Source organism: Anomaloglossus baeobatrachus, chromosome 1 (assembly GCF_048569485.1).
Source record: "Anomaloglossus baeobatrachus isolate aAnoBae1 chromosome 1, aAnoBae1.hap1, whole genome shotgun sequence".
Taxonomy (NCBI): Eukaryota; Metazoa; Chordata; class Amphibia; order Anura; family Aromobatidae; genus Anomaloglossus; species Anomaloglossus baeobatrachus.
Window position 1 is genome coordinate 60,435,170 of NC_134353.1, and position 144,179 is coordinate 60,579,348.

Here is a 144,179-nt window from a genome sequence, read left to right on the forward strand (position 1 = left end):
GGAATTTTTTTGCCACCGTTTACCAATCAGATTAATTGATTTTATATTTTGATAGATCGGGCGTTTCTGAACGCGGCGATCCCAAATATGTGTATATTTATTATTTTTTTAACCCTTAAATTGTCATCGGGCTGAATGCGGCGGTGAGTTGAACTTTTAGGTTTTTTTATTTTTTTTTAATTTTTTAAAATTTTTTTTTACTTTTTTTTTTTTTATTTTACTAGTCCCCCTAGGGGGCGATAAGGATCAGCAGTCTGATCGCTCTTCCATTACTACAGATCACAGCTACACAGCTGAGATCTGGAGAAATGCTGCTCTCCTCCTACACTGCCCTCTGCCTGCAGTGAGAGAAAGTGACTCATGATAGCTACAGGAGTCATCACACGACCCTGTGCTACCATGGCAAACACGGGAAGTCACATGATCACTGGGTAAGTTATGCTTATGGCGGCGCGCTGATTCATCTCGCTGTCAGATTTTGGCAGCGAGATGGAAGGAGTTAATAGGCGCGGGTGGAACGTGATTCCACTCACACCTGACAGACACACATTTTAGCTGTTGAAATCAGCTGATATGTGCGCAGATCGCCCCGGACTGCCTGGGAAACACAGGTTGGGGGTAAGTTTACCCCCCAAAAAAGGCAGACACCCCCCCAGGAAAATTATCATACTTATCGGACAGGTTCTTGCCTTCTCCACGGCGGTTCTCCCCTGCTTCCAGCTGGCACTTACACACACATCAGACTCACACACATCTGGTGATACCTCACTGCTTCCGGCAGATAGTAGGACCTGGGATGCCGGGAACAGGAGGACCTGCAGTGGAGCACATTGAGGACCTGCGGTAGAATACATCGATGCGTTCCACAGCGTCCCAGGTCACTGGAGTAGTATCACCAGATTGTATGTGTGTGTATATATGTGCGTTCCACTGCAGGTCCTCGCGTTCCACAGAGTCTTGTACTAGTGAGTATGATTGCAGGGTCTCACTTCTCTCTTTTGGGGGTGTCTGCATTCTTTTATGAAGAGTCCTGCAGTATCTTTAACTTTTTTAGCTGCATGGACACTTGCTAATTGAACTGCAACTAGGGCTTATTTTCAGGGTAGCGCTTATATTTAACCCTTACTCTCTGAAGGCCAAAAATTCCTGCTAGAGCTTATTTTTGGGGAAATGCGGTTCATGTGTAGAAGATCAAAAGCACCGTCATGAATGCAGCACAAGGACCACCGTCAGAACATGAGTACAGCACCAGAACCACCTTTAGTACATGAATGCATTACCAGGATCACTGTCAGTGCATGAGCATGAGTGCGGCACCAGAATCACCATCAGTACATGAGTGTGGCACCAGAATCACCATCAGTACATGAATGAACCACTGCTAGTACATGAGTGCGACACCCAAACCACCATCAGTACATGAGTGTGGCACCAGAATCATCATCCGTACATGAGAGCGGGACCAGAACCATCATCAGAACATGAGTGAGGCACCATAGCCATCATCAGTGCATGAGCGCGGCACCGGAACTACAGTTTGTACATGAGTTTGGCACCAGAATCATCATCAGTACATGAGTGCAGCACCAGAACCATTGTCAGTACATGTATACAGCACCAAGCATAGTGCAGTGATCAATTGCAATGTTAGGTCAGCCCCATATGCAATTGTATTGCAGAAACCTACAATTTGCACTATATCCTTAATAATGGTAAGGAGATGCTTGGAGTTGCTGTTACAAGCCATCATCAGACTGCCGACCACACAGGAGCCTCAGTATTGGCGAGACATAGTATCACAAATACTGTGTTCCACTGGTTACTTCATTGCGTTCCAGTGTTCATTTCCTGAAGATGACTTTTTTGGATATGAGAATAGACGGCGGTCAGAGGTTACTATTGGCCGATGTGGAAGCCTTTGGGACATAAAAAGAGTTGTGTCCTGGTATGTAATGCATGCTGAGGAGGCCATTACTTTTTCTGGGACTGTACTGTGTCACTACCCCACATTGTCCTAAGAATCCATTGATGAACCCTGGATCACCTTCTCTAGGGCGAAACTCGTCAGGACGGACATGAGGGGAATCAATGGATAAGTCCCCCCTTTTTTGTATCTGTCCTCATCTATTAGAGATATATTTTTCATTGACAATCCCTTTGCCATATGGGTCCAATTAGAGAAGTATATAGTGATTGATGTCCATGAGCCTTGGTGTGTATCTGACATTTGGAGATTGAATTGCATGGCACTGGACACTAGGGTGACGGTGGGGGTACCTCTGTGAGGGTGTATAGAGGGTCTGCTGATTTGGAGCAGGGGCACCAACTACAGTAGGTTGTAATCGTGGTATATATGTCCTCATCCTGGGTCCATCCTGGCATATTTGTCCTCATCCTAGGCCCATCCTGGTGTAATACTACTGTATGTTCTGAGGATTTCGATAGCGTAGGGCAATGACAACAGAGACGAGTTCTTGGTACAAGATGTTATATAATATGTACACGGTAGATACACAACGGGAATAAACACAGTAAAACAAACACACAAAACACTTTTACGCAACGGAGCGAAGGGGATTCCCGGGGCCACGCACCGGACTCCCCCAGGGAGACCACCAGAGCGAACCCCTGGACAGGGACTGTCCGGCAATCAACCCCGGAAGGCCTAAATGCGCAGCAGCCGGTACACAAGGGGCAAGTGGTATAGTCCAGGAGTGTCCGTACGGGATGATTGTCCAGAGTGGTTACGAACCGGGCAGAGTGCTGATCAAGACGGCAGACGGAGTCCGGGCACAGCTTGACGAAAACCGGGTATGGTCCAGAGTCGGTCGGTAGATTTCCAGGAGAATCCAAGGCAATCAGGCAGTAGAAACAGCAAAGCAGGAGCACACAGCAAGCAGTATACTCAGGCACTGGACTGGGCTGAGAGGCGGCCTTTTAAGCAGCTGGACAGGAAGTAGGGCAACAGAACCTTAAACTCCATGTTAACTGAGGGCAAGCTCATTCAAAAGAGAACTGGAAAACCTGGAAACCTGACATGACTCCCCTCCCCAGAGACGGCCTCAGGACGGATCAGGGCCCGGCTTGTCCGGGAACCATCGATGAAACTGAGCGATCTTCCGGGGTGCCCGAATGTTACCCACCGGTTCCCAGGAATCGTCCTCGGGGGCGTACCCCTGCCAACGTACCAGATATTGAAGCCGACGACGATGGAGCCGGGAGTCAATAATGTCCTCAACCACGAACTGCTCCTCGCCGTCGACCATCACAGGCGGAGGAGGAGGCACAACACGACCACGAAACGTATTAGGGGAGACAGGTTTGAGGAGAGACACATGAAAGACCGGGTGTACCTTTAGATGGTGCGGCAACCGTAGCCGACAGGCCACAGAGCTCACGATCCCGGTGATCTTAAACGGACCGATGAATTTTTGTCCCAGCTTCTGCGAAGGAACACCCAATCTCAGGTTTTTGGTGGATAACCATACAGAGTCCCCTACCTTATACATGGGTGCCGGTTTCCGGTGAGTGTCTGCCGACCTCTTGTAACGCTCCTGGGCCGTAGCCACAGTGTCCTTTAGAACCTCCAGATTCTGTCGAAGCTCTGTCAATCTGTCCTCCACCGCCGGCACCGAAACCGCAACCGGTGACCTAGGCAAAACATTCGGATGATAACCCAAGTTAGCAAAAAAGGGCGTTACCTTAGTGGAGCTGCTCTGAGTGTTGTTATAGGAGAACTCCGCCAACGGAAGCATCTTCAACCAATCGTCTTGGAGATGGCTGACATAACATCGAAGGTATTGTTCCAGGGTTTGATTCGTCCGTTCGGTTTGCCCATTTGTCTGAGGATGGTATGCAGAAGACAAACAGACATCAATCTGGAGTGCCGTACAAAAGCCCTTCCAGAACCTAGACGTGAACTGCACGCCCCGGTCAGAGATGATCTCGTCTGGTACCCCATGCAATCGGAATACGTTCTGGATAACCAAATCCACTGTCTCTGCGGCTGAGGGAAGACCGGTACACGGAATGAAGTGAGCAGCTTTAGTCAATCGATCCACCACCACTAAGATGGTATTGTGCCCGCCTGAGACTGGCAACTCCACAATAAAATCCATGGAGATAGACCCCCAAGGGCGAGATGGCACGGGTAACGGTTGGAGGAGTCCCGTAGGAGCCACACGAGGGACCTTGCACCGGGCACAAACCACGCATGAGTGGACATAGTCCTTCACATCCTTTAGACAGGTAGGCCACCAGAAAAAACGGCTCAGAAATTCCTGCGTCTTCTGTACCCCCCTATGACCAGCCAACACGGAGTCATGGACCAACTTGAGAACCCGAAGTCTTACGGCCTCCGGGACATAAATGCGTCGCTCTCTCAACCACACACCATTCCGAAGAACAAGAGTTACATCATTCGGGGGGGCAGCAAGAAATACGTCACCATCATAGGCCAGCTTGATGTCCTTCCACAAGTCCTGGTCCTGGATTACTCCAACGAAATTGGCATCCGATAACACGGTCTGAGACGGGGTTCCAGGCACGGAGTCCACGGCGTGGATTCGGGACAAGGCATCGGCTTTCCCATTACGTGAACCTGGACGGTATGTAACGACAAAATTGAATTGGTTAAGAAATAGGCTCCAACGGGCTTGCCGTGGAGACAGGCACCTGGCAGACTTAAGAAATTCCAGATTACGATGATCTGTGAGTACTATCACTTGCTGCGCGGCTCCCTGTAAGTGGTGTCTCCATTCCTTGAAAGCGGAAATAATCGCCAATAATTCCTTGTCCGCAATGTCATAGTTCCTTTCTGCAGGGGACAACCGTCGGGAAAAGAAAGCACACGGATGTAAGAGACTCTTGTCCCCAGTCCTTTGAGAAAGGATGGCCCCTAATGCGTAGTCGGAAGCGTCGACTTCCACGATAAAGGGAAGTGCGGGATTCGGATGTACCAATATAGGCGCTGAGGTAAAACAAACCTTGAGACGATGGAAGGCTTCCTGGGCCTGGGCGGACCACATAAACTTCTGTCCTTTCTTGGTTAACAGAGTGATGGGACGAACGATCTCTGAAAAATTACGGATAAAACGTCGGTAAAAGTTGGCAAAACCGACAAAGCGTTGTACCTCTTTGACGTTAACCGGTTCCGGCCAGTCCAGAATTGCTTGTATCTTGCCAGACTCCATGTTCAGTCCCTGAGGAGAGATGACATACCCTAAGAATTGTATCTGTGAGCAATGGAATTCGCATTTCTCCAGTTTAATGTACAGGTGATTTTCCCTCAGCCGGGTAAGTACGGTCTTGACGTGCTCCTGGTGTTCCTGTAGGGAATCAGAAAAGATTAGGATATCGTCCAGATAAATCACCATGAATTGGTCCATGATATCCCTAAAAATATCGTTAACTAGATGTTGGAAAGCCGCGGGAGCGTTACAAAGTCCAAAAGGCATCACTAGGTACTCAAAATGTCCATACCGACATCGGAACGCGGTCTTCCACTCGTCTCCGGGACGTATGCGAAGTAGATTATATGCCCCACGGAGATCCAATTTGGTGAATATTTTTGCCTGTTGGACCCTCTCCAATAGCTCAGGAATCAACGGTAACGGATACCGGTTCCGGATGGTTATTTTATTCAGTTCCCGGTAGTCAATACAGGGTCTCAGAGTCCCCTCTTTCTTTTTCACGAAAAAGATGGGTGCCCCTGCTGGTGAGGTAGACGGGCGAATAAATCCCTTGGCTAGGCTCTCCTCAATGTATTCTTTTAGTGCTTCTAGCTCAGGTGCCGCCAACGGGTAGACATGGCCAAACGGAATCTCCGCCCCTGGGAGTAAGTCTATGGGGCAATCATACGGTCTATGCGGGGGAAGCCGATCGGCTTTTCTTTTGTCGCATATGTCAGCAAAGTCATCATAAACCGGGGGTAGAACAGGTACCTGTACAGTGCCCTCCGCATTCGGTGTTACTGGAACCGGAACAGTTGGACTAATGGTCGGACCACTCTGCGGTGGGAAGGATATTTCCTTAGTTTCCCAATCGATGACCGGATTCGTAGACCGTAGCCACGGAATACCTAAAATAATCGGAAAATGAGGAGAGGAAATCATCATGAAAACAAGGGTCTCCTGCTGACCTGGCTTCATCACGCATTCTAGTGGTACTGTTTCCCGATCCACTGGTCCAGAGATTAACGGAGATCCGTCTACCGTCTCCATGGTAACCGGTGAGGATCTTTGCTGAGTCCGGATACCGTGTTTCCTGGCAAAAGAGGAGTCCATGAAATTTCCCCCTGCCCCAGAATCTATCATTGCAGAGGTAGGTATTAGATGCCCCTCCCACCGGATCTGAATGGGGAGCGAGCAATGGGTATATTTCCCTTCTGAGTCCTTCGGTGAGGTTGACATTACAGTCAAGGGAAATACCGCATCCAAGTGCCCACTTGCCTCAGAGATATCGGACTCTGCGTCCGTGTTGTCACACTCTGCCATGGCTGCCAATACCTTATTTGGGCGATTCGGACGTTTCGGGCAGTCGATCAAGAAATGATCCGATTGACCGCAATAGAAACACAAACGCTCACGGAGCCGGTGTTCGCGACGTTCGTTGGTCTCTCGCTTTTGCAGAGAGTCCACTTGCATAGGAACGTCCTCGGCCTCCCGTGGTGTCCTGAGAGCGGGTTCTCTAGAAGGAAACGCAAAGTTGTTTACACGGTTTACAGCTGCCCATTTTTCCTGTCTACGCTCCGTCAAGCGGGTATCAATACGCACACAGTGCTGGAGAAACAGTTCAAAATCCCCTGGAGATTCGGAACGAGCTAACTCGTCCTTGATGGTACCGGACAAACCTTTTCTGAAAACAGACAATAATGCATTGTTTCCCCAATCGGTGTCTACCACTAACCTCTGGAACTCAGTGGCGTATTCAACGACAGAACGCTTTCCCTGACGTAAGGAAAGGAGAGCCGATTCAGCGGTAGCACGGCGATTCGGATCATCAAACATTTGCGCCATTGCGTTCAGAAAGTCATCCAGGTGATTTAAACGGATGTCCCGATTCTCTATCATAGGATTAGCCCAAGCCAGTGCTCGTGAGGTTAATAACATGATTATACATAACACTTTGGACCGGTCAGAACGGTAATAATCAGCATGTACATCAAAAAACAGTATACATTGGTTCACAAATCCACGAAACTGACTACGATCACCATTTAAACGGAATGGGGGTAACCTAGGCATACCGGCAGCTGATACGGACGTAGTGGGGACGGCTTCCTGAGCCTCCACTCTGACTTGCAAATCCTGAATAGCCGGACCCAGTACCTGGTGATCATGGCCCAGCTGTGCCTCCACATCTCTAAGTTTAGTTTGCACCGCCTCCATCTCCTGCTGCAAGGAGTTGATCATGGAAAAGAGCTGATCTACTCGTGTCTCAGTCATTGCCCCAGCGAAATCCTCTTATGGCCTGAGTATAATGTAATACTACTGTATGTTCTGAGGATTTCGATAGCGTAGGGCAATGACAACAGAGACGAGTTCTTGGTACAAGATGTTATATAATATGTACACACGGTAGATACACAACGGGAATAAACACAGTAAAACAAACACACAAAACACTTTTACGCAACGGAGCGAAGGGGATTCCCGGGGCCACGCACCGGACTCCCCCAGGGAGACCACCAGAGCGAACCCCTGGACAGGGACTGTCCGGCAATCAACCCCGGAAGGCCTAAATGCGCAGCAGCCGGTACACAAGGGGCAAGTGGTATAGTCCAGGAGTGTCCGTACGGGATGATTGTCCAGAGTGGTTACGAACCGGGCAGAGTGCTGATCAAGACGGCAGACGGAGTCCGGGCACAGCTTGACGAAAACCGGGTATGGTCCAGAGTCGGTCGGTAGATTTCCAGGAGAATCCAAGGCAATCAGGCAGTAGAAACAGCAAAGCAGGAGCACACAGCAAGCAGTATACTCAGGCACTGGACTGGGCTGAGAGGCGGCCTTTTAAGCAGCTGGACAGGAAGTAGGGCAACAGAACCTTAAACTCCATGTTAACTGAGGGCAAGCTCATTCAAAAGAGAACTGGAAAACCTGGAAACCTGACACCTGGTTTGTATGTCGTCATCCAGGACCCATCCTGGTATATATGTCCTCATCCTGGGCCCATCCTGGCATATATTTTTTCATCCTAGACCCATCCTAGTATGTATGTCCTTATCCTGGGCCCCATCCTGGTATATATGTCCTCATCCTGGGCCCATCCTGGCATATATTCTTTCATCCTAGACCCATTCTAGTATGTATGTCCTTATCCTGGGCCCATCCTGGCATATATGTCCTCATCTTAGGCCCATCCTGGCATATATGTCCTCATCCTTGGCCCATCCTGGTATATATGTTCTCATCCTGGGCCCATCCTGGCGTATATTTCTTCATCCTAGACCCATCCTAGTATGTATGTCCTTATCCTGGGCCCCATCTTGGTATATTTGGTCCTCTTCTTGGTATAAATGGTCCCCATCCTGGTATACATGCTCTCGAATCTTAGTTTATGTCTCCATCCTGGTATATATGTCCTTATCTTGGGCCCATCCTGGCATATATGTCCTCATCCTAGGCCCATCCTGGCATATATTCTTTCATCCTAGACCCATCCTAGTATGTATATCCTTATCCTGGGCCCCATCCTGGTATATATGTCCTCATTCTGGGTCCATCCTGGCATATATTTTTCATCCTAGACCCATCCTAGTATGTATGTCCTTATCCTGGTCCCCATCCTGGTATATATGTCCTCATCCTGGGCCCATCCTGGCATATATTTTTCATCCTAGACCCATCCTAGTATGTATGTCCTTATCCTGGGCCCCATCCTGGTATATATGTCCTCATCCTGGGCCCATCCTGGCATATATTTCTTCATCCTAGATCCATCCTAGTATGTATGTCCTTATCCTGGGCCCATCCTGGCATATATGTCCTCATCTTAGGCCCATCCTGGCATATATGTCCTCATCCTTGGCCCATCCTGGTATATATGTTCTCATCCTGGGCCCATCCTGGCGTATATTTCTTCATCCTAGACCCATCCTAGTATGTATGTCCTTATCCTGGGCCCCATCTTGGTATATTTGGTCCTCTTCTTGGTATAAATGGTCCCCATCCTGGTATACATGCTCTCGAATCTTAGTTTATGTCTCCATCCTGGTATATATGTCCTTATCTTGGGCCCATCCTGGCATATATGTCCTCATCTTAGGCCCATCCTGGCATATATGTCCTCATCCTAGGCCCATCCTGGCATATATTCTTTCATCCTAGACCCATCCTAGTATGTATATCCTTATCCTGGGCCCCATCCTGGTATATATGTCCTCATTCTGGGTCCATCCTGGCATATATTTTTCATCCTAGACCCATCCTAGTATGTGTGTCCTTATCCTGGGCCCCATCCTGGTATATATGTCCTCATCCTGGGCCCATCCTGGCATATATTTCTTCATCCTAGATCCATCCTAGTATGTATGTCCTTATCCTGGACCCATCCTGGCATATATGTCCTCATCTTAGGCCCATCCTGGCATATATGTCCTCATCCTAGGCCCATCCTGGTATATATGTTCTCATCCTGGGCCCATCCTGGCGTATATTTCTTCATCCTAGACCCATCCTAGTATGTATCTCCTTATCCTGGGCCCCATTTTGGTATATTTGGTCCTCTTCTTGGTATAAATGGTCCCCATCCTGGTATACATGCTCTCAAATCTTAGTTTATGTCTCCATCCTGGTATATATGTCCCCATCCTGGTATACCTGATTCTCCTCCCGGAATATATGATCCTTATCCTGGTATATATGGCTCCCAACCTGGTATACATAGTCCCCATTATGGTATATATGGTCCTCCTGGCAGTATATATGGTCCTCATCCTGGTATATATGGTCCCCATCCTAGTATATATGTTCTGGTTCTGTCTCTAACGCATAATTAAAAAAGAAAACATTCTGTGCACTTTCCCTATGCTTCCACGTCTCCCAATGTCCTGTGTAGCCAGTGCAATGTGGCTGGCAGCTGACATCGGAGTGTGCACCATGACGCATTACATCACTGTCATGCGTCGCCCCCAGTCACAATGCGGATGTCAGCTGCCGACCACTGTTTGGGTGGTAGCGTGTATTGCGGTGCAGGGACCCAGCAGGTCTCTGTGCCTCGATGCATTTCAGCTGGATGTGTGTCCTCAGATGCACATCCAAGGGAAGTAGGCGCTGGTGTCGGCGGGACCCTGCACCCCCGGGCCGGGTCAAGACCTCTGCGACCGCCCCTGCATGGAGTCAAAATCACCAGTACACCTGTAGATAAATTCCCAGAGAGGGGTCATTTCTAAAATGGGGTCAGTTGAGGGGGATTTCTTCACTTCTGGCACTTAGGGGCTCTGCAAATAGAGTTTGCAAACTATTCCAAAAAAATCTGCTCTACAAAGGTCAAATAGCGCTCCGTCCCTTCCAAACCCTCACAAACAGTAATATAGAGCCACATGTGGGGTATTTCCACTTTCAGCAGGAATTGTGCAACAAATTTTGGTGCCATTTTTACCTAGTCTCTCTTGTGAAGATGTAAAATCTGGGGCTAAAACAACATTTTAGTGGTAAAAATGTAATTATGTTTTCTTCACCGCCCAATGGGATTCAATTCTGTGAAGCACCTGTGGTGTTAATATGCTCTCTGCACCCCTAGATCAATTCATTGAAGGGTGTAGTTTGTAAAAATGGAGTCACTTGTGGGGGTTTTTTGCTGTTCTGCCACCTTAGGGGCTCTGCCAATGTGACATGGCACCCGCAAACCACAACAGCAAGATCTGCACTCCAATATGTTGCTCCTTCCCTCCTGAACTTTGCACTGTGCCTCAAAGGTAGTTTTCGACCACATATGGATTACTGGCATACTCAGGAGAAATTGAGTAACAAATTGTACCCTTTGCTTTCTCCTATTATTCCTTTTGAAAATAAAATACTTTGGGCAAAAGCAACATTTTATTGGAAAGCAATTATAATTTTTCATTTACTCAGCCCAATGTTATACAAGTTTGTGAGTCACCTGAGCGTTAAACATACTCACTACACCCCAACATGAATTCCCTGATAAGTGTAGTTTCCAAAATGGGGTCACTTGTGGGGGTTTCTGTTGTTTTGGCACATTAGTCTCTGCAAACACCACATGCTGTCCACTATATCAGTTGCGCAGTGTGACTGTAAGAAAAAGAGGGACATGGGTCCCTATACTGTCCCTCACGCTAGGGGACCTTAGTCTATCCCTAACCTCAGGGTTACTCCTGATGGTGGAGATGCTTCAGTCCAATGCCTGGCTATGCTCCTGACCAGATCTAATCTGATTATCCCCTCCCACCAAGGAAGGAAGGGGCAGAAGTGAGAAGGACACAGATAAAGACAAGAGAAAACCAAAACTCTGACACACTGCATACACACAGGAATTGACAATGAGAGATTCACGAGAAAAGCAAGAGCAGGAAGGTAGCAACAAAAGGCAACAAGGGTTAACTTCACAACCACACTCAGAAACAAGTACCACAATCACAAGATAGTCTGGATCACAGCACCTCACCAGACCAGCTAAAATATACTATAGCTGGCATAGGTGGAAGGATTCAGCCAGCATATATAGGAGGGGAGCAGATGTGATTTGCTTCCCCACGTCATGTGATCAAAGGAGTCTAAGAAGCAGACTGGCAGAGATTAACTCTTGCTAGCCTGCCTATAAACTACCACTTTGCAGGTCGATGGCTGAGTCTTCCTGTGTTGATCAATCAGTCGTCTGAACAGATCCCGACATCGCCAATGACAGAAAATCTCTGTGTGACGTTCAGCCATCTTTGCGCTCGTACAGTTAAATAGCGTTTCTTCCCTTCGGAGCCCTGCCGTGCGCACATACAGTAGCTTTCCACCACATATGGGGTATTCAGGAGAAGTTGGACAACAAACTGGATGGTCCATATTACCTTTGTGAAAATGAAAATTATGGGACTAAAACTACATTTTTGTGGTAACATTTTTTTTTCTTCCTTTTCATGGTTCAATGTTATAAAATTCTGTGACGCGCCCGTGGGTTCACGGTGCTCACGACACATGTAGACACATTCCTTGAGTGGTGTAGTTCCCAAAATGGGGTCACTTGTTGGGGTTTCCAGTGATTAGACACAACAGGGGCTCTCCAAACATGACAGGGCGTCCACTATGTACAATCTTACGCTCCACAAGTCAAATTGCGCTCCTTCCCTTCTGTGCGCCCAAACAGTAGATTTCCACCACAGAAGGGGTATCGGTGCACTCAGGAGAAATTGCACTACAAATTGTTTGCTTTTCTCCTTGCAAAAATGAAAAATTTGGGGCTAAAGCAAACTGGGGTAAAGTTATTTTACAAAAAAACAAGGCATTGCACAAATAAGTGGACGGAAAATGAAAAAAGTATGGAAGAAGAGGAGGAATAATCTGACAAAGGGCTTGAAGGGGTTAATGACGATCACTGTCAGACAAGGGCACATTTCTTGCACTGCTTTGTGGGTGACCCAACAGATTTTTATGCACTGATTATATCGCGATAGTTCAGGTATGCGGCAGCTCAGCACTTCAGCCTCATCCCTAGATATCAGGCTGTGCTCACAGGGGGTGACGTCATTCACTCTCTGAACTACAGCGAGCTGACGTGCAGCACGCATGCGCTGAACTCCGGGCTCGCTCCATCGCAACGTCACCCCCAAGCACTTTCCTGATCTCTGATTGGCGGGTTCGTATTTGCGTCATGACGCTGTCACCCTCCCTGCTTTGTGATTGGTCACAGTCCGCGAACAGTCGAATTTCAAATCGAATCTGCAGCAGTGCGGTGTACGGCGGAGCAGAGCGAGACGTGGGGTTAAATAGCGGCACCGACAGCACGGCAGGTAACGTGCGGCAGAGACGACGTGGTGTTGTGAGTGGCGGGAGGTGCTGCGACTGGGGCGGGGGCCGGTGTGTGAGCGGCACATGGGGAGAGACCGTGTGCGGGGTCCGGGTCTCAGCTATGGAGGGGTCATAGCTTGTGTTATTCTCCAGAGCTGCACTCACTATTCTGCTGGTGCAGCCACTGTGTACATACATTACTGATCCTGTGTTATCTCCTGTATTGTACTCCAGAGCTGCACTCGCTATTCTGCTGGTGTCATCACTGTGTACATTACATTACTTATCCTGTGTTATCTCCTGTATTATACTCCAGAGCTGCACTCGCTATTCTGCTGGTGCAGCCACTGTGTACACACATTACTTATCCTGTACTGATCCTGAGTTACCTCCTGTATTATACTCCAGAGCTGCACTCACTATTCTGCTGGTGCAGTCACTGTGTATATTACATTACTGATCCTGAGTTACCTCCTGTATTATACTGCAGAGCTGCACTCTCTATTCTGCTGGTGGGGTCACTGTGTACATACATTATATTACTGATCCTGTACAGATCCTGAGTTACCTCCTGTATTATACTGCAGAGCTGCACTCTCTATTCTGCTGGTGCAGCCACTGTGTACATACATTACTGATCCTGTGTTATCTCCTGTATTGTACTCCAGAGCTGCACTCGCTATTCTGCTGGTGTCATCACTGTGTACATTACATTACTTATCCTGTGTTATCTCCTGTATTATACTCCAGAGCTGCACTCGCTATTCTGCTGGTGCAGCCACTGTGTACACACATTACTTATCCTGTACTGATCCTGAGTTACCTCCTGTATTATACTCCAGAGCTGCACTCGCTATTCTGCTGGTGCAGTCACTGTGTACATTACATTACTGATCCTGAGTTACCTCCTGTATTATACTGCAGAGCTGCACTCTCTATTCTGCTGGTGGGGTCACTGTGTACATACATTACATTACTGATCCTGTACAGATCCTGAGTTACCTCCTGTATTATACTGCAGAGCTGCACTCTCTATTCTGCTGGTGGGGTCACTGTGTACATACATTACATTACTGATCCTGAGTTACCTCCTGTATTATACTGCAGAGCTGCACTCACTATTCTGCTGGTGGGGTCACTGTACATACATTACATTACTGATCCTGAGTTACATCCTGTATTATACTGCAGAGCTGCACTCACTATTCTGCTGGTGCAGTCACTGTGTACATTTCATCACTTGTATGTAGCTTGGCATTCAGAAGCTACTTGATATAGTAGCCCCTCTGATGTCTTCCTTTTTGCCTGTGACTGACAAAAATGGAAACAAAATTGTCAAAACCTCATGATTTCTTCAGTCTGGAGTCCTCGGCCTCAGCTGCCGTCACCGAGGTTATTAAAGGGAACCTGTCACCACTTTTTTGGCTTATAAGCTGCGGCCACCACCACCGGGCTCTTATATACAGCATTATAACATGGTGTATATAAGAGCACAGGCCGGGGGTATAACATAAAAACACTTTATAATACTTGCCTAACGGTCGCACTGTTGGCCTAATGGGCGTCTCCGTTGTCCGGTGCCAGCGCCGCCTCTTTCGGCCATCTTCGTCCTCTTTCTGAAGCCTGGGTGCATGACGCGGCTATGTCATACACACTCGCCGCTCCTGCGCAGGCGCACTACAGTACTTTGATCTGCTCTGCGCAGGACCTGAATGCCGGCGAGTGTGCATGACATCGGACCCGTCCTGCACCCTGGCTAGAGAAGAAGAACCAAGATGGCCAAAAGAGGCAGCATCGGATAAGTCGCCCATAAGGCCAACCGAGTGATCGTTAGGTAAGTATTATAAGTGTTTTTTGTTATACCCCCGGCCTGGGCTCTTATATACACATTCTAACATGGTGTATATAAGGCTGGTTTCACACTACGTTTATTTAACATGCGTCATGAACGTTTTTTTAGCGGAAAAGCGGATCCAGTGCAAATGCGTTTTCATTTCAATGCATTTGCAATGGACTCGCGTCAACATGCGTTTACCTGCGTTTGCGTGCGTTATAGTGAGGATCCGGTGACTTGCAGTTTTTTAACGTGTTTCAAAAACGCTACTTGTAGCGTTTTTGAGCTGCGTCCAAATACTGCAAGTCACCGGATCCTGACTAAACAGCACGCGAACGCAGGTGAACGCTGGCATGCTGATAGACAGGATCCTGCTTTTGTACTGAGCATGCCCAGAAAGTACTGAGCATGCCCAGGACCAGTCTCGCGTGATCTGTCTCTCTCCCTCCCTCACCCTCTCTCTCTCTCTCTGTCTCTCCCCCTTCCTCTCTCCCACCTGAGAGCTGCGGACACTCGTAACCAAGGTAAATATCGCGTAACCACTTCTTAGTTACCCGATGTTTACGTTGGTTACGCGTGCAGGCAGCCCGGCTCCTAGCAGCTGCAGACACTCGTAACCAAGATAAATATCGGGTATCCAAGGCCGATGTTTACCTTGGTTACCAGCGTCTGCAGCTGTCAGAAGCCGGCTCCCAGTCTAGCTCCCCTCACTCCCGATCACATGACTCCAGTGCCCGCCCCTAAACATCCAGTGCAGGATCCTGCAAAATAACATATGCATTTTTTGCAGTAAAAGCAGGATCCGCTTTTCCGCTAAAAAAACGTTCAGGACGGATGTTAAATAAACGTAGTGTGAAACCAGCCTAAGAGCCTGGTGTTGGTGGCCGCAGCTGATACGCAAAAAAGTGGTGACTGGTTCCCTTTAATGGTCACCAGAGGAATTTTCTGCCACTGAATGTACCTGGGGAAATCCTCAAGATCCTCTGCTGGCAGCTCCCTGTGCAATTACCAACTAATGAGTCCCAGATGTGCTGGATGGGAGACAAGTCTGGAGACTGCAGGCCATGGCAGAATGTTTAGGCGTCCAGGTGGCTCACAGGAGAACGAGCAACATGTGTCTTGGTGTTGTGTTAAAAAAAACGCTTTTTGGCCCTGTGCGCACGCTGCGTTTTTTGTTTTTTTTTTTTTGCCGCAGCTTTTCTGTGTTTTGCTTCAGAAAATATTCATAACCTTTCTGCAATCCTTCCCCAGCAAAACCTATGGGAAAAAAATACTGTGTGCACACTTTTTTTTTTATTTTATTTATTTTTCCCACTCTTCCCCCCCCCCCTACAGGTTTTGCTGCAGAATTTCTGCAGCAAAAAGAATGAGTATGTCACTTTTTTTTTCTTTTCAGCAGGCCCCTGCAGTTTTTGCCATAGATAATGGTAAGAAAATGCTGGGGAAAACCGCGGCAAAAAACGCAGGTGCCGTATTCTGCCAGAGGGTGCAGATTTTTCTTAACAAAGGTCAATTTTCTAGTGCGCACGTAGCCTTTGAGACACTGGTGAATGGGGAAATGGCCGCCCCACTGGTTCCACAATTGAATCAAGGGCCGCATTCCTTTCAGGACAAAGCGACATTGTTAGTGGTTATATATATATATATATATATATATATATATATATATATATATATATATATATATATATATATATATATATATATATATATATATATATATATATATATATATATATATATATATATATATATATATATATATATATATATATATATATATATATATATATATATATATATATATATATATATATATATATATATATATATATATATATATATATATATATATATATATATATATATATATATATATATATATATATATATATATATATATATATAATTATATTTCTCTTCTTTCTATACACCTGTAGATCACAGTTTTTGAACATCTTTCATTTTTTCTTTTTTTTTTTACCATTAGCACCACATAGTAATTTTGTAGTAATGTCTTGTTCCCCATTTTGTAGCAATGTGTCCCATCCTTGTCCCCTTGTAGTAATGTGCCCATCCTTATTTCCGTCCAGTAGTAATGTGCCCCCCCCAATGCAGGACGCCTTCTTGTAGGAATGTGCCCCCCCCCCCCATGCAGGACGCCTTCTTGTAGGAATGTGCCCCCCCCCATGCAGGACGCCTTCTTGTAGGAATGTGCGCCCCCCCCATGCAGGACGCCTTCTTGTAGGAATGTGCCCCCCCCATGCAGGACGCCTTCTTGTAGGAATGTGCCCCCCCCCCCCCAAGGACGCCTTCTTGTAGGAATGTGCCCCCCCCCAAGGATGCCTTCTTGTAGGAATGTGCCCCCCCCCTAAGGACGCCTTCTTGTAGGAATGTGCCCCCCCCATGCAGGACGCCTTCTTGTAGGAATGTGCCCCCCCCCCCCCAGGACACCTTCTTGTAGGAATGTGCCCCCCCCCCCCCAGGACGCCTTCTTGTAGGAATGTGCCCCCCCCCCCAGGACGCCTTCTTGTAGGAATGTGCCCCCCCCCCAGGACGCCTTCTTGTAGGAATGTGCCCCCCCCCCCCAGGACGCCTTCTTGTAGGAATGTGCCCCCCCCCCCAGGACGCCTTCTTGTAGGAATGTGCCCCCCCCCCAGGACGCCTTCTTGTAGGAATGTGCCCCCCCCCCCCCCCCCAGGACGCCTTCTTGTAGGAATGTGCCCTCCCCCCCCCCCCCAGGACGCCTTCTTGTAGGAATGTGCCCTCCCCCCCCCCCAGGACGCCTTCTTGTAGGAATGTGCCCCTCCCCCCCCCCCCCCCCCCCCCCAGGACGCCTTCTTGTAGGAATGTGCCCCCCCCCCCCCCAGGACGCCTTCTTGTAGGAATGCGCCCCCCCCCCCCAGGACGCCTTCTTGTAGGAATGCGCCCCCCCCCCCCAGGACGCCTTCTTGTAGGAATGGGCCCCCCCCCCCCCATGCAGGGCGCCTTCTTGTAGGAATGGGCCCCCCCCCATGCAGGGCGCCTTCTTGTAGGAATGCGCCCCCCCCCCATGCAGGGCGCCTTCTTGTAGGAATGGGGCCCCCCCCCCCCATGCAGGGCGCCTTCTTGTAGGAATGGGGCCCCCCCCCCATGCAGGGCGCCTTCTTGTAGGAATGGGGCCCCCCCCCCCCATGCAGGGCGCCTTCTTGTAGGAATGGGGCCCCCCCCCATGCAGGGCGCCTTCTTGTAGGAATGTGCCCCCCCCCCCATGCAGGGCGCCTTCTTGTAGGAATGTGCCCCCCCCCCCCATGCAGGGCGCCTTCTTGTAGGAATGTGCCCCCCCCCATGCAGGGCGCCTTCTTGTAGGAATGTGCCCCCCCCCCCCCCCCCCATGCAGGGCGCCTTCTTGTAGGAATGTGCCCCCCCCCCCCATGCAGGGCGCCTTCTTGTAGGAATGTGCCCCCCCCCCATGCAGGGCGCCTTCTTGTAGGAATGTGCCCCCCCCCCATGCAGGGCGCCTTCTTGTAGGAATGTGCCCCCCCCATGCAGGACGCCTTCTGGTAGGAATGTGCCCCCCCCATGCAGGACGCCTTCTTGTAGGAATGTTCCCCCCCCCCCCCTCCCCCAGGACGCCTTCTTGTAGGAATGTGCCCCCCCCCCCCCCTCCCCCAGGACGCCTTCTTGTAGGAATGTGCCCCCCCCCCCCCCATGCAGGGCGCCTTCTTGTAGGAATGTGCCCCCCCCCCCCATGCAGGGCGCCTTCTTGTAGGAATGTGCCCCCCCCCCCCCACATGCAGGGCGCCTTCTTGTAGGAATGTGCCCCCCCCCCCCCCCATGCAGGGCGCCTTCTTGTAGGAATGTGCCCCCCCCCCCATGCAGGGCGCCTTCTTGTAGGAATGTGCCCCCCCCATGCAGGACGCCTTCTTGCAGGAATGTGCCCCCCCCATGCAGGACGCCTTCTTGTAGGAATGTGCCCCCCCCCATGCAGGACGCCTTCTTGTAGGAATGTGCCCCCCCCATGCAGGACGCCTTCTTGTAGGAATGTTCCCCCCCCCCCCTCCCCCAGGACGCCTTCTTGTAGGAATGTGCCCCCCCCCCCCCTCCCCCAGGACGCCTTCTTGTAGGAATGTGCCCCCCCCCCCCATTGCAGACTCCGTCTTGTAAGAATGTGCCCCCCACCCCTAATGCAGGACGCCCTCTTGTAGTAGCAACAGAACCACACACCAAAACATTCTTCTCACCTGTCCTCTGTTCCCTCAGCGGCGGCACGTGGACCCGGTAATCGCAGCTGCTGTCACCGCTGAACGTTTTGCCGGTGCGCGCAGAGACTAGTTCTCTCTTCACAACTGCCACTGGCCAATCACAGGCGAGCAGCTGAGGTCATACGTAACAGGTGCTTGCCTCTGATTGGTGGGCGGCTGTTATTGAGTTCTGCAGCGAGAACTTGAACGTGCGCAGAATAAGCAAAACGGTCAGGTGAAATAAAGCGCTGGCAGCTGCGGCCCCTGCACCGGCCGCCATCTTTACCGGGTCCACAGGCCTGCGGGCCGCAAGAAGCAGCCTGAAGGGCCGCGTGTTTGAAACCTTTTCTGTACATTATGCCCCCCACTCTGTAATCCGGAGGGGGGGGGGGGTTGGACTGGTGTGACCTTCCCTTGTGAAGGCCTCTTCATGGGTTTTTTTTTTTGTCTCTAGATCTAGACCACAAGAGACACTGATCTCTGAGGACACAACCTCCATTCCAGCCTCCACTGCCGTCTTGCTATGCACAGTGAAGGTCTTTGAGAGCGTAGGTCCACCTCGGGCTGGACGTCTGGCTCGTAGCTCAATGTCTGATGCCTTGTGTAGACACTGATGATGCCCTAGGCTCGGAGAGTAACATCTAATCAATCCTGAAACTAGTGTCGTGGCCATTTCTCCAAGCGTCCCAAGAGCCGTATTTCAACACTGCCTAAACGCAGTACCATAGCTGCAGCGTCTCCAGTCTCGTCTCCCATTGAGCACATCTGGGACGTCATTTGGTCTGCAATTGTAAAAAGAGCTGCCAGCAGCGGATTTTGCTGATTTTCACGTGTGCATTTAAGACTGGTTTTGAAAATGTTAACATTTTTTTTTTCATTAGATCAGTCACATTCCTCCATCCTGTGACTTTATTTCCACCATTTCCCCTCCAGTGCAATAAGTTGGACGTTAAAGGGAACCGGTCAGGTGCAATATGCACCCAGAACCACGAGCAGTTCTGGGTGCTTGTGCGACGCTGCACATACCTCACTCTTGATGGCTTCCGAAGGCGGATGGATGCGCACTGCACATGTTCCGGAATCCCCAGCACTTCCGTGGGTCTTGGTGCCTTTAAAGGGAACTTGTCACCAGATTTTTCCCTAGTAAACTAAAAGAATCCCTGTGAGGCAAATCCCGGGATATGAAGATGAATTATGACTCCAGTCATAATCCCTCATCACTCCCTGGCAGTGCCCCCTCCCTTCTTGTTCTCAGTGTTCCACTTACACCTCCATGGCCATGTCCTGTGATATGGAAATTAGGTGGCTTGGGGACAATGGACACAGGATGACTCCCTGCCGTGACCCTGTAGTGGGGGCTGCTAGCTAGTTAGCAAGGCTATGGAAATAGCCAGACAGAACGACTCCAGTAAAAAATGGTTCATATCTCGCAAGCCATATTTCCGATAAATATGGCAACCATAAAAATGGTGTCTCCGCATGCGGACGATGCTGGCACACCCTTTTTATGGGAGCAGGACATTGGGAAATGCCCCAGGCGTGATATCAGCCAATGGGGAACTGGCAGACAGGTCATGAGTCCCCTCGTTCTGTAGCTAAATTCATAACTGTCACAATGAGCATTGGCGTCCGCCTACGACGCTCCCAGGCAAAGTTATGGCCCATATTCCATGTTGTGGATTGTCCATAACTCAAGCCAGGGGTGGAGCAGTGCTCCCTCTGAGGTCACTAAGGTAGGAGGGGACCTGGATTTGCCCAGGTTGATAACCCTACTTCGGCCATTTTCCAGTGTTCTTTTCGCTGGGGGCACGTGTAGGAAACATCTGTGGGAAGGATCCTAGAAACCTGGGTACAGCGCCCCCCTGTGGCCAGACGCAACAAGGTAACTGCTGGAACTGTGTATGCCTGTTTGTAACCCATGCTTTGATTGTAACTGTACTCTGACATATGTATATTCTGTAGATTCCCTATTGTATATATTGTAGTTTCTAGTGTGCTTTAGGCTGATTAAATTATATAATTAATCTTGGGCTGTTCTGTTATCTCGATCTTGAATCCCACGTCTGTGTGTTCGGCTAATAGTTACCGTAAATCGGTTGGTGGCAGCGAATTGTGCCAAGGATTATTGTGGGGAGGCCAGTGAGATTCGGGGAGATTTTATATATTCCGCCCGCGGAGGTCGGGGGAATATATACCTTACTCTCACCGGGGACCCTTCAATAATCGGCATAAGTAGTATAGCGGCCTCCTTGCTTATTGTCGGGCAATTCCATAATTGGCCTGACTATAAGAGGGGCGCTAGAGAGCGCATCACGTGCTCTGTCGGTCGGGAGGTATAAAGGAGGGGTGACCCCCCCACTTGTTACCCCCCGATTGTGACGTACTGGTAGCCAGCGCGGGGGATTTCTGAGTGACCCCCCCCCGGTGGTTTGTGACATATTGGTGGCAGCGGTGGGATCGAGATAATAGTGTGTGTGAGTGTGAGACCCATACTCCCAGACACTAAAGACTGCCTGCAGCAGCTGTGGCTGCTGGGGTCTTCAGACTAGCTCAACACTAGAGTGTCAGAGTGCAGATACTGTAAGGTGTGTGGAGGCATCAGGTGTCAGTTCTGTGTCAGTGACCAAAAGTCTGCAAGAATGGCTGATGGCACCAGGATCAGAGCTATGCAACTGGCCAATGCTAAGGCAGGAGCCGAAGAGAGGGAGGACGGTGCCGTGGACAGCAATGAGGAGGTTGCCCACGAGTCCTCCAGGAGCTCGACGCCAGAAAACCGTTCTGCCGAGGACATTGCGCAACCTGGCACTGCTGGACAAGATGAGGAGGAGCTCACCCAAGGTTCCTCAACGAGCCAGATGCCAGCCCTCCGCTCTGAAAAGGACAGTGAATCGCCTAGCTCTGCAGCGTGCCGCAGATCACCACGTGCCATTCCACCGAGCCTGGGAGGCTCGGATAGCCTTCTTCAAATGGCTATGGCCCTTCTCCAGGCTGGAGACCAGAAGGGCTACAAGGAACTCCTGGCAGAGCGCAGGGCAGAGCGGCAGGCAGCGCGTGACGCTGAGGCTGCGGAGCGGCACGCAGAGCGTGAGGCTGCGGAGCGAGAGCGGCAGGCAGCGCGTGAAGAGCGAGAGCGACAGGCAGACCGTGACTACCAGCTGCAGCTAGCTCAGCTCCGGCCCTCATCAGCCACATGTGACCTTCGAGACACCAAACTTCCAAAGGTCCGTGTTGAGGACTTCCCAGTGCTGGAGAAGGATGGAGACTTGGACTCTTTCTTGACTGCTTTTGAACGGACTTGCTTGCAGCACCATCTGGACAAGGACCAGTGGGCCAAATACCTGACCCCCCGTTTAAGGGGTAAGGCCCTGGATATCCTTGGGGACTTGCCTGCTGAGGCAGATCAGGGCTACGACACCATCAAGCGGGCCCTGATCCAACAGTACAACCTCACTCCGGAGTCCTACCGCAAGAAGTTCCGGAGCCTACAGAAGGGACCAAAGGACTCCTGGGCTGACCACCGGCGGGCACTTGCCCGAGCTGCCGACCACTGGACCCAAGGCCTGCAGCTTTCCACCGGACCGGAGATCCTGGACCTGTTCATCACGGAGCAACTCTTGTGGAACTGCCCTGAGGATCTCCGCCAGTTCATCCGAGACCAGAAGCCAAAGGGGTCCACGGCTACAGCTGCCCTTGCCGATGACTACACCAACAACCGGGCCCCTGAGGCCAGGAGAGCGGCCACCAGCAGCACCTGGAGAGGGGGTAAGATGAATTCTGCGACTGCCCCACCTGCCCCTAGACTGCAGGGGGTGTCCCCCTCAACTCCCCTCTCCAGGCCCGTGGCGGAACCAAGACGGTGCCACCAGTGCAACCTACCTGGACACTTCAAGGCCATGTGCCCTCAGCGTCCCAAGGCCCCGGCTCCGTCCCCGTCCCAAGGGCCGCCCAAGGTGTATTGTGTGGGTGGGGGTGGTGGTAGGTCCCTGGACAGCTTCCAACCTGTCACCGTCGGCCGGTCTGTGACCATAGGACTGCGAGACAGCGCCTCGGAGGTGACTCTGGTGCGGCCTGAGATGGTGTCCCCCCAAGACTTGATCCCTGGAAAAACCCTCGCTGTCTCCGGGATTGGAGGCACTGACCCGGCGCTGCCTGTTGCTGACATTTATGTGGACTGGGGCGCAGGGCGGGGGGTGAGGGAGGTGGGGGTAACTGATCGGATCCCTGCAAACGTGCTACTTGGGACAGATTTGGGGCAGATAACCTCCCAGTTTGGGCCCCCCCCAAGGGCTGAACCTTCAGCCCGTACTGACATGACTCCTAACAATGTTAATGTGTTATCTATGAATGATGTAAGGGAGGAGGGAGTGAACTCTGATATTTCTGCTTGCATAGACACCATAGACACACACTCAGCTGCAGCTGTGACAGGGGAGGGGGTCAGAGAAAGGTGTGACAATGCCTCTACAAGTAACCAGCCTGTGAGCTGGGATCTGTTGCCCTCTGCAGGGATAAGCAGAGAGCAGGGTGCTGCAGGGGGAGGACCAGTGTGTGGGGTGGGGGCTACCACAGCAAATGTGGGGTCCCCAGAGATTTCACAGCGGGGTTCTGTTGCTGCAGGAGGGGAACAGGCAGGTGAGATTGGGGCCGGTCCAGGAGCGGAAGTGCTCCCAGGTAAGATCTCGGTGCATGGTTCCCCCACAACCGGGGTGTCAGGAAGCCAGGTAGGTCTGCCTGAACCGGCGACTTGGTCAGGAACGGAGGAGGAGCAGGCACGACCCACGGTCGCAGCGGCTGTGGCCGCTGTCACCCGCAGTGGGAGTGCTGGAAGCCAAGGGGCCTCCCGGAGGTCCGATAGCTCTTCCCCTTCTGACCAAGTGGCAGCCGAGTCAGGTGGAGGCCAGGACACAGGTCCCGGGGTACTGACTGAAGATGTGACAGTCTCGTCGATTCTGGCCACATCTAGTCAGGGGTTTCAGGCAGCGTTAGAAGCTGACGACAGCCTGAAAGCTCTTAAGGAGCAGGCGGCACAGCCTCCCTCGGACTCGGACCCGGAGCGAGTGGTCTGGGACCAAGGACGGCTGTACCGGGCCACGGTCCAGCAGGGTTCACCGGAGGCGTGGCCCAGGGACCGACAGTTGGTGGTACCCTATCCGTTCCGGACGGAGTTGTTGCGGATCGCACATGAGATTCCGATGGCCGGACACATAGGGATCGCTAAGACCAAGGCCAGGTTAAACCAGCATTTCTACTGGCCAAAAATGGGGGCCGATGTGGCTGCCTACTGCCGTTCGTGTGAAACCTGTCAGAGAGTGGGGAAGGTGGGGCCACGCCCCAAAGCCCCACTGGTATCTCTGCCCATCATCGATGAGCCTTTCAGGAGGGTGGCTGTGGATCTGGTCGGCCCGCTGGCCATCCCCAGCAGCTCCGGGAAACGCTTCATACTGACGGTAGTGGACTATGCCACCCGGTACCCAGAAGCAGTGGCCTTGTCGTCCATTCGGGCTGACAAGGTGGCCACCGCATTGCTGGAGATTTTCTCCCGAGTGGGTTTTCCCCAGGAAATGCTCACTGACCGGGGGACCCAATTCATGTCCCAGCTGATGGAGGCCCTCTGTAAGCAAGTCCAGGTGCGACATCTGGTGGCCAGCCCGTACCATCCACAGACTAATGGCCTGTGCGAGCGGTTCAATGGCACCTTAAAGCAGATGCTTAAGATGTTGGTCGACTCCCATGGGCGTGACTGGGAGCGGTATCTCCCACACCTGTTATTTGCTTACCGGGAGGTTCCACAGGCCTCAACAGGATTCTCACCGTTTGAGCTCCTGTACGGGCGACGTGTGCGGGGCCCCCTGGCTCTGGTGAAAGAGGCTTGGGAAGGGGATTTGGCCACCCCTGGAGTGTCGGTTATCGAGTATGTCATGCGCTTCCGGGACAAAATGCAGGCCTTGACGCAACTGGTACACGACAATATGGCTCAAGCCCAGGCCGATCAGAAGCGTTGGTACGACCAGAACGCTTGTGAGAGGACCTACCAAGTGGGTCAAAAGGTGTGGGTACTGGTCCCCGTACCACAGGACAAGCTTCAGGCAGCCTGGGAAGGCCCATACCTCGTGTACCAGCAGCTCAACCCTGTAACGTACCTGGTCACCCTGGACCCTGCCCGTGGAAGGCGGAAGCCCTTCCATGTGAACATGATGAAGGCACATCATGAGCGGGAGGCATGTGCGCTCCCCGTGTGCAACCTGCCCGAGGAGGGAGAAGCGGAAACCCTCTTGGATATGCTAGCCCAGGTTAGGGCAGGCGGATCCATTGAGGATGTGGAGGTTGGCCACCAGCTCTTGGAAGACCAACGGTCCCAGCTGTGGGCCACCCTCCTCCCCTTCCGGGGGTTGTTTACCAACCAGCCCGGAAGGACTGACTTGGCTGTCCATCACGTGGACACTGGGGATCATTCCCCGATCCGGCGTTCAGCATATCGGGTCTCCCTGGAGGTGCAGCAACACATGCGCCAGGAGATTGACGAGATGCTGAAGCTGGGGGTGATCCAGGCATCCAACAGCGCTTGGGCCTCGCCTGTAGTCCTCGTCCCTAAGAAGGACAGAACCACTCGGTTCTGCGTGGACTACAGGGGGCTCAATGCTGTCACGGTCGCCGATGCGTACCCAATGCCACGCATCGATGACCTGCTCGATCAGTTGGCCGGGGCTCAGTACCTGACCATCATGGACCTGAGCCGGGGATATTGGCAGATCCCCCTGACTCACAAGGCCAGGGAACGCTCTGCCTTTATTACCCCATTTGGACTGTACGAGTCCACGGTGATGCCATTCGGGATGAGGAATGCCCCTGCCACTTTCCAGCGGATGGTCAACACCCTGCTCAAGGGACTTGAAGGGTACGCGGCCGCGTACCTGGATGACATTGCCGTCTTCAGTCCCACCTGGGAAGATCACCTAGAGCATCTAGCACAGGTGCTCAGGCGGGTCCACCGGGCAGGTTTGACCATCAAGCCGGGCAAGTGTCAGCTGGCCATGAGCGAGGTCCAGTACCTCGGTCACCGGGTAGGCGGGGGAACACTGAAGCCCGAGCCTGAGAAAGTGGAGGCCATCGCATCCTGGCCCACCCCCAGGACCAAGAAGCAGGTGATGTCCTTCTTGGGGACCGCTGGGTACTATAGGAGGTTTGTTCCATGCTATAGTAGCCTGGCAAAGCCCTTGACGGACCTCACCAAGAAGAAGCTGCCCTCTGCAGTCGATTGGACAATGGACTGCGAGACAGCCTTCCGGGCCCTAAAGGACGCCCTGTCCAGCCCGCCCGTGCTACAGGCAGCCGACTTCACGCGGCCGTTTGTAGTACAGACCGACGCCAGTGACTTCGGCCTCGGTGCGGTGCTCAGCCAGGTGGACTCTGCGAGCCAAGAGCACCCAGTCTTGTACCTGAGCAGGAAGCTGTTACCAAGGGAAGTTGCCTATTCCACGATGGAGAAGGAGTGCCTGGCCATAGTGTGGGCCCTGCAGCGTCTGCAACCCTATCTATACGGGCGCCACTTCATCGTGGAGACGGACCACAATCCCCTCAGCTGGTTGCACACCGTCTCTGGGACGAATGGGCGATTGTTGCGATGGAGCCTTGCGCTCCAGCAATACGACTTCACCATTCGCCACAAAAGGGGCCGTGACCACGGTAACGCAGACGGGCTGTCCCGACAAGGAGAGGTCGCGGACGGGCGCACGGGGGAACACCGGAGTGTGCTGCCCCCTAGCGCCCTCAAAAGGGGGGAGGTGTGAGGCAAATCCCGGGATATGAAGATGAATTATGACTCCAGTCATAATCCCTCATCACTCCCTGGCAGTGCCCCCTCCCTTCTTGTTCTCAGTGTTCCACTTACACCTCCATGGCCATGTCCTGTGATATGGAAATTAGGTGGCTTGGGGACAATGGACACAGGATGACTCCCTGCCGTGACCCTGTAGTGGGGGCTGCTAGCTAGTTAGCAAGGCTATGGAAATAGCCAGACAGAACGACTCCAGTAAAAAATGGTTCATATCTCGCAAGCCATATTTCCGATAAATATGGCAACCATAAAAATGGTGTCTCCGCATGCGGACGATGCTGGCACACCCTTTTTATGGGAGCAGGACATTGGGAAATGCCCCAGGCGTGATATCAGCCAATGGGGAACTGGCAGACAGGTCATGAGTCCCCTCGTTCTGTAGCTAAATTCATAACTGTCACAATGAGAGCATTGGCGTCCGCCTACGACGCTCCCAGGCAAAGTTATGGCCCATATTCCATGTTGTGGATTGTCCATAACTCAAGCCAGGGGTGGAGCAGTGCTCCCTCTGAGGTCACTAAGGTAGGAGGGGACCTGGATTTGCCCAGGTTGATAACCCTACTTCGGCCATTTTCCAGTGTTCTTTTCGCTGGGGGCACGTGTAGGAAACATCTGTGGGAAGGATCCTAGAAACCTGGGTACAGCGCCCCCCTGTGGCCAGACGCAACAAGGTAACTGCTGGAACTGTGTATGCCTGTTTGTAACCCATGCTTTGATTGTAACTGTACTCTGACATATGTATATTCTGTAGATTCCCTATTGTATATATTGTAGTTTCTAGTGTGCTTTAGGCTGATTAAATTATATAATTAATCTTGGGCTGTTCTGTTATCTCGATCTTGAATCCCACGTCTGTGTGTTCGGCTAATAGTTACCGTAAATCGGTTGGTGGCAGCGAATTGTGCCAAGGATTATTGTGGGGAGGCCAGTGAGATTCGGGGAGATTTTATATATTCCGCCCGCGGAGGTCGGGGGAATATATACCTTACTCTCACCGGGGACCCTTCAATAATCGGCATAAGTAGTATAGCGGCCTCCTTGCTTATTGTCGGGCAATTCCATAATTGGCCTGACTATAAGAGGGGCGCTAGAGAGCGCATCACGTGCTCTGTCGGTCGGGAGGTATAAAGGAGGGGTGACCCCCCCACTTGTTACCCCCCGATTGTGACGTACTGGTAGCCAGCGCGGGGGATTTCTGAGTGACCCCCCCCGGTGGTTTGTGACAATCCCCTTCTGCGGCTCCTGGGCTGCATTCTATGAAGTTGCACCATGGCCCTGACTCCCCTTCCAGACCCCAAAAATAACTTTATAAAACTTGGCCGTTAGGTATGCTAATAAGTTGTTTGGATGAGGGGGGTGGGATGGGGATTTTTATTTTATTTATTTATTTATTTTTAATATACTTGCTGGTATGGGTATTTTCTCTGAACCAAAAATGTTAAATTATCTGATTTTTTTTAAAAAAAAAAAAATTGTATCCCACATAGCTACGGGACCCCCTCTTCTTTTCCATATGGCATGTGTCCTCCAGAAGTCTTGGCTTCCTCTCCCGGTGAAGGGGGGAGTGACAGCTTCAGCCACTGACTGTCAGCAGTGGTCATGTCCACTCTCAACCATAAGTCTCCTCACACAAGAGGGTGGCAGGTGACCTGCCTTCCTGCCTCTGGTCCTCACTGCGTCCTTTCTCTCCTCTGTAGGATGAGTCTGCAGATATTGAACGATGAGAATTTCGGGAGCGACATAGCGGCAGAGTCGTGTGACTTCCTGTTCACCCCTCCTCAGAGCACCGGCCGCCCCTCCATCCTGCGTCCATCACAGAAGGATAATCTGCCTCCGAAGAGTGCGGTGAAAGGCATGAAGGTATGCTGAGCCATGATTGCAGCTGTGCTGTGGAAAGTCCTCATCTGGTTTCATAATAGCAGCCCTGCTCCCGGCCGGGGCACAGGAAGCTCTTTATATAGCCACATGTGTTTCTTGTAGGCAACGTGTGATTTGTGTGGGTTTTTTTGTTTTTGAAGGTGACGTTTCAGACGCCGATGAGGGATCCTCAGACTCACCGGATTGTAACTCCCAGCGTGGCCACCAAGGAGGACAGCGTCTTCACACTGGACGACTGCACCGATGCGCTGCAGAAGCTGCAGCTCTCCTCCACCCGGTGAGTTTCCACTAGAGCTAGGCGTCCTGTTCTAAACTTTTGGCTATAAAGTTCCTCCACTAAATGCCCCCCTGTAAGTTAAGTTGTACCAGGACAGACCTTGTACATGATGTATGTGACGCCCTGGCCTATCAGGTCTTCACAGGGTATTGTGCAGTCTGCCCTTCTGTACAATATCCACCTCCTCCTTGGTTGAGGGTCCCTAACCATTGGTGTTGCCAAGAACAAGCTAATTAAAATCCTAGGAACACTCTGCACCACACCCACCAGACACACCAGTGGACAACCTGAGTGGAATAGGGTCACCCACTTGGGGGGTTGCTTAAGGGGGAGTCAGTCAGGCAGTCAGTTGGTGACTCTCAGGAGAGAGGTCACAAGTCAGGAGCTGGGCTCCTTGAAACTACTAGGTGGCAGACGTTGGTCTGGGCCTGGTAGGAGCTGGACCCCGGTCGCAGGGGATCGGGACATGGGGCAAGGACTGTCAAGGACAGCCGGCGGCCTTGTACCATCACCGGGCAGGGGCCAGAGCACAACTGGGTACGTGGACCCTAGGTCAGGGAGTAGCTTCAGGCGTCCTGACAATTTACCTGACGAGGACGGAGCCTTAAAGATCCGTTCTCCACCCGCTCCAAAATCTGGGTACTAGCGCAACAAGGGTGATAGGACTTTCCACACATACGGTCCAGAAAATCCCAAGCGTGAACCCTGAGAGCAAGCTCACCCAGTTAGCCATACTGGGGAGCGGGACCTGACTAGTTTCACACTATAGGGACCAACTAAAAGACAAGGTGCCAAGGCAAAGGTCAGACTAACAGGCAACGCCAACGGGCACGGGACCCAGGCGTGCTCCCTCGCAGCGGTATCCAGAACTTTGGTTTACTACAGTTGTCAGCGTTATTGGACTGAGTACGCAAGTGACCCTTACCTCTCCAACAGAACATCCCTGTCACCATCAGAGTCCTGGGGCATTCCCCTACCCGTGGAGGGGTAAACACCTGGCTGCCCACACAATCACCACTGGGTACTCACAGCCGCAGCGGTGATACTCCACTTTCCACACCATCCCCTGTACATACCCCACCCCCCCATTTGTTTGAGGGGCCGCACGACCCCCAGGTCCGGAGCCCTCTTGAGCCACCGCGGATGCAGGGGCGGCACATTTACAAAACTTTCAGTTCTGGAAGTATATCTCCAGTCTATAGAATAAGCCACCTATTGTTCGGGGTTCCTCTGCTTGGCCATGAGGATGGGGTTCTGCAGAGCTCCATCATTTTAAGTCTGATGTCCGGTCAGACACTGCTGGCAGAACTGCTCTGCCATGAGATGATCAGATCGGTGGAACCGCGTACCCAACTGATCAGCCAATAACAGGTCCAGTTGCGTCTCAAACTGTTGTGAACAGCGCTGAAGACTGGTGTCCGTTTCAGGTACTGCGGCTTGACTTCGGAAGCTTGTAACAGCTAATCGGTGAGAATGCCGGGTGTCCGATTCCCTCCCCACTGAGCTCAAATTGACGACATCCTAAATATTGAACATTCTTTTTAAGGATGGTGACTCATGTATTGTTGTGGGTTTTGGTCAAATTGTCATCAGTTGTTACAAGATTTCCACGTATTATGTGAACTTGGCAATTACTCATTTTTACTTCCCCTTTCTCCTTTTACAGTTTGAATACGGGAGACCCAAATATTACAAGTGACCCCACCACTCTTCCTGAAGATGAGATTCCATTGATGAGCATGGGAGCATACAAAATTGATTTTGACAACCTAGGTGAAATCAATCCTTTCAAAAGCGGGAATAAAATGATGAATTCACCAGTGAAATCTGAGCCGCCTGCGGATGTCCTGGCTGAGCCGCCTGCGGATGTCCTGGCTGAGCCGCCTGCGGATGTCCTGGCTGAGCCGCCTGCGGATGTCCTGGCTGAGCCGCCTGCGGATGTCCTGGCTGAGCCGCCTGCGGATGTCCTGGCTGAGCCGCCTGCGGATGTCCTGGCTGAGCCGCCTGCGGATGTCCTGGCTGAGCCGCCTGCGGATGTCCTGGCTGAGCCGCCTGCGGATGTCCTGGCTGAGCCGCCTGCGGATGTCCTGGCTGAGCCGCCTGCGGATGTCCTGGCTGAGCCGCCTGCGGATGTCCTGGCTGAGCCGCCTGCGGATGTCCTGGCTGAGCCGCCTGCGGATGTCCTGGCTGAGCCGCCTGCGGATGTCCTGGCTGAGCCGCCTGCGGATGTCCTGGCTGAGCCACCGCCAGAGTTGGAGGGGAAGAGCATGTCAGAGGCACCTGTTGACACGTCTCTTGCCGATCAGGCTATGTCATTATTACAGGCTAGCCCATCACATCTAGATTCTCCAGTAACTGTACAGCTCTGTCCTGGAAGTAATGATATATCCAGTAAAGTTTCACTAGATGATACTGTTCCTCTGACTGAGTTGAGCCCCACCCCTGAGGAGCTGACACCTATGGCAGCAAATGTAGATAGGAGCAGTCCTCCAGCGGAGACAGAGGCCGTTAGTGTGGACACCATTGCTGCTGCAATGGTACAAAACCCGAATAGCGTGGATAACAATACCTCACCACCCGACGTTCCAAATTCTCCCCCACTCCCAAAAGCTGCTTACAAATTTGACCCTGACCAAATTGATTGTATTGATCCATTTAACACTGGCGGCTCAAAGCTACAAAACTCCCCAAAGAATCTAGGTTCTGAAATTGAGGCCGGCCCTAAAGGAGGGCCGATGAAACTGGAGTTTGACTTTGGAGGAGGAGGTGATGCTCCTGTCAGAAAGCCACCACCCAAATTGCTGGGGAAACGTCTTGGAATCAAATCTTTGCCAAAGAAAAAAGTTGCGCCCAAGGAAGCCGCCGTGCCAGAAAAACCTAAAGAGCAAGCTCCTCCTCAGTCGTCTGAACCTGGAGAAGTCATCGTTCCCAAAGCTTCTTACAACTTTGACTGGGACAAGTTTGACGATCCCAACTTCAATCCATTCGGAAGCGGAGGGACAAAGATTGCCGGTTCCCCCAAAGTGACGAAAGCAGCCGGTGATGTTCCATCTGTGGAGAAAAAGGACTGTCAACCTAAAGCTGGTGAAGCCGTGGAGGAGCCGAATAAGAAGGGGGACGGCGATGCATCGGGAAACATTGAGAGGTGAGAACTTTGTGAATTCCAGACTAGATGATTGTATGAGGGCTGATAAGACAAAAGCCATATCTCTGGTAAACCATGATGGTTTAAACTGTTTATTTCTTGGGTTGAGTTAGATAAGATTCTCCGTGGTCTCCTGGGTTTATGCAGAAGATGTAATATGAAAAACCTCTAGTTGTAATGTGAAGGTGGTCTGAGCTGTAGTATGTTTAAACGTAATAAGAATATCTGTATGTAAATAATCAAAATGTAGATGTAGTTGTATAATCTGTCTATGTAGCAATTGCACAGATCTAAAATACTCCCTGTTCAAAGTTGTATAGTCATGAAGGGGTTACCAAGGATAAGTGAACAGATGTACAAATAATGGAAGTTTTCAAATAATGAGTAAAAGTCTTATCAGTAATGTTCACACAGAAAGAATGTGCAATGAACAAATGTGTTTACAAGATGCTGTGAGAAATTAAGGAGTGGAGAACTCCCTGTTTAGCTTCAAGGCCAAAGTAGCATTTCTGTATAATGGGTGTCTTCCAATACACGAGTTCAGTTGGTGATGCTGGCTCAAGGAGAACATGTCTTATGTATTCATGGTCTGTCTGATACATTGATATATCGGCACTGGTATACAGCTAATACGGCACAGTCTTTGATATACCAAACAAAGACTCCATTAGCAGTCTTAACCCAAATTCCTCCCTTGACAGTAACGTTTCCACTGCGCTGGAAATGCACAACTCAAGTCTTATTCCTGTATTGTAGAAGTGTCAAGCAGCCAAGTGCAGCTGAGGAGAAGACTGGAGACCTCACACAGAAGGTGAGAAATCATCACTTCTACTTTACTAGTCCCTTTATATCCCTGTAGCTTTATTGCCTCCACTCTTGTGACCCCCACAAGTACCAAAAGGGACAATATCTCGTTAGCTGTTAACGTGACCCCCCCCCCCTGCAGCCACTCTTTTGACTCAACAGTGAGTTATTGAATGTACCGCTTGTGATTGGTTCCAAATTCTAAGGAGATCACCGGAGCAAAGGGAATCCATGGGGTACATAATGCTTGTTCCTTTATTTTCTCATTACTTACGCTAACCAATTTTACTTAAAGAAAAAGAATTAAATCTGCAAAAATATGCAGTCTTTAACCCCTTCACAACCTAGGACGTACTGATTTCATTGATAATGTTGGGGTAATCCCCGCCGGCTGCTGCGGTGAGCCGGCGGTGATCCCTGCACATGTCAGCTGATTTGAACAGCAGACATGTGGGGCGATCCAGCCACGCCTGTTAACCCCTTAGATCGCGCTGTCAAAATGTGACAGCGTGATTTTAAATGGCCACAGCGAGGAACGCCCTGTTCACTGCAGCAATCGAAGGCCCCATGACTGAATCACGTGGAGCCGATGGTAGCTGCAGGTCATGTGATGACGCCTGTCGCTAACATGACTTATTTCCTGTGTGAGCCAACTGAGAGCCACTCACACCGAAAAGGCTGCACTTCTTCTGATAAGAGCTGGGCAGCTCTGATCAGCAGAAATGAACAAGCGAACAGACTGTGCAGACATAAAGTCCCCTAGGGGGACTAGTAAAATTTTAAAAAATAGAAAAAAAAAAAATAGATATGAAAAAATGAAGTTCAAATCACCTCATTGCAAATAAAACTGTTAAAAAAAAAAAAAAAAATAACAAAAATGCACATTTTGTATTGCTGCGTTCAGAAATGTCCAATCTATCAAAATATAAAATTCCTTAACCTGATCGGTACACGGCACAGCGGGCAAAAAAGTCCAAACTCCAAAAGGGGTGTGTGTTTAATCAAAACGTCCCATCCGCACAAAAATGGTATTAAAAACACCAGTCAAGATGCAGATCCTAAAAATTGAGAACGCTACGGTTTTTTTTTTTTTTTTTTTAACCTCTCTAGATAAAATTATACATTAACAGCTACTGACCTGAGGTATCATACGGACACATCAGTTTCACCATATAGTGATCACAGGCAATAAAATACCCACGAAACAATTGAGCCATTGCACTTTCTTGCAATTTCACCGCACTTCAATTTTTTTTTTTTTTTTTTTGTCTTCCCAGTTTACCAGTGCACTATATGGTAATACTAATAGTTTAATTCAAAAGTACAACTATCCCTGCTAACAATAAGCCCTTATATGGCAAGATTGACAGAAAATTAAATCACTGCTCTCGGAAGAAGGGGAGCAAAAAACAAAAGGGGTTAAAGCAAAAGTTTGCAATGGATTCAGTTTGAAGAAGTCTTCATATTTCCCATTCCCTATTTGAGGCCTCTTAAATGGGTCATCCCCTGTATACAAATCCGCAAGCCGATCTGCAGAATATATAAAAGACCTCTTTATACTCTCCTTTGGGGTGGTCCGGTCAGATGGGCATCTCTGGCCTTGATCTGGCACCATCCTCAGTCTTGCTCCGTGTGGATGACATCATCCACACAGTCTCTGTTGCCCTCGAGGATCTATAAGGGAATGAAATCTAGCAAAATAATGCTGCTCTGTAGAGGCGAGGCTTCATGGTGCCCTGTTTTCATTGTTTGTGCACCTGTGTACAGTGCATGGAGCTCGGCATGCATCAGCACCCTAACTAGTTCCATGTAAACTATTTGGTAGAGTTCTAAGAATTTGATCAGCAAATGTGAAACAAAAGCTCAAGCATTGTATGTTTGTTTTGGTCATTAAGGCCCATAATGATTGGGGCAGGAAAAAAAACTGGAAAAAGAGCCTCTAAAGTAGCATAGCGAAAGGCTGAGAAGACTCAGGAAAAGAGAATATATATGTGTGTGTATATATGTGGTGGCCCGATTCTACGCATCGGGTATTCTAGAATTTACGTATTGTGTAGTTCATGTATGATTTTTGTTATAGATATAGATATATATAGATGTTGTTGTGTGTAGTTACAAAGTGTTTGTGTAGGGGCTGTACATGTTCTGGGTGTGGCGGGGGGTGAGAGCGGTGTTTGTGGAGCGCTGTGTGTCTGTCGCTTTGTGTGGGTGTGGTGTGTTTTGGGGGAGGTATGTTTTGTGCAATGTGTGTGTTGTGCGGTATGTGCGTATATTTATGTATGCCGCGGTGTTTGGGTGGGTGGGTGTGTGTGTGTGTGTGTGTGTGTGTGTGTGTGTGCGCGCAGCGTTGTCTGTGTGGGTGTCTGTATGGCGGTGTTTGTGGTTCCCTGTGTGTGTGTGTGTGTGTGTGTGTGTGTGTGTGTGTGTGTGTGTTGGGGGGAGGTGTGCACCCCCCATGCTGCGCACTCCCAATCGTGCTACATCCCCCATGCTGCGCACTCCCCATCGTGCTACATCCCCCATGCTGCGCACTGTCCATCGTGCTACATCCCCCATGCTGCGCACTCTCCATCGTGCTACATCCCCCGTGCTGCGCACTCCCCATCGTGCTACATCCCCATCGTGCTACATCCCCATCGTGCTACATCCCCATCGTGCTACATCCCCATCGTGCTACATCCCCATCGTGCTACATCCCCATCGTGCTACATCCCCATCGTGCTACATCCCCATCGCTATAATTGTTCTCCTATTATACTCAGAGAGGAGTATACTAGGAGGACTGTAATAGGAGGAGTAGTCCTGGGGGGAGAGGAGTATAATGCCGGCTCCCTGCACATGTGTACCGGGAGCCGGTGTACACTGGTAACTATGATACACATCGGGTAACCAAGGGACCTTAGTTACCCGATGTATATAATGGTTACCTGCGTTCACGGCCTCCGTCAAGATCCCAGCATCGCAAGGTTGTCTGGCGCTGCTGGGATCCTGACGGAGCCTGTGTAGAAGCAAGCGATATCCCAGGATGTTGAGTGTGTGGATGTGATGTGTGAGGTGTGTGTGAGAGTGAGTGTGATGTGTGTGTACTCACCTGGGAGTCGGAGCTCCGTGTCAGTTGGGCCAGAGCGAGCGTGCATTGCGTGAGGGGGCGGGGCCTGCAGAGCGCCGGGGCGAGAGGCCAATCCGTGTGGGGGGGCAGGGCCATGGCGAGCCCAGCGGCCAATCAGCTTTGTCACCGTAAGGACACCATTTTGGAGCAAGACAGACAGACAGACAATCTCTCTATCGTATTTTTCGCTTTATAAGACGCACCTGATTATAAGACGCACCCCCAAATTTGGTGAAGGAAAAGGGAATTTTTTTTTTAATGGGGTCCGTCTTATAATGCCAGTGTCCGTCTAACAAATCATATAGGGTATATGTCCCTTATAGCCCCCCATCCTAAAATTAGCCCCCTTAATCTGGATACGGCCCCCCTGTGTTTGATATGGCCCCCATGCTGCTGCTTATAGTAAAATAAACTCTTTCCTTACCTTCTCCAGCACTGTGCTCCCTCGTGTCTCCCTCAATTATGCTGATCTGCACTTCCTGGTTCTCTGTGCCGGTCATGTGATCGGCACAGCAGAGTGACATGATCTCTGCGTGCATGATCACAGCGGCAGGAGGGAGACACGCTGGAGGAGGTAAGTAAAGAGTTTTTTTTTTTTTTTTTTTTTATTTTACTATGGGCAGCAGCATGGGGGCCATATCTAACACGGGGAGGGGGGGGCAGGCATGTGCCATCAAAGGGGGGTGCAGGCACATATATGTGCTGCTCCCCCAGCCTGTCACCGTGGTGCAGTTTCAGCACCATAGTGATGGACAGCGGCAGTGCATATTATATGAGCGGGAGCAGGAGATCTCCCGCTGCAACCTTCACCAGCCTCTATCAGTCTCTCTCAGCCCCCAGCACCGCTCCAGAGCTGCCCCCACCTCCCCTGGACCCTGCAGTATATAATCTGTATATTCGGATTATAAGACGCACCCCCTACTTTCCCCCAAAATTTGGGGGAACAAAAGTGCGTCTTATAAAGCAAAAAAAAACCGGGCTATCCTATCTATAACATTATATATGAATGGGCTACATTGTCAGCTTCCAGAGGGCGAAGGAGACTAATTCCAAGCTCAACCCAGCAAAGGGTAGCAGCTGCTTTTCTTGACCATAATGACTGGTTCCAGGGATGGTGCAGTGGTTCTATTGAGTAGTTGGCAATCAAAGAACCTGATCACCCACTTAGAACTTACCTGATATGTGATGTACATGTGCGGGTGTGTGGAGGGTTCTTGGGAGCTAAGGCAACCCCACACAGGGCATATGCTGGCTGTGTTACAGCCAGCACCCACCTGCCTCTACCAGTACTGACTGGAGCTGGCTCCAATTGCTGCGGCTTCTATTTTAGAAGTCAGCAAAATTATTTTTTTTTTTTTTTTTTCTTTCAAAAAATTGTCGGGTTTTGTTAAACTTTGCAGACTTTTTTATTTTTATAGTCTGTTTTGCATGGTCTATTGCTGATTACAGAAAGGAGTAACTGAGAATCAGTCAGTGAGCTCGCTGTAAATGACAGGAAGTTTGGCACTGTTTCAACAGACTTCTTTTTCTGAATTTATGACCACAGACCACATCAAAGCTGGAGAAGCAGCCAAACTGTGCAAAATTTGTAATGCTGATGACTGATTACAAAGTGTGTGTGTGTGTTTATATATGTATATATTTATAATATAATATAATTTTTTTTTTCTCTCCAATTAGAAAATAAACTCACTTGATATCAATTGCTTCAGTTTATGAAGGCAATATAGAACTTTCTACATAAAGAGAATTTTTTTTTGTGTAGATAGGTGTGTGTTTGTGTGTGTATATTTCTTTGTCGCTCCATTGGGAGACCCAGACAATTGGGTGTATAGCTTCTGCCTCCGGAGGCCACACAAAGTATTACACTTAAAAGTGTAAAGCCCCTCCCCTTCTGCCTATACACCCCCCCCCCCCCCCCCCCGTTCATCACGGGCTCCTCAGTTTTTATGCTTTGTGCGAAGGAGGCACACATGCACGCATAGCTCCACAATTTAGTCAGCAGCAGCTGCTGACTATATCGGATGGAAGACAAGAGGGCCCATATAGGGCCCCCAGCATGCTCCCTTCTCACCCCACTCTGGTCGGCGGTGCTGTTAAGGTTGAGGTACCCATTGCGGGTACATAGGCAGGAGCCACATGCTGTTTTCCTTCCCCATCCCTTAAGGGCTCTGGGTGAAGTGGGATCCTAATCTGTCTCCAGGCCTGGGACCGTGCTACCTCCGCAGCCCCTGGGGAATCTGCTGGACAGGAGCCGGGTATCGTCAGGGACAAGGCCCTGCTACTGTGAGTTACTGTGTCCCCTTGGGGACTGCGCATGGAGCGCTTGTGTCATACATGCTGCAGCACTGCTGGGTGTGTTAGTGCGCCGAGGACTACCGCGCTGGCCGCGCTTGTTTGCCGGCCACGCTTATAACTTTAGTCCCCGGCTTCTGCGGCCTAGTACCGCATACTCCCGCCCCCGGGCCTGCCAGTCAGTGGAAGGGCGGGACGCTGCACTGGACGTCAGCGCTGAGGGCTGGAGCATACTTTGTATCCTCCTCCCCCCCCCTCACTGAGCACCGTGGGGCACCAGATTCCCGCACTTTCTAGGGCATGCCCACGGCCCCCTCCTCCTCACAGAACGCCGGCAGCCATTCCGGTCAGCACTTCTGAAGCTGGAGAGGAGAGACAACACTGCTCTGGGAGGCCCAGGCAGGGAATCTGGTGGTCACACAACCGCTTTGGGCGGTCGGTAAGCAGCACCTGTTTCTAGGTGCTGGCCCCCCTGGGTGCCGAAGTGTGTGTATGTGTATATATATGTGTATATATATGTGTATATATATGTGTATGTATGTATATGTATATATATATATATATATATATATATATATATATATATATATATATATTGCTATACATTTACTCTGTACGGTCGCACTGTTGGTTTTTGGCTATATACCCTCCCGGATTGTACTCAGAGGAGACAACAGCATGTCGTCCGCAAAAAAGCAAGGGTGCCAAAGCACAGGCTTACTTTGCAACCTGTACCTCATGTGCGGCTATGCTACCGGCAGGTTCCACCTACCCTCATTGTGTGCAATGCTCGGCCCCTGTGGCACTTACTCAGCCGGAGCCTCTGCCACTGGTGGCCCAAGTGGAACCACCTGCTACCACTGTCCAGGTGACAGGGACGGAGTTTGCAGTCTTCGCTGACAAACTTGCTTAGAGTATGGATAAATGGTCTGCTAAGATACTAGAAGCCTTGCAGTCCAGGCCGGTAACACAGGCCCCGGGCACTGTTGAATCATTGACCCCAGGCCCCCCTCGGTTGGAGCAGCAAAGTGCTCCTGGGGTGACTCATGGGTCCCAAGGTGAGGTCTCTGACACGGACCGCAGTCCCAGACCGCCTAAGCGGGCTCGCTGGGAAATTCCCTAGACTTCATCACACTGTTCGGGGTCTCAGCAGGAGGACTCTCTAGAGGATGAAGCGGAGGTGGCAGATCAGGATTCTGATCCTGAGGCCGCTCTCAACCTAGATACACCTGAAGGAGACGCCATAGTGAATAACCTTATAGCGTCCATCAATCAGGTGTTGGATCTTTCTCCCCCAGCTCCTCCAATTGAGGAGTCAGCTTCTCAGCAGGAGAAATTCCGTTTTAGGTTTCCCAAGCGTACAATGAGTACGTTTCTGGATCACTCCGACTTCAGAGAGGCAGTCCAGAAACACCGAGCTTGTCCAGATAAGCGCTTTTCTAAGCGCCTTAAGGACACACGTTATCCCTTCCCCCCTGACGTTGTCAAGGGTTGGGCTCAGTGTCCCAAGGTGGATCCTCCAGTCTCCAGACTGGCGGCTAGATCCATAGTTGCAGTGGAAGATGGGGCTTCACTCAAAGATGCCACTGACAGGCAGATGGAGCTCTGGTTGAAATCCATCTATGAAGCTATCGGCGCGTCCTTTGCTCCGGCATTCGCAGCCGTATGGGCACTCCAAGCTATCTCAGCTTGTCACACGTGCCTCTGCTCCGCAGGTGGTGTCCTTAACCTCTCAGGCGTCGGCGTTTGCGTCCTACGCCATTAATGCTGTCCTGGACTCTGCGAGCCGTACGGCGGTAGCATCCGCCAATTCGGTGGCAGTCCGCAGGGCCATGTGGCTACGTGAATGGAATGCAGACTCTGCTTCCAAAAAGTTCTTAACCGGTTTGCCATTTTCTGGCGACCGCCTGTTTGGTGAGCGATTGGATGAAATCATTAAACAATCCAAGGGAAAGGACTCATCCTTACCCCAGTCCAAACCAAACAGACCTCAACAACGGAAGGTACAATCGAGATTTCAGTCCTTTCGGCCCTCGGGCAGGTCTCAATTCTCCTCGTCCAACAGGCCACAGAAGGGTCAGAGGAACTCCGATTCATGGCGGTCTAAGTCACGTCCTAAAAAGACCGCCGGAGGAACCGCTCCCAAAGCGGCCTCCTCATGACTTTCGGCCTCTTCACACCGCATCCTCGGTCGGTGGCAGGCTCTCCCGCTTTTGCGACGCCTGGCTGCCACAGGTACAAGACCGTTGGGTGAGAGACATTCTGTCTCACGGTTACAGGATAGAGTTTAGCTCTCATCCTCTGACTCGATTCTTCAGAACATCTCCGCCCCCCGAGAGAGCCGATGCTCTTCTTCAGGCGGTGTGCACTCTGAAGGCAGAAGGAGTGGTGATCCCTGTTCCTCTTCAGCAACAGGGTCACGGTTTTTACTCCAACTTGTTTGTGGTGCCAAAGGACGGATCTTTCCGTCCTGTTGTGGACCTAAAACTGCTCAACAAACACGTAAAAACCAGGCGGTTCCGGATGGAATCGCTCCGCTCCGTCATCGCCTCAATGTCCCAAGGAGATTTCCTAGCATCAATCGACATCAAAGATGCTTATCTCCACGTACTGATTGCACCAGAGCATCAGCGCTTCCTGCGTTTCGCCATAGGGGACGAACACCTTCAGTTCGTGGCACTGCCTTTCGGCCTGGCGACAGCCCCACGGGTCTTCACCAAGGTCATGGCAACAGTGGTAGCAGTCCTACACTCTCAGGGACACTCGGTGATCCCTTACTTAGACGATCTGCTTGTCAAGGCACCCTCTCGGGTGGCATGCCAACACAGCCTGAACATTGCTCTGGAGACTCTCCAGAGATTCGGGTGGATCATCAATTTTCCAAAGTCAAATCTGACACCGGCCCAATCACTGACATATCTTGGCATGGAGTTTCATACTCTCTCAGCGATAGTGAAGCTTCAGCTGGACAAACAGCGTTCACTACAGACAGGGGTGCAATCTCTCCTTCAAGGCCAGTCACACCCCTTGAGGCGCCTCATGCACTTCCTAGGGAAGATTGTGGCAGCAATGGAGGCAGTTCCTTTTGCGCAGTTTCATCTGCGTCCACTTCAATGGGACATTCTCCGCAAATGGGACAGGAAGTCGACTTCCCTCGACAGGAACGTCTCCCTTTCTCAGGCAGCCAAAGCCTCCCTTCGGTGGTGGCTTCTTCCCACTTCATTGTCGAAGGGGAAATCCTTCCTACCCCCATCCTGGGCGGTGGTCACGACGGACGCGAGTCTGTCAGGGTGGGGAGCAGTCTTTCTCCACCACAGGGCTCAGGGTACCTGGACTCAGCCAGAGTCCTCCCTTCAGATCAATGTTCTGGAGATAAGGGCAGTGTATCTTGCCCTAAAGGCGTTCCAGCCGTGGCTGGAAGGCAAGCAGATCCGAATTCAGTCGGACAACTCCACCGCGGTGGCATACATCAACCACCAAGGCGGAACACGCAGTCGGCAAGCCTTCCAGGAAGTCCGACGGATTCTGCTGTGGGTGGAAGCCACAGCCTCCACCATATCCGCAGTTCACATCCCGGGCGTAGAAAACTGGGAAGCAGACTTTCTCAGTCGCCAGGGCATGGACGCAGGGGAATGGTCCCTTCACCCGGACGTGTTTCAAGAGATCTGTTGCCGCTGGGGGATGCCGGACGTCGACCTAATGGCGTCCCGGCACAACAACAAGGTCCCGGCATTCATGGCACGGTCTCAAGATCACAGAGCTCTGGCGGCAGACGCATTAGTTCAGGATTGGTCGCAGTTTCAACTCCCTTATGTGTTTCCTCCTCTGGCACTGTTGCCCAGAGTGTTACGCAAGATCAGGTCCGACTGCCGCCGCGCCATCCTCGTCGCTCCAGACTGGCCGAGGAGGTCGTGGTACCCGGATCTGTGGCATCTCACGGTGGGCCAACCGTGGGCACTACCAGACCGACCAGACTTGCTGTCTCAAGGGCCGTTTTTCCATCTGAATTCTGCGGCCCTCAACCTGACTGTGTGGCCATTGAGTCCTGGATCCTAGCGTCTTCAGGGTTATCTCAAGAGCTCATTGCCACTATGAGACAGGCCAGGAAACCAACGTCCGCCAAGATCTACCAAAAGACGTGGAGGATATTCTTATCCTGGTGCTCTGATCAGGGTTTTACTCCCTGGCCATTTGCCTTGCCCACTTTTCTTTCTTTCCTTCAATCCGGATTGGAAAAGGGTTTGTCGCTCGGCTCCCTTAAGGGACAAGTCTCAGCGCTCTCTGTGTTTTTCCAGAAGCGCCTAGCCAGACTTCCACAGGTACGCACGTTCCTGCAGGGGGTTTGTCACATAGTCCCTCCTTACAAGCGTCCGTTAGAACCCTGGGATCTGAACAGGGTGCTGATGGCTCTTCAGAAACCACCTTTCGAGCCAATGAAGGATATTTCTCTTTCACGCCTTTCGCAGAAAGTGGTCTTCCTAGTAGCAGTCACATCACTTCGGAGAGTGTCTGAGCTAGCAGCGCTGTCATGCAAAGCCCCTTTCCTGGTGTTTCACCAGGACAAGGTGGTACTGCGTCCGGTTCCGGAATTTCTCCCTAAGGTGGTATCCCCCTTTCATCTCAATCAGGATATCTCCTTACCTTCTTTTTGTCCTCATCCAGTTCACCAATGTGAAAAGGATTTGCACTTGTTAGATCTGGTGAGAGCACTCAGACTCTACATTTCTCATACGGCGCCCCTGCGCCGCTCGGATGCACTCTTTGTCCTTGTCGCTGGCCAGCGTAAAGGGTCACAGGCTTCCAAATCAACCCTGGCTCGGTGGATCAAGGAACCAATTCTCGAAGCCTACCGTTTTTCTGGGCTTCCGGTTCCCTCAGGGCTGAAGGCCCATTCTACCAGAGCCATGGGTGCGTCCTGGGCTTTGCGGCACCAGGCTACGGCTCAGCAGGTGTGTCAGGCGGCTACCTGGTCGAGCCTGCACACTTTCACGAAACACTATCAGGTGCATACCTATGCTTCGGCAGATGCCAGCCTAGGTAGGCGAGTCCTTCAGGCGGCGGTTGCCCACCTGTAGGAAGGGGCCGTTTTACGGCTTTATTACGAGGTATTATTTTACCCACCCAGTGACTGCTTTTGGACGTCCCAATTGTCTGGGTCTCCCAATGGAGCGACAAAGAAGGGAATTTTGTTTACTTACCGTAAATTCCTTTTCTTTGTCACTCCATTGGGAGACCCAGACAATTGGGGTGTATAGGCTATGCCTCCGGAGGCCACACAAAGTATTACACTAAAAGTGTAAAGCCCCTCCCCTTCTGCCTATACACCCCCCGTGCTCCCACGGGCTCCTCAGTTTTTATGCTTTGTGCGAAGGAGGCAGACATGCACGCATAGCTCCACAGCTTAGTCAGCAGCAGCTGCTGACTATGTCGGATGGAAGAAAAGAGGGCCCATAACAGGGCCCCCAGCATGCTCCCTTCTCACCCCACTCTTGTCGGCGGTGTTGTTAAGGTTGAGGTATCCATTGCGGGTACGGAAGCTGGAGCCCACATTCTGTTTTCCTTCCCCATCCCCTTTAGGGCTCTGGGTGAAGTGGGAACCTGATCGGTCTCCAGGCACTGAGACCGTGCTCCATCCACAGCTCCCGGGGACTCTGCTGGATAAGGAGCCGAGTATCGTCAGGGACAAGGCCCTGCTACTTTGAGGTACTCTGTGTCCCCGTGGGGACCGCGCACAGAAACACTCCAGCATTGCTGGGTGTGTTAGTGCGCCGGGGACCGCAGCGCTGACCGCGCTTGTGCCATCACACACTGCAGCGTGGCTGGGTGTGTTAGTTTTCTGGGGACTACCGCGCTGACCGCCGCTGCCATTTTTACACTGCGGCGCGGCTGGGACTGTTAGTGCGCCGGGGACTACCGCGCCGACCGGGCTTATACGCCGGCCGCGCTTATAACTTTAGTCCCCGGCTTTTCCGGCCTAGTCTCATTCTTTCCCGCCCCCAGGCCTGCCAGTCAGGGGAAGGGCGGGACGCTGTACAGGAGTCAGCACTGAGGGCTGGAACATGCTTTGCATACTCCACCCCCCTCACTGTGCACAGTGGGGCACCAGTTTCCCGCACTTTCTAGGGCACGCCCACGGCCCCCTCCTCTCCTCAGGACGCCAGCAGCCATTCCTGTCAGCTCTTCTGACGCTGGAGAGGGGAGACAGGCTCGGAGAGACCCAGGCAGGGATTCTGGTGACCACACAACCGCTTTCAGCGGGCGGTAAGCAGCACCTGCGGTGCTGGCCCCACTAGTGCAGAAGTGTACTTATAGATTATATGTGTATAGGCTATACTTTACACTGTATGGTGCACGGTTGATTTTTTTTTGGCTATATACCCTCCTGGATTGCTCAGAGGAGACAACAGCATGTCGTCCACAAGAAGCAAGGGTGCCACAGCACAGGCTTACTATGCTGCCTGCGCCGCATGTACGGCTCCACTACCGGCAGGTTCCACTGACCCTCATTGTGTGCAATGTTCGGCCCCTGTAGCACTTACTCAGCCGGAGCCTCTGCTAAGGGTGGCCCAGGTGGAACCACCTGCTACCACTGTCCAGGTGACAGGGACGGAGTTTGCAGTTTTTACTGATAGACTTTCTGAGACTATGGCTAAGATATTAGAAGCCTTGCAGTCCAGACCGGTATCTCAGTCCATGGGCACTGTGGAATCATTGCACCCTGGTCCCCCTCAGTTGGAGCAACAATGTTCTCCCGGGGTGTCTCATAGATCTCAGGGTGAGGTCTCTGACACGGACCGCAGCCCCAGACCGCCTAAGCGAGCTCGCTGGGAAATCCCCTCGACATCATCACATTGTTCAGGGTCTCAGCGAGAGGACTCTCTGTATGATGAAGCGGAGGTAGCTGATCAGGATTCTGATCCTGAGGCCGCTCTCAACCTTGATACTCCTGATGGGGACGCCATAGTGAATGATCTTATCGCGTCCATACATCAAATGCTGGATATTTCTCCCTCAGCTCCTCCAGTAGAGGAGTCAGCCTCTCAGCAGGAGAAATTCCGTTTCAGGTTTCCCAAGCGTACAACGAGTATGTTTCTGGACCACTCTGACTTCAGAGAGGCAGTCCAGAAACACCGAGTTTGTCCAGATCAGCGTTTTTCCAAGCGCCTTAAGGATACGCGTTATCCCTTCCCCCCCTGACGTGGTCAAGGGCTGGACTCCGTGTCCCAAGGTGGATCCTCCAATCTCCAGACTGGCGGCTAGATCCATAGTTGCAGTTGAAGATGGGGCTTCACTCAAGGATGCCACTGACAGACAGATGGAGCTCTGGTTGAAATCCATCTATGAAGCTATCGGCGCGTCTTTTGCTCCAGCATTCGCAGCCGTATGGGCACTCCAAACTATCTCAGCTGGTCAGGCGCAAATTGACGCACTCACACGTACGTCTGCGCCGCAAGTGGCGTCCATAACCTCCCAAACGTCGGCATTTGCGTCCTACGCTATTAATGCTATCCTGGACTCTGCGAGCCGTACGGCGGTTGCAGCCGACAATTCGGTGGCAATGCGCAGGGCCTTGTGGCTACGGGAATGGAAGGCAGATTCGGCTTCCAAAAAGTGCTTAACCGGTTTGCCATTTTCTGGCGACCGCTTGTTTGAGAGATTGGATGAAATCATCAAACAATCCAAGGGAAAGGAAACATCCTTACCCCAGGCCAAACCAAACATTCCCCAACAGAGGAGGGGACAGTCGAGGTTTCGGTCCTTTCGGGGTGCGGGCAGGTCCCAATTCTCCTCGTCCAAAAGGCCTCAGAAGGATCAGAGGAACTCCGATTCATGGCGGTCTAAGTCACGCCCAAAAAAGACCGCCGGAGGTGCCACTACCAAGGCGGCTTCCTCATGACTTACGGCCTCCTCACACCGCATCCTCGGTCGGTGGCAGGCTCTCCCGCTTTTGCGACACCTGGCTGCCACAGGTAAAAGACCGTTGGGTGAGAGACATCCTGTCTCACGGTTACAGGATAGAGTTCAGCTCTCGTCCTCCGACTCGATTCTTCAGAACATCCCCCGCCTCCCGAGCGAGCCGATGCTCTTCTGCAGGCGGTGGGCACTCTGAAGGCGGAAGGAGTGGTGGTCCCAGTTCCTCTTCAGCAACAGGGTCACGGTTTTTACTCCAACCTGTTTGTGGTTCCAAAGAAGGACGGGTCTTTCCGTCCTGTCCTGGACCTAAAACTGCTCAACAAACATGTAAAGACCAGGCGGTTCCGGATGGAATCCCTCCGCTCCGTCATCGCCTCAATGTCCCATGGAGATTTCCTTGCATCGATCGATATCAAAGATGCTTATCTCCACGTACCGATTGCTCCAGAGCATCAGCGCTTCCTGCGCTTCGCCATAGGAGACGAACACCTTCAGTTCGCGGCACTGCCGTTCGGCCTGGCGACAGCCCCACGGGTTTTCACCAAGGTCATGGCTACAGTAGTTGCGGTCCTCCACTCTCGGGGTCATTCGGTGATCCCTTACTTAGACGATCTGCTGGTCAAGGCACCCTCTCAAGAGGCATGCCAACACAGCCTTGACGCTACTCTGGATACTCTCCAGAGTTTCGGGTGGATCATCAATTTTCCAAAGTCAAATCTGACACCGGCCCAATCACTGACATATCTTGGCATGGAGTTTCATACTCTCTCAGCGATAGTGAAGCTTCCGCTGAACAAACAGCGTTCACTACAGACAGGGGTACAATCTCTCCTTCAAGGCCAGTCTCATCCCCTGAGGCGCCTCATGCACTTCCTAGGGAAGATGGTAGCAGCAATGGAGGCAGTTCCTTTCGCGCAGTTTCACCTGCGTCCTCTTCAATGGGACATCATACGCAAATGGGACAGGAAGCCGACGTCCCTCGACAGGAACGTCTCTCTCTCTCAGGCAACCAAAGCTTCCCTTCGGTGGTGGCTTCTTCCCACTTCATTATCGAAGGGGAAATCCTTCCTACCCCCATCCTGGGCGGTGGTCACGACGGACGCGAGTCTGTCAGGGTGGGGAGCAGTTTTTCTCCACCACAGGGCCCAGGGTACGTGGACTCAGCAAGAGTCCAAACTCCAGATCAATGTTCTGGAGATCAGGGCAGTGTATCTTGCCCTAAAAGCGTTCCAGCAGTGGCTGGAAGGCAAGCAGATCCGAATTCAGTCGGACAACTCCACAGCGGTGGCTTACATCAACCACCAAGGGGGAACACGCAGTCGGCAAGCCTTCCAGGAAGTCCGGCGGATTTTGATGTGGGTGGAAGCCACGGCCTCCACCATCTCCGCAGTTCACATCCCGGGCGTGGAAAACTGGGAAGCAGACTTTCTCAGTCGCCAGGGCATGGACGCAGGGGAATGGTCCCTTCACCCGGACGTGTTTCAGGAGATCTGTTGCCGCTGGGGGATGCCGGACGTCGACCTAATGGCGTCCCGGCACAACAACAAGGTCACGGCATTCATGGCACGATCTCACGATCACAGAGCTCTGGCGGCAGACGCCTTAGTTCAGGATTGGTCGCAGTTTCAACTCCCTTATGTGTTTCCTCCGCTGGCACTGTTGCCCAGAGTGTTACGCAAGATCAGGGCCGACTGCCGCCGCGCCATCCTCGTCGCTCCAGACTGGCTGAGGTCGTGGTACCCGGATCTGTGGCATCTCACGGTCGGCCAACCGTGGGCACTACCAGACCGACCAGACTTGCTGTCTCAAGGGCCGTTTTTCCATCTGAATTCTGCGGCCCTCAACCTGACTGTGTGGCCATTGAGTCCTGGATCCTAGCGTCTTCAGGGTTATCTCAAGAGGTCATTGCCACTATGAGACAGGCTAGGAAACCAACGTCCGCCAAGATCTACCACAGGACGTGGAAAATATTCCTGTCGTGGTGCTCTGCTCAGGGTTTTTCTCCCTGGCCATTTGCTTTGCCCACTTTTCTGTCCTTTCTTCAATCCGGATTGGAAAAGGGTTTGTCACTCGGCTCCCTTAAGGGACAAGTCTCTGCGCTTTCTGTGTTTTTTCAGAAGCGCCTGGCCAGACTTCCACAGGTACGCACTTTCCTGCAGGGGGTTTGTCACATCGTCCCTCCTTACAAGCGCCCGTTAGAACCCTGGGATCTGAACAGGGTGCTGATGGTTCTTCAGAAACCACCGTTCGAGCCAATGAGAGATATTTCTCTCGCACGCCTTTCGCAGAAAGTGGTTTTCCTAGTAGCAGTCACTTCACTTCGGAGAGTGTCTGAGCTAGCAGCGTTGTCATGCAAAGCCCCTTTCCTGGTGTTTCACCAGGACAAGGTGGTTCTGCGTCCGGTTCCGGAATTTCTCCCTAAGGTGGTATCCCCCTTTCATCTCAATCAGGATATCTCCTTACCCTCTTTTTGTCCTCATCCAGTTCACCAATGTGAAAAGGACTTGCACTTGTTAGATCTGGTGAGAGCACTCAGATTCTACATTTCCCGTACGGCGCCTCTGCGCCGCTCCGATGCACTCTTTGTCCTTGTCGCTGGCCAGCGTAAAGGGACACAAGCTTCCAAATCAACCCTGGCTAGGTGGATCAAGGAACCAATTCTCGAAGCTTATCGTTCCTCGGGGCTTCCGGTTCCCTCAGGGCTGAAGGCCCATTCTACCAGGGCTGTGGGAGCGTCCTGGGCCTTGCGGCACCAGGCTACGGCTCAGCAGGTGTGTCAGGCAGCTACCTTGTCGAGCCTGCACACTTTCACGAAACACTATCAGGTCCATACCTATGCTTCGGCAGATGCCAGCCTAGGTAGGCGAGTCCTTCAGGCGGCGGTTGCACACCTGTAGGACGGAGCCGTTACGGCTCTTATGAGGTATTATTTACCCACCCAGGGACTGCTTTTGGACGTCCCAATTGTCTGGGTCTCCCAATGGAGCGACAAAGAAGGGAATTTTGTTTACTTACCGTAAATTCCTTTTCTTCTAGCTCCAATTGGGAGACCCAGCACCCGCCCCTGTTCCCTTCGGGCTGTTGTTCTTTGTGTACACATGTTGTTCATGTTGAATGGTTTTCAGTTTTCCGAACTTCCTTCGGATTGAATTTACTTTAGACCAATTTATAGGTTTCCTCCTTCCTGCTTTTGCACCAAAACTGAGGAGCCCGTGATGCACGGGGGGTGTATAGGCAGAAGGGGAGGGGCTTTACACTTTTAGTGTAATACTTTGTGTGGCCTCCGGAGGCAGAAGCTATACACCCAATTGTCTGGGTCTCCCAATTGGAGCTAGAAGAAAAGGAATTTACGGTAAGTAAACAAAATTCCCTTCTTTAAATATCTTGTATTGTATATCTATGTATTATATATCTTGTATATAATAATGTAATTATATATACTATAATATATAATACTTCTATTATATATTTACCGTATGTATAATATATAATACAAATACAATTGTGTATTTGTGTGTGTGTGTATGTACACACACACACACACACACACACACACACACACACACACACACACACACACACACACACACAATCTTTTTTTATTTATTATACAAATAAAATACAGTATATTATATTATATTTATATTTTTTTTTTTTTTTTTTGTCATTTCAAACTACAACTTGAAGTAAAAAATTTAAAAATATCCCTGGTGGGATTGTAATCATCTAGGTTCTAACATTTTCACGTGTTCCCTCCTCAGGTTGAAGGTGCTGTGAAGATGGTGAATGAGGAAATCCCAACTACACAAACTGAAGAGCCCTTGACGCCATCTGTGATTCCAGAGTATAGCGCTTTGCCCGCTACTATGGGATTAGCGGATCCAGATTTCGGAGCCGCCATTCAGATGGACCTCAGTCTCGTGGATGATTTCAAGGCCGCCATTGAGGGTAAGGAGCGCGGTCGCTCTGTGGACATGCGCAGGTTTTTTGCTTTGTCTCAGGTGGTAACTGCTCTTGTCTTGGTTTCCTTACAGTCAAAGGCTTTGACCAGCCGATAGAGATTGACTATTTGGAGAACTTCGGCTCCTCCTTAGTAAGTCTCCTCTACTGTCACATCTCCGTTCCTATCCTCTGTGAATTATTTACCACCTGCCCCGTCTATTGTCTGTCTTCCCTGACATATGGGACTTTAGGAATTTACTAGAAGTCTTCCACCCCAACCCCCCCCCTGGTCTTTTGTTTTTCGTAGTTCAAAGAATCTGCTCTCCGAAAACAGTCCCTGTTCCTGAAATTCGATCCTCTGCTCAGAGAGTCGCCCAAGAAGTCTGGGGCTGCCGGCCCAGCCATCGCGTGCGATGTGGCACCGCCTAGCCGGTAAGTGGGCCATGCCTGATAGTGGTGGTCGTCCTCTAAGGCGAGGCTGTCCTGTAACGTTGTTCTGCATTTTCAGGACCGAGCTCTTCGGAGATTTCCCTGAACCGTCATTTCCTCTGACTCTGTGCCTTGAAAATGAGGAAAAGCCTAAAGGACTCGACCTCCTGGGGACCTTTAACATCTCCGTAAGTAACATGGTGACACTTTCCTTTACATTGCCTGCAGGTGGGGGACGCCGGCTTCAGTCCTGTTAAACAAGTTTGTTGCTGACTTTAAAGTTATACCCATCTCAGACATTATCTATCTTTCCTTGGGACAAATCATCTATATCCAATAGGGTAGGGTTCGGTACCACAACGATTAGCTCTGCCAGATATTAACACTAGAAGTCCCAGAGAGGGGTCATTTAACATTTCTACCATTGGAACCCTATGGAGCTTGAAATTTCCGGGACTTCTAGTGTTAAGTGGTCGGAGCCGAAACACTGCAGCACCATACACTGGACAGTGATCATTCCTGCAGCTCTGCTCCTATTGAAGTGAATGTGATCTCAGCAGTACCGGGGATTGACTACAGTATATGGAACTATTCTGGATTTAAAGGAATCTGTCTACCAGGGTTTTGCCACCTAATCCGAGAAGGGGCAGAGATCCTGATTCCAGTGATGTCACCTACTTGGCTCCTAGTGTAGCTTTTAAAAAATCACGGATTAATCAGCAGTAGATTATCATTACAGGACTACTTGGCCTGCTGCAGGTAGTCCAGAATGTGCATGAGCTCTGTATATCTGCTAGATCTGCAGCAGAGAAAATGACAGCAAACAGGTCAGTAAGTGACACATCGCTGGAATCGGCGTCTCTGCCTCTACATTATGCTGCTCTCAGATGGGGGGAGCAAAAACCCTTTTAAACAGATTGGTGGAGTCTCTAGATCTTGGTACCCGATCTGATGGCCTAAGGATAGATCATCAAGATATGAAGCCTGGAAACCTATTTAAATGGAATCATTCTAATCAGAAAACTTCTATTAATAAGCAGTTAAATAGCGTTAAAATGCTTCCTGGCCTCTTTACTAAAAGAAAAAAAAATGCAGCGACTGGGAGAAAATAAACTACTTTCTTCCCACGAGCCGCCAGCTTTCAGTCATGGGGTTGTGCCCAGATTGGCTTCAGTCACCGCTAACAGACCTCCGTGCTGTACTGGCTGTAAGCGCGTTTCTACATTTTGATTGTTCATTATGCAGAGATGCACTACAGAACTGGCTGTCAATCAAAATGCAGGGGCGTGTACTGAGCAGTGACTGTTAGCCGCACTGACTGAAAGCTGTAAGTACCGTATTTTTCGGATTATAAGACTCACTATTCCTCCCAAAAATTTGGGAGGAAAATGAGGGGTGCGTTTTAAAATCAGAATATAGCTTACCGGAGGGAGGGGGGGGGGGGGCTGTCTGTGCGGCGTGCGGGTGGCCAGGTGCCTGTCGGTGCTGGCTGCTTCTCTCCTGGAGGCCGGTTGCCTCTCTGTACAGGTGGGCGGCCTGCTGGCTCCCATTCTGTGCGGGCAGGTGGCTGTGCAGCAGGTGTCCTAGTGTCCGCAGGCCCAGTTTCAAATGATGGCGCCGGGAGTCAGCGCATGCGCAGATGGAGCTCTTGGATGAGAGCTCCATCTGCACATGCACCGCTCCAGGCGCCATCACTTCAACCGGGACCGCGGACAGACTGGGACACTCACCGCACCGGCCTGCACCACTTCTGACACGCCGCTGCTGCCACTACTGAGCCACCGCTGCGGCTGCCAGCACAACCTCTGCCTCCTGTTACAGCCACCCCTGCTGCCCTCCTCCAGTAAGACAACACCGGAGTATAAGACGGACCCCATTTTTATTTTTATATATATATTTTTTTTTTTTACTTTAGCTCTAAATTTTGGGTGCATCTTATAATTCGGTGCGTCTTCTAAAACGAAAAATACGGTAAATATATGTAATTAAAAAAAATCTAAAATGATATATTTCTTTATCGTTCCTTTGGAAGACCCAGACCATGGGTGTTTAGCTTCTGCCTCCGGAGGACACACAAAGTACTACACTTAAAAGTGTAGCTCCTCCCTCTGAGCCTTTACACCCTCTGGTGGCCAGTCCTAGCCAGTTTATTGCTTTGTGTCAGGAGGCATACATCCACACATGCATTCTCATCTGATTTGTTTGACTTTTGGAAAGAGTTTGAAGAAAAGCGGGTCCATATCTGGACTCCCGGCATGTCCCTTCTCACCCCACTGTGTCGGCGGTGTTAAGGTTGATTTACAAGGCTGCAGCCTTACATGCCGCGCTCCTTCACCATCCCTTCTTGGCTCTGGCTTGAAGTGGGAGCCAGCACGGTCTCCATGCCTGGCAGGAGTCCGGTCTCCATCCACAGCCCCTTGAGGATTCTGTTGGACCGGAGCACTCATCCCCAGGGACATGGCCCTGCGTCTCAGCAGCTAAGTACCTGAGACGTTTATGTTGGGGGTCCCGGTTCTTTATTGTAAGAGGAGAGTATGCTGTATGTGATTGTTTTAACTTTTCCGGCGGGTTCTCTAGCTTTTGCCTGAGAACCGCGCCGATGGTGACTGCTTGTCGGCCTCGCCACTTGAAACTAGGCCTCCGGCGAAGCCAGGGCCTAAATTTATTTTCCTGCCCTCGCATGTCACTCATGCAGAGGGACAGGTTCGGCTCCTCCCGGCGGCCGTTCTACACAGGGGAGAGACACTCCCCATTGCTGGGGCATCCCTCCTTCCCTGCAGGTCTCTATAGCCCTCCAGTTCCCGCTCTTTTATAGGAACACCCTCTTCTCAGGCAGAGTTCACTCTGCTCTGGGACATTCTGCATCTCTGCTGAGGTGCTGCGACTGGGGGACCAGGCTTCGGGATCTGGAGGGCACACAACACCGCGCTCAGCGGTCTGGTAAGCCACAGCCGGTCTCCGGTTGTGGACCTCTGTATATTCTCCCTGGGGTTCATTCTCTGCAAAGCCCCCACTCCAGCAGCATGTCTCACATAAGGAGCAAGGCTCCAAAGCTTTATTCTACATGCACTGCATGTAAGCTCCTGCTGCCTGAGCCGAGCACCTATCCACATTGTGATGTCTGCTCTAACTTGCCAGTCTCACCCCCAGTGGTCTCTCAGGCTGCTGCTGCACCTGTGACTGAACCCCCGGCCTGGGTAGAGTCCTTTTCTAGGTCCATATCCCAGTCATTTGCTGAGTCCATGGGACTTTTGTCCAGGACTTTAATGAATATGCATCAGCCTCCCTCACAGGGTGCCTCTAATACTCTTGACAGAGGACTCCTATCCTCTGACCTCTGTCCATCGGAGCTCACGGAGGATTCATCATCTGATCCCAGACCCCGTCCTTCTAAGAGAAGGCGCAGGGTTTCCTCCCGCTCCCCATCCCACGGCTCTGTCTCAAGAGCTGACTCTCAAGATGAGGAGGATGCCCTCACTGGGCACTCGGAGGCTATGTATCCCATCGATTTCTCTGAGGGTGACTCAGATCTTAGTGATTTGATTGCTTCTATTAATTCTGTGCTGGATCTCAATCCGCCAGTGTCAGAGGAGCAACTCTTTGGCAGAGAAACATCAGTTTACCTCGCCTAAGAGAGCAAAGAGTGTTCTTTAACCACTCCAGTTTTCAGACCGCTGTGACCAAACCCAGGGCCTGCCCTGACAAACTTTCCAAAGCGTGGTTCTGATGACTGGTTTCCATTTCCACCTGAGGTGGTCAAGGAGTGGTCTCACTCCCCAAAGGTAGACCCTCCGGTGTCTAGGCTCTCAGCCCGGACTGTTGTGTCTGTGGCTGACGGCACCTCACTTAAGGATTCCCCTGACTGTCAGATTGACCTTCTGGCCAAATCTGTGTATGAAGCTGCGGGGGCCTCGTTTTCCCCGACTTTTGCAGCAGTGTGGGCTCTCAAAGCCATCTCTGCTTCTCTAGAGGAGATTCATTCCCTCACCAGGGAATCTATGCCTGAGATGGTTACCTTAACTGCTCAGGCTTCAGCTTTTTCATCTTATGCCATGTCTGCCATGCTAGAGGCTGCTCACCGCACTGCGGTGGCTTCAGCCAATTCTCTTGTTATCCGCAGGATTTTGTGGCTTCGAGAGTGGAAGGCAGATGCTTCTTCCAAGAAGTTTCTTGCTGGGCTCCCTTTTGCTGGTTCATGGCTGTTTGGTGAACAGCTGGATGAAATCATTAAAGAAGCTACTGGCGGGAAGAGTACTTCCATGCCACAAACAAAGACCAGGAAACCCGCCCAGGGTAGGAATCAATTGAGGTTTCGTTCCTCCAACTGGTCATCCTCTAAGCCTTCCGCCTCGTCCGCTAACTCAGCCAAGGATCAGAATCCAACTGGCGCCCAAAAGCGCGTCCGCAGAAGACCGCAGGAGGTTCTGCCACCAAGGCAGCTTCCTCATGACTCTCGGCCCGCTCCAGCCACGTCCTTAGTCGGTGGCAGGCTCTCCCACTTTGGCGACGCTTGGTTAAAGCAAGTCTCCGATCAGTGGGTGAGAGACATCATATCTCACGGCTACAGGATAGAATTCTCTTCCAGCCCTCCAAACAGATTTTTTTTTCTCTCAACTCCCCCCTGCTCCAAGGCCGCCACCTTCTCGCAGGCCGTGGCGTCCTTGCAGGCAAACGGAGTGATTGTCCCAGTTCCCGCTCAGGAACGGTTCAGAGGTTTTTACTCAAATCTCTTCCTAGTTCCAAAAAAGGACGGTACCTTCCGGCCCATCCTGGATCTAAAGCTTCTCAACAAGCATGTCCGGGTGCGGCATTTTCGCATGGAGTCTCTGCGATCAGTCATTGCCTCTATGACCCAAGGGCAGTTCCTGGCGTCCATCGACATCAGAGATGCCTATCTGCATGTGTCACATCAGCGTTGGTTACGTTTTGCGATAGAGGATCATTTCCAATTCGTGGCTCTCCCCTTCGGGTTAGCCATGGCCCCTCTGGTATTCACCAAGGTCATGGCGGCAGTGATTGCGGTCCTGCACCTCCAGGGGTTAGCAGTGCTTCCTTATCTGGACGACCTTCTGGTCAAGGGTACATCCAGCGCAGACTGTCAGCGGAGTGTTTCGCTCACTCTCGCCACCCTAGCCCAATTCGGGTGGATTGTCAATCTTCCCAAATCCACTCTGACTCCGACCCAGAGTCTCACGTACCTAGGGATGCAGTTCGAGACTTTGTCGGCACTTGTGAAGTTGCCCTTAATCAAACAGCAGTCTCTCCGGCTAGCGGTGCGCTCTCTCCTGAGGCCCCGCCGTTATTCCCTCAGACGCCTGATGCAGGTGCTGGGTCAAATGGTGGCCTCCATGGAGGCGGTTCCCTTTGCCCAGTTCCATCTGCGTCCTCTGCAGCTGGACATTCTCCGCTGTTGGGACAAGCGGCCTTCCTCCTTACAGAGGTTAGTGGCTCTGTCGCCACGGACCAGAAGCTCTCTTCAGTGGTGGCTTCGACCCCTCTCCCTGTCCCAAGGGCGCTCCTTCCTGACTCCGTCCTGGGTGATTCTCACCACAGATGCCAGCCTATCTGGCTGGGGAGCAGTACATCTCCACCACAGAGCACAGGGCACTTGGACTCCGTCCGAGTCAGCCCTTTCAATCAATGTGCTGGAAACCAGAGCTGTGCTTCTAGCTCTCCTAGCCTTTCACCACCTATTGGCGGGCAGGCACATTCGAGTCCAGTCAGACAACGCGACAGCGGTTGCCTACATCAATCACCAAGGCGGGACACGCAGCCGCCTGGCAATGTTGGCGGTCCAACGCATTCTTCAATGGGCGGAGGACTCAAAGTCCACCATATCCGCAGTCCACATCCCTGGCGTAGAAAACTGGGAGGCAGATATCTCAGCCGTCAATCCGTGGACAGTGGCGAGTGGTCCCTGCACCCGGCAGTGTTTCAGTCAATCTGCCGCAAGTGGGGCACTCCGGACGTGGACCTAATGGTATCCCGTCACAACAAGGTTCCGGTTTACGTGGCTCGCTCCCACGATCCTCAGGCCTTTGCTGCGGACGCTCTGGTTCAAGACTGGTCTCAGTTTCGTCTGTCCTACGTGTTTCCCCCTCTAGCTCTCTTGCCCAGAGTCCTGCGCAAGATCAGAATGGAGGGCCGTCGAGTCATCCTCATTGCACATCTTCCGGACCGTCCAGACCTGCTCTCGCAAGGTCCGTTTTTCCGCCCGAATTCTGCGGCACTCAAATTGACGGCGTGGCTCTTGAGTCCTGGATTTTGACGGCTTCTGGTATTCCTCCTGAAGTCATCTCCACTATGACTCGGGCCCGTAAGTCTTCCTCCGTCAAGATCTATCACAGGACTTGGAAAATTTTCCTGTCCTGGTGTCGCTCTTCCGGCCATTCTCCTTGGCCATTCTCGTTGCCGACCCTTCTGTCTTTTTTACAGTCTGGTCTGCAGCTAGGACTGTCCCTCAACTCTCTCAAGGGACAAGTCTCAGCTCTCTCAGTGCTGTTCCCGCGGCGTCTCGCCCGGCTGGCTCAGGTCCGCACCTTCATGCAAGGTGCGTCTCACATCATTCCGCCTTATCGGCGGCCCTTGGATCCCTGGGACCTTAACTTGGTCCTCACGGTATTGCAGAAACCCCCTTTCGAGCCCCTTAGGGAGGTTTCTTTGTATCGTCTTTCTCAAAAGGTGGCCTTTCTAGTTGCCATAACTTCTCTCAGGAGAGTTTCTGATTTGGCTGCGCTCTCCTCAGTCACCTTTTTTGGTTTTTCACCAAGACAAGGTAGTTCTCCGTCCGACCCCGGACTTTCTTCCTAAGGTGGTCTCTCCCTTCCACCTTAACCAGGATATTTCCTTGCCTGCCTTCTGTCCGGCCCCTGTTCATCGCTTTGAGAAAGCGCTGCATACTCTAGATCTGGTGCGTGCTCTCCAGATTTGTGTCTCGCTGCGCTTAGGCGGTGCACCTCTCTTTTTGTGCTAACCACAGGGCGGCGCAAGGGTCTCTCTGCTTCTAAGCCGACCTTGGCCCGTTGGATTACATCGACCATTTCGGACGCCTACCAGAGTACTCAGGTGCCTCCCCCGCCGGGGATCAAGGCACACTCGACCAGAGCTGTTGGTGCCTCTTGGGCTTTTAGGCACCAGGCTACGGCTCAGCAAGTCTGTCAGGCTGCGACTTGGACTAGCCTGCATACCTTTTCGAAGCACTACAAAGTGCATGCTCATGCTTCGGCAGATGCGAGCTTGGGCAGACGCATCCTTCAGGCGGCTGTCGCCCACTTGTGAAGTTAGGCTCCGCCTACTTCTTACTTTTTTTTGTTTATTCCCACCCAGGGACAGCTTTGGAACGTCCCATGGTCTGGGTCTCCCAAAGGAACGATAAAAGAGAATTTTGTTACTTACCGTAAATTCTTTTTCTTATAGTTCCGTATTGGGAGACCCAGCACCCTCCCTGTTGCCTGTTGGCAATTTCTTGTTCCGTGTGTTATCACCGGCTGTTGTCGTGGACAGAGGCTCCGGTTGTTCCGGTTCTTGCTCTATCTCTACTTGTGGGTGGATGGCCTCCTTCAGCTTTTGCACTAAACTGACTAGATCTGGTCATCCAGGGGGTGTATATGCTCGGAGGGAGGAGCTACACTTTTTAGTGTAGTACTTTGTGTGTCCTCCGGAGGCAGAAGCTAAACACCCCTGGTCTGGGTCTCCCAATACGGAACTATAAGAAAAAGAATTTACGGTAAGTAACAAAATTCTTTTTTTTATACTTTTACATGCATTTATAAATTATATATTTTTTTTTTAATTACATGTATATAATATCTAATTATCAGAATTTAAAAAATGGTAGCTGGTATGAGTATAATCTTAAAAGTCCCTGTTCTCGTGCCTGCAACGTCTGGCTGGGGCTGCGGTGTGCTGCACACAGAGGGTGTCCCCGTGTACCTGCAGCGAGGCTTCTTCCCTCCCGGGTGCCGCAGCCGCCTCCTGTCACTATAGCAGCGTGCACTTGTTAGGCAGCAGCCACTCCACCATGGTATCCGGTTACGCTCCACAGCCGGCTCACTAGTCTTCCTCTTCCACAGGACGACGCTCCCTTAATTCCGGACCCCACACACCTTGTGCCGGCTCCTGACCCCTTCCTGCTGCCGTCTGATGTGGGGGCGATCGTGGAAGTGCTGAAATACAGCCAGATAGACATGGACGCCGCCATAGAGAAAGTCAGGCTGGAGGTGAGTGACTGCGTCTGATTTAGGGGAAGCAAATACATCCCAATTCTGGACCCAGAAAAACTGGAATTTTTTAGATTTCATTGGTCACTTGCTGCAACTTTTTACTACAGTTTAGAATTTTTGTTTTCTTTTTCGCTCCTAATTGGGAGACCCAGACAGTGGGTGTATAGCTACTGCCTCTGGAGGCCGCACAAAGAACTACACTTAAAAGTGTAAGGCCCCTCCCCTTCTGGCTATACACCCTCCCGTAGGAGTACGGATTCCTCAGTTTTAGCTTTGTGCGCAAGGAGGTCAGACACGCACGCATAGCTCCATTGTTTTTAGTCAGCAGCAGCTGCTGACTATGTCGGATGGAAGAAAAGAGGGTCTATACAGACTCCCAGCATGCTCCCTTCTCACCCCACTTATGTCGGAGGTGTTTGTAAGGTTGAGGTACCCATTGCGGGTACGGCGGCAGGAGCCCACATGCTGATTCCTTCCCCATCCCTTTTTACAGGGCTCTGGGTGAAGTGGGATTTACCGGTCTCCAGGCACTGAGACCGTGCTCCATCTACAGCCCCTGGAGAAGATGCTGGATGGAGCGGAGTACATCAGGGACATGGCCCTGCTTCCTTAAGGTACTCTGTGTCCCCGTGTATTTGGCGCTCACACCGCAGCATGCTGGGTGTTGTAGTGCGCCGGGGGACATCAGCGCTGCGGCGCCTGTGCCATGGCCTCATTCAGCTTAGCTGAAGCAGGCACACTTATGGGAATCGGCCGCGCCGGCCGCTGGGACTGCGGCACGGCTGGCACTTGTAGTGCGCCGGGGACTTCAGCGCGGCCTGCGCTTTTACGGCGGCCGCGCTGATAACTACAGTCCCCGGCTTTTGCGGCCTGCTTCCGTTCGTTCCCGCCCCCAGACCTGCCAGTCAGGAGAGGGGCGGGACGCTGCCCACGTCTAGACTCGGTCGCGCCGGCCGCTGGAACAGCGGCGCGGCTGGCACTTGTAGTGCGCCGGGGACTTCAGCGCGGCCCGCGCTTTTACGGCGGCCGCGCTGATAACTCGAGTCCCCGGCTTTTGCGGCCTGCTTTCGTTCGTTCCCGCCCCCAGACCTGCCAGTCAGGAGAGGGGCGGGACGCTGGCCAGTGCATCAGCGCTGAGGGCTGGAGTCGTTTTTACATACTCCAGCCCTCACAGTCAGCACAGAGGGGACACTGTTCCCGCACTTTTGTTGGGGAACTCCCACGGACCGCCCCTCTCCACAGACGCCGGCAGCCATTCCTGCTGACACGCTGAGCTGCAGAGGGGAGCCGGGGAGACCCAGACAAGGCATTCTGCAGCCTCTTACCCGCTGTTCAGCGGGCGGTAAGCAGCCCTCAGGGCTCACCCCCTCTTGTGCTCGTAGTATCTTAGTATTTTGTGGCTACAATTACTTGGTATTACATAGCGCTGGTCGCCCTTTGGCTATAGACTCTCTCACATGCAGAGAGCCAGCAGCATGTCGCCCGTAAAACGCAAGGGTGCCAAGGCACAGACATTATATGCTTCCTGCACCGCATGTGGGACTTTTCTACCGGCAGGCTCCACGGACCCCCATTGTGTGCAGTGCTCGGCCCCTGCGGCGCTTGCACAGTCGGGACCTCTGCTGGACGTGTCCCAGGGTGTACCACCTGTGAATGCTGTCCAGGTGACAGGAACTGAGTTTGCAGCTTTTGCTGACAGAATGTCTCTCACTATGTCACAAATTCTTGACACATTGCGAGCTAGGCCTGTACTTCAGACCACGGACACTGTGCATGTATTGCCCCCTGGTCCCCCTCAGCTCCTAGCTCCGGGACGGGCATCTACACCTCAGGGTGAAGACTCTGACTCGGACGATGGCCCCGGGCAGCCTAAGCGGGCTCGTTATGACGGGCCTTCACATTCATCTCAATGGTCTGGATCCCAGCGGGATGAATCTATGGGTGATGAGGCGGACGTAACTGATCAGGATTCTGATCCTGGGACCGCTCTCAATCTAGATACACCAGATGGTGACGCCATAGTTAATGATCTTATATTTAACATCAATAAGATGTTGAATATTTCCCCACCAGCTCCTCCTGTAGAGGAGTCAGCTTCGCAGCACGAGAGAATCCATTTCAGATACCCTAAGCGTACATTAAGCACTTTTCTGGACCACGCTGACTTCAGAGACGCAATCCAGAAACCCCACGCTTATCCTGAAAGGCGTTTTCCTAAACGACTTAAAGATACACGCTACCCTTTTCCCTCTGAAGTGGTCAAGGGTTGGACCCAGTGTCCAAAAGTGGATCCTCCAATTTCCAGGCTTGCAGCTAGATCCTTGGTTGCTGTTGAAGATGGAGCGGCACTTAAAGATGCCACTGACAGGCAGATGGAGCTCTGGCTGAAATCCATCTATGAAGCGATTGGAGCGTCATTAGCGCCTTCTTTTGCGGCCGTATGGGCACTCCAAGCTATCACGGCCGGGCTTGCGCGAGTCGACTCAGTCACACGTGCATTTGCCCCGCAGGTAGCACCATTGACCTCGCAAATGGCGGCATTCGCGTCGTACGCGATTAATGCTGTTCTGGACGCTACAAGCCGCACGGCAGTGGCGTCAGCCAACTCAGTTGTTTTGCGTAGGGCTCTGTGGTTGAGACATTGGAAAGCAGATTCTCATTCCAAGAAGTGCTTAACCAATTTGCCTTTTTCTCGTGACCGATTGTTTGGAGAGCGTTTGGATGAAATCATCAAACACTCCAAGGGTAAGGACTCTTCCTTACCGCAACACAGACAAAACAAGCCCCAACAGAGGAGGGGTCAGTCTGGTTATCGGTCCTTTCGAGGACAGGGCAGGTCCCAATTCGTCTCGTCAAAAAAGACTCAAAAGGACCAGAGACGTTCAAATTCTTGGAGGTCTCAGTCACGCCCAAAAAGACCAGCCGGAGGAACCGTTGCCAAAACGACGTCCTCCTGACTTGCGGTCTCCGATGCCCACACCCGCGGTCGGTGGGAGGCTCTCCCACTTTGGCGACATTTGGCTAGCAAGCGTCAAGGACCGTTGGGTGAGAGATATTCTATCTCACGGGTACAGGATAGAGTTCAGTTCTCGTCCGCCAACTCGTTTCTTCCGAACTTCTCCACCACCAGACCGAGCCGATGCTCTGTTGCAGGCGGTGGCCGCTCTAAAGGCGGAAGGGGTGGTGACCTCCGTCCCTCTTCAGGAACAGGGTCACGGTTTTTACTCCAATCTGTTTGTGGTCCCAAAAAAGGACGGATCGTATCGTCCCGTCCTGGATCTGAAGTTGCTCAACAGACACGTAAAAGTCAGGAGGTTCCGGATGGAATCCCTACGCTCCGTCATAGCCTCAATGTCTCAGGGAGATTTTCTAGCATCAATAGACATCAAAGATGCGTATCTCCACGTGCCGATTGCACCAGAGCATCAGCGTTTCCTACGTTTCGTCATACACGACGAGCACCTACAGTTCGTAGCGTTACCCTTCGGTCTGGCAACAGCCCCCCGGGTCTTCACCAAAGTCATGGCAGCAGTAGTAGCTGTTCTGCACTCGCAGGGTCACTCGGTCATCCCGTATCTAGACGACCTGCTTATAAAGGCATCCTCTCAAGAAGCATGCCAACACAGTCTGAAGGTGGCGCTAGACACTCTCCAGACTTTCGGGTGGATTATCAACTTTCCAAAGTCTCATCTAACCCCGACCCAATCTCTGACTTATCTTGGCATGGAGTTTCATACTCTATCAGCGATAGTGAGGCTTCCACTGGACAAGCAGTGCTCGCTACGGACTGGAGTGCAATCTCTCCTTCAGAGCCAGTCGCACTCACTGAGGCGCCTCATGCATTTCCTAGGAAAGATGGTAGCAGCAATGGAGGCAGTCCCGTTCGCGCAGTTTCATCTGCGCCCTCTCCAATGGGACATTCTGCGCCAATGGGATGGGAAATCGACGTCCCTCGACAGGACTGTCTCCCTCTCTCAGACTGCCAAGGACTCTCTACGTTGGTGGCTTCTCCCCAACTCATTGTCACAGGGAAAGTCGTTCCTTCCCCCGTCCTGGGCAGTGGTCACGACAGATGCGAGCCTATCAGGGTGGGGAGCGGTGTTTCTCCACCACAGGGCTCAGGGTACGTGGACTCAGGAAGAGTCCACCTTGCAGATCAATGTTCTGGAAATCAGAGCAATCTATCTTGCCCTGCGAGCCTTCCAACAATGGCTGGAAGGCAAGCAGATTCGGATTCAGTCGGACAATTCCACGGCGGTGGCGTACATCAACCACCAAGGGGGAACACGCAGTCGCCAAGCTTTTCAAGAAGTCCAGCGGATTTTGACGTGGGTGGAAAGCAGAGCGTCCACCATATCTGCAGTTCACATACCAGGCGTGGAAAACTGGGAAGCGGACTTTCTCAGTCGCCAGGGCATGGACGCAGGAGAATGGTCCCTTCACCCGGACGTGTTTCAACAGATCTGTCGCCGCTGGGGGTCGCCGGACGTCGATCTGATGGCGTCACGGCACAACAACAAGGTCCCAGTTTTCATGGCACGGTCTCACGATCACCGAGCGCTGGCGGCAGACGCCTTGGTTCAGGATTGGTCGCAATTCCGACTCCCCTATGTGTTCCCACCTCTAGCATTGTTACCCAGAGTTCTCCGGAAAATCAAGTCCGACTGCCAGCGAGCCATACTCGTCGCTCCAAATTGGCCAAGAAGGTCGTGGTACCCGGATCTGTGGCATCTCACGGTAGGCCAACCGTGGGCACTACCAGACCGTCCAGATCTGCTGTCTCAAGGGCCGTTTTTCCATCTGAATTCTGCGGCCCTGAACCTGACTGTGTGGCCATTGAGTCCTGGATCCTAGCGGCCTCAGGTTTATCTCAGGGAGTTGTTGCCACAATGAGACAGGCTAGAAAACCATCCTCAGCTAAGATCTATCACAGGACGTGGAAGATATTCTTAGCGTGGTGCTTGGCTCAAGGGTTTTCTCCCTGGCCATTTGCATTGCCAATTTTTCTTTCCTTCCTGCAGTCTGGGTTGGAAAAAGGTTTGTCCCTTAGCTCGCTTAAGGGTCAAGTCTCCGCGTTATCCGTATTCTTTCAGAAGCGCTTGGCACAGCTTTCTAAAGTACGCACGTTTCTCCAAGGAGTTTGTCATATCGTTCCTCCTTACAGACGGCCATTGGAACCCTGGGATCTGAACAAGGTTCTCCTTGCTCTTCAAAAGCCGCCTTTCGAGCCCTTGAAAGAGGTTCCCCTTTCTCGGCTTTCACAAAAGGTAGTTTTTCTTGTAGCGGTCACATCTCTTCGAAGAGTGTCCGAGCTGGCGGCGTTATCTTGCAAATCTCCCTTCCTGGTGTTTCACCAAGACAAGGTAGTACTGCGTCCAATTCCAGAGTTTTCTCCCAAGGTGGTTTCTTCCTTTCATCTCAATCAGGATATCACTTTGCCATCTTTGTGTCCGCATCCAGTTCACCAATTTGAAAAGGGTTTACATCTGTTGGACCTGGTGAGAGCACTCAGGATTTACATTTCTCGCACGGCGCCTCTACGCCGTTCGGATGCGCTCTTTGTCCTAGTCGCTGGTCAGCATAAGGGATCGCAAGCTTCCAAATCCACCCTGGCGCGGTGGATCAAGGAACCAATTCTTCACACATACCGTTCTGCTGGGCTTCAGATTCCATCTGGACTGAAGGCCCATTCTACCAGAGCCGTTGGTGCGTCCTGGGCGTTGAGGCATCAGGCTACGGCTCAGCAAGTGTGCCAGGCGGCTACCTGGTCGAGTCTGCACACGTTTACCAAACACTATCAAGTGCATACCTACGCTTCGGCAGACGCCAGCCTAGGTAGACGGGTCCTTCAGGCGGCGGTGGCCCACCTGTAGGAAGAGGCTGTATGACAGCCCGTTCATGTGGTATCTTTTTACCCACCCAGGGACTGCTTTTGGACGTCCCACTGTCTGGGTCTCCCAATTAGGAGCGAAAAAGAAGAAGGGAATTTTGTTTACTTACCGTAAATTCCTTTTCTTCTAGCTCCAATTGGGAGACCCAGCACCCGCCCTATCTGTTTTTAGGGTTTCGTTTTTTCGGGTGCACATGTTGTTCACGTTGTTTCTTAAGTTCTCCGATCTAGTTATCGGATTGAATTTGTTTTTGAAACTGTTATTGGCTTTCCTCCTTCTTGCTTTGGTACTAAAACTGAGGAATCCGTACTCCTACGGGAGGGTGTATAGCCAGAAGGGGAGGGGCCTTACACTTTTAAGTGTAGTTCTTTGTGCGGCCTCCAGAGGCAGTAGCTATACACCCACTGTCTGGGTCTCCCAATTGGAGCTAGAAGAAAAGGAATTTACGGTAAGTAAACAAAATTCCCTTCTTTTTGCCCTATTAATAGTAGTAACTGTATAGCTGTAGTGTGCATAAGATTTCTAGTACATAAGTTGGCTACTATTACAGCGCAGCCATTAACCTCAAAATGCTCCGCTGCAGTACCAGATGCAACCTGCCCACAGGGGTGGCGCTGTTCTCTGCCAAACGCCTTAAAATTCAAATCTGCTTTCACGATCATCGTATGATATTGCACAGTTTATTAATGCAGTTTGCTGAAATGATACCTTTTTATCTGGCATCCAGTGATTTATGTATTTCACATAAGAAGAAATTTAAGTTTTTTTTTTTTTTTTTTCTGTTTTGTATTTAGGAATTTCTTTTCCCCTCCTGTGGGTATTTATTTTTTATTTAAATACATACATACATACATACATACATACATACATACATACATACATACATACATACATACATACATACATACATACATACATACATACATACATCTGAGGGAAGAAAAAAGTCAAAATTGCTAAAAACACAAGCAAAAAAACAATTTTTGCCACCGTCCTGTTCATATGACAGCAATCCACACATGTTGCAGAAACACTCCCATTCAGAGAACCAGGACTGACCATGAATAAACAGGTCAAGTGTATATTGGTTTTAAAATATTTTAATTATTCTTATTTGTTATTATTTATTTAATATTATTGTTAATATATTATTAATAATAAAAATAATAAAATACATTAAAATATTATTTCATTATATTATAATTCATTATTATTAAATATGATGCTATAATATAATATGATAGAAAATTATATTAAAATATTATATTATATTTTAGTTTATTTTTATATTATGATTTGATATGATTTTATATAATATTGAATATATTTAATAGTAAATAACAATAGAATATATAATAAAATTATATATTTATGGGTTTAGGTACAAGAAAAAGATTTAGAAGTTGTGGCGTGGAAGAATAAACATAAGAAACTTTACTTGGAATATATAGAAATGGAGTAAGTTTTGTTCCTTCTCCTTACAGGCCATGATTCATCCAGATTGGCATTTTGTACATCTTTTAGTTGCGATGCTCCACTGCATGAAATGTTTTGCAGTCTGAGACTACATTGCATTTCTCTTGTAACTTGCGCCACTTTTGTGGTGTAAATTATGATGAATTTCCCAGCCTCGCTTGACTATCCCACCCACCCTTCTCCTAATCCTTTCACTGTTTCTCAAAGGGAATCTGTCAGCAGGTTTTTGCAAATCTGAGGATGACATGGGGTATGGGCTGAGTCAGTGATTTTTAGCGGTGTCACTTATTAGGCTGTGCGCTGTTATTTCAATTCATGAGCGTTTTATCAGATGATGATCAGTGCCAGACTATTTGTCCCCCTGCCTTTTTGTGGGACCACTTCTCCACCACTGCTTAGTAGCTCACGGTCTATAGACAATGTACACAGAAGGCTGCTAATCAGGGGTGTGGGACACTGGTCCGTTTTCTGAGCTCTGCTACATCTAACAGCTGTCACAACTGCTGCATCCAGTAAATTTAAGTGATACATTGATGAGATAAGGGTCTTTTTTTTTTTCCTTTTTTTTTTTTTTTTTTTTTTTTTTTCTTCCTCATTGTTTTCAGATGAGGCAGCAAAAACCTGGTGATATTCCCTTCAAGTTTTGAATCTGAGTGCTCCTGCTAACTAATAGAAATAATAGAAATAATAATAGAAATAATAATTAATAATATACAGAAATAATAATAATAATAATTTACAGAAATAATATACAGTAATAATAATTTACAGAAATAATATACAGAAATAATAATATACAGTAATAATTATTATTGTTAGAGGACACTGTATTTACACTGTTATACAAGCTGCACACTGACACTGTACATTGTATCACGGGGTCAGATCTGCAGTGTTGTCCCATGAAAAGATAGATAATGTTTACAAAAATGAGGGGTGTACTCACTTTTCTGATATATTTTATACTGCCGGGCACATCTCAAGGTGCGTTTGCACCAAGGGATTAAAGAGCACCTTTCATTTTAGAATTTTGTGGCATATCTACATACCTGATGGCAGGGCTGTGGAGTCGGTAAGCCAAACCTTCGACTCCGACTCCTCAAATTCTCTTGCACCGACTCAAACTCCTACACATATTGCTTATAGTTAGGTGAAAAATTTATTGTAGTACATGAATATGTGTATGTGAACATCAGACATTTAATAATTTTTATGATACAATAATCAAGATATTTGGATAGAACATAAAATATATTTATTGGAATACAACATTAGAACACAAACTGTAATAAATTGTAAATATGTAATACACTATGTAATATACAGTAGATTACATATATATCGTGTGTGTGTGTGTGTGTGTATATATATACACTGTGTATATAGAGATAGAGATAGAGATTACATATTTACAATTTATTAGTTTTTCTTTGTCGCTCCATTGGGAGACCCAGACAATTGGGTGTATAGCTTCTGCCTCCGGAGGCCACACAAAGTATTACACTTTAAAAAGTGTAACCCCTCCCCTCTGCCTATACACCCTCCCGTGCATCACGGGCCCATCAGTTTTTTGCTTTGTGTTGAAGGAGGCAGACACATTCACGCAAGCTCCACATTTTAGTCAGCAGCAGCTGCTGACTTTGTCGGATGGAAGAAAAGAGGGCCCTAACAGGGCTCCCAGCATGCTCCCTTCTCACCCCACTCTGGTCGGCGGTGCTGTTAAGGTCGAGGTACCCATTGCGGGTACAAAGGCTGGAGCCACATGCCGTTATCCTTCCCCATCCCTTAGGGGCTCTGGGTGAAGTGGGATCCTAACCGGTCACCATGCACTGGGACCGGGCTCCCTCCGCAGCCCCTGGGGGAATCTGACGGACAGGAGCCGGGTATCATCAGGGACAGGGCCCTGCTACTCTGAGGTACTCTGTGTCCCCTTGGGGACGGCGCATAGAGCGCCTGTGTAACGGACGCTGCAGCAGCTGCTGGGTGTTTTTTGTGACCGGGACTACCGCGCCGACCGCGCTTGTTTCCCGGCCACGTTACTAACTTTAGTCCCCGGCTTTTGCGGCCTAGTACCGCATACTCCCGCCCCCGGGCCTGCCAGTCAGGGGTAAGGGCGGGACGCTGCACTGGACGTCAGCGGTGAGGGCTGGAGCATACTTGGGTATCCTCCTCCCCCCCTCACTGAGCACTGCGGGGCACCAGATTCCCGCACTTTCTGAGGCACGCCCACGGCCCCCTCCTCCTCTCAGAACGCCGGCAGCCATTGCTATCAGCACTTCTGCAGGTGGAGAACTTCAGGACCGAGCTCCACAGCTCTGGGAGGCCCAGGCAGGGAATCTGGTGGACACACAACCGCTGAGGGCGGTCGGTAAGCCGCACCTGTTACTAGGTGCTGGCCCCCCTGGGTGCCGAAGTGTGTATGTGTGTTATATATATATATATATATATATATATATATATATATATATATATATATATATATATATATATATATATATATATATATATATATATATATATATATATATATATATATATATATATATATATATATATATATATATATATATATATATATATATATATATTCTCCTTATTGTATACATTTACTCTGTTCGGCCGCATTAATTGTTTTTGGCTATATACCCTCACTGATTGCTCTAAGTAGGAGACAACAGCATGTCGTCCGCAAAAAGCAAGGGGGCCAAGGCACAGGCTTATTTTGCAACCTGTACCTCTTGTGCGGCTGTTACCTGCAGGTTCCACCTACCCTCATTGTGTGCAATGCTCGGCCCCTGTGACACTCACTCAGCCGGAGCCTCAGCCACTGGTGGGACCCTCTGCCCAGGTAGAACCACCCACTGTCCAGGTGGCAGGGACAGAGTTTGCAGTATTGGCTGAGAAACTTTGAGTCACTTTCTCAATCCATGGCTCAGTCTATGGATAGATGGTCTGCTAAGATACTTGAAGCTTTGCAGCACAGACCGGTAACACAGACCCCGGGCACTGTTGAATCTTTGCCCCCAGGCCCCCCTTGGTCGGAGCAGCAAAGTGCTCCTGGGGTGACTCCTAGGTCCCACGGTGAGGACTCCGACACGGACCGCAGTCCCAGACCGGCTAAGCGGGCTCGCTGGGAGCTTCCCTCGACTTCATCACACTGCTCAGGGTCTCAGCATGAGGACTCTCTGGAGGATGAAGCGGATGTGGCAGATCAGGGCTCTGAACCTGACGCTGCTCTCAATCTTGATACACCTGAAGGGGACGCCATAGTAAATGACCTTATAGCATCCATCAACCAGGTGCTAGAACTTTCTCCTCCAGCTCCTCCGATTGAGGCGTCAGCTTCTCAGCAGGAGAAATTCCAATTTCGTTTTCCCAAACGTACACTGAGTGCGTTTTTCGATCACTCCAACTTCAGAGATACAGTCCAGAAACACCGAGCTTTTCCAGACAAGCGCTTTACTAAGCGCCTTAATGACACACGTTACCCCTTCCCCACTGACGTAGTTAAGGGTTGGGCTCAATGTCCCAAGGTGGATCCTCCAGTCTCTAGACTGGCGGCTAGATCCATAGTAGCAGTGGCAGATGGTTCATCGCTCAAGGATGCCACTGACAGGCAAATAGAGCTCCTGATGAAATCCATCTATGAAGCCATAGGCGCGTCTTTTGCTCCGGCATTCGCAGCCGTATGGGCACTCCAAGCTATCTCAGCTTGTCTGTCTGAGATTAATGCAGTCACACGTGCCTCTACTCCGCAGGTTGTGTCTTTAACCTCTCAGGCGTCGGCTTTTTCGTCCTACGCCATGAACGCCGTCCTGGACTCAGCGAGCCGTACAGCGGTAGCATCCGCCAATTCAGTGGCAGTCCGCAGGGCCATGTGGCTACGCGAATGGAAGGCAGATTCTGCTTCCAAGAAGTTCTTAACCGGTTTGCCATTTTCTGGCGACCGTCTGTTTGGCGAGCAATTGGATGAAATCATTAAACAATCCAAGGGAAAGGACTCGTCCTTGCCCCAGTCCAAACCAAACAGACCTCAGCAACGGAAGATACAACCGAGGTTTCGGTCCTTTCGGCCCTCAGCCCGGTCTCAATTCTCCACGTCCAACAGGCCACAGAAGGGCCAGAGGAACTCTGATTCGTGGCGGTCTAAGTCACGTCCTAAAAAGACCGCCGGAGGAACCGCCCCCAAGGCGGCCTCCTCATGACTTTCGGCCTCCCCAAACCGCATCCTCGGTCGGTGGCAGGCTCTCCCGCTTTTGCGACGCCTGGCTGCCACATGTCCAAGACCGATGGGTGAGAGACATTTTGTCTCACGGTTACAGGATAGAGCTCAGCTCTCGTCCTCCAACTCGTTTCTTCAGAACATCTCCGCCCCCCGAGCGAGCCGATGCTCTTTTTCAGGTGGTGAGCACTCTGAAGGCAGAAGGAGTTGTGATCCCCGTTCCCCTTCAGGAACGTGGTCGCGGTTTTTACTCCAACTTTTTTGTGGTGCCAAAAAAGGACGGATCATTCCGTCCCGTTCTGGACCTCAAACTGCTCAACAGACACGTGAAAACCAGACGGTTCCGGATGGAATCTCTCCGCTCCGTCATTGCCTCGATGTCCCAAGGAGACTTTCTAGCATCAATCGACATCAGGGATGCTTATCTCCACGTGCCGATTGCACCAGAGCATCAGCGCTTCCTGCGTTTCGCCATCGGAGACGAACACCTTCAGTTCGTGGCTCTGCCTTTCGGCCTGGCGACAGCCCCACGGGTCTTCACCAAGGTCATGGCAACAGTGGTGGCAGTTCTACACTCTCAGGGACACTCGGTGATCCCTTACTTAGACGATCTTCTAGTCAGGGCACCCTCCCGGGTAGCATGCCAACACAGCCTGAATACTGCTCTGGAGACTCTCCAGAGGTTCGGGTGGATCATCAATTTCCCAAAGTCACAATTGACTCCGACCCAATCGCTAACTTACCTCGGGATGGAGTTTCATACTCTCTCAGCGATAGTGAAGCTCCCGCTGGACAAACAGCGTTCACTTCAGACGGGTGCAATCTCTCCTTCAAGCCCAGTCACACCCCTTGAGGCGCCTCATGCACTTCCTAGGGAAGATGGTGGCAGCAATGGAGGCAGTTCCATTTGCGCAGTTTCATCTGCGTCCACTCCAATGGGACATTCTCCGCAAATGGGACAGGAGGTCGACGTCCCTCGACAGGAACGTCTCCCTTTCTCGGGCAGCCAAAGACTCTCTTCAGTGGTGGCTTCTTCCCACTTCTCTGTCGAAAGGAAAATCCTTCCTGCCCCCATCCTGGGCTGTGGTCACGACGGACGCGAGTCTGTCAGGGTGGGGAGCGGTTTTTTTCCACCACAGGGCTCAGGGCACCTGGACTCAGCCAGAGTCCTCCCTTCAGATCAATGTTCTGGAGATAAGGGCAGTGTATCTAGCCCTAAAGGCGTTCCAGCCGTGGCTGGAAGGCAGGCAGATCCGAATTCAGTCGGACAACGCAACGGCGGTGGCGTACATCAATCACCAAGGCGGCACACGCAGTCGTCAGGCCTTCCAAGAGGTTCGGCGGATTCTGATGTGGGTGGAAGCCACAGCCTCCACCATCTCCGCAGTTCACATCCCGGGCGTAGAAAACTGGGAAGCAGACTCTCAGTCGCCAGGGCATGGACGCAGGGGAATGGTCTCTTAACCCGGACGTGTTTCAAGAGATTTGTTGCCGCTGGGGAACGCCGGACGTCGACCTAATGGCGTCCCGGCACAACAACAAGGTCCCGGCATTCATGGCACGGTCTCAAGATCACAGAGCTCTGGCGGCAGACGCATTAGTTCAGGATTGGTCGCAGTTTCGACTGCCTTATGTATTTCCTCCTCTGGCACTGCTGCCCAGAGTGTTACGCAAGATCAGGTCCGACTGCCGCCGCGCCATCCTCATCGCCCCAGACTGGCCGAGGAGGTCGTGGTACCCGGATCTGTGGCATCTCACGGTGGGTCAACCGTGGACACTGCCAGACCGACCAGACTTGCTGTCTCAAGGGCCATTTTTCCATCTGAATTCTGCGGCCCTCAACCTGACTGTGTGGCCATTGAGTCCTGGATCCTAGCGTCTTCAGGGTTATCTCAAGAGGTCATTGCCACTATGAGACAGGCCAGGAAACCAACGTCCGCCAAGATCTACCACAGGACGTGGAGGATCTTCTTATCCTGGTGTTCTGATCAGGGTTTTACTCCCTGACCGTTTGCTTTGCCCACTTTTTTGTCCTTCCTTCAATCCGGAATGGACAAGGGTTTGTCTCTCGGCTCTCTCAAGGGACAGGTATCGGCGCTTTCCGTGTTTTTTCAAAAGCGTCTAGCCAAGCTTCCGCAGGTACGCACGTTCCTGCAGGGGGTTTGCCACATAGTCCCACCTTACAAGCGGCCGCTAGAACCCTGGGATCTTAACAGGGTGCTAACGGCTCTTCAGAAACCACCCTTCGAGCCGATGAGGGATGTTTCTCTTTCACGTCTTTCGCAGAAGGTGGTCTTCCTAGTGGCAGTCACATCACTTCGGAGAGTGTCTGAGCTAGCAGCGCTGTCATGCAAAGCCCCCTTCCTGGTGTTTCACCAGGATAAGGTGGTTCTGCGTCCGGTCCCGGATTTTCTCCCTAAGGTGGTATCTCCTTTTCATCTCAATCAGGATATCTCCTTACCTTTTTGTCCTAATCCAGTTCACCAATGTGAAAAGGATTTGCACTTGTTAGATCTTGTGAGAGCACTCAGACTCTACATTTCTCGTACGGCGCCCCTGCGCCGTTCTGATGCGCTCTTTGTCCTTGTTGCTGGCCAGCGTAAAGGGTCACAGGCTTCCAAGTCAACCTTGGCTCGGTGGATCAAGGAACCGATTCTTGAAGCCTACCGTTCGTCTGGGCTTCCGGTCCCTTCAGGGCTGAAAGCCCATTCTACCAGAGCCGTGGGTGCGTCCTGGGCATTGCGGCACCAGTCTACGGCTCAGCAGGTGTCAGGCGGCTACCTGGTCGAGTCTGCACACTTTCACGAAACACTATCAGGTGCATACCTATGCTTCGGCAGATGCCAGCCTAGGTAGGCGAGTCCTTCAGGCGGCGGTTGTCCACCTGTAGGAAGGGGCCGTTTTACGGCTTTTTATTTAAGGTATTCTTTTACCCACCCAGGGACTGCTTTTGGACGTCCCAATTGTCAGGGTCTCCCAATGGAGCGACAAAGAAGGGAATTTTGTTTACTTACCGTAAATTCCTTTTCTTCTAGCTGCTATTGGGAGACCCAGCACCCGCCCCTGTTCCCTTCGGGCTGTTTGTTCTTTTGTGTACAGATGTTGTTCATGTTGGCATTGTTCTTTGGTTCATGGTTTAGTTCTCCGAACATCCTTCGGATTGAGTTTACCTTAGACCAATTTATAAGTTTCCTCCTTCCTGCTTTGGCACCAAAACTGATGGGCCCGTGATGCACGGGAGGGTGTATAGGCAGAGGGGAGGGATTACACTTTTTAAAGTGTAATACTTTGTGTGGCCTCCGGAGGCAGAAGCTATACACCCAATTGTCTGGGTCTCCCAATAGGAGCTAGAAGAAAAGGAATTTACGGTAAGTAAACAAAATTCCCTTCTTTGTGTTCTAAAGTTGTATTCCAATAAATATTTTATGTTCTATCCAAATATCTTGATTATTGTATCATAAAAACAATTAAATGTCTGATGTTCACATTGTACTACAATAAATTTTTCACTTAAATATAAGCATTATACTAAATGTTATTATTTAGTAAAATATTCAGCACATTCTGCATTGCACTACTGTCCCCAATTTATTATATATTTTAGGAGTCGGAGTCGGTGCATTTTATACCGACTCCGACTCCACCAAAATGAGCTCCGACTCCACGACTCCGACTCCACAGCCCTGCCTGATGGGTGCGTATCTGCAGTCTGGGGTCAACGCTTGTCATTCATGCTCCACTTTAATAAATCAGTGTGAGATATTCTCTGTGGATCCTTGGTGTATGATGATCTAAGGCTATGTTCACACTTTCGTTGTTTTTCGTCCGTCGTCTTGAGGAATTACAGTATCATGCAAAATATGTTGCAGGAATCTTTTTTTTTTTTTTTTTTTTTTTTTTTTTCCCCATAGACTTCTTTTAGAGACAGATTGTGACTGATGGCCCTGCGTTGTATCCGCCATGTGACGGATCAGTCGTTTACTGACTGACCGTCAGGCGGGAGCAACAAACAATGTAATGTTTTTTTGGAGTGGCAAAAACATGGACTCCGCAGGTGTCCGTCGCCATCCGTCACAAGCTATAATGGATGTCTATGGTGCTGGATTCTGCCATAATCCGTCACAACTGAAACCAGCGCTGGATTCCGTCATGCTCTACTGAGCATGCCCAGCATGTTTGGCACACCCATTGGGCTGTCCCAAACAGATGGATCCATCAAAAAAAAAACTGACGCTCAGTGGATGTAACTGACGCGACGGATCAGTTTGTTTTTTTTTTTCACAGGATTCCTGGGAAATAACACATCCGTTGCGTCAGTTGACGTTTAAAAAAACGCCGGATCTGTCGTCTCATAATTCATATTAATGGATTGACTGGGTAAAGTGGAGCCAGACGGGCTCTCCTGACAGCGGGGGAAATCTGACCAAGACATTAGGACCCTGGATAGAGGATTCTAGAATAAGGGTGTATGAAGAAGGGAATTTTGTTTACTTACCGTAAATTCCTTTTCTTCTAGCTCCAATTGGGAGACCCAGACAATTGGGTGTATAGCTATTGCCTCTGGAGGCCACACAAAGTATTACACTTAAAAGTGTAAGGCCCCTCCCCTTCTGGCTATACACCCCCAGTGGGATCACTGGCTCACCAGTTTTAGTGCCAAAGCAAGAAGGAGGAAAGCCAATAACTGGTTTAAAGACCAATTCAATCCGAGGAAACATCGGAGAACTGAACCATACCACATGAACAACATGTGTACCCGAAAAAACAGAAAAACCCCGAGAAAACAGGGCGGGTGCTGGGTCTCCCAATTGGAGCTAGAAGAAAAGGAATTTACGGTAAGTAAACAAAATTCCCTTCTTCTTTGTCGCTCCATTGGGAGACCCAGACAATTGGGATGTCCAAAAGCAATCCCTGGGTGGGTAAAAGAATACCTCATGATAGGGCCGTCAAACGGCCCTCTCCTACAGGTGGCCAACCGCCGCCTGAATGACTTATCTACCTAGGCTGGCGTCTGCCGAAGCGTAGGTATGCATCTGATAATGCTTGGTAAAAGTAAGTAGACTCGACCAGGTGGGTGCCTGACACACCTGCTGAGCCGTAGCCTGGTGCCGTAATGCCCAGGATGCACCCACGGCTCTGGTAGAATGGGCCTTCGGCCTTGAGAGAACCAGAAGCCCAGTAGAACTGTAGGTTTCAAGAATTGGTTCCTCGAGCCCCCGAGCAAGGGTGGATCTGGAAGCTTGCGACTGTTTACGCCGACCAGCGACAAGGACAAAGAGTGCATCCGGGTGGCGCAGGAGCGCCATGCGGGAAGTAGAACCTGAGTGCTCTCACCAGAACCAACAGATGCAAATCTTTCTGAAATTGATGGACTGGACGAGGACACAAAGAAGGTGAGGTGATATCCTGATTGATATGAAAATGGGATACCACCTTAGGGAGAAATTCCGGAACCGGACGCAGAACTACCCTGTCCTGGTGAAGGACCAGGAAGGGAGTTTGTATGAGAGCGTTGCTAGCTCGGAAACTCTCCTAAGAGACGAGACCGTTACTAGAAGGCCACTTCCCGTGAAAAACGGGAAGGGAGACATCCTTCAAAGGCTCGAAAGGCGGCATCTGGAGAGCAATTAGAACCTTGTTCAGATCTCAGGGCTCTAACGGCCGCTTGTACGGAGTGCTGAGAAGACAAACTCCCCGTAGGAACGTGCGTACCTGAGGAAGTCGTCGTTTCTGAAAAAATACAGATAGCGCTGAGACTTGTCCCTAAAGGGAACTGAGCGACAACCCATTTTCCTACCTAGATTGCAGGAAGGAAGGAAACATAGACGATGCAACCGGCCAGGGAGAAACACCCTGCGCCGAGCACCGAGATAAGAACATCTTCCACGTCCTGTGGTCAATCTTGGCGGACGTTGGTATGCTAGCCTGTCTCATGGTGGCAACCACGTCCTGAGGTAATCCTGACGACACTAGGTTCCAGGACTCAATGCCACACCATCCGGTTGAGGGCCGTAGAATTCAAATGGAAGAATGGCCCTTGAGACAGCCAGTCTGATTGGTCTGGTAGTGCCCCCGTTTAGCCTACCGTGAGGCACCACAGAACCGAGTACCACAACATCCTCGGCCAATTTGTAGCGACGAGGATGGCGCGGCCGCAGTCGGTCTTGATCTAGCGCAGTACTCTGGGCAACAATGCCAGAGGTGGCACCTAAGGTAGCTGGAACTGCGACCAATGCTGAACTAAGGCGTTTGCCGCCAGAGCTCGATGATTGTGAAACCGTGCCATGAAGCTGGCACATTGTTGTTGTGCCGTGACGCCATTAGATCGACGTCCGGCCTCTGTCAGCGGCGCCAGATCTCCTGAAACCCGTCCGGGTGAGGAGACCATACTCTTTCGGCCACACCTCAGCGACTTAGGAAGTCAGCTTCCTAGTTTCCACACTTGGGATGTGAATTGTGGATATGGTGGATGCCGTGTCTTCCACCCACATCAGAACCTGCCGGACTTCCTGGAAGGCTTGCCGGTTGCGCGTTCTTCCTTGGTGGTTGATGTATGCCACCGCTGTGGAGCTGTCCGACTGAAGTCGGATATGCTTGCTTTCCAGCCGCTGTTGGAAGGATTGTAGGGCAAGATACACTGCTCTGTGTTCAAGAACATTGATCTGAAGAGTGGACTCTTGCTGAGTCCACGTACCCTGAGCGCTGTAGTGGAGAAAAACTGCTCCCCACCCTGATAGACTCGCGTCTGTCATAACTATCGCCCAGGACGGGGATAGGAAGGACCTTCTTTTTGACCAAGAGGTGAGAAGAAGCCACCACCGTAGAGATTCCTTGGCCGCCTGAGAAAGAACGACGACTCTGTTGAGGGACGTCGACTCCTCGTCCCATTGGCGGAGAATGTCCCATTGTAGTGGACGCAGTAAAACTGCGCGAAAGGAACTGCCTCCATTGCTACCATCTTACGTAGGAAGTGCATGAGGCGTCTCAATGTGTGCGACTGGTTCTTAAAGAAGAGCTTGCAGCCCGTAGTGAATGCTGTTTGTCTAGCGGCAGCTTCACTATCGCTGAGAGAGTAAGAAACTCTATGCCTAGATATGTTATCGATAGGGTCGGGGTCGGATCTGACTTTAAAAAGTTGATGATCCACCCAAAACTCTAGAGAGTCTCCAGCGCAACGTTCGGGCAGTGTTGGCATGTTTCCTAAGAGAGTGCCTTGACAAGTAGATCGTCTAAATACGGGACCACAGAGTGACCCTGAGAGTGCAGGACTGTGACTACTGCTGCCCTGACCTTGGCGAAGACCAGTTGGACTGTCGCTAGCCGGAAGGTAGAGCTACGAACAGAGGGTGTTCGTCTCCTATAACGAAGCGTAGAAACGCTAGTGCTCTGGATCAATCGGCACGTGTGGATAAGCATCCTTGATGCCTAATGATGCTAGGAAATATCCTTGGGACCTTGAGGCGATGACATGGCGGAGGGATTCCATCCGGAACCGCCTGGTGTCCACGAGCTTGCTGAGCATTTTTAGATCCAGAACGGGACGGAACGGCCCGTTGTTATAGGTACCGCAAAGAATTTGGGGTAAAAACCGTGACCTTGTTCCTGAAGAGGAACGGGGGTCATCACTCTTTCTGCCTATAGAGTGCACCCTGTTTGCAGAAGAGCAGCGGCCCGGCCGGGAGGTGGAGAAATTCTGAAGAATCGAGTTGGAGGACGAGAAGTGAGCTCTATCCTGTACCCGTGAGACAGAATGTCTCACACTCAATGGTCATTGACCTATGGCAGCTAAATATCGCCAAGGCGGGAGAGCCTGCTACCGACCGAGGCCGCAAGTCATGAGGAAGCCGCCTTGGAAGCGGGTTTTCAGACTGTCGCTTTTTTGGGCGAGACTGAGCCCGCTAAGAATCTTAGCTCCTCTGATCCTTTTGAGTCCACATTGGACGAGGAAAAATGGGACCTGCCCGAGCCTCGAAAAGGCCGAAAACCCCGACTGCCTCTTGCTCTGTTGGGGTTTGTTGTGTCCGGGCTGAGGAAAGGATGAATCCTTACCCCTGGACTGTTTGATGGTTACATCCAACGCTCACCAAACAGTCGGTCAGCAGAAAAAGGCAACTGGTTAGGCAACCTTTTTTGGAAGCAGAATCTGCCTTCCATTCACTTAACGAGCAGACCAGGCTCTGCGTAAAAACACGGAGTAGCGGAGGCTACCGCCGCACGGTTCGCAGAGTCCAGGACAACCTGAATCGCGTAAGAAACAAATGCAGACATTTGAGAGGTTAAGGATGCCACCTGCGGCACAGATGTACGTGTAACCGTGTCAATCTGTGTAAGACAAGCTGAAATAGCTTGGAGTGCCCCAAGGGAGAGAATGCCGGAGCCAACGGTGCGCCGACAGCCTCATAGATGGCTTTCGACCAGAGATCCATCTGTCTGTCAGTGGCATCTTTGAGTTTGCAGTTCCATCTCCCACTGCAACTATGGATCTAGCTACAAGCCTGGAGATTGGAGGATGCCGCTCGGGACATTGGGTCCAGTCCTTGACCAAGTCAGGGGACAGGGATAACGTGTATCCTAAGCCGTTTGGAGAAGCGCATATCTGGATAAGCGTGGTGTTCCTGGACTGCCTCTCTGAAGGCAGAGTGGTCCAGAAAAATACGTGAAGCTGACTCCTCCACTGGAGGAGCTGTGAGAAATAACCCACATTCTATAGATGGACGCTATAAGATTATTTACTATGGCGTCACAATCAGGTGTATCCAGATTGAGAGCGGTCTCAGGATCAGAATCCTGAGCCGCTACTTCCGCCTCATTACACAGCGAGTCCTTCTGTTAGGACCCTGATGAAACCGAGGCCGCTCATAGCGAGCCCACTTAGGCTGTCTGGGACTGACGTCCGTGCAGAGCCGTGACTCTGGGATGCGTGTGACATTCCCGGAGCTGTTAGTTATTCACACTGAGGGGGGCCATGGATCAATGATTCAACAGTGCCCATATTGTGAGAGACATGTCCGGACTGCTAGGCTTCTAGTATCATAGCCATAGTCTCAGAAAAACTGTCAGTAAATACTGCAGACACCGTCCTCATCCCCTGGCCATTAGTGCATACAATGGGAGTCTATGTACCTGCCGGCCGTATAGCCGTACATGCTGTACCAGCTGTATAGAAAAACATGTGGTTCTGCACCTTTGTTTTACACAGAGAATATGCTGATAACTCCTCCGCATAATCCAGGAGGGTATATACAACGTGCGACCAAACAGTGCAATGTATATAGTACAAGCATATCTATAAGTGCACTTCTGCACTAGTGGGGTTAGCACCACAGGTGCTGCTTAACGCCTGTTACAGCGATTGTGTGACTATCAGAATGCCAGGGTCTTCCACACTTGTCTCTGTATCGTACAGAAACTGACACTAATGGCTGCCGGCGTCCTTGTAGAGAAGGAAGCCGTGGGCGTGCCTGAGAAAGTGCGGGAATCCGGATTCACAGTGCACACAGTGAGAGGGGTGGAGTATGCAAAACATACTCCAGCTCTCAGCTCTGCTCTATGCAGCGTCACGCCCCTACCCTGACTGTCAGGGCTGTGGGCGGTAACGAAGGGAGACTAGGCCCAGAAGCCGGGGACTCGAGTTAACAGCGCGGCCGCCGTAAAAGCGCGGGCCGCGCTGAAGTCCCCGGCGCACTACAAGTGCCAGCCGCGCCGCAGTTCCAGCGGCCGGCGCGACCGATTCATAGAAGTGGCCAGCGTCCCGCCCCTCTCCTGACTGGCAGGTCTGGGGGCGGGAACGAACGGAAGCAGGCCGCAAAAGCCGGGGACTCTAGTTATCAGCGCGGCCGCCGTAAAGGCGCGGGCCGCGCTGAAGTCCCCGGCGCACCACAAGTGCCAGCCGCGCCGCTGCCAGCGGCCGGCGCGACCGATTCCTGGAAGTGGCCAGCGTCCCGCCCCTCTCCTGACTGGCAGGTCTGGGGGCGGGAACGAACGGAAGCAGGCCGCAAAAGCCGGGGACTCTAGTTATCAGCGCGGCCGCCGTAAAAGCGCAGGCCGCGCTGAAGTCCCCGGCGCACTACAAGTGCCAGCCGCGCCGCAGTCCCAGCGGCCGGCGCGACCAATTCCCATAAGTGAGCCTGCTTCAGCAAAGCTGAATGAGGCCATGGCACAGGCGCCGCAGCGCTGATGTCCCCCGGCGCACTACAACACCCAGCATGCTGCGGTGTGAGCGCCAAATGCACGGGGACACAGAGTACCTTGAGGAAGCAGGGCCATGTCCCTGATGTACTCCGCTCCATCCAGCATCTTCTCCAGGGGCTGTAGATGGAGCACGGTCTCAGTGCCTGGAGACCGGTAAATCCCACTTCACCCAGAGCCCTGTAAAAAGGGATGGGGAAGGAATCAGCATGTGGGCTCCTGCCGCCGTACCCGCAATGGGTACCTCAACCTTACAAACACCTCCGACATACAGTGGGGTGAGAAGGGAGCATGCTGGGGACACTATATGTGTCCTCTTTTCTTCCATCCGACATAGTCAGCAGCTGCTGCTGACTAAAAAGTGGAGCTATGCGTGGATGTGTTGCCTCCTTCGCACAAAGCACAAAACTGGTGAGCCAGTGATCCCACTGGGGGTGTATAGCCAGAAGGGGAGGGGCCTTACACTTTTAAGTGTAATACTTTGTGTGGCCTCCAGAGGCAATAGCTATACACCCAATTGTCTGGGTCTCCCAATGGAGCGACAAAGAAAATGGGTTTTCTAAACTGGATATAGACACCCTCTTAAGCCAGGCTTGAACAAAGATTAATCTGGCTATTAGTTTTTTTTTTTTTTGTTTTTTTTTTTTATTTACTTTATATATTTTTATTTTTTATCATAAATCTGTTCCTTTTTTGTAACTGTTATTTCTTACATTTTTTTTTTTTTTTTTTTTTTTTAGGAAAATTGTTGCAGAGTTTGAGAGCACGATCACACAGATGCTGGGTAGGTATAATCGTATTTCATGTGGTCAGCGGTGATACTCCTCAGAGGCGTCTTAGGCTACTTTCAGACATCAGGTTTTTGCCTTCAGGCGCAATCCGGCGAAAAAAACTGATGCGACGGATCAACTTTTTTAAATCTGTTTCTTCCATATTTTGACGAATCCATGGTGTACTGAGCATGCTCAGGTTAAAAAAAAAAAAACGCAGTCCGTCGCTGTATTGCGTTAATTTGCCATATTACGTTGGCGTCCTTTTTGTGCCTAATGCGATGGATCCGTTGCAACTTGTGAAAAAACTGACGTGACGGATCAAACAAAAAAAAAATGGATCAGTCCCATTTTTTTTTTTTTTTTTTTTTTTCCCCCCCCCTTCCGGCGAGTTGTCACCTGAGTCCATATTTTTTACGGATGGCGACGGATCCGGCGCCTATAGGCTTCCATTGGAAAAAAAACAAAATAAAAAACCGGACAGTGCCGGTTCTGACGCAATCCGTTTTTTGCCGGACACAAACCGTTCCATCAGCAGCCGCACAGAACGCATTTGGCCGGATCCGTCGCACGCCAGATTAAAACGTAAGGCCATGCGGCACAATCCAGGCGCTAATACAAGACTATGGAGAAAAACAAATACGTTTTATCCATTTTTCACCAGATTGTACCTGACGACAAAAATCGGATGTGTGACAGCAGCCTTATAACAATGTGCTGTTGTAAGGACGGGCGGCGCCTTCTGCAAAATTAAGAGGCTGCAGCGCATGCGCCAGGGGGGCTGCTCCCAATTCTAGGGGTACAGGCCTTGTTTTTATGGATTGGTGCAGTCTGGACCCTGGAAACCCCAAAAAGTCCTATATTGATGAGCAATTAGAGAATCCTGGTCAGAGCCTTCTGATGCCGCTTATTGCTCCGGCATTAGCTGCTTCTTAGGTCTTCCCAGTTAACCAGTTGTGGTAATGGTCTCTTGTCTCGTCTGCAGAGGATTCACAAAGACAGAAGGAGCTGAGCAAACAAGACCTGCACAAAGTGGTGGAGGAGAAGCAGCAGGTGCAGATGGACCTCAACTCCATGGAGAAATCCTTCTCAGAGCTCTTCAAAAGGTTCGAGAAGCAGAAGGATGTTCTTGAAGGATATCGCAAGGTAAAAAAAAAAAAAGCTGCAAGGTCTCCACAATACTAAGGCTATGTGCGCACTAGAAAAGTGATTTTTCTCAAGAAAATTTCTTGAGAAACTTCTGGGAGTTGAAGGTTTCTGCACCTACGGTAAAAAAAAACGCGGGAAAAAAAACGCATGTGTTTTCTTCGTCGCTCCATTGGGAGACCCAGACAATTGGGTGTATAGCTACTGCCTCCGGAGGCCACACAAAGCATTACACTAAAAAGTGTAAGGCCCCTCCCCTTCTGGCTATACACCCCCAGTGGGATCACTGGCTCACCAGTTTTCGGCTTTGTGCGAAGGAGGTCAGACATCCACGCATAGCTCCACTGTTTAGTCAGCAGTAGCTGCTGACTATATCGGATGGAAGAAAAGAGGGCCCATATAGGGCCCCCAGCATGCTCCCTTCTCACCCCACTGGTGGTTTGTAAGGTTGAGGTACCTATTGCTGGTACGGCGGCTGGAGCCCACATGCTGTTTTCCTTCCCCATCCCCCTGAGGGGCTCTGAGGAAGTGGGATCTTACCGGCCCCAAAGCCCTGAGGCCGGGCTCCATCCACAGACCCATTGAACCTGCTGGATGTGGAGCGGGAGTGCCGTTCAGGGACATGGCCCTGCACCATTCAGGTACTCTGTGTCCCCGTACACACAGGCACAGCACACTCCAGACTTGCTGGGTGTGCTAGTGCGCCGGGGACAGTAAAGGGTTACAGTCACTGCAGCCTAGCTGAGTGACTTTATTTATTGGGAACTACCGCGCCGGACGCTCCGGGAGCGGCGGCGCGGCTGGGACTTGTAGTGCGCCGGGGACTTAGCGCCGACCGCGCTTTTACGGCGGCGGCGCTTATAAATCCAGTCCCCGGCTTTTGCGGCCTAGCTCCGCTTCGTTCCCGCCCCCACCCTGTCAATCAGGGTAGGGGAGAGACGCTGTACAATCAGCAGCGCCGAGGGCTGGAGCCTTATTTACATGCTCCAGCCCTCTCACTGGACACTGTGGGACGCCGGTTTCCCGCTCTGACTAGGGGCACGCCCACGGCCCGCCCCTACTCACACGAGCTGGAGAAGGACGCCGGCAGCCATTCCTGCAGTCCGAGCTGAGAGATCGGACTCTGGGCAACCAGGCACAGGACTAGGGCGACCACACACCCGCTTATAGGCGGGCGGTAAGCGGCACCTGAAGTGCTGACACTAAATACCGCAGTTTGTCCATTTGTATTTTATGCTTACACTGCATAGGTCGCTATTTTTGGCTATATGCCCTCTTAGATGGCGACACATCAGCAGCAGGAAAGCATGGGTGCTAAAGCACAGGCTTTCTATGCTGCTTGTATTGCACGTACTGAGGTGTTCATGTGTATTTATGCTTGTATGCTATACACTGCACTGTACGGTCGCTAGTCTTGGCTATATTCGCCATAGAATGACTAGACTACAGCAGCAGAAAAGCAAGGGTGTTGAGGCACAGGTTTTTTTCTATGCTGCTTGTATTGCAGGTGTTGCAGTGTTCATTTGTACTTATGCTTGTATGCTATACATTGCACTGTATGGTCGCTATTCTGGGCCATATTCCCCTAGATGGCTAGACAGCAGCAGCAAAAAAGCAAGGGTGCCAAGGCACAGGCTTTCTATGCTGCTTGTACTGCATGGGCTGCAGTGTTCATTTGTACTTTATGCTTGTATGCTATACATTGCACTGTACGGTCGCCATTCTTGGCTCTATAAGTCGGCAGCAGCATATAAGCAACACAGGCTTTCGATGCTGTTTTTACTGCATGTGATACTGTTCCACGGCACTGAACCCCATTGTGTGCAATGCTCCCCTGTAGCACTTGGTCAGCCGGGGTCTCTACTTGACGTGGCCAAAAGAACCACCTCTCAACCCTGTACAAGGACAGGGACGGAGTTGCGATGGGATAGAGAATTGCAGTCCGGACAGGCCATGGGCAATCTGGAGCATTGCTCCCTGGCCACCCTCATTTGGAATAAAATCGGTGCTCCGGGGGGGGTCCCAGGACGACTCTCTGTATGATGAGGCAGACGTAGCTCATCAGGACTTTGATCCTGACACCGCTCTCACTCCGGATACACCGGATGGTGACGCCATAAGGAATGATCCTATAGCGTCCATCAATGGAATGTTGGATCTTTTCTCCCTCAGCTCCCCCAGCGGAGGAGTCAGCTTCACAGCAGGAGAAGTCCCATTTCAGTAGCTCAAACGTATATTGAGTATTGTTCTCGCCACGCTGACTTCAGAGAAGCAGTCCAGGAACACCACGCTTCCCAGATAAGCGTTTTCTCCAAACGTATTAAGGATACACGTTATCCCTTTCCCCCTGACGTGGTCAAGCGTTGGACCCAGGGTCCAAAGGTGGATTCTCCAATCTCCAGGCTTGCGGCTAGAGCCATAGTTGCAGTGGAGATGGGACTTCACTTACAGATGCCATTGACAGACAGATGGACTCTGGTTGAAATCTGTCTATGAGGCTATCGGCGTGTCGGTTGCTCCGGCATTCACAGCCGTATGGGCACCCTAAGCTTTTCAGCTGTTCTTGCGCAGCTGGTCTTGAGCACATGTACATCTGTGCCGCAGGGGCGTCCGTAACCTCGCAATGTCTGCATTGCGACTTACCCTATTAATGCTGTCCTGGAAGGACAGTCGAGGTTTCGGTCCTTCCCAGGCTCGGGCAGGTCCCAATTGTCCTCGTCCAAAAGGGCTGAAAAGCCTCAGAGGGGCTCAGCTTCCGGCCGGGCTCAATCACGCCCAAGGAAGGCAGCCGGAGGAACCGCTACCAAGGCGGTCTCCTCATGACTCTCAGCTCTCTCATCTCTCCGCATCCGCGGTTGATGGCAGACTCGCTCGCCTTTGGCGACATTTAGCTGCCACAGGTCACAGACCGGTGGGTGAGGGACAGTGTGCCCACGTGCACAGGACAGAGTTCTGTTCTCGTCCTCCGACTCGATTCTTCAGAACGTCCCCACCTCCCCACCGAGCAGATGCTCTTCTGCGGGCAGAAGGAGTGGTAATCCCGGTTCCTCTTCAGGAACAAGACACGGTTTTCCTCCAAGCTGGTTGTGGTGCCAAAAAAGGATGTCTCTTTCCGTTCCGTTCTGGACCTAAAACTGCTCAACAAGCACGTGGAGGCCAGGCGGTTCCGGATGATACCCTCCGCTCCGTCATTGCCTCAATGTCTCAAGGAAATTTCCTAGCATCAATAGACATCAAAGATGCTTATCTCCACGTGCCGATTGCTACAGAGCACCAATGTTTTTCTACGTTTCGTGATAGGAAACGACAATCTTCAGTTCGTAGCGCTGCCATTCGGGCTGGCGACAGCCCCACGGGTGTTCGCCAAGGTCATGACGGCAGTGGTAGCAGTCTTGCACTCACAGGGACACTCTGTGATCCCTTACTTGGACGATCTACTTGTCAAGGCACCCTCTCAAGAGGCATGCCAACTCAGCCTGAATGTTGCGCTGGAGACTCTCCAGACGTTCGGGTGGATCATCAACTTCTCAAAGTCAAACCTGTCACGACCCAATCACTAACGTATCTTGGCATGGAGTTTCATACCCTCTCAGCGGTAGTGAAGCTTCCGCTGGACAAGCAGCGGTCACTACAGACTGGGGTGCAGACTCTCCTTCAAGGTCAGTCGCACTCCTTAAGACGCCTCATGCACTTCCTCGGGAAGATGGTGGCGGCAATGGAGGCGGTTCCGTTTGCGCAGTTTCATCTGCGTCCACTTCAATGGGACATTCTCCGCCAATGGGACGGGAAGTCAACATCCCTGAACAGGAAAGTATCCCTTTCACAGACGGCAAGGACTCTCTGCAAGGGTGGCTTCTTCCCACCTCATTATCACAGGGAAGATCCTTCCTACCACCGTCTTGGGCGGTGGTCACGACAGACGCGAGTCTGTCAGGGTGGGGAGCGGTTTTTTCTCCACCACAGGGCTCAGAGTACGTGGACTCAGCAGGAGTCCACCCTTCAGATCAATGTTCTGGTAATCAGAGCAGTGTATCTTGCCCTACTAGCCTTCCAGCAGTGGCTGGAAAGAAAGCAGATCCGAATTCAGTCGGACAACTCCACAGCGGTGGCATACATCAATCACCAAGGAGGGACACTTAGTCGGCAAGCCTTCCAGGAAGTCCGGCGGATTCTGATGTGGGTGGAAGCCACGGCCTCCACCATATCCGCAGTTCACACCCCCGGCGTAGAAAACTGGGAAGCAGGCTTCCTCAGTCGCCAGGGCATGGACGCAGGGGAATGGTCCCTTCACCCGGACGTGTTTCAGGAAATCTGTCGCCGCTGGGGAAGGCCGGACGTCGACCTAATGGCGTCCCGGCACAACAACAAGGTCCCAACCTTCATGGCACGGTCTCGCGATCAAAGAGCGCTGGCGGCAGACGCCCTAGTGCAAGATTGGTCGCAGTTCCGGCTCCCTTATGTGTTTCCACCTCTGGCACTCTTGCCCAGAGTGCTACGCAAGATCAGATCCGATTGCAGCCGCGTCATACTCGTCGCCCCAGACTGGCCGAGGAGGGCGTGGTATCCGGATCTGTGGCAGCTCACGGTCGGCCAACCGTGGGCACTACCAGACCGACCAGACTTACTGTCCCAAGGGCCGTTTTTCCATCGGAATTCTGCGGCCCTGAACCTGACTGTGTGGCCTTTGAGTCCTGGATCCTAGCGTCTTCAGGATTATTCCACGGGGTCGTTGCCACCATGAGACAGGCTAGGAAGCCAACGTCCGCTAAGAACCACAGAACGTGGAGGATATTCTTATCCTGGTGCTCTGCTCAGGGAGTGTATCCCTGGCCATTTGCATTGCCTACCTTTCTTTCTTTCCTGCAATCTGGGTTAGAAATAGGTTTGGCGCTCGGCTCCCTTAAAGGTCAGGTATCGGCGTTATCCGTCTTTTTTCAGAGGCGTTTGGCACGCCTTCTTAAGGTGCGCACGTTCCTACAGGGGGTTTGCCATATCGTTCCCCCGTACAAGCGGCCGTTAGATCCATGGGATCTGAACAGGGTACTAGTTGCCCTCCAGAAGCCGCCCTTCGAGCCTCTGAGGGAGGTTTCACTTTCTAGACTATCCCAGAAAGTGGCTTTTCTGGTAGCGATCACATCTCTTCGGAGAGTGTCTGAGCTGGCAGCGCTGTCATCCAAGACTCCCTTCCTGGTCTTCCACCAGGACAAGGTGGTGCTGCGCCCCATTCAGGAGTTTCTCCCGAAGGTGGTATCCTCTTTTCATCTTAATCAGGATATCTCCTTGCCTTCGTTTTGTCCTCATGCAGTTCATCGGTATGAGAAGGATTTACATTTGTTAGATCTGGTGAGAGCACTCAGAATCTACATTTCCCGCACGGCGCCCTTGCGCCGTTCGGATGCACTCTTTGTCCTTGTCGCTGGTAAGCGCAAAGGGTCGCAGGCTTCTAAGGCCGCCCTGGCTCGATGGATCAAAGAACCAATTCTTGAAGCCTACCGTTCTGCTGGGCTTCCGGTTCCATCAGGGCTGAAGGCCCATTCAACCAGAGCCGTGGGTGCGTCCTGGGCATTACGACACCAGGCTACGGCTCAACAGGTGTGCCAGGCAGCTACCTGGTCGAGTCTGTACACTTTCACCAAACATTATCAGGTGCATACCTATGCTTCGGCGGACGCCAGCCTAGGTTGAAGAGTCCTGCAGGCGGCAGTTGCCTCCCCGTAGGGGAGGGCTGTCTTCGCAGCTCTAACATAAGGTATTTCTTTACCCACCCAGGGACAGCTTTTGGACGTCCCAATTGTCTGGGTCTCCCAATGGAGCGACGAAGAAGGGAATTTTGTTACTTACCGTAAATTCCTTTTCTTCTAGCTCCTATTGGGAGACCCAGCACCCGCCCTGTTGTCCTTCGGGATTTTTGGGTTGTTTCGGGTACACATGTTGTTCATGTTGAACGGTTTTTCAGTTCTCCGATGTTACTCGGAGTGAATTTGTTTAAACCAGTTATTGGCTTTCCTCCTTCTTGCTTTTGCACTAAAACTGGTGAGCCAGTGATCCCACTGGGGGTGTATAGCCAGAAGGGGAGGGGCCTTACACTTTTTAGTGTAATGCTTTGTGTGGCCTCCGGAGGCAGTAGCTATACACCCAATCGTCTGGGTCTCCCAATAGGAGCTAGAAGAAAAGGAATTTACGGTAAGTAACAAAATTCCCTTCTTTTGCCGCGTTTTTTCCACAGGTTGGTACCTGCGTTTTTTTTTATGCTGTAACTGCAATAAATAATATAGATAATGGATAGAGGGAAAGATGAATAGATAGTTGAGACATATATACTGTCCCACCCCCTGCATATTGTAAGCTGGCACCCTTTAGTGACTTTCATGTGGCACTAAAGGGTGCTTAGCCTTGTATTTAGCCCAAAAAAAATAATTAAAAAAAAAAACAAAAAAAAAACGACATGAGATTCCCCCTCATCTTTTGTAGCCAGCTAGGGTAAAGCAGCTTCACCTTGGCTGGTAATCCAAAACAGAGGGCACCCCACGCTGTTATTTTACATTAAATAAATAGTTTAAAACAAAAAATGCGGTGTGTTCCCCCCCCAAATTGGATCACCAGCCAAGGTAAAGCAGACAGCTGTGGTCTGGTTATCTTAGACTAGGGAGGTCCACTGTTATTGGACACTCCCCAGCCTAAAAATAGCAGGCCGCAGCCACCCCAGAAGTGGTGCATCCATTAGACGTGCCAATCCTGGTGCTTCGCCCCCAACTCATCCCGTTGCCCTGGTGCGGTGCCAAACTGGGTAATATATGGGGTTGATGCCAGATGTGTAATGTCACCTGGCATCAGGCCCTGGGGTTAGTGATATCACACGTCTATCAGATACCCGACATCACAAACCCAGTCAGTAAGAAATAAAAAATAGACAACAAAAGTTTTATTTGCAAAAACACTGTCAACATATTCCCTCTTTCACCAATTTATTGAAAAGCACAATCCATTCCACGTCCTGCGTAATCCATACCATAGTCACTGTCCTAGTCATTGAAGAACAAAATGTTCCCCATTGGCTGGGAGAGTAATGCAGTGATCTGGGCTAACATCAATAGGTCAGCCCAGGTCACTGCAGGGGATGCCGAGCGCTGACTTCAGGAGGTTAGATGAGATCATTACCTGGTGATGATCTCCTGCACTGCTGACGTCAGCGCTGTCACTGATTTCTATGCCTGCCGCGTTCTCAGCAGTATCGCGAGAGCCCGTGACGTCACCGCTAGTGACAGTCTCAGGCCGCCCGCGAGACGGGCATAGAAGGCCGTGACAGCGGTGATGTCAGCAGTGCAGGAGATCATCACAGCAGGTAATGACTTCATTTAACCTGTCAGCAGCGCTTGGCATCCCCGCGGCTGCCAGCACTGCTGACACTGTGGGCAGACACTGACACTGCAGGGCGGGCAGCCGCGGGGATGCTGAGGGCTGCACGGGCACCTGGAGGTCGCACGGGCACCTGGAGGTCGCACGGAAGTGCTTCTGTGCGGCGCCCAGGGAGTGTGACGTGTGTTGACTCTCTGCTCCGCTTCCTCTTCTGTCATAATGACATCACTTCCTGCAAAACCGCAGGGAGCGATGTAAATTACTGCAGGTAAATCGCAGCTATACCGGGGGGTATACCGCACATCATTTGCTACCTGTGGTATACCCGCAGTATTTCACGATTACATTACAGTGAATGGAGTGAAATACCGGGGGTACCTGCGGAAAACAAGCGACATGCACATTTTCTTAAGAAATTTTCTCAAATTCTGCTGAGAATTTTCTTGAGAAAAAAACGCAGCGTGCGCACAGCTTTTTATTTTTTTTTTTTATTTTTTTTTTTTCCCCCCCCCATAGGTTTTGCTGGGAAATGTCTGCAGAAAGGTTACAAACATTTCTCAAATTTCCGCAGCAAAACCGTGGGTAAAAATGCAGTGTGCGCACAGGGCCTAATACGGAGTGGGTCACCCCTGCCCACTCTGACTTACTAGTGCACCATGGAGGGTATGTGTGGAGCTGGTTCAGGAGGTGGTGCTGGCTGGTGGGCCTGATTAACCCCTTTGAAAGCGTAACCCTCATTTTCATTTTTATTTCATAAGTCAATAGTACACATGAAAATAATAATACATCTTATCAGAGAAATCTGCTTCTTCCGTTGCCAATATTAATCCGTTATTAGGAAAATTCTGTAAGCTTTGTATAATGGGGTCACTTGTGGGGGTTTTCTGTGCTCTGGCACCTCAGGTGCTCTGCCAATGTGACATGGCACCCACAAACTATAACAAAGTTCTGAAGCTCAATGTGGTTGTGCCTTCACTTCTTAGCATTGCACTAGTTCCCAATTCCATATTGGATATTTGCGCTCTCCGGAATACTGTAATTACAAAAAAAATTGGACTAAAACACAGCGGGGTTTTTTTTTTTTTCTAATCTTCATTGGGGGAAACAATCATGGGATGATTTGCTGGAACCTGGAGGCTGACTTTATTAATGCATGTAAATATATTTGTCTCCTCCCTAGCAGACTATCTCTCCTGCTGGAGTTAGGCCACCTCCGCTTGGGGGGAAGGGGGGGGGGGGGTGGAAATAAGGCAATAAGAAGCATAATCGTAATCTCCACCGGGCAACCTAGGGTGGGAGTGCTGAACACTGCGAAATAGATTTTAGAGTACCAAAAATCTACTTTTTTCATTGGTGGGGACACTGACCCATGGGACATCCTAGACCTGAGAATTCCAGCCCCCAGCTGTTGGCTTTATCTTGTCTGGGTATCACAATTGTGTGTGTTTTTTTTTTTCTTTAAAAGCCGCATTCAGTTCATTCTATTTTGATACACAGCTAAGATAAGCACATGGCTGGGGGCTGCGGCCTGTAGCAGTTTGCTATATATGTACTAGGTATCATAATATGGGGGTATCCTACAACAATTTTTTTTTTTTTTCTGTACTATTTTTAAACCCGCCCACCAGCGTCTGTGATTGGAAGAATCAGACGCTCAGCCAGTTGGCGCGGGGGTACGCCTGACTGCAACCTATCTCAGATGCTGGTGGCTGGAGAAAGTGGTGCATATTCAATGAATGTAATGAGCGGCCCGGGAAGTGAATGAGTGGGAGCAGTGTTACAGCTGCGTCTTAGGTTCTGTATGTATAAAGCACTTGCCCCTTCCCCTTTGAGCTGGATTCTGGTCCCCATAGACTTTATATGGGCACCGGCATCTAGCTAGATAATGGATCAATCCTGCGCTGACCCAGAATCATGGGACCAGAATCCCTTTAAACGTCCTTTTATCCCCCCTTACCTACGTGGGATGTAATACGTTGAGTGGGATTAGGATTAGAGAACTTGTCTAACCGCAGCCCAGGCCCAGGCGCCAAGAGCGCGAGGCGGCCCAGGCGCCAAGAGCGCGAGGCGGCCCAGGCGCCAAGAGCGCGAGGCGGCCCAGGCGCCAAGAGCGCGAGGCGGCCCAGGCGCCAAGAGCGCGAGGCGGCCCAGGCGCCAAGAGCGCGAGGCGGCCCAGGCGCCAAGAGCGCGAGGCGGCCCAGGCGCCAAGAGCGCGAGGCGGCCCAGGCGCCAAGAGCGCGAGGCGGCCCAGGCGCCAAGAGCGCGAGGCGGCCCAGGCGCCAAGAGCGCGAGGCGGCCCAGGCGCCAAGAGCGCGAGGCGGCCCAGGCGCCAAGAGCGCGAAGATCCCATCACTAGTGAGAAACGCAAGTACAAAACGCCAATAGAAATGACATGATGCATCTTTGTGGTCGCCACAAAGACGCCGCCACAAAAGCTGCAATGTGCGCACAGCAAAAATGAAGTCTCAGACTTTGATGGGGGAAGGAAAGGCATGTATTTTGACCAAAACTGCACCTGAAAAAAAACGCAGCCTGTGCATTAGGCCTAACTTGAATCAGTGCCCTTTTGTCTAAGGCTATGTGCCCACGCTACAGGATTTACCGCGGATTTTGCCGCGGATTTACCGCGGATTTGCCGAAAATCTGCAGCAGCAGCACTTCCAAGCCATTTCAATGGCATTTTGGAAATGCTGTGCCCATGCTGCGGATTTTTCCGCGGCGGATTTGCCGCGGATTTTGATCCGGAAAAATCTGCAGCATGTCAATTGTTTGGTGCAGATTTGGTGCGGATTTTTGGCTTTGAATGGGGAAAACAAAAAAAAAAAAATCCGCATCAAAATCCGCGGCAAATCCGCGGGTGCGGATTTGCCGCGAAAGTCGCGGATTTTCAGGCAAAAAAATCCGCAGGGACATTCTAGCGTGGGCACATAGCCTAACGCTTCAATTCTTCTTACTTGTCCACCTCCCTTCCCTAAAGACAATGGAATCAATTCATGAAGACTGGCCTGGTGGATTCAAGTGTTAATGAAGGAAGGACTGTTGGGGGGTGGGGTAGGAAAGGTCCCAAATTCATTAAAGGTTTTATTAATTCACTGCATCTGCTTTATAAAAGATTTTTTTTTTTTTTTTTTTTACTGAGCACTAACATATTCCGCAGCGCATAACATGCATCAGGAACACTGTCCCCATTGGGGCTCACAATCTAAATTCCCTATCAGTATGTTTTTGGAGTGTGGGAGGAAACCGGAGGAAACCCACGCAAACACGTGGAGAACATACAAACTCCTTGCAGATGGTGTCCTTGGTAGTAGGGAGCACCTTGCCAGACTTGCTTCTCCGGTCAGGGACTGGAGTAAGGTTTCTGGCAGACGTTTTATGCCTCTCAAGTGGCACAACTTTGGATGATTTTGGCAGGCGACACCCAGTCCTGCCTGTGGAAACACCAAGGCGCAAAGTTTTGTACATAGTTGCATAAAAAATTTTGAAAGTGTTTTAACACTAGAAAATGGGTGATTCGGCCCTATGGTTTCCAGTGTAAGAGGATTCTGTCAAATTCACCTACAACGCTCCAACCTCCATAGGAAAGTGCGGTCTCCGTGCTGGATCTTGTGTCTCCGTATGAAGAGCGTCGAGACCAACGTGTCATCTTTGGATAAGTCTGATTTACTCCAGTGTTTTTTTTGTTTTTTGTTTTTTTTAGAATGAAGATGCCCTGAAGAAGTGCGTTGAAGATTATCTTGCAAGGATAAAGAAAGAGGAGCAGCGCTATCAGGCCCTTAAGGCCCACGCAGAGGAGAAGCTGAACCGGTAAGAGATTCATGGCTATCGGGGCAGAATAAATTGTGGTCTGGGGGCCGCCTCGTGCTTTTGGGGTCTGGGGGCCGCCTCGTGCTCTTGGGGTTTGGGGGCCGCCTCCCGCTCGCTGCTGTTAGACAAGTTCTCTGATCCTAATCCCGCTCTCAATGTATTACATCCCACATAGGGAAGGGGATAAAGAATGTTTCTTCAGCGCTCTATTGGGAGACCCAGACGATTGGGGTATAGCTACTGCCCTCTGGAGGCCACACAAAGCACTACATTAAAAGTGCAAGGCCCCTCCCCCTCTGGCTATACCCCCCCGTGGTATCACGGGTTCTCCAGTTTTAGCTTTGTGTGCGAAGGAGGTCAGACATTCCATGCATAGCTCCACAGATTTTAGTCAGCAGTAGCTGCTGACTGTTTCGGATGGAAGAAAAGAGGACACATATAGTGTCCCCAGCATGCTCCCTTCTCACCCCTGGATGGTGCTGTAAGGTTGAGGTACCTATTGCTGGTACAGGGCTGGAGCCTGACATGCTGTTTTCCTTCCACATCCCCTGGTAGGGCTCTGTGGAAGTGGGATCCTGCCGGCCTCTCAGCTCTGATGCCGGGCTCCATCCACAGACCCATTAGAACCTGATGGATTCGGAGCAGGAGTACGATCAGGGACAGGGCCCTGCATCTTACAGGTACTCTGTGTCCCCGGCAGGCACAGACACACTCAGGGCTGGCTGGGTGTTGTAGTGCGCCGGGGACCGCAACGTTGGAGCCAGTGTCCCTACAGATTACTGGGGGATGTTTTGTGTATGGGAACGCAGCGCCGACCCCCTCTGGACCGGGCGGCGCTGCTGTGACTTGTGGTGCGCCGGGGATCCGCCGTCCGCGCTTTTACGGCGGCGGCGGTTATAACTTTAGTCCCCGGCTTTTTGGGCCTAGGACGCCGGCAGCTCCGTTTCGTTCCCGCCCCCACCCTGTCACTCAGGGTAGGGGAGAGACGCTGTTCGCAAGCAGCGACGAGGGCTGGAGCCTGATTTACATGCTCCAGCCCTCACACTATGCACAGAGGGAAGCAGGCTTCCCGCTCTTGGCCAGGAACGCCCAGGGCCCGCCCCCCTTCCTCTCTAGAGACGCCGGCAGCCATTACATGCATGCCTGGCTGGAGGAAGGACGCAAGGCTCTGGGAGACCTGGTCTGGGGGCTATCTGGCGACCACACACCCGCTTTTTAAGCGGGCGGTAAGCGTTTTTTCTGTGCTGGTCCCTCTAGTGCCTCACTGTGTGTCAGTGTACTGATTACATATATATAGATATTGTATTTCTTGCACTGTGAGGTGCGCTTCTGGCTGCATATCCCAGATCGCTCTGTGGAAGCAGCAACATGTCATCCTCAAAACGCAAGGCGGCCAAGGCAAAAAGGGCTGTGTATACTGCGTGTGCTGCATGTGGGGCTAATCTACCAGCAGGCTCTGATGATCCCCATTGTGTGCAATGCTCCGACCCGGTGCTGCTTCGCCAGCCGGAGTCAGGAGAGGTAGCGACCCAGGCTGAGACGCTTGTAAGTTCTGCCCCGGTGACAGGGACGGACTTTGCAGTTTTTGCAGATAATATGTCTGTATCTATGGCAAAAATCCTTGAGACCTTGCAATCTATGCATGGGGCTCAGTCTCTGGGCACGGCGAGGCCTATGTCCTCAGGTCCCCCTTACTTGGAATGTATCCAGCCCACAGGGGGGTCCCCGGCTTCACAGGCCGAGGATTATGACTCAGATGATGGCCCCAGCCACCCTAAGCGAGCTCGCTGGGAAAGACCCTCGACGTCATCACACTGCTCAGGGTCTCAGCGCAATCAGTCTCCCTGTGACGTGTCTGATGAGAGTGATCAGGAATCCACTCCTGGAACCCCTCTCAACCTGGATACCCCGGATGGGGATGCCATGGTAGACGACCTTATCTCAGCCATCAATAGGCTGTTGGATATTTCTCCCCCAGCTCCTTCAGCAGAAGAGGCGGCTGCGGAGCAGGAAAAGTTTCGTTTCCTTTATCCCAAGCGTAAATTAAGTGCTTTGTTGGATCACTCTGACTTCAGAGAATCAATCCAGAAGCACGACGCTCACCCAGAAAGGCGTTTCTCTAAACGATCTAAAGATACGCGTTTCCCTTTCCCCCCTGAGGTGGTCAAGCGCTGGACACAGTGTCCAAAGGTAGACCCCCCGATTTCCAAACTTGCAGCTAGATCCATAGTTGCAGTGGAGGATGGCGCTTCACTTAAAGATGCCAATGACAGACAGATGGACCTTTGGTTAAAATCTGTCTATGAAGCTATAGGCGCGTCGTTTGCTCCGGCATTCGCAGCCGTATGGGCACTCCAGGCTATTTCAGCTGGCTTAGCAAAAGTGGATGCTATCATGCATCCAGCAGTGCCGCAAGTGGCGCACCTTACCACGCAGATGTCTGCGTTTGCGTCTTACGCTATCAATGCGGTCCTAGAATCTACCAGTCGCACCTCAATGGCATCCGCCAATTCGGTAGTTTTGCGCAGAGCCTTGTGGTTAAAGGACTGGAAAGCAGATGCTGGTTCCAAAAAATGTTTAACCAGTTTGCCTTTGTCTAGAGAGAGACTGTTTGGCGAGCCATTGGCTGACATCATTAAGCAGTCCAAGGGTAAAGACTCCTCTTTACCACAACCCAGAACACCCAAACCTCAGCAGAAAAAGTGGCAGCAGAGGTTTCAGTCCTTTCGAGGTTCGGGCAAGACACCATTTACCTCGTCCAAAGGGACTCAGAGGACGCAAAGAAACTCAGATTCGTGGCGGACTCACACACGCCCCAAGAAAGCAAATGGAGGTACCGCTTCCAAAGCGACTACCTCATGACTTCCAGCCCCTCCCCTCCGCATCGCCGGTCGGGGGCAGGCTCTCCCGCTTTTCCGGCATTTGGATGTCACAGGTCAAAGACCGGTGGGTGACGGACATTTTGTCTCGCGGGTACAGAATCGAGTTCAATTCTCGTCCTCCAGCTCGGTTCTTCAGAACCTCCCCACGTCCAGATCGAGCAGATGCTCTGCTGCAGGCGGTGGACTCCCTAAAAGCGGAAGGAGTGGTTATCCCAGTCCCTCCTCAGGAACAAGGGCAAGGGTTTTACTCCAATCTCTTTGTGGTTCCAAAAAAGGACGGCTCGTTCCGTCCTGTTCTGGACCTAAAACGGCTCAACAAACATGTGCACGCCAGGAGGTTCCGGATGGAAACCCTCCGCTCTGTCATTGCCTAAATGTCCAGAGGAGACTTCCTTGCCTCAATAGACATCAAAGATGCTTATCTCCACGTGCCAATTGCTACAGAACATCAACGTTTTCTACGTTTTGTGATAGGAGACGACCATTTTCAGTTCGTAGCTCTTCCATTTGGTCTGGCGACAGCCCCACGGGTCTTCACCAAGGTCATGGCGGCGGTGGTAGCAGTCTTGCACTCTCAGGGACACTCGGTGATCCCTTACCTAGACGACTTATTGGTCAAAGCTCCCTCTCAGGAGGCATGCCAACTCAGCCTGAATGCTACGCTGGAGACTCTACAGTCTTTCGGATGGATCATCAACTTTCCAAAGTCGATCCTATCACCGACTCAGTCACTAACGTATCTTGGCATGGAGTTTCATACTCTAGCAGCGATAGTGAAGCTTCCGCTGGACAAGCAGCGGTCACTACAGACAGGGGTGCAATCTCTCCTGCAGGGCCAGTTGCATCCCTTGCGGCGCCTCATGCATTTCCTAGGGAAGATGGTGGCAGCCATGGAAGCAGTTCCCTTTGCGCAGTTTCATCTGCGCCCACTTCAATGGGACATTCTCCGCCAATGGGACGGGAAGTCAACGTCCCTGGACAGGAAAGTCTCGCTTTCCCAGACGGCCAAGGACTCTCTACAATGGTGGCTCCTTCCCACATCATTGTCTCAGGGAAGATCCTTCCTGCCTCCATCCTGGGCAGTAGTCACGACAGATGCGAGTCTGTCAGGGTGGGGAGCAGTATTTCTCCACCACAGGGCTCAGGGGACGTGGTCTCCGCAGGAGTCCACACTTCAGATCAATGTTCTGGAGATCAGAGCAGTGTATCTTGCTCTACTGGCCTTCCAACAGTGGCTGGAAGGAAAGCAGATCCGAATCCAATCGGACAACTCCACAGCGGTGGCATACATCAACCACCAAGGAGGGACGCGCAGTCGGCAAGCCTTCCAAGAAGTCCGACGCATTCTAATGTGGGTGGAGGACAGAGCATCCACCATATCCGCGGTTCACATCCCAGGCGTAGAAAACTGGGAAGCAGACTTCCTCAGTCGCCAGGGCATGGACGCAGGGGAATGGTCCCTCCACCCGGACGTGTTTCAGGAAATCTGTCGCCGCTGGGGAGTGCCGGACGTCGACCTAATGGCATCCCGGCACAACAACAAGGTCCCGGCATTCATGGCGAGGTCGCGCGATCAAAGAGCTCTGGCGGCAGACGCCTTGGTTCAAGATTGGTCGCAGTTTCAGCTCCCATACGTGTTTCCGCCTCTGGCGCTCTTGCCCAGAGTGCTACGCAAGATCAGATCCGAGTGCAGCCGCGTCATACTCGTCGCTCCAGACTGGCCGAGGAGGTCGTGGTATCCGGATCTGTGGCATCTCACAATCGGTCGACCGTGGTCACTGCCAGACCGACCAGACTTACTGTCCCAAGGGCCGTTTTTCCATCAGAATTCTGCGGCCCTGAACCTGACTGTGTGGCCATTGAGTCCTGGATCCTAGCATCTGCTGGATTATCTCAGGGAGTCATTGCCACAATGAGACAAGCTAGAAAGTCGAATTCGGCTAAGATCTACCACAGAACGTGGAAGATTTTCTTGTCCTGGTGCTCTGCTCAGGGAGTGTCTCCCTGGCCATTTGCATTGCCCAAGTTTCTTTCCTTCCTGCAATCGGGGTTAGAAAAGGGCTTGTCGCTCAGCTCCCTTAAAGGGCAAGTTTCGGCACTATCCGTGTTTTTTCAGAAGCGTCTAGCACGTCTTCCTAAGGTGCGCACGTTCCTGCAGGGGGTCTGTCATATTGTGCCCCCGTACAAGCGACCGTTAGATCCATGGGATCTGAACAGGGTACTAGTTGCTCTCCAGAAGCCGCCCTTCGAGCCTCTGAAGGAGGTTTCCTTTTCTCGGCTGTCGCAGAAAGTGGCGTTTCTTGTTGCAATCACATCGCTTCGGCGAGTGTCTGAGCTGGCAGCTCTGTCATCTAAGGCTCCCTTCCTGGTGTTCCACCAGGACAAGGTTGTGCTGCGCCCCATTCCGGAGTTTCTCCCTAAGGTCGTATCCTCTTTTCATCTTAATCAGGATATTTCCTTGCCTTCTTTTTGCCCTCATCCGGTTCACCGGTATGAAAAGGCCTTACGTTTGCTAGATCTGGTGAGAGCACTCAGAATCTACATTTCCCGCACGGCGCCCATACGCCGTGCCGATGCACTTTTCGTCCTTGTCGCTGGTCCGCGCAAGGGGTTGCAGGCTTCTAAAGCCACCCTGGCTCGATGGATCAAAGAACCAATTCTAGAGGCCTACCGTTCTGCGGGGCTTCCGGTTCCTTCAGGGCTAAAAGCCCACTCAACCAGAGCCGTGGGTGCGTCCTGGGCATTACGTCACCAGGCTTCGGCTCAACAGGTGTGCCAGGCAGCTACCTGGTCCAGTCTGCACACTTTCACCAAGCATTATCAGGTGCATACCTATGCTTCGGCGGATGCCAGCTTAGGTAGAAGAGTCCTGCAGGCGGCAGTGACACCCCCGTAGGGGAGGGCTGTTTTGCAGCTCTAACATGAGGTATTTATTTACCCACCCAGGGACAGCTTTTGGACGTCCCAATCGTCTGGGTCTCCCAATAGAGCGCTGAAGAAGAAGGGAATTTTGTTACTTACCGTAAATTCCTTTTCTTCTAGCTCTTATTGGGAGACCCAGCACCCGCCCTGTTGTCCTTCGGGATGTTTTTTGTTGTTTGCGGGTACACATGTTGTTCATGTTGAACGGTTTTTCAGTTCTCCGATGTTATTCGGAGTTAATTTGTTTAAACCAGTTATTGGCTTCCTCCTTCTTGCTTTGGCACTAAAACTGGAGAACCCGTGATACCACGGGGGGGTATAGCCAGAGGGGGAGGGGCCTTGCACTTTTAATGTAGTGCTTTGTGTGGCCTCCAGAGGGCAGTAGCTATACCCCAATCGTCTGGGTCTCCCAATAAGAGCTAGAAGAAAAGGAATTTACGGTAAGTAACAAAATTCCCTTCTTTGGCATTTCTATTTTTTTTTTAACAATTTTGAAATTTTTAATGACCTTGTCCTAAAAGCTCGTGGTTGTAAGTCCTGATCCTGTCCTTTGATTGATCGGAGTTTTTCACCTTGTCTCCATCTTTATAGGGCTAATGAGGAAATTGCTCAGGTACGAAACAAAGCGAAAGCAGAAGCGACAGCTCTGCAGGCCACACTACGCAAGGAGCAGATGAAGATCCAGTCCCTAGAACGCAGCCTAGAGCAGAAGGTGAGGAGACACTAATGACGCTGGGGTTGTGATGCTTCTACTTGTCTAGTATGGTACACCAGCCTGTGATATTATTTCTTGGTTTTTATGTTCACTGACATGTCCGCGCAAAATCAAGTTTTGTCCGGAAGATTGGATGTGTAATGCGCACCGGCCTGAATATAGAGCAGGTCACTCTAAAGAGATGGAGAAGACCCTGGTCAAAAGCTGTCGGGCCTATGGTTGGCTGCAGTGGTCAATAGATGGGTTTTTCTTTTCATTAACAAAACGCTGTTCACTCACCTAACCGCTGCAGCCAGTCACAGGCCGCCGCAGCAGTCCTGTGCCTAGTTGAATGTCCATTTCCCATGGCGGCGTAAACATTGGCGTGGCCTGTACTGGAACCAGGTGGCTGCTGGTGGTTTTACTTTTTACACATCCAGTCCCCCTGGACAAGGTTTTATTGTGCCCTGACCACTCCTTATTGTATACAGTGTTGTCGATTGCAATAGTTTTTGCTCCAGGAGATGGATACGACTGCTGCGCTCTACCTTGCGCTTCAGGTGTTATTTTTAAATGTCCACCCCACCCCATTAAATGCTACAAGAATTTGGTGCAAATCATCAAATCTAGTTTGCACCATTTGTCTTTAACCTCATAACGACGGCCGTACGACTTAAAGCGGCGGCAAAACAGGGTACTTATTCTGTTCCGCCGCTTTAAAGCGGCGGCCCGAAAAAACCCTGTAGCGCCCCCCAGCGACCGAAAATCTCGGGGGTTTCAGCTACCGGGGGTAGCTGAGACCCCCCAGATTATGAATCGGGGTGTTTTTTTTGGACCCCGATCATGTGATCGGCGGTATACACCGTATACCGACGAACACATGAAAAAAAAAGAAATGGCCGGTAAAACTGATTTCTTTTTCATCTGACATGATCAAACATGTCAGATGAGAAAGAAATCTAACCCCCTAGTGCCCCCAAAGCCCCCGGTACCGGAGAGTCCCCCCACCCCCACCCCTACCCCCACCGGACATCCAAAATGGCGCCGAAGCGCACAGAAAACTGCCGCCGGCGCCGGCTCTGCAGTCATTTCCCTCCGATCTGAAATGATCAAACATTTCAGATCGGAGGGAAATGTCCTCCCCCTGACCCCTCCTCCGGTCCACCGGAGCCCCCTCCGGTTCTCCAGAGCCACCACCCCCCTCCCCCCTCCGGAGCGTGGAAGATGGCGGCGCACAGCGCGCGGCCGCCTTCATTCTGCTCTTTCTGCCGCATGTGACACGTCACATGCGGCAGAAAGGTGTCCCCAAGTCCCACTAGGTCACCCCCCCCCCCCCCCAGCCCCCGGTTATACGTTACCTGTCTGCCGCTCCGGGCCCGCGATCGCCGCCTCCTTCTTCAATGCTGGCGGCGCATGCGCAGACAGCGGCTGTCAGCTGGATCCCTGCAAGCAGGGATCCTGCTGACGTCGCTGATGCACAGGCTCCACTGTGGACCGGGGGAGGGTGAGTGCAGTGATCTGCAGCCACACTCCTCACATGGAGAGGCTGCTGTTCCAGAAAATGGGGGGTACGTTCTGTGAGCGTGCCCCTCATATTCTGGAATGAGGTTACTGCAGGTCACTCTGCCCTAGGTTGGACCGGGGCAGTGTGAGTGCAGTATTCTCAGATTACTGCACCCACACTGCTCATGGAGAGCTTGCTCTTCCAGAAAATGGGGGATACGTTCCCTGAACGTGCCCCCCATATTCTAGAAGATCCAGAGTCGGCGCGGGACCTCCAAAATGGATTACAGCGACCGGAATTTATTTATTTTCAATAAATTGGTAAAAGAGGAATGTTTCGGGGAGTGTTTTTTCAAATAAATTTTTTTTTTGTCTTTTTTTTTTTCTATTACTGACTGGGTTAGTGATGTCGGGTATCTGTTCAGATGCCGTGACATCACTAACCCCAGGGCTTGATGCCAGGTGACATTACAGCTGGTATCAACCCCATATATTACCCCGTCTGCCACCGCACCAGGGCGCGGGATGAGCTGGGGCGAAGCGCCAGGATTGGCGCATCTAATGGATGCGCCACTTCTGGGGCGGCTGCGGCCTGCTATTTTTAGGCTGGGAAGAGTCCAATAACCATGGCTCTTCCCACCCTGAGAATACCAGACCCCAGCTGTCCGCTTCACCTTGGCTGGTGATCTAATTTGGGGGGGACCCCACGTTTTTTTTTTTTTAAAAAAACGCCTGGGGAGCCCTCCAAATTGATCACCAGCCAAGGTGAAGCTGTCAGCTGTGGTTTGCAGGCTACAGCTGTCTGCTTTACCCTAGCTGGCTATCAAAAATAGGGGGGACCCCACGTCGTATATTTTAATTATTAATTTTTTGGGGGGCTAAATACAAGGCTAGGCACCCTTTAGTGCCACATGAAAGGCACTAAAGGGCGCCAGCTTAGAATATGCAGGGGAATGGGACGTTATATTTGTTTGACATCTATCCATTCATCCATTGTAGCATTTTACGCTGTGTGCCCACAATCAGGGTTTGCAGCGTTTTGGGCGCAGAGTGTTTTCCCTGTGTCCATAATGCTGCGTTGTGCAGTAGAAGCACAGTGGAAGGATTTTTAGAAATCCCATGCCCAATGTGCTTCTTTTCTCTGCAGCATAAACCGACCTGTGGCGCAGCTTCCCGAGCCTCAGCATGTCAATTTATGCTGCGGAGATGAGTGTTCTCTGCAGGTAGCATAGAGCTCCACAGCGGCCTGAACCCAAATCGTGGGCTTGGGCAGCTGCGTTCTCCCGTGGACAACACTCACATCTCTGCAGGAGGCTGACACTGTGTACTAGATGCCGTGTCGCTGGATCATGGCCACAGAGCCTAACAGTGAGACATTTGTTGCTACAGCAACATTTTTGTGAAGTACCTGTGGATTCAAAATGCTTACTATACTCCTGAATAAAATCCAGTTTCCAAAATGGGGTCACTTGTGGGGGTTTTCTGATGTATAGGTACCCAAGGGGCCCTGCTAATGTGACATGGTGCGCGCAATTTATTTCAACTTTTCCAGAATTCAAATGGTGCTCCTTCCATTCCAAGCCCTCCCATTTATCCAAACAGAGGTTTTTGGCCACATGTGGGGTATCCCTGTGCTCATAAGACATTGGATAACAACCTGTGGGGTCCACGGTTTGTTGTTGTCTCTTGAAAAAGTGAGAAATTTGATGCTAAAGCAACAGTTTTGTGAAAAAAATGAAAATTTTCAATATGGCAACCTAAGCTTATCAAATTCTGTGAAGTACTCGTGGATTCAAACTGCTCACTATACACCTTGATAAAAGCCTTGAGGTGTCTTGTTTCCAGAATGAAGTCACTTGTGGGGGACCGCCACTGTTTAGGCACCTCAGGGGCTCTCCAAATGCAACCTGGCGTCCGCTATTGATTCCAGCCAATTTTGCAGTCAAATGGCACTCCTTCCCTTCCGAGCCCTGCCATGCGCCCAAACAGTTGATTTCCACCACATATAAGGTATCGCCAAACTCAGGAGAAATTGCACAATAAATGTTATGCTGAATTTTTTCCTTTTACTCTTGTAAAAAAAAAAAGCTACCTGGTTGAAATAACAATTTTGTGGTAAAATTTTATTTTTTTTTTTTCATGGCTCAACGTTATAAAATTCTGTGAAGCACCTGAGGGTTCAGGGTACTCACCAAACATCTAGATAAATTCCTTGAGGGGCCTAGTTTCCAAAATGGGGCCACTTGTGCGGGGTTTCTGCTGTTTAGGTACCTTAGGGGACCTCCAAATGTGACATGGTGCCCGCAATCTTTTTCAGCCAAATTTCCTTTCTAAAATTCAAATATTGCTCCTTTCGTTCCAAGCCCTCCCATTTGTCCAAACAAAGGTTTCAGACCACATGTGAGGTATCACCGCGCTCATAAAAAAGTGGTTAACAAACCTTGAGGTCAAATTTTTGGAATTACCTCTTGAAAAAGTGAGAAAATTGATGCTAAAGCAACATTTTTGAGAAAATTATTAAAATTTTCAATATGACAACGTAACGTTAACAAAATCTGTGAAGTACCTGTGGATCTAAAATGCTCACTATACCCCTAGATAGAAGCCTTGTGGGGTCTAGTTTCCAAAATGGTGTCACTTGTGAGGGATTTCTTCTGTTTAGGTACCTTAGCGGACCTGTAAATGCAACATGGTGCCCGCAATCTATTTCAGCCAAATTTGCTTTCCAAAATTCAAATATTGCTCCTTCTGTTCCGAGCCCTCCCATTTGTCCAAACAGAGGTTTCTGACCACATGTGGGGTATCGGCGCGCTCATAAGAAAGTGGGGAACAAGTTTTGAGGTCCATTTTGTTGTTATTTCTTCTAAAAGTGAATAAATTTGGGTTAGAGCAACATTTTTAGGTAAAATTTAATTTTTGCTTTTTTTCATTCCACATTGCTATTGTTCATGTGAAGCACCTGAAGGGTTAATAAACTTCTTGAATGTGGTTTTGAGTACTTTGGGGGGTGCAGTTTTTAGAATGGTGTCACTTTTGGGTATTTTCTGTCATCTAGGCCTATTGAAGTCACTTCAAATGTGATGTGGTCCCTAAAAAACTGGTTTTGTAAATTTTGATGTAAAAATGAGAAATTGCTGATAAACTTTGAACCCCTCTAACTTCCTAACAAAAAAAAATTTTGTTTCCAAAATTGTGCTGATGTAAAGTAGACATGTGGGAAATGTTATTTATTAACTATTTTGTGTCACAGAAATCTCTGGTTTAACGGTATAAAAATTCAAAAGTTGAAAATTGCTAAATTTTCAAAATTTTTGCCAATATTCAATTTTTTTCATAAATAAACACAAAAAATATTGTCCTAAATTTGGTACTAACATGAAGTCCAATATGTGACGAAAAAACAATCTCAGAATCACCGGGATCCGTTGAAGCGTTCCAGAGTTATAACCTCATGAAGTGACACTGGTCAGAATTGCAAAATTTGGTCTGGTCATTAAGGTGAAAATTAGCTCCGTCACTAAAGGGTTAAAACACTTGTTTGCGTCTTTATTTTAAAATATTGTGACATAGACCAAGAGGTTTTGGCTTAAATTTGTTAAATTGTGCCATTTGGCACAGTCAGATGACAAGGAGGCGGTGTAAAGATAGATTTGGTTCATCTTTATACAGTACTGATAAACTGTGTGCATTTTCAGAGACTTCCAATAGGTTAGACTGTGTAGTTTGCACTGTCAGTATATAGGTGAGGTTAGTAAATCTGCCCCATTATTTTTAGACTCTTATGAGGACCCCCCCCACCCCCCAATAAATGTTTGTAGTCGGACCCTATAGGGCCCCCTGATGAGACTCTCTATCGCCTCCATACTGATCAGGCAGAATGCACTAGGATCAATGAGACCTATGCGGATGTTCATGAGTGCAGTGGTCCGTATGGTCTACAATCTCCTCCTTACAATTAGCCAGGTCTGCACGTTCCCTGTTCAATCCCCGTCAGAATGACCAGGTCCTCAATACGTTTCGGCTATTTCTTACGTGCAGCAAATGAAGGAGGTGGTATCCTACATATGCTGGACCTCTCCAGCCATCTCGGAGGGTGGGCCGCTGACTGCTCTCTATAGTACATCACCTCCAATGCACAATGTGGCCATATCCTACACGTGGCTGAGCACTATGGACACCAGTTTTCATTGGATGATCTCCACCTTCATTGCTGGTTGGAGAGAAGTCCAAATTCGACCGATATTCAAGCGCCTGAATAGAGTACAGACCTTGGGTTTCCTTCCTGAGCTCAGTAGTCTCATGAACTTGTATGAATGAGGCTGCTGCTCTCGGGTTAGGAATCCCCAGTTCTCGGACTGGGAGTTGCAGACTTCTTCCAGGCCAGAATAAGGACCTTGGGTCTCCTTCCTGAGATCAGTAGTCTCATGGATATGTATGAATGAGGCTGCTGCTCTTGGGTTAGGAATCCCAGTTCTTGAATTGGGAGTTGCAGACGTCTTCTAGGCCGCAATATAGACCTTGGGTCTCCTTCCAGAGATCAGTAGTCTCATGGACATGTATTGAATGAGGCTGCTGCTCTTGGGTTAGGAATCCCAGTTCTTGGACTGGGAGTTGCAGACGTCTTCTAGGCCGCAATATAGACCTTGGGTCTCCTTCCAGAGATCAGTAGTCTCATGGACATGTATTGAATGAGGCTGCTGCTCTTGGGTTAGGAATCCCAGTTCTTGGACTGGGAGTTGCAGACGTCTTCTAGGCCGCAATATAGACCTTGGGTCTCCTTCCAGAGATCAGTAGTCTCATGGACATGTATTGAATGAGGCTGCTGCTCTTGGGTTAGGAATCCCAGTTCTTGGACTGGGAGTTGCAGACATCTTCCAGGCCAGAATATGGACCTTGGGTCTCCTGAACTGAGCTCCAGGCTCTTGATCATGTATGAGGTTGGTGCGGTCAGACCTGAAGCCGTGCTCCATACTCTGACCGTGAGGGTCAGACGTCTAGATCCAGCCTTCTGTGGCTCCCACAGCTCTGTAGAATGACTGCTGTTTATATACAAAATAACCATTTATTATATTTTCTGTTTTATTACCCAATTCTATTTATTCCTTTTAATTTCAGACAAAAGAAAATGATGAACTGACGAAAATCTGCGATGACCTGATCTTAAAAATGGAGAAGATCTGATGTGCAGCACTTTGTATATTTTTAATTGTCACTGTTTGTCTCTTTATATGTTTATTTGCTAATAAATAGGACTTTAAATTATTCCTTTTTAAAGTTTGTGATTCACATTGACTGACGTCCTTACATCATAAGCGCCCAAATGGTGCCCACAGCCGATACCGGGAGGAGCCGGTCTGCACCCGGAGCAAACTTGTTCAGAAGTATCTACTTAGTGGCGTCTGTCCACAGAAAGCTGAGGACTCCCCAACACTCGCTCGGCTTGTGGACGACTCCTCACTAGTGTTACTGATAAAATGTATAGTGCCATGCAAACGTTTTGGCACCCCTGGTCAAAATGAACTGTTGTAAGCATTTAAGCAAGTTGAAGATTAAATCTCTAAAAGGCATAAAGTTAAAGATGACACATTTCCTTTGTATTTTTTAGGTAAAAAAAATTAATCTTTTACATTAGAAAAATTACAAAAAAGGAAATGTGCTGGTGCAATAGTTTAAGCACCCTTGGAGATTAGTGTGCTCGGTCAAAATTATCTAAGGTTTCAGACCTTAATTATCCTGTTAGGGTTATGGGTTGTTCACCATCATTGTTGGGAAAGACCAGTTGATGCAAATTTTACAGCTTTATAAAAACCCAGCCTCCTCTAACCTTGTGCCAAAAATCAGCAGCCATGGGTTCTTCTAAGCAGCTGCCTAGCACTCTGAAAATGGTGGAGGCCCACAAAGCAGGAAAAGGCTACAAGAAGATAGCAAAGCATTTCCAAGTTGTCCATTCCTCAGTTCGACATGTAATTAATAAATGGCATCTCTCTGGAACAATAGATGTCAAGGTAAGGTCTGGAAGACCAAGCAAAATTTCTGTGAGCTGCTCATAGATTTGTTAGAGGCAAATCAGAACCCCTGATTGACTGCAAAAGACCTTCAGGAAGATTTAGCAGACTCTGGAATTGTGGTACACATTGTCCTACTGTTCAGACACCTGCACAAATATGGCCTTCATGGAAGAGTCATCAGAAGAAATCCTCTCCTGCGTCCTCACCCTAAAATTCAGCATCTGAAGTCTGCAAAAGATCTTAACAAGCTTGATGCATTTTGGAAACAAGACTTGTGGACCGATGAGGTATGTGAGGAGAAAAAAGGGCGCAGCTTTTTTTTTTTTTTTCTCCCCTCTTTCCTTCCGCAGTCCAAATTGGACTGAGAAAAAATCGAAGCATGCTGCTTTTTTGCGAGTTTCTACTGCGAGTATCTCCAATGCAAGTCTATGGGAGCATGTAAAAAATCGGATGGCACGGGACGGCACTCGCACCATCCTAGTGACATGCGATTTTCTAAATACATTTCTCGCATGTTTCCTAAAACACTGGAAACGAGTGTCTCACAATGTCTATCTCTGTCAGTCGGTCTCTCCCTCTCGGTCTCTATTCTCTCCCTCTGTCTCTATTCTCTCTGTCGGTCGGTCACCATCTCTGTCCCTCTCTCTCTGTCCATGTCGGTCTATTTCCCCCTCCCCTCCCCCTCCCCCTCTCATACTCACCGATCACCGGCGCGGCGCTGCGCGGTATTCACACTGCTGGCGGCTTCTCCTGCTTTTGAAAAAGCCGGCCGCTCATTAAACAATCTCGTATTCCCTGCTTTATCTGCCCACCGGCACCTATGATGGGTTGCAGTCAGACACGCCCCCACGCTAAGTGACAGCTGTCTCACTGCAACCAATCACAGCCGCTGGTGGGCGTATCTATGCTGTGCAGTAAAATGTCATTCATGCAGAGGGACACTGTGGCTCCGCCCAGCGGCCGTTCTGCATAGGGGAGAGACACTCCTCACTGAGTACATGTCTCCTCCCCTGTAAGTCTCTTTGGCCCTCCAGATCCCGCTCTAAGGGTTGGCCCCGCCCCCTCTCCTCGCTCTGGCGCCATTTTATCAGCGTTTTCTCTGCAATCAGCACTGGCTGCAGCATCCCTGCTGAGGTGCTTGGGGGTCCGGGCTTCGGGATCTGGAGGGCACACAACACCGCTCCAGCGGTCTGGTAAGCCACAACCTCTGGTTGTGCGCCTCTGTATATACTCTCTGGGGGTCACTCTGGCAGAGCCCCCACTTCAGCAGCAGGTCTCACACGAGGAGCAAGGCTCCAAAGCTGTATTCAGTATGCACTGCATGTAAGCTCGTGCTGCCTGAACCGAGCACATATCCACATTGTGATGCCTGCTCTAACCTGACAATGCCTCAGCCTGGAATCGCCCCCCCCCCCCCCCAGTGGTCTCTCCGGCTGCTCCGGCTCCTGTGGCTGAACCCCCGGCTTGGGTAGAATCCTTCTCTAGGTCAATCTCCCAGTCTTTTGCCGACTCCATGGGACAGCTGTCCCGGACTTTGCTGAACATGCATCAGCCCCCTTCACAGGGTGCCTCTGCTGCTAGGGCTCTCTCAGCGGAGCTCACAGAGGATTCATCATCTGGTCCCAGACCCCGTCCTCCTAAAAGGAGACGCAGGGCCCCCTCTCCTTCCTCGTCCCGCGGCTCTGTTTCAGAAGCTGACTCGCCGGACGAGGAGGATGCCTTTACTGGGGGCTCGGAGGCTACCTCCATGTGCCCCATTGATCTGTCCGAAAGTGACTCAGATGTTAGTGATTTGATTGCGTCCATTAATTCTGTACTGGACCTCAATCTGCCAGTATCAGGAGCAACCCTCTCTGGCAGAAAAGCACCAGTTTACCTTGCTTAAGAGAGCAAGGAGTGTGTTCTTTAACCACTCCAGTTTTCAGGCCGCTGTGACCAAGCCTAGGGCCTGTCCTGACAAACGCTTCCCGAAGCGTCTTTCTGATGACCGTTTTCCCTTTCCACCTGAGGTGGTCAAGGAGTGGGCTCATTCACCAAAGGTAGACCCTCCGGTGTCTAGGCGATCAGCCCGGACCGTTGTATCAGTGGCTGATGGCACCTCTCTTAAGGATCCCACTGACCGCCAGATTCACCTTCTGGCCAAATCTGTATATGAGGCGGCAGGGGCCTCGTTCTCCCCATCTTTTGCAGCAGTGTGGGCTCTCAAAGCCATCTCTGCTTCTCTAGAGATGCATTCCCTCACCAGGGAATCTATGCCCGAAATGGTTGCCTTAACTTTCCAAGCTTCAGCTTTTTCATCCTATGCCATGTCTGCCATGCTGGAGGCTTCTCACCGCACTGCGGTGGCTTCGGCTAATTCCCTCGCTATCCGCAGGATCTTGTGGCTTTGAGAGTGGAAGGCAGATGCTTCTTCAAAGAAGTACCTTGCTGGGCTCCCTTTTGCTGGGTCCAGGCTATTTGGTGAACAACTGGATGAAATTATTAAGGAAGCTACTGGCGGGAAGAGTACTTCCATGCCACAAACCAAAACCAGGAAACCTGTCCAGGGTAGGAACCAGTCGAGGTTTCGTTCCTTTCGTTCCTCCAACTGGTCGTCCTCTAAGCCCTCGGCCTCGTCCACTAACTCAGCCAAGGACCAGAAATCCAACTGGCGCCCAAAAGCGCGTCCACAGAAGACCGCAGGAGCTGCTGCCACTAAGGCAGCCTCCTCTTGACTATCTGTCCGCGCCAGCAACGTCCTTAGTCGGTGGCAGGCTCTCCCACTTTGGCGACGTGTGGTTTCAACACGTCTCCGATCAGTGGGTGCGGGATATCATCTCCCACGGCTACAGGATAGAGTTCTCTTCCAGCCCGCCAAACAGATTTTTTTCTGTCAACTCCCCCCTGCTCCAAGGCCGCCGCCTTCTCTCAGGCCGTGGCATCCTTGCAGGCCAACGGAGTAATTGTACCGGTTCCCGCCCGGGAACTGTTCAGAGGTTTCTACTCAAATCTCTTCCTAGTCCCCAAAAAGGACGGTTCCTTCCGGTTCATCCTGGATCTCAAGCTTCTCAACAAGCATGTTCAGGTGTGGCATTTTCGCATGGAGTCTCTGCGATCAGTCATTGCCTCAATGACCCAAGGGGATTTCCTGGCATCCATCGACATCAGAGATGCCTATCTGCATGTGCCAATTGCAGTTTCACACCAGCGTTGGCTAAGTTTTGCAATCGGAGAGGAACATTTCCAATTCGTGGCTCTCCCCTTCGGGTTGGCCACGGCCCCTCGAGTATTCACCAAGGTCATGGCAGCAGTGGTTGCGGTTCTGCACCTCCAGGGGTTGGCAGTGATTCCTTACCTGGAGGACCTTCTAGTCAAGGCTTCATCCAGCGCAGACTGTCAGCGGAGTGTCTCGCTCACTCTCGCCACTGTAGCCCAATTCGGGTGGCTTGTCAATCTCCCCAAATCCACTCTGACTCCGACCCAGAGGCTCACGTACCTAGGGATGCAGTTCGAGACTCTGCCGGCACTTGTGAAGCTGCCCTTAGTCAAACAGCAGTCCCTCCAACTGGCGGTGCGCTCTCTGCTGAGGCCCCACTGTCATTCAATCAGGCACCTGATGCAGGTGCTGGGTCAGATGGTGGCGTCAATGGAGGCTGTTCCCTTTGCCCAGTTCCATCTGCGTCCTCTGCAGCTGGACATTCTCCGCTGTTGGGACAAGCGGACTTCCTCCTTGCACAGGCTAATGGCTCTGTCGCCACAGACCAGGAGCTCTCTTCAGTGATGGCTTCGGCCCCTCTCTCTGTCTCAGGGGCGCTCCTTCCTGGCCCCGTCCTGGGTGATCTTCACCACGGATGCCAGTCTATCCGGCTGGGGAGCGGTATGTCTCCACCACCGAGCGCAGGGCACTTGGACTCTGTCAGTCAGCCATCTCGATCAATGTGCTGGAAACCAGAGCTGTGCTTCTAGCTCTCCTAGCCTTTCACCACCTGTTGGCGGGCAGGCACATCCGAGTCCAGTCAGACAACGCGACAGCGGTTGCCTACATCAATCACCAAGGCGGGACATGCAGCCGCCTGGCAATGTTGGAGGTTCAACGCATTCTTCAATGGGCGGAGGACTCAAAGTCCACCATATCCACAGTCCACATCCCAGGCGTGGAAAACTGGGAAGCAGATTATATCAGCCGTCAAACCGTGGACAGCGGCGAGTGGTCCCTGCATCCGGCAGTGTTTCAGTCAATCTGCCGCAAGTGGGGCACTCCGGAAGTGGACCTAATGGCATCCCGTCACAGCAACAAGGTTCCGGTTTACGTGGCTCGCTCCCACGATCCTCAGGCCTTTGCAGCGGACGCTCTGGTTCAAGACTGGTCCCAGTTTCGTCTGTCCTACGTGTTTCCCCCTCTAGCTCTCTTGCCCAGAGTTCTGCGCAAGATCAGAATGGAGGGCCGTCGGGTCATCCTCATTGCTCCGGACTGGCCCAGGCGAGCTTGGTACCCAGACCTGCTCCATCTGTCCGTAGAGGTGCCGTGGCATCTTCCGGACCGTCCAGACCTTCTCTCACAAGGTCCGTTTTTCCGCCAGAATTCTGCGGCTCTCAGATTGACGGCGTGGCTCTTGAGTCCTGGATCCTGACGGCTTCTGGTATCTCCCCTGAAGTCATTTCCACTATGACTCGAGCTCGGAAGTCTTCCTCGGCCAAAATCTATCACAGGACTTGGAGAATTTTCCTGTCCTGGTGTCGCTCTTCCAGCCATGCTCCTTGGCCTTTTTCCTTGCCGACCCTTCTGTCCTTTCTACAGTCCGGTCTGCAGCTAGGACTATCCCTCAATTCCCTCAAGGGACAAGTCTCGGCTCTGTCAGTACTGTTCCAGTGACGTATCGCCCGGCTGGCTCAAGTGCGCACCTTCATGCAGGGCGCGTCTCATCATTCCGCCTTACCGGCGGCCCTTGGATCCCTGGGACCTCCAATTTGGTCCTCACGGCCTTGCAGAAACCCCCCTTTGAGCCTCTTAGGGAGGTTTCTTTGTTTCGTCTTTCACAGAAAGTGGTCTTTCTAGTGGCCATAACTTCCCTCAGGAGAGTCTCTGATTTGGCTGCGCTCTCTTCAGAGTCACCTTTTTTGGTTTTTCATCAAGACAAGGTGGTTCTCCGACCGACTCCGGACTTTCTCCCTAAGGTGGTTTCTCCTTTCCACCTTAACCAGGACATTTCCCTGCCTTCCTTTTGTCCGGCTCCTGTTCATCACTTTGAAAAAGCGTTGCATACTCTGGATCTGGTGCGGGCGCTCCGGATCTATGTGTCTCGCACCGCTGCTCTTAGGCGGTGCACCTCTTTTTGTGCTAACCACAGGTCGGCGTAAGGGCCTCTCTACTTCTAAGCCGACCTTAGCTCGTTGGATTTAGGTCGACCATTTCCGATGCCTACCAGTGTTCTCAGGTGCCTCCCCCGCCGGGAATCAAGGCACACTCGACCAGAGCTGTGCCTCTTGGGCTTTCAGGCACCAGGCTACGGCTCAGCAAGTCTGTCAGGCTGCCACTTGGACTAGCCTGCATACCTTTTCAAAGCACTACAAAGTGCATGCTCATGCTTCGGCAGATGCGAGCTTGGGCAGACGCATCCTTCAGGCGGCTGTCGCCCATTTGTAAAGTTAGGCTCTGCCTACTTCTCAGTTTTTCTGTTTATTCCCACCCATGGACTGCTTTGAGACGTCCCAATGTCTGGGTCTCCCATAGGAACGATAAAGAAAAAGAGAATTTTGTTTACTTACCGTAAATTCTTTTTCTTATAGTTCCGTATTGGGAGACCCAGCACCCTCCCTGTTGCCTGTTGGCAGTTTCTTGTTCCGCGTGTTATCACCGGCTGTTGTTCGTGGACAGAGTCTCCGGTTGTTCCGGTTCTTGCTCTGTTTTTACTTGTGGGTGGCTATTCTAATTCAGCTTTTGCACTAACCTGGCTAGATCTGGTTCTCCAGGGGGTGTATAGGCTCAGAGGGAGGAGCTACACTTTTTAGTGTAATACTTTGTGTGTCCTCCGGAGGCAGAAGCTATACACCAATGTCTGGGTCTCCCAATACGGAACTATAAGGAAAAGAATTTACGGTAAGTAAACAAAATTCTCTTTTTTAATACCAGCCAGATAAAGCCATACGGCTGAAGGCTGGTATTCTCAGGATGGGGAGCTCCACGTTATGGGGAGCCCCCCAGCCTAACAATATCAGCCAACAGCTGCCCAGAATTGCCGCATACATTATATGCGACAGTTCTGGGACTGTACCCGGCTCTTCCCGATTTGCCCTGGTGCGTTGGCAAATTGGGGTAATGCGTTAATGGCAGCCCATAGCTGCCACTAAATCCTAGATTAATCATTGCAGGCGTCTGAGACCCCCCCCCCCCCCAATGATTAACCTGTAAATTACAGTTAATAAACACAGTGAAAAAATCCTTTATTTGAAATAATAAACAATAACAAAGACCCTCGTTCACCACTTTATTAAATACCCAAAAAAACCCATCCTTGTCCGACTTAATCCACAGAGGTCCCTCTACGCTGTCAGCTCTGCTACATCAGAAGCTGACAGAGCGGTAACAGAGCACGACCGCTCTCTGTGAGCTCCCCGCAGCGACTGAAGTGAGTCGTGCTATCAGCGATGACGTCACTCAGGTCACCCGCGGCCACAGATCTCAGCGGGAGGACTTCTGCTGTGGCCGCGGGTGACCTCAGTGACTGTACCGCTGATAGCGCGGCTCACTGCGGTCACTAAGGGGATTTGCGGTCACCGGTGAGATCTTCACCGGTGACCGAAATCAGAGCATGCCACACAGACAGAGCCGCGGGATGACAATGAAGTCGGGTGACGTTCATCAGACTTCATTCTGATCGTGCGGCTCTGTCTGTGTCTGCTGTCAGCGGCTATTCAGCTCTGCTACATGGCTCTGTGTCTGCTGTCAGCGGCCATGTAGCAGAGCTCAATGGCAGATGACAGCTGCTGAGGAAAAAAAGGAGCACGCATGCATTACACACGCTAGCCAAATCATTAATTTATTCAGAAATAGCATCGCACTTGCGTTGCACTCGCACCTAACGTGAACTAAAATCAGCCGAGGTTTTTTCAGCCCAGTCGGACCGATTTTACTCGCATAGATGTTTCCAACCATAGCCTGTTTTTTGGTATGCGATTTTTGGCCTCTGTGGACTGCATTGTTGTGAAGAAAGGACCAAGGAACTTGCCGAAGTCCATGACTTGCTGCTATAACAACCTTATCCAGATAAATGCAACTTGTATATATTTATTTTTTTTATTCACAAATCTTCTGAATTTGAATTGTCTCAAATAACTATTCCTAATGTTTCCTGCTATTCTGACTTCCACCACTAGATGTCTCCAAAGTACTTAGAATCTTTGTATAAAGCTGCAATTCAAACAAAACAGGGAAAATGTTTAACTGTTTCACCCTTGGGCTTGTTTTGCAATGAGGGCTTTTTTTTTTCTTCACCATATATTGCAAAACTATACTACTGCAGTATACAGTAAAACAAATTCTTTTTATGAAGCTCATGAGCAAAAAGATGACTGCAACAAAAAAAAAAATAAATTAAATGGTCGCTGTCAGAAGCAGGTGTTGGCTGTATTCTGCAGCTGGCACTTGCTCTATATGGTGCAGGCTCAGCTGTTGAACCCACTCCATACACCTGTATGTGAATATGGTGGTTGTCAAGGGGTTAAAATTAACTTGAAGTAGATATTTTGCTTTAGAAAGGCTACGTTCATGCTTCCTAAAGGAGGTGGGCTTATGGAGGGGTTTGGGGAAAATTTTGTATGTATGTATATAAATTCCCTCCCCCCCACATTTTTGTTGTGTTTTTTTTTTTTTTTATGTTTAATGTATTGTAAGATTACCAGACTCCCATGAAGCCCAGTCACAGGTCTCTTGAGTGTACAAACATGGTGGACACAGGAACCTTCAACCCACCCACTGCCATCACAATGCCCCTGACACCCTGCAATCATGTGGGGTGTTTTTTTTTTTTTTTTTTTTTTTTTGGGAAACTGATTGATGGGGGCCTGAGGGGACATGTTCCCCAATTTCCAACCTCTTAAATGCTGCTGTCATGACTGGTGGCATCCAAGAGGGTTAGAGTCATGCAGGCAGAGCAAAAGTATAAGACCACGTGCACACATTGAAGATTTTAGTGAGTTTTACCTGTCACCCAAAACCAGGAGTGGGTGATAAATACAGAAGTGGTGCCAGTGTTTCTATTATACTATTCCTCTGTTCCACTCCTGGTTTTGGCCACAACCACTGAGGTAAAAACCTCACCAAATACTCAGTGTGCACGTGGCCTTATAGATACTGAGGTACAAACCTCACCAAATACCGTGTGCACGTGGCCTTATAGATACTGAGGTACAAACCTCACCAAATACCGTGTGCACGAGGCCTTATAGATACTGAGGTAAGAACCTCACCAAATACTGAACATGTGTATGTGGCCTTGAGTATTTGGTGAGGTATTTACCTCCAATATCTAGAAGGCTACTGTACCGCCCTGGGGGCTCTGCTGCCTTGCCGAGCCGCTCGGATCCGGGCTCGGGTTGTCTGTGGCTCAAGCGCCTCTGGACCGCGGATCACGTCGCTCTGAAAAGGGGGGTGATCTTGCTGGCTCTACGGGTAGGGGTGGTGTGGTGGATGGTTCACAGCCGAAGCCGCGGTGTTGGTAAAGTCCGTGACTCCACCCACGGGTCGTGGTGATTGTAGACACCACCGCTGCGGTGAAGGTATGGGGGGCTCCCGGGAGCGGTGTAATGGCGCAGCTAGGTGTTGACCCCTCCGTGGGTAGTGGATGCTGGTCCCGGGGCCCGGTTGGCAAGGGCCGGGGTGCAGGGCGGTGCGGTGCCTGATGGCACTGTTGTACTCACGATTATAATCACAGTCACTGGTAAACAAAGTTCGGTGATGATCGGTGCTCGCAGCCGGCTGCGTGTTCTCCTAGTAAGGTTGGTAATGCCCGCCTTTCTCCTGCACCTCTGTGTAGTGATTTTTGACTCCTACGCAACGGTAGTCCACTCCCCGACTTGTGTACGCCGGAGGAGCCTGTTTGCCCGCAGACGCTGGCCCTTTTGGATCTCTGGCCCTTGGCGGTGGCACTTATCCGTACTGGTTGGGCTGTTGCCTTCAATGGGGACTTGGGTGGGAAAGGACCCTGAGGTCCAGACCACAATCAGTTAATTTGACTAAGATCCAGTGGCTTCTGGACTAGTTCGGGGTCTGAGTACCCTGCCTGGTGCTCTGGTATCCAGTTGGCTCCCCGGTTCAGTTCCGGCGGGCCACTACCCTGTCCCGGTCCTTTACGGTTCCGCCGGTCGTCTTCCCGGTCTCCTGCAGGCGGCACTACCGTCTGCCTCCTGGCCGACAAGGGTACCTAGGCTCCTTCCCAGGCCCCTGACAGTTCCTAGTTCTCTCCTCCACTCCTCCTCTGTCAACACTGTTCTGACTTGTGTTCCCGCCCCAGGCCATCCGAACTCCTCGGTGGGCGTGGCCAACCGCCTGACTCCGCCCCACTGGTTGTGAACGTCAGGACCTGGGAGGGGCGACTCAGGGTTTCAATGTGCGGCTGCTATTACCTTAGGGTGGAGTGTGGTGCGTGGGACTACCTGTGACCCCTCTGGCTAGTCCAGGGCGTCACACTACATGCACATGTTGCGTATTTGGTGAATTATTTACGTCAGTATTTGCAGCCAAAACCAGGAGACTAACAACTAGAGGAAAAGTACAATAGAAACACTGGCACCATGCCTGCATTTATCACCCACTCCTAGTTTTGGGTGACAAATACTGAGGTAAAAACCTCACCAAATACTCGACGTGTGCATATGGCTTAAAACTTGCATATTGGCTGTATAACGCAGCTGGCACCTGGGCTATAAAGAGTTGCCTCAGCTCCTGCGCCCACTCCATTCATGTAGTGAGAACATTTATGATTGAACTACGATGGCTGTTGCAGGGTATAACATGGGTTGAGGAGCCGCCCCAAGTGCTATGGGTCCCAGGATTCGGCAGGTGTTGGCGGCGGCCCTGATAATGTCGTACAACCCTTGTTGTGAACACGGACCAATGTCTATTCTATCGCCACCGCATTCACTAAAGCAGAGTATGTACGCTTGGTCTTTGGATATTAGTTGTGTCCCTGTGGATATGTGTAATCTTTAACATTGATGTGTATGGGTGCCCTCTGTGCAGGACCCCATTCACACGACTCACTGTGACCCCCATCAGAGGGTCTGACCTTGCAATAAAGCGCTTCTCTGCGGCCTCTTGTGCCGGCGTTCTGCATATTTATGCAATGATGGATGCACAGCGGGACGGAGAACTATGAATACTATTATCTGTCCGTTACTAGAATGAGCTGATGTAGAAATGGCTGTGTTTGATGCCAGCAAGGAAGAAGCTCCATTCTCCATGGGGAGGCCGGATCCTCTGTGCATAATGTGCATTGGACCCCATCAGGACCGGATTATAGAGGGGGCAGGAGCGGCGCAGCCCCAGTCCTCACGGGCCTCTCACAAGGCCATAGTATGTGGATTTCCTATATTAACCACCAGTCATCCTCTCTTCCCAGACTGTTATTTCCGATTCTGACGCAAACAAATGAAGATAAATGGTGTCCGATCTGTTGATCCTGATAGTTTCACTGAATTGCAATTTTCACCTTTTCCCCTCAAATTTTATTTGGTTTTATTTCTTTACTTGCCACAAGGTCTTTCCATTTTTAGAAAAACACATCTGCTTTCTTCCAGAAACAGTGCCACACCTGTCTACAGGTTGTGTCTGGTATTGCAGCGCAGGTGTATTCACTTCAATGAAGCTGAGCTACATGACCAGCGCAAACTGTGGACAGATGTGGCCTGTTTATTTTAAAAGAACAATGATTTTGTAATCTTTTCAACTAGATCTGTAATTCGATGTCACAACCTAAAAGTATTATCAAATGATTTCCTGATGAGGCTGGTGTACTTACTTTGAAAATCCATATTAAAATGGTTGTATAAACTAACCTGATTAACAGCCGCTGTGCCTATTTTCCCAGTTGCTGCTTAATCTCCTTCCACTGACTGACCGCTCTTCAGTGGCCCTCCTCCTTGCTGCTGAATCTTCACACTTCTAAACTGATAGGTGTTAAGTTGCCTTCCTGATGTTGCTAAATCTTCTACATAGCTTCATGGACCGCTCCTCTATGCCCTTCCTTCTCTCTGCTGCTGACTCTCAATAGATGTAAATGTGAAGCCCCGCCGGTGTAGTGTCGGTGTCGGTGCGTTACCTTCAGGGACTCCACGTTGCTGGATCTCCGTCACTGGTAGGAAATCTTCTGTTTTGATCGTGACGCCACTCTCAGTATTGCGGTCAGTGGGGACCGCCACTGCAGGTTAGGGGACGCCTGGGGCTGATGGTGTGTGCAGTTAGTTGGAGTAGCCTCCTGAGAGTGAGGCAAGCCCCAGGGCCCTGTGTAGGTTTGTAGTACCACAAGTCGCAGAATGACCACACAGGCAGGATGTCTTTCAGGGTTTTTACTCACTTCAGGTGGCAGGGTGAGTAACCCGGGCGTAGCTGAGATGAACCAGGTGGGAACCAGGTATCCTTCAGGCTGACTTTATGAGGGTGACTACTGACTCGCCTTCCTTAGCCCTTGGTGGTTTGGGGTGACCCCGACTTTGAGTCCCTATGGGGGTCACCCAGGGAAGATGCTGCAGCCTCTCTCCCCTTCGTTCGCCGTATGCTTGTTCCCCGGACCAGGCCACTCCAGCCTCTTGCCTCCTATGACCTATGGGCCCTAACTTGCGGTTACGTGGCTGCGGCTTTTGTGGTGATGTGGTGTGGGCTTTGAGAGCCCCACACCGGCAGGTTTAGCAGAAGAAAGCTGGATCTATCTTCGCTTCGGGATCTGCCGCCCGGTTGGGCCTGGTGCTCTCTAGCAGTCTCCTTACTTCCCACTCCGTGCTTTCTCTCTAGCTGAAGCTGGCTTTCAGGTAGCACTCCTAGTTGACCGTTCTCCCCCGTCAGTAGCCACTGCGCGGGCGCTGTTAGACAGCAACAGCCCCACAGGTCTGCTCCTCACTGAGCCCTATGGAGTTCTCTGCTCTAACTGACTCACTGCTCCTCCTCTCCTGTTCTTGCCTACGCCACCTAGCAACCAGACTCTCCACCACACCCCTTGAGAGGAGATGGAGGCTCTACCCCCTCCACTATTCCAGTGAAGGTGAAGGCTTGCCCCCTCCTGGGATCCCCAGGGGTCCTCTCATGGGTACATGTGTGAGACCTGATCACTATGCGCCTGTGTTCCACACCCCTGTCAGCTTTCTGGATTACCTGTATTGTACTGTCCCCAGCATGGGTGCAGTACTCAGTGGTGCCTGACCAGGTCAGGGGCGCCACATAAACTGATAGACAACCCCTCAGTGTCCCTCCTCCCTGCAGCTGCTGAATCTTCACCCATATCTTATTGATGGTTCCTAAGTTTTTCCTCCCAGGTGCTGCTTCTAAATCTTTAATCTGTCAATCTTAATTGACATCGTATCAGTCAGTTTTCCTTTTTTTTTTTTTTTTTTCTGTGGAATCTTCATGGATCTAACCTGGCTGGCAGCTCCTCAGTGTCCCTCCTCCCTGCTGCTGCTGAATCTCCACCTACCTGGCATGATTCACAGCTCTTCACTATTCCTTTTTCTTCTGTCTCAATCTTCATGCTCTTGTCTGATTTAGGCTGGAATCACACTTGCGAGTGTAAAATCGGTCCGATTCTCATGCCAGAAAGTCGGACGATTTCTTCTCACATTTCATCAGTGTGCAATCAGTTTTTTTCCTCAGCAGCTGCTACTCATGTGCTGTTATGTACAGGAGCATTTACAGTGTTCTCTGCTACATGATAGAAATCTATTGAGAAAAACTGATGTCACTAGGATGGTGTATGTGCCGTCCATGTGCCATTTTTTTTTTTCCCCCACGCACCCATAGACTTGCATTGAAGAGACTTGCGTGAGAAACTCGCCAAAACGCAGCATGCTGCGATTATTTATTTATTTTTTTTCTGTCCAATTTGGACTGAGAAAAAAAATTAGCAGATGGGAGCTGCCTCACTGATTAACATTGGTCCGAGTGCAATGCGAGATTTTATCGCATTGCACTCGTGCGACTTAATCGCAAGTGTGACTCCAGCCTAACAGCTTCCCTCCTCTTTGCTTTTACATGGTTAGTGTCGCGGGCGGAGGAGGGGACGCTGCACTCTCCCACTGCTCGGGTCCGGCTGCTGCTGCTGCTGCTCGGCGGTGGCTCGAGCGGTGGGCCGGATCCCGGGGACTCGAGCGGCGCTCCTCGCCCGTGAGTGAAAGGGGGGATGGTTTTGGGGGAATTATTGTCCGTGACGCCACCCACGGTTGTGGTGAGATTGGTGACACCACCGCTGCTCTGGACGGGGATCCCGGGAGCGATGACAGGGAGCAGCTAGGATGTTGTTTTCTCCCCTCTGTGGGTAGGGGGGTTGGTTGTCCCGGGGCCCGGTGATGGAGTAGGGATGGATGGCAGGCGGGTTACGGGGCCTGGGGAGGTGCAGGATCATGGGGGCAGCGCTGTGCCGCACGGCACGGTGGTACTCACTCAGCCCAATGATGTACACAGAGTCTCTGATGAAACAAACGGCTGAATGGACGGGTCCCACAGACTGCTGCGGTGTTGTGTCTCCCGGCAGGTTGGTGGTGACTGCCTTTCCCTGCACCTGTGTAGTGTAACGGTTCCAATGGGTTCCCACCGTTAACCCGCTCCCCAGCTTGAAGGTTGCTGAAGGAGCCCCTTTTGCCCGCAGGCTCTGGCCCTGGGAACTGTAGCCTTGGCGGTGACTGTGTTTCCCTCTCTCGGTTGGACTGTTGCCTTCTGTCGGGACTTGGCTGTTGGGAAACCCAGGAGGTTCCCTTCGCTAACGGATTTGGCAAATTGCACGGCGACTCCTAGCCTTGCCAGGGTCTGTAAGCCCCTGCCGGATGGTGCTGGTTTCTCTTTGCGTACCGGTCCGGTACCGCCGGGCCACCGCCCGTCCACGGTCCTTACGGTTGGCTTTGATAGGCCTCTCCTGCAGACGGTCACCACCGTCTGCCAACCTTGCTGTTCTGTCCGAGCCACACACCCGGACAAACTTCAGTCTGCTCTACTACCACTTTCCTTCCTTCCACTTCCAACTTTCAAACTCAACTCTCAACTACTGCTCCTTTTCCCGCCTCCAGGACTGTGAACTCCTCGGTGGGCGGGACCAACTGCCTGGCCCACCCCCTGGTGTGAACATCAGCCCCTGGAGGGAGGCAACAAGGGTTTTTGTCTGACTTCGGTGTGCCTGACCGGGAGTGTGGGGTGTGTTGGTGTAGTACCTGTGACGACCTGGCTTGTCCAGGGCGTCACATTCCCCCTTAGTAAAATGCAGACCGTCCGCGGGCTGCCCGTCCATCCAAACTGGAAAAATATGAAAACGGTAAACAGATTACATTTATAATAACATCTTCCCACATCGGAAGGTACTTTACTTAAACGCTGCTAAACGGTAACTGCTTCCGCTCTCTCCCACCCAAGCAACCTGGCCCTGATGCTGCCCCTAAGCAAACAGGCAGCACCCCTTTACCCCAGTCCAGCACAAGTTGCCCGAGCGGGTTCTGTCCTTTTCAGGGGACCCACGTCCATGGGGAACCCCTGAAACTCCCAGAGGATCGCCACCGGTTCCGGTGGTGGCTGGGCCCCAGCCTGCTCCACTGCGGGCCCTTCCTCCAATCTGCCTCTCCGGAGGCGGTAACGGTGAAAGCCACAAACATAATTATTTACAAGCCACAAGTTCGTGGTTGCCCTGCAAGTTCTCGGGCTTGTCCGTAAGGAGTCCCTTACGCAAAAACTTTTCAAACAGTCCCTACGGGGACAACGGTGCCGGTAACGACCGGTTTCAATCACTCTGCAAGTCAGATGAATCTTCGGTAATCACTCTTATCATTCATAACTTCCAAACTTTTAAAACGGTACCTTCTACAAACAAAGTCCTGGTGGTCCCAACGGGGACAACTTGCAACGGGACTCCGCTGCCCTTACTGCTTGCTTCCCGCCGAGGTGGCCTCATCCTCTGCCACCAACATATCGAACATGCAGTGACAGGCTTGCTGGGAAAGGGGTGCCCAGTATCAGTTTCCACCAGTGCGCGGGGTATAATAAACCACCGGCTCCCCCACGTAGCGGAGACGCTCACTCGCCTCCTCAATTTCAGGGGTGGGCTCAGCACCGGAGCTGGAGTCACTATCACTTGTCTCTGCGTCAGGCGGGTTGCCGCCAGCTGCCGCAGCCTCCCGGCTCCCAGTACCCAGCACATCAGATTCTTCTGTGGTAGCGTGGGGTAGTAGGTCAGGTTGGTTAACGCTGAGGCGCCCCAAGAATAATGGTAGGGATGATATGAGGGCCGAGTCAGGGCCGGGCACCCCAGCCGCAGTGGCCGGTCCTGGTAGGACATGGGGATGTGGGCTACCCATCGGCTTCGTCACATCTGCTCCCTTCCCATACATTGGGGCAGTTGCAACCAGCGTTCCCACTTCATCAGTCCACTGCTCCATCATGAGGTATATCTGACTTTGCCGGCGTTGGTGGAACTCAATCACTCGGGCCTTCATACATGCCACGGTCCCGGGCTCGGAGTCTGGTGCAATCACTGCCGGGACTTCTGGCACATTTTCGTTAAGGAGCCGCGGTCCCGTGGGCTCCCACAGAAGCGGTTCAGGGGGGTCCTGAGCGTCTGGAGCCGGCTGGTCCGCCGAGGCGGGTTGGCAGGGTATCGCTACCGGTTGGACGGGTAGCGGGCCTAGTGGCGGAGCGGCAGCGGCTAATAGGGGTAGCGGGGGAAGAGTCAGGGTGAGCGGATGCAGACCGGGCCCCTCAGCCACAATGGCCGATCCTTCCGGAACACGGGCGTGGGTCTGTTACCCGTTCCTCTGAGTCCTCCTCCACCTCGCGTCTCCGCATAGCAGCCACCACGTCCGCCATGTCGGTCTCCCACTCCTCCAGGAGGAGCTGCACGTGGGCTTGCAGACGGTTACTCAGCGGGGTGGTCTGGTACATCGTTGGTAGTCGGACTGTGCATTTTGGCAATGAGGTCTTCCAGGAACCCAGTATCGCTGCAGAGTCCTGGCATCCCTGCTTTTATAGCCGCGGGCTACATGCAGCCAGATGCCATCAGTCCCCCTTAGTCTTTCTCCGGCTCCTCCTCTCCCGGGGCGGGGTTTTGGCCTTCGCGCCTTTACTGCTCGAGGAAACGCTCGAGCGGGAATCTTTCACGCCAAAGATGGCGGCTTCTCAAATTTTCCAGCCGGACACTTCCGGCGGAAACAAGGCGCACCTCTACCAAACGGCAGAGAGGTAGGATCCTGTTCGTGACGCCAAGTTGTCGCGGGCGGAGGAGGGGACGCTGCACTCTCCCACTGCTCGGGTCCGGCTGATGCTGCTGCTCGGCGGTGGCTCGAGCGGTGGGCCGGATCCCGGGGACTCGAGCGGCGCTCCTCTCCCGTGAGTGAAAGGGGGGATGGTTTTGGGGGAATTATTGTCCGTGACACCACCCACGGTTGTGGTGAGATTGGTGACACTACCGCTGCTCTGGACGGGGATCCCGGGAGCGATGACAGGGAGCAGCTAGGATGTTGTTTTCTCCCCTCCGTGGGTAGGGGCTTGGTTTTCCCGGGGCCCGGTGATGGGGTAGGGATGGATGACAGGCGGGTTACGGAGCCTGCCGAGGTGCAGGGTCGCGGGGGCAGCGCTGTGCCGCACGGCACGGTGGTACTCACTCAGCCCAATGATGTACACAGAGTCTCTGATGAAACAAACGGCTGGATGGACGGGTCCCACAGACGGCTGCGGTGTTGTCTCCCGGCAGGTTGGTGGTGACTGCCTTTCCCTGCACCTGTGTAGTGTAACGGTTCCAATGGGTTCCCACCGGTAACCCGCTCCCCAGCTTGGATATGGGCTGAAGGAGCCCCTTTTGCCCGCAGGCTCTGGCCCTGGGAACTGTAGCTTTGGCGGTGACTGTGTTTCCCTCTCTCGGTTGGACTGTTGCCTTCTGTCGGGACTTGGCTGCTGGGAAACCCAGGAGGTTCCCTTCGCTAACGGATTTGGCAAATTGCACGGCGACTCCTAGCCTTGCCGGGGTCCGTAAGACCCTGCCGGATGGTGCTGGCTTCTCTTTGCATACCGGTCCGGTACCGCCGGGCCACCGCCCGTCCACGGTCCTTACGGTTGGCTCCGATAGGCCTCTCCTGCAGACGGTCACCACCGTCTGCCAACCTTGCTGTTCCGTCCGGGCCACACACCCGGACCAACTTCAGTCTGCTCTACTACCACTTTCCTTCCTTCCACTTCCAACTCTCAAACTCAACTCTCAACTACTGCTCCTTTTCCCGCCTCCAGGACTGTGAACTCTCATTCTCACCACTGAATGGACTGGAACTGTTATCAAGATCTACTCATTATTGTATATGGATATGTACATTTCAGTAAATATATATTGTTAGTAGATGGACTTTTTTTTAGAATATGTGCTTTGCGCCTTTTGCTATTTTTCAGCTAAATAAACATCCGCCTTGATATTATTGAATGACTGTTTATGCTTCTATGCCTTTGATGTGTTACATAAATTACTGATTATAATACTGCATTATCACAATATATGGCTATATAACAGACTTCCAATCTCTGATCTTGCTTAGCTGATAGCTTCTCTGTGTCCCTCACTTTTTTTCTTTTCTTTTCTGCAGAAGCTTTATGGATCTAACCTGATTGGCAGCTCCTCAGTGATCCACCCAACTAGCAGGATTCACAGCTCTTCACTATCCCTACTTCTTTCTTCTCAATCTGCACTACCTTTTCTGATTTTACAGCTCCTCAGCTTTCTTCTTCTTTGCTGCTGCTGAATTGTCCCCAATTACACAGATGGCTCTTCAGTGTGCCTCCACCCCGCTGCTGCTGATTTTTCTTTTTCCACCCACCTAGTATGATTCACAGCTCTACACTATCCCTTCTTCTAAATCTTCACCCTCTTGTCTGATTTATAGCTTCTCTGCTTCCCTCCTCTTTGCTCCTGCTGAATCTTAACCAATTACATGGATAATTCCTCCTCCCTGCTGTTGCTGAATCTAAACCTACTTAGCAAGATTCACAACTCTACACTATCCCTTCTTCATTCTCAATATTTACCCCCTTGTCTGTTTTTCAGCTTCTCATCTTCCTTCCTCTTTGCTGGCGAATATTTTCCAATTACAGGGATAGCTCTTCAGTGTTCCTCCACCCTGCTGCTGCTGCTGAATCTCCAACCACCTAGCATGATTCACAACTGCATGGTATCCCTTCTTCCTTCTCAATCTTCACCCTTTGTCTGATTTACAGCTCCTTAGCGTCCCTCCTCATTGCTGCTGAATCTTCCCCAATTACACAGATAGCTCTTCAGTGTCCCTCCTCCCTGCTGCTGAATCTCCGCTCACCTAGCATGATTCACAGCTCTACACTAGCCTTTCTTCCTTCTCAATCTTCACCCCTTTATCAGATTTACAGCTCTTCTTTGCTGCTGCTGCTGAATCTTAACCAATTACATGGACAGCTCTTCAGTGACCCTCCTCCCTGCTGTTGCTGAACCTAAACCTACCGATCATGATTCACAGCTCTACACTATCCCTTCTTTATTCTTAATCTTCACCCCTTTATCTGATTTACAGCTCCTCAACTTCCCTCCTCTTTGCTGCTGCTGAATTGTCCCCAATTACACAGCTCCTCAGTGTCCCTCCTCCCTGCTGTTGAGATCTCACATTTCCCAGTACAAGTTGCAGCCGTCTGTCAAGCGCTATGGGAGGAGGCGGATTGTCCTTGGGCTTATGAGATCTCTCTTTATAGGTGCACTCACCCCACAGCTTGTGGTATTACACCTCAGTCCTATTAACCCCAACAGAGCCTAACTGCAGTGCCACACACAAGCTACGGAGAAGCGCAATTCTAACTTTAGAAGAAAGCAGCCATCTTTTCCTCAATTATTACAACTCCTTTGAATACCTTTTTTTTATATTTTTTTTTTTTTCCCGAAATCACCAAAAATAGGATTTTTTTTTTTCCATCCCAAAAAGTCTCCTCGTCCGCTCAGAACTTATTTTCTAGACAAACAGCAATTTCAGTTACAAGCTCCAGTCTGAATGGCGCCACTTGTGACTTCATCCACGCTTCCGTGTTTGCGGAGAGTTGTGGACCCCTGCCGTTCGCTGCACGACATCTCATGACGCTGGAACTCCCCTTTTAGTTTAATGGGAAACAAACAAACAAGAAACACACCGGCTTCTGTTGATCTGTCGAGATGTTTAGTTTTCTGACAATCTGGAAAATTTCATTGCTCGTTGCTGAATAAACAGCTTGTAAAGAAATGTGCCGTTTACTAAGTTTACTTCTGTCCTTTCCGGATAATCGAGACAGAAAACATCAACACCCTGGACTTATTGTGGGGTGATTAAAGGGCCACGGTATACTAAAGTTGGTTATGCCATAAATGTGTGGATGTGGGTCCCTTATGCCCCACGGTCTGGCCACCAGTGAGGGCAGATTTGGCGTTGCACGCGGCGGCTCTCAATCTACTGTGGTGGAAGTTCCGATTACAGCCGAGAGCAACTCGAATTGACAGCGAAATGCAAAATTATGCTGGATCCTGTACTAGTGCACCTTGGGAAAACAGTATGGCTCCTCTATCCACCATCATCATTCCTGCACTTACAACTACAGAGTGCTAGGTGGTGCCTTGGTGTCTAGCCTTCTCCCTCGAAGCTGAAATTATAACATCTGGTAAAATAAAAATTAACCTATTGGGGCAGATTTACTATCATGTGTAGTGTCGCAGGCAAAGGGGTAGCGCTTGCCACGCTCGGGTCCGGGGCTTCTGCTGCTCGATGGCTCGAGCGGTGGGCCGGACCCGGGGACTCGAGCAGCACTCCTCGCCCATGAGTGAAAAGGGATGGTTTGGTTAGGGAGTTTGTTCGTGACGCCACCCACGGGACGTGGTGATGATTGCACCACTGCTGCTGGTGACGGGGATCCCAGGAGAGATGGTAGGGAGCAGCTAGGATGTTGTCCTCTCCGTGGGTAGGGGGTTGGTGATTCCGGGGCCCGGTGGTGTAACGGGGAGGCTGGATGGCTGGGGTGCAGGGACAGCGCGGCACGGTGCCGGACGGCACTGGTGTACTCACTCAGACAATCACTGACAGAGTCACTGGTAAACCAAAAACGGCCGGATGGACGGGTCCCACAGCCGGCTGCAGTGTTGTTATGCTCTCCCCGGACGGCTGATGGTGGCTGTCTTTCCCTGCACCTGTTTGAATGTTCTGACTCCTGTGGTTGCCCACCGGTAGTCCGCTCCCCGGCGTATAGGTGCCGTAGGAGCCCGTTTTGCCCGCAGGCGCTGGCCCTTGGATCTCTAGCCTGTGGCGGTGTCTGTATAGCCTCACGGTGTGGACTGTTGCCTTCTGTCGGGACTTGGTTGTTGGGGAACCCCTGGGGTTCCTGTCACACTCGGATTTGACTATTGTCGGCGGCTCCAAGCCTGGTCGGGGTCCGATGGCCCTGCCTGTGTGCTTAGCTTCACTCTGCTCCCCGGTCCGGTACCGGCGGGCCGACGCCCGACCCCGGTCCTTACGGTTCCACAGAGTTCCACTAACTCCTGCAGACGGCCACCACCATCTGCCAACCTTGCTGTCAGTGCCTGGGGTCCTACCCAGGCACACGCAGTTTGTGAGCTCTCACTTTCACCTTCTGAACAAATCTGCTCCTTTTACCGCCTCCGGGCCTGTGAACTCCTTGTTGGGTGGGGCCAACCGCCTGGCTCCGCCCCACCTGGTGTGGACATCAGACCTGGAGGGAGGCAACAAGGGTTTTTGTCTGACTGTGGTAACTGCCTAGGGTGGGGGGTGTGTATGTTGGTATGTATGTGACTACCTGGCTAGTCCAGGGCGTCACACTAGCCTTGATGGTAAATGAGATAGTGTTATGCTTGCGGGGCGAGCATGGTATTAGTGGGTCTACTGGATTGAAGGTACCATTCACTTGCCTGGAGGATCGAACTGGACCGGCCGCCGAGCCTTCACTACTGCCTCCAGAGGTGGCAGCAGGAACATATGCTGGTAAGCAGCTGGCAGAGAGCAGCCCCAGGAGATCTGCAGTTCCTCGGTAGCTGGCATAACAGATATAATACAGTCTCAGGTTGTAGTGACAACAGCAGCAGGCATAATCATGGATGAATCCGATATGGATGGATGGATGGATGCCAGCAGCCGATGAGGACACTTGCCACAGCGGGTTTCGTGGTAGCTGACTGGCGTAGGTGGCAGTAGCAGCAGCAGATTAGGAGTGCAGTGAAACATAGAAATGAATCAGCAGCAGAATGTAGCACAATAACAGCAGCAGCAATAAGGACCTGATAATTAGCAACGTAACTAACATGTTGCCCAGGCTCCTCCCTTAAGGGGAAGGTACCTTAAATACCTGAAAGCACTTCTGGGTCAAGACACTCTGGCCCTTAAAGAAAAGGGGTGTGGCTGCGTACACATTCTACAGGCATTACTAAACAAGAGCTCAATCTGCGCACGCGCCGACTCCGGGTGCCATTTCTTTGAAGCCCTCATCGCTGACAGCATCCGAGACACCCGTCGCACCGCACGCAGCATCGCCCTGCTTCACCACCGCCCCTGCCTCCTGTGACCCCACTCCACTACAGCTGCTGACCCCCACCCAGTAAGACACCACTGGATTATAAGATGGACACCATTTTTTTTTTCTTTTCATCTTTTTGTTCTCTAAATGGGGGGTGCGTCTTATAATCTGGTGTGTCTCGTAAACCGAAAAATATGGTATATAGATTGAAAATCTGTAGTGTATGCACTCCCTGAAAGCATACCCTAAAAGTAAGCCATGTACAGTCAATATTGATTTTACACATGACATCTTTTTGAAGCAGAAACTGTCCAAAAGCGCTAAAAACCCATGCAATGAATGAATATATTGCTCCGTAATATAACAATGACTTGCTGTGAATGTGTTTCGTCTTTTGTCATGCCTTTTAAAGGAAGTTACTATTTCTTTGATATGTAACCTGAGAGCCGCAAGATGTAGGGTCTGAGACCCTGATTCCAGCGATGTGTCACTTACTGGGCTGCTTGCTGTCATTTTGAGACAATTAGTGTTTTTTTCTGCGGTAAATCTAGCAGAGCTTAGAATGCTGAGCTGTTTATAACCCCACCCACACCACTGAATGGCAGCTTCTGGTATATGCTGTGCATAAGCAGAAAGCTCCTAATCAGTAGTGAGGACGGGGTTACACAGAGCAGTCGACGAGGAAGTGCAAGACTTCTAGTCCTGTAGTGATAATCTCCTGCTGATAAAACACTAATTTTTTTTCTTTAAACAACACACAGTTTAGTAAGTGATACATCGCTGGAATCAGGGACTCAGCCCCTACATCATGCCCGTCTCAGATTACATAGCAAAAACGTGCTTTTAGATTCCCTTAAACCAGTTCAGGCTTCCAAAGCTGTGAAGCTGCTAAGAGAGGTGACTAGTCTATCCTTTAGGTGGCTTCTATCCTTAAGATGTCGTACCTTTGTAAGGATTTTCCTTTTTTTTCTTATTGCATTTTAGAATTATTTGTGCCCTTGGATTAAAGTTTTACATCATATGTAACCACTTAACCTCCCATTAGCAGAGTGCTTACATCCGGATTATGACCCATCCGTGTCACTCTGTCTGTTTACATATCGTAAACCAACAAGTAAAATATACATCTGTTGTGGAATATAAGTAATATACCGTATTTTCATGGGCAGGAATTCGGGAAGAGCGCGCTTCAGTGCCCTGATGACAGTGTAATGAGAGGAGACAACTTTCCGTAGTTAGCGCCTACGTAGCGAATGTTTTGTGGGTTTTCTACACTGGAATAGTTTGTGAACATCACAGATCTGCATCAACCTCCATTATATTCTCATTAACTCATTTACCCTTTTTCTTTATTTTCATCACTTACGAATCTGGCAAAATTCAAAGTCGGGAAATTCACATGAATTTAGAAAGGAAATTCAAATCACATTGGATTTATTAAATGCAAATAAAATGTGCGGTAAAAAAAAAAATTGCAATTTATTAATCCATTCTCTAAAGCAAAATAAAGAATGGGACTGAAAGTGGTTAAAGAATAATAAAATATCATACTCATGTAGGAGGTGGTCAAGCCGCGTCCACTCCTGCAGGGAAGACTTATTGTAAATAATGTATAATGTAAGGTGCTGGCCCCTCGTGATGGCTGACATAGTGTAGAGAGTCAGGAGTACTGTAGATAAAGGGTTATAGATAGGATGTTGTAGTGCAGTGTAACTAGGGACCAAGTGTGCAGGAGTGGGGTAGCGATGGTAGGTAGTGAGCGTCTTAGGTGTAAATAGCCAAGTGATGACCATTGAAACCAAGACTAGGAGGGAGGAGTGAGCAGATAAGTATTAGGAAGACAGGAAACTTTTTAGGCAGTGAAGCTGCAGTGGTTCAAGTGAGCGGACAGGGCCGGAAGTGAAGGCTTGTCCGGAACGGGAGAAATCCTCCCATGTGTCGAGAATTCACTCACCCTGTGGTCGGGAGCTGGTACGTCGTACGAGGACCCGAGTGAGACATGGAAGTTGATAGGAAAGGTTAAGGGGAGGAATTTTTTTTTGGCTGCTGGAAGATTGAGTGCCAGTAAATTAGAAATCCCCTGGGGGAGCGACGGCAGCACAAGAGGACCTGTCTGTCCGAGTTATGAAGACATGGTGAACTACAATAAACCGCTTACTGAGTGTTTTATAAAGATGCTTGTGTGTGTGAATTGTGTAACCCTCCACATCTACGACAAGGACTTGAAGCTGAGGTGAAGATAACACTGGACAATATTGTACACACATTGAGCAGGGGAGTGAGTAACCCTCGGTTGGGAAAGGGCTCCCCTCTTCAGTCATCTCACCCCTCCCTGCCGATCCTCTGCTCAGTTTTCAAGGCAATCGTTTTATCTCCGGTCTGCTGTCTCCTTTTTGTTGGGACTTCAAGTGCCGATTAGGCCTAGATACAAGCGAAATAAGCACTGGTGAAAATACGGGAGAGGAATACCAGCCTTATGTCAAACACTGTAGCTCCGGCATCCCTGCGGGGACACCAACTTACTCACCGTCCCGGCCAGGTCGTGTCATTCCCTGCACTCCCCTCGCCATCCATGTATGTTGCTGCCTCCTTCCCCTCCAGGGGCCTGTGTACGCAGCCCAGGTCCCCTGGCAGCGTGCTTACGACACGCGCACCGGCTCTACTCTTAAATGGCCAGCATGCTATGTCCAGGAAATGCCTCTCACTATGTATTTAAGGCACCCTCCCATTAATAGAGGTGCCTGTGTGACGCCCTGGCCTATCAGGTCGTCACAGGGTATTATGCAATCTGCCCTTCTGTACAATATCCATCTCCTCCTTGGTTACGGGTCCCTAACCTTTAGTGTTGCCAAGAACAAGCTAATCAAAATCCTAGGAACACTCTGCACCACACCCACCAGACACACCAGTGGACGGCCTGAGTGGAATAGGGTCGCCCATTTGGGGGGTTGGTTAAGGGGAGGTCAGGAGCAGGACAGTGTAGCGTTGGAGGTGAAAGTGAGAGGAGGTCAGGAGCTGGGATCCTTGGAATTACTAGGTGGCAGACGTTGATCTGGGCCAGGTAGGAGCTGGACCCCGGTCACAGGGGATCATGACAAGGGGCACAGACTGTCAAGGAAGACAGCCGGCGGCCTTGTGCCATCACCGGGCAGGGGCCAGGGCACGACGGGGTACGTGGACGCTACGTCAGGGAGAAGCTTCAGGCATCCTGACAATTTACCCAACGAGGATGGAGCCTTCAAGATCTTCAAGAAGAGCCTTCTCCACCCGCTCCAAAATCGGGGGTACTAGCGCAACGAGGGGGATAGGACTTTTCCACATACGGTCCAGAAAATCCCAAGCGTGAACCCTGAGAGCAAGCTCACCCAGTTAGCCATACTGGGGAGCGGGACCCGATTAGTTTCACATTAAAGGGGCCAACTAGAAGACAAGGTGCCAAGGCAAAGGTCACAGACTAACAGGCAACACCAACGGGCACGGGATCCAGGCGTGCTCCCTCCTAGCGGCAGCGGTGTCCAGAACTTTGGTTTACCACAGTTGTTGGTGTCAGCGTTGTTGGACTGAGTGAGTACACGAGTGACCCCCCCCACCCTGTCCTTATCACCGAGTCCCGGGGCATTCCCCCTACCCGCAGAGGGGTTAAACACCTGGCTGCCCCCATAATCACCACCGGGTACTCCCAATCGCAGCGGTGGTACTCCATCTTACCACGCACCACGGGTGGCATCACAAACTCTCCACACCTTCCCCTGTAAATAGCTTCCTTCCCCTTTTATTCGAGTGGCTGCACGACCCCCGGGTCCGGAGACTTCTCGAGCCACCGCGGATCCGGATCCGAGCAGTCCGGCTGCTGGCACGGGGCCAGTACACCTGTGCAATGACTTAGTTAGTCAGTATACCAGTCTGTCTAGCTAGTTGTTAGGTATAGGTGATGGACACAGGGATAACGTGACAGGAGCTCAAGACCTAAGTCTGCCTTCCCATAACTATCTGTCCCTGCCGTGCCCACTATATCTGTTCGTACTCGCCCGCCTGTCTGCCTCAGTCATTCCTGCCTGTACCTGCCTGCACCCGTGTCCATATCTAAGTCCGTCTCCTGTCCTGGGGGCCATCTGCCACAACAGTTCCAGTCACTGCCCTGGGAGTGGTACCTGGCGTCCGTCTTGCGTTGGGTGCTTAATTAAGCCCCTCTCACTAAAGGGTAAGCCCGTGTCCCCCCTGTGGTCCAGTGGGTCCACTAATCTCGCTCATTGTTCTTACACAAGCCGTGAGCATTACAGCCATACACATTACGGTAGATGGTTGTCAGCCGAACGATGCAGTGCACGATCATTTGGTCAACGGCCATCTCAGCCAACTCTCCTGTACACGAGTGCTTGCTCAGGTCTCCTGTTCTCTATGAGAAAGCCACTGACTGATACTTCTCAACTTATCTCAGGGAGAGCAATGCAAATGGCAGTCCCAAATTGGACATGTCCAATCAACATCTCTCCTGACCATCACTCGTCCGGCACATTCATGCACAATAGAATGTTGGCTGAACCCGTCGATAAAGCCTTTTATAAACATTATGAGCCCCCACATAGCCTCCTATACACTTTATGAGCCCCACATTGCCTCCTAAATACTGCAGAGGTCTAATATATGCTTTTTGAGCACCCACATAACCTCCTACAGTTTTTATGAGCCCACATAGCTTCCTATATACCATGGGTCGGAACCTTTTTGCCTGAGAGAGCCATGAATGCCACATATTTTAAAATGTAATTCCGTGAGAGCCATACTCACGTGGGGGAGAGCGGCGGTGATGGAGTGGCTGAGAAGGTCCCAGGATAGGCAATGCTGCCGGCACAGAGGAGGGGTTGTCGCAGCTCAAGAGGATTAGTGTGCGGAGGGTCGGCGATACTGCTGCGGGCTCTTAGGGTATCATGGTGGCGGGCACCATTGATCTGCCAACATTTTGCTTTGAATCTCCTGCAGTTGACGAGATTGACTTAATGAAAATGGCTGCAGCGCTTGTGCAGATCGACGCAATGGACTTCAAGAAAATGGCCGTGGAGTCCTATCTGCGCATGCGCCATCTCCGAGGCCATTTTCCTGAAGCCGATCTCGTCACTGTGGGAGATTCAAAGCAGCCCACAGATCAATGTGGTTTGTAAGACACACTCCCATTTCCCTCCCAGTTTTGGGGGGAAAAATGCATCTTACAAACCAGAAGATTTTTCTGCGAGCCAGATGCATCTATCAAAAGAGCCACATCTGGCTCGCGAGCCAAAGGTCCCAACCCCTGCTATATACAGTATGAGCCGCCATATAGCATCCTATACACTTTATGAGCCCCACATAGCCTCCTGCAGGGGTGTAATGATCACGGTTGCATAGGTCCATAGGTCACCACCAGGCCCAAGGGTACAATATAATATATGGATAACTATGGGAAGTGCATTATAATATATGAAGGACTATGGGGTGCATTAAACTATATGGAGGCCTTTGGAGGTACATTATAATACATGGATGACTATGATGTGTATTAGATGATATGGAGGACTACTGTATGTGGGGCCCATTATACTATATGGAGGACTATGTGGGACCCATTATACTATATGGAGGACTATGTGGGACCCATTATACTATATGGAGGACTATGTGGGACCCATTATACTATATGGAGGACTAGGTGGGACCCATTATACTATATGGAGGACTATGTGGGATCCATTACTCTATTTAGGACTATGTGTGGCCCATTATACTATATGGAAGGCTTTGTGGGGCCCATTATATTATTTGGAGGGCTATGAGGGAGCCTTTATTACGTTATCTTTAGTTATTTGAGGGCCATTATACTGTATGCAAGCATATATACAGTGGGAAAGTTTGTGTGGTGTCTATTATACTGGGTAGAGAGTTGTGTGGGGGGAATTATACTATTTGGAGAGATAGTAGGGGACATTATATGTGCTGCCCCCGTGCTAGCAGCCGAGCTGCTTGGATCCGGGTTCTCAGTGGCTCGAGGGTCTCTGGACCCGGGGGTCGTGCGGCCACTCAAATGAAGGGGGTATTTACAAGGGATTTATTAGACTTCGTGATGCCACCCGTGGTATGTGGTAATTAGGAGTACCACCGCTACAGTTGGGAGTATCTGGGGATGATGGAATGGGGCAGCCAGGTGTTAGAACCCTCCACGGGTAGGGGGATACCCCGGGGCTCAGTAAGGGGTGCTGTGGGATGCAGGGAGTCACTTTGGTACTCACTCAGTCCATTAAGCAGCCACCAACAATTGGTAAAACAAGTCTCTGGATACCGCTGCTGCTGAGGGGAGCTTAGTTCAGGTCCCATCCCCAATGGTGCTGCCTGATGATCCGTGACCTGCCTCCTGGCACTAATTTTACTTCTCTGGTGGTCCCAGTAGTGTAAAACTTGCCGGGTCCCGCTCCCCACTATGGCTAAGCGTTGGAGCTTGCTCTCAGGGCTCACGCTTGGGATTTTCTGGACCGTTTTGGATTGGAAACTCCTATCCCCCTCGTTGCACTAGTGCCCTGATTTTGGAGCGGGTGGAGAGCGAATCTTGAACGCTCCGTTCTCTGACCTAGGATCCACGTACCCCGTCGTGCCTTGGTCCCAGCTCGGTGATGGTGCAAGGCCGCCGGCTGTCCTCCTCGACAGATCCGTGCCCCTTGCCACAATCCCCTGTGACCGAGGGTCCAACTCCTCTAGGCCCAGACCACTGTCTGCCACCTAGATTCCCAGGAGCCCCACTCCCGACCTCCTCTCACTTTCACTTCCAGACTACTCTCCTCTTCTTGACACTCCTCACCTCCGCGACTCTATTCACTCAAGCCGTCCACTGGTGTGTTTGGTGGGTGTGGTGCAGGGTGTATCTAGGATTTGATTAGCTGATGTAGGCAACCCCATATGGTTACGGACCCAAAACCAAGAAAGAGGTGGATATTGCATGGGAGGGCAGATTGTGCAATACCCTGGGATGACCTGATAGTCTAGGGGCATCAAATATACTATATGCAGGCCCATTATACTGCATGGAGGGCTGTGTTGGAGTCACAGTTGGGGGTCTCACTGTTTTGGGGTCACCATTCATTGCCAGCGTAGTTGAGGAGGGTACAGTAGAGTCATCATACTTTGCTTGTGGAGGGTACTGTGGAGGAATTTACTGTGGGGGAATTATACAATGTTTGTGGGGAAGTTTTGCTGTCATCATAGTTTATGGCTATATACACAAATAAATAGCCGAGGGCACTACTCCCCAAGTGGATCACTCTAGGCACAAGAAGAAATGTGCCAGGACAAGTGGATCACCTAAACAGATAATTTTTATTATTAAATACCCAAATGTAAATAATAAGCACAACTAACAAAGCTATACCATTAAAAGCATGTAAAAAGCCATGCCTCCCTCAACCTGCACCTATAATATGGTGCAGTTTAACCCCCATACAGACCAACCCCACTTGCAAGTAGAAAAAGGTGACAGTACATATAAAAACTTGGATGAAAAATAAAAACCTATGAAAATATGAATACAGATGAAGAATACTTTAAATAAAAAAGCATTTGTTCCATATACTGACCCAGGATGAAATCAAGGGATCAGACACAACTCTTGACACCACCATGAAATGGGAACCAATAAACCGGACAATCTACAGTGGGGGAAAAAAAAGTATTTAGTCAACCACCAATTGTGCAATTCTCCCACTTAAAAAGATGAGAGAGGCCTGTATCATAGGTGACCACAGGTATGAGAGACAAAATGAGAAAACAAATAAAGAAAATCACCGCGTCTGATTAAGGCTACTTTCACACATCAGTTTTTTGCCATCAGGCACAATAATCCTGTTTGTGCCTGATGCAACGGATCCGTTGCATATTGTGTAAAAACTGATGCGAAGGATCTAGCAAAAAACAGATCCGGGTTGTTTTTTTTTCCATGCCAAAGGGAGAGAGAGAGACCCCATCAACACCGCACACACCGGCACTACTGCCCCCTTCATCACCACACACGCACAGGCACTATCGCCCCCTTCATCACCGCACACACGCAGGCAGTACTACCTCCATCATCACTGCACACACTGGCACTACCACCCCCATCAACATCACCACACCCCGGCACTACCGCACCCATCATCACCACACACACGCAGGCACTACCGTCCCCATCATCACTGCACACATGCAGGCACTACCGCCTGAGAATACCAGCCTTCAGCTGTGTGGCTTTACTTTGGCTGGTAGCAAAATTGGGGTGGACCGCACGCTGGTGGTTTTTAATTATTTATTTATTGTACTGCACGATATAGACCCGCCCACCGGCGGCTGTGATTGGTTGCAGTGAGACAGCTGTCACTCAGCGTGGGGCGTGTCTGACTGCAACCAATCATAGGCGACGGTGGGCAGAGGAAGCAGTGAATACGAGATGGAATAATAAGTGGCCGGCATTTTCAAAAGAGGAGAAGCCGCCAGAGCAGTGTTACAGCCGTGCAGCGCCGCACCGGTGATCGGTGAGTATGAACGAGGGGGGGAGAGGGAGAGACTGACAGACAGAGAGAGATAGAGACCGAGAGAGAGAGCGAAAGAGAGGCCAGAAATGAATTCACATCTCATCTGAGCATGCTCAGATTAAAAAAAACGGATCCATCACTGGAATGCATTTTTTGCTGGATGACAATGGATCCGGCGCCCATAGGCTTCCATTATACAACATGCCGCACGCCGCCGGATCTGGCGTGGTCCCGTTTTTTGTTGGAGACAAAAAATGTTGCATGATGCGTCCTTTCCAGGAGCCGGACAAAGAAATTTCTCTGGATCCGGTGGACACCGCATGCAACAAGTCGGTGCCAGTGGCTGGGGTCAACAGCTCAGAGCACACAACACACCAACTACAGGGTGTTCAGCTTCAGACACAGAGCAGAACGGACGTGCCGTGAGAAGCTCTGTGGGCCAAGGCGTTCAACACAGTCGCTGGGGTGAAGCAGGGCAGCTGCTTCCACAGGACTGGCGCTGTTGGGATACAGATTCCTAGGGCAGGCTTACTTCATGTTGTCTACCAACTCTGCAAGGGTCGCGGGGAATGGCTACGAAAAGTCCCCTGAAAGTAAAGGGTACTTTACATGCTGCGACATTGCTAGCGATCTCGTTAGCGATGTAAAATTCTAGATCGCAAGTGCGATCTTTCGAGAGCGCACATAGGTCATTTTACGCATGTGCGATCTCGAAAGATCGCACTTGCGCTGTAGAATTTCACATCGCTAACGAGATCGCTAGCGATGTCGCAGTATGTAAAGTGCCCTTAAGATCTAGCAAAGTTTTTGTTTGGAAGCATGCCCCCCAAACAGAGCATCAGGGCATGTTGTACATGGAAATAATGGCAGTAACAAGAAATTCTTGATAGGATTCACAGTTTGTCTGTTTATGCTGGTTTGTGATGAAAACTACTGTATAGTATATAATAAATGTTAAATTTTTTTGTTCAACAATAAATATGAATTCTTCCTCATGGAAAAATAAGACATCCCCTGAAAATAAGACCTAGCGCATCTTTGGGAGCAAAAATTAATATAAGACACTCTTATTTTCAGGGAAACCTGGTACTTCCGCTCCGCCTATGGGGAGCAACACCATCCCGGCTGCACTTAACATCTGCCCCAGCAGAGACCCTGCAGCGGCAGCCCCAACCCTGGCCACATGCTACTGGTGGCGTCACGATCCTAATAGCCTTTCCTAACCTCCGACTACTACCTCCATCCTGTCTACCACCCTCCAATCCTCCTTCTTGTATGCCTCGGGGCAACAGAACCGTCCCAGGCCACCCTGTGACAACGTGGAAGAATCTGCACCCCGGCCCAGCAATGAGTAGATTAAAACACCTGCCCTGTGGGTCGCTACAAAACCAAAGTAGAACCATTTGGTGGAAACACAACTCGTCATGTTTGGAGGAGACAGAATGCTGAGTTGCATCCAAAGAACACCATACCTACTGTGAAGCATGGGGGTGGCAACATCATGCTTTGGGGCTGTTTCTCTGCAAAGGGACCAGGACGAATGATCCGTGTACATGAAAGAATGTATGGGGCCATGTATCGTGAGATTTTGAGTGCAAACTTCCTTCCATCAGCAAGGGCATTGAAGATGAAACGTTGCTGGGTCTTTCAGCCTGATAATCATCCCAAGCACACCGCCAGGGCAACAGAGGAGTGGCTTCGTAAGAACCATATGAAGGTCCTGGAGTGGCGTAGCCAGTCTCCAGATCTCAACCCCATTGAAAACCTTTGGAGAGAGTTGAAAGTCCGTGTTGCCCAGCGACAGGCCCAAAACATCACTGCTCTAGAGGAAATCTGCATGGAGGAATCGGCCAACATACCACCAACAGTTTGTGCCAACCTTGTGAAGACTTACAGAAAACGTCTGACCTCTGTCATTGCCAACAAAGGATATAACAAAATATTGAGATCAACTTTTGTTATTGAGCAAATACTTATTTCCACCATAAATTGCAAATAAAATCTTGCCAAATCAGACGCGGTGATTTTCTGGATTTGTTTATACATTTTCTCTCTCATAGTTGTGGTCACCTATGATGTCAATTACAGGCCGACCTAATTTTTTAAGTGGGAGAACTTGCACAATTTGTGGCTGACTAAATACTTTTTCCCCCCACTGTAGATTAATAGATAGATTTAGATTAGAATTAATATGTGGAAGATTTCCCCAAATCACCAAGTACATAAATCGGCATTTACAGACGCAGCCGGTGGTAACTACACAAATACCGCCACATCGTGATTACTGTAAAGTAAATTCACATTATGTCTGACGGGAGCGATCAGGGAGGCCTGTAAAATCTAACACAAGATCCTCTGATATCTGACTGGGGATCTGGAGGAGATCAGGACACAAGGCCAAGTGATGGAGGAGATGATGGCTCCTTATCAGGTGTTACAATGAACGGGCCGGGCGTTTCGATACAGCCAGGACTTTTTTGGCCCAGTTAATAAAAGCCAAATCTCCATCTTGAGATCTTTTTTTCAGCCTATGAAGAAGAAAAGAAACGAAAAGGAGAATCCTGGGGTGAGAACGAGCACAATGGAGGCCACCATTGTGTGTGACGTTTGCTCCGCTTTCTGCAGATACAATGAACGCATATCTGGGGACTCTTCATGTTTTATATTGGAGGACAGAAGACCCTTCTGTCCCACCATTATTATCTACTATTGTGGAGAGGTTTGTGTGGAGTGTCATCCATTTTCCTGCTGCAGTAATGTCCTGATGTTCTGAGGTAAATCCATCACGTACCTTGAGGTGAGATGACCTCGATGGTATTTGGTCAGGCAGTCCCTTACTAGCTCCACCACCAGCTGGTGAGAGAAGCTGAGGACACTATCAGGGGGTAGAAGCACAATGTCCGGGCGATTGTTGGTAAGAATCTCCCATAGTGCTTCCACCTAAAGAGTATCCAGAAGTAATCCGGCCATAGTAAGTAACTAAAAAACCCATCAGTCTCTAGATAAAGAACCATAAAATGGCACCTGTGGTCCTGTGCGCATTGTATAAGTAGAGACTGTGAGCTGTGATATCATAATAGTGACCATCAGTGAAGCCATGATGGAATCTGGTGATGTAATCTGGTGATGGAATCTTAAAGGGCCGGCTCCGCACAAATTGACGCTGATGAGCAAAATGTAAAGCGAAAAATCTTATGGAATTACACACGTCCTTATGTTGTGATGTATGTTTTATTTTACTTCCTATTACAACACAATCAGGATAAATCTATATTCACAATTTGCATTTTTACAGCATTTTTTTCTACACCAAAAACTAGAATGGTGCCAGGAACATTACTGAATACAAGATGGGTATTTTTGACACATTTTTATGTGCGTTATTGTAGAGATTTTACTTTTTTTTCATTGATTTGAATGATTGAAAAATGCTGCAAAACCCCTGAATAAATTACATAGTTACATAGGTTGAAAACTGACTGCTCTAACTGTAAAGAACCCTTTCCTATTTAGCTGTCGGAATCACTTTTCTTCCACTCGCAGTGAGTGCCCCCTGGTCCTTAGTACTGTCTTTGGAAGAAATAAGTCATGTGCCAGTCCTTTATATTGACCACACATGTATTTATACATATAAATGAGATATCCTCTGAGACATATTTTTTCTAAGCTAAACATATCTAACTTTTTCAACCTGTCATCATACGGGCGGCCTCCATTCCTTTCAATAATCTAGTTGCCGCCTTTGAACTGACTCTAATTGCTGAATATTGTTTTTAAAATGTGGAGCCCAAAACTGGATCCCATATTCTAGATGGGGCCTTACAAGTGATTTATAGAGGGGTAACAATACGTTGGGATTACAGGATCTAATCTCTCTTTTTATACACCCTAGAATCTTGTTTGCTTTTGCAGCTGCTGCCTGACATTGAGTGCTGCTGCTCAGCTTATTTGTAATGAGAATACCCAAGTCCTTCTCCTGTTCTGTAGTCCCGAGTTTACTTCCATTTAACATATACACAGCTATAGGATTACTCCGTCCTAGGTGCATTACTTTACATTTATCAACATTAAATCTCATTTGCCAGGTATCTGTTCATTCCACCACGTTATCCAGATTGTTTTCTAATATTGTACTATCAAGGTCAGTTTTTAATATCCTACATAGTTTGGTGTCATCAGCAAAGACTGACACTTTATTATCTATCCCATCCACAAGGTAATTAATAAAGACATATAAAAATAATTGGTCCTAGCACAGATCCCTGCGGCCCCCACTGCTGACTATGGCCCACTCAGAGAATGTTCCATTTATGACTACTCTTTGTTTCCTATCTTTTAGCCAATTCCTTACCCAGTTGCATGTAGTTTCCCCCAGTCCTTGCTTCTGGAGCTTTAGTATAAGGCTATTATGTGGTACAGTATCAAATGCCTTTGCAAAGTCCAAATAAATCACATCAGCTGCATTACCAATATCCAGGTTTGCACTTACTTGAAAAAGTTTGGGCACCCCTATTAATGTTAACCTTTTTTCTATATAACAATTTGGGTTTTTGCAACAGCTATTTCAGTTTCATATATCTAATAAATGATGGACTCAGTAATATTTCTGAATTGAAATGAGGTTTATTGTACTAACAGAAAATGTGTAATCCACATTTAAACTAAATTTGACAAGTGCATAAGTATGGGCACCCTTATCAATTTCTTGTTTTGAACACTCCTAGGGTCGCATGGATTCAACTCAGTATCAGCAGATTCTTGACAATAATGTGCAAAAATCAGTGACGAAGTTGAAGTTACGCAGGGGATGGATATTTCAGCAAGACAATGATCCTAAACACCGCTCCAAATCTACTCAGGCATTCATGCAGAGGAACAATTACAATGTTCTGGAATGGCCATCCCAGTCCCCAGACCTGAATATCATTGAACATCTGTGGGATGATTTGAAGCGTGCTGTCCATGCTCGACGACCATCAAACTTAACTGAACTGGAATTGTTTTGTAAACAGGAATGGTCAAATCTACCTTCATCCAGGATCCAGGAACTCATTAAAAGCTACAGGAAGCGACTAGAGGCTGTTATTTTTGCAAAAGGAGGATCTACAAAATATTAATGTCACTTTTATGTTGAGGTGCCCATACTTATGCACCTGTCAAATTTAGTTTAAATGCAGATTGCACATTTTCTGTTAGTACAATAAACCTCATTTCAATTCAGAAATATTACTCAGTCCATCAGTTATTAGATATATGATACTGAAATTGCTGTTCCAAAACCCAAATTGTTATAAAGAAAAAAGGTTAACATTAATAGGGGTGTCCAAACTTTTTGATATGACTGTACCCCCTCATAGAAGCCCAAGATGTTGGTTAGACACGACTTATCTTTTATGAATCCATGCAAGTTATCAGTTATTATATTATTCTCCCTAATATATTTTTGCATGTCATCTCTTAAAATTCCCTCAAAAACTTTCCATACTATTGATGTCAGGCTTACTGGACGGTAGTTGCTTGGAATATCAGTACCATATCAGCAATCCTCCAATCATGAGGCACCAACCCTGTTGCAAGAGAGTGGTTGAGGGATTTCACGAGCACAAAACTCCAGGCATCTTGCTTTAAAATAAAACTTCTTTATTTCTTGTCATTAAAAAGTCCATGCTATAGTGGTTAAGCCCATGTCTCTAACATGAGCTTAACCACTATAGCATGGACTTTTTAATGACAAGAAATAAAGAAGTTTTATTTTAAAGCAAGATGCCTGGAGTTTTGTGCTGGTGAAATCCCTCAACCACTTTCTATGTACATGGACTGGCTCTCCAAACCTTTTCTCCGTGCACAGCCCAGGTTTTTGGCTTCCATTGCACAGGTGAGCTGGGCAAAAAACCTTTTTTACTACCTGTTGCAAGAGAGTCTATGAAGATAAGATACAGCGGTCTGTTAATTACTGTGCTCAATTCCCTTAATAGCCATGAATGAATCCCACCATCTGGCCCAGGTGATTTGTCAACATTTATTTTAATCAGATGCAGGCAAGTTCTTCTTGTGTTAAATTAGTTATATCAGGGGAGGACTTTGATTTTTGCCTTGCTGAATGATCCCTGGAACAGTCTTTTTTTGGGAACATCGGTGAAAAGTGCCTGTTTAATATCTCAGCCTTTTCTTTGGCCTCTATAATTATCCTGTTATAAGCTTTTAAGGGGGCTCATACCATC

General features: G+C 50.5%; 1 protein-coding gene across 1 annotated transcript; it reads left to right on the forward strand.

The window, feature by feature from the left end:
• The first annotated feature begins 12,863 nt into the window (after positions 1 to 12,863).
• TACC3 (transforming acidic coiled-coil containing protein 3) lies at positions 12,864 to 106,981 on the forward strand. Its single transcript, XM_075346805.1, has 16 exons — positions 12,864 to 12,958; positions 28,545 to 28,707; positions 28,866 to 29,002; positions 30,669 to 32,147; positions 32,904 to 32,958; positions 50,031 to 50,217; positions 50,304 to 50,362; positions 50,519 to 50,643; positions 50,720 to 50,828; positions 58,713 to 58,859; positions 66,135 to 66,211; positions 81,380 to 81,423; positions 82,395 to 82,555; positions 93,612 to 93,718; positions 100,114 to 100,234; positions 106,835 to 106,981. The coding sequence occupies exons 2-16, from the start codon at positions 28,546 to 28,548 to the stop codon at positions 106,898 to 106,900; spliced, it is 3,036 nt and encodes a 1,011-aa protein (XP_075202920.1). The 5' UTR covers positions 12,864 to 12,958; position 28,545; the 3' UTR covers positions 106,901 to 106,981.
• Positions 106,982 to 144,179: the final 37,198 nt, after the last annotated feature.

Bases quoted from the DNA above. Each gene is read 5' to 3' on its own strand.
- TACC3 (XM_075346805.1), top strand. From the start codon at position 28,546: ATGAGTCTGCAGATATTGAACGATGAGAATTTCGGGAGCGACATAGCG. The intron at 28,708-28,865 runs GTATGCTGAGCC...TTGTTTTTGAAG, and splicing joins GTGCGGTGAAAGGCATGAAG to GTGACGTTTCAGACGCCGAT. The intron at 66,212-81,379 runs GTAAGTTTTGTT...TTTTTTTTTTAG, and splicing joins TTGGAATATATAGAAATGGA to GAAAATTGTTGCAGAGTTTG.